This window comes from Anomaloglossus baeobatrachus, chromosome 2 (genome assembly GCF_048569485.1).
Source record: "Anomaloglossus baeobatrachus isolate aAnoBae1 chromosome 2, aAnoBae1.hap1, whole genome shotgun sequence".
Classification (NCBI taxonomy): domain Eukaryota; kingdom Metazoa; phylum Chordata; class Amphibia; order Anura; family Aromobatidae; genus Anomaloglossus; species Anomaloglossus baeobatrachus.
Window position 1 is genome coordinate 239,377,409 of NC_134354.1, and position 144,179 is coordinate 239,521,587.

The window sequence follows — 144,179 nt, forward strand, 5'->3', positions numbered from 1 at the left end:
AAAAGAATCCTTTCCACTCAAAGAATAAATACCCACCAAGGACCCGTAAGAAAGCTGTGATGCTCAATTTTCCCCTATGGTGTCTCTGCGGAGTTCAGACACAGTACACATCTAATCAATGGGGGTCCCAGTAGTGGGACTCCTAGTGATCATCATTAGGGCAACCGTCCCTATAAATTCATTGAAGTAAAAAAAAAGTGATGTGTTACATAACTCTTTGGCACTGATCTATTTCAGACCTGGGGTCACATATGACATGTTAGAAAATAGTAAATGTGTGAAATCGTCACTCACATGGTGCCATTTTTAGCAGTTCTCATACTGTAGGATATCAGTGTGGCATTTTTGTGGTTTTCCATTTTATTTTAAATTCAAGAAATCATCATGTCCCATATTTCTATGAGAAAAGACAATTTTCTTTTCTAAAGTACTTAGTATTAACATGTTCTTTTTTTAAGATTTACGAAGAAACTATCAATACCTGGGTATGGATTGGTGTTCAAAGCTTCTATATGGATGCAATGTGGGGCTCAGTATACCATAAGGAAGGCTATGTTGGGACCATTATAATATTTGAAAGCCTAAAGTTATTTAAATAACTTTTAGAGGATTTTTTGGGAGTGGGGGAGGGTGAAGCGGCAACCGAAATGTACAAATATATTTGTTCTTTTTGGCGTTGAAAATTAATTGTTTGAATAATTTTATATTTTGATAGACTGGACTTTTACAGAAATACAAAATATGCTTAAAAATTGACGTCACAGGTCATTAAGGGGTTAAACTGCTATCTGAAGTAATAGGGTACTGTATATGTACGTGCCTTCTCACACATTGATGGTTCTGGTGGGAAATGTGCTACAATTTAGTATAATGCACTCCCCTGTAGTCATCCATATGATATAATGGCACCCACATAGTCCTCCATATAGTATTATGCACGCCCCATATCCATCTATATAGTATAATGCATTCGATAGTCCTCCATAGTCCTCTATATATAATGCTATAATGCACCCCACATGGTTCTCCACATATTATAATACACCCCTCTCGTAGTTCTTCATAAAGTATAATGAACATCCCTTAGCCTTCCATATAGTAATGAGCACCCCATAGTGCTCGATATAGTATAATGCACCCTCAATAGTGTTCCATATAGTATAACGCCCCTCCATTGTCCTTCATATAGTATAATATATTACCATAGTCCTCCATATAGTATAATGTACAGCCAACAGTGCTCCATATAATATAATGCAACTTCATAGTCCTCCATATACAGTAGCATATAAAAGTTTGAGCACCCCTGGTTAAAATTACTGTTATTGTGAAAAGTTAAGCAAGTTGAAGATTAAATGATATCTAAAAGGCATAACGTTAAAGATGACTCATTTCGTTTGTATTCCAGGTAAAAAAAAAAACAACTATTTTTCATCTTTTACATTTGAAGATTACAAAATGAAAATGGTCAGATACTAACGTTTGGACACCCTTGGAGATTTGTGTACTCAGATAACTTTGACCAAGATTTCAGACCTTAATTAGCCTGTTGGAGTACTGACTTGTTCACTATCATCGTTAAAAAAGGCCAGATGATGCAAATTTCACAGCTTTCAAAAACCAGCATCCTTTAACCTTGTGCCACAAAACAGCTGGCTAGCACTCTGAAAATGAAAATGGTGGAGGCCCACAAAACAGAAGAAGGCCATAAGAAGGTAGCAAAGAGTTTTCAAATTGCCCTTTCCTCAGTTCCAAATGTAATTTAGAATTGGCAGTTAAGAGAAACAGTGGAGAACAAGATGAGGTCTGGAAGAACAAGCAATATTTATGTGTGTGAGAAAACAGAAGAACATAAGAGTATGGGGCAAAATTGGATGATTTTAATACAAAACGACCGGCACAATATAAAAGTCGACAGTTTACTGTTAGAAAGCAATAAAATATGCAATATAAAACTTGCAATCTGAATTTTACTAGCTGAACGTCACAACATCATTAAGGCAAAGGAGTACTACAAGCAAAATAAACCGTAAACATGAATAAATAGCCATTTTATATGAATCAGCTCACCGTGTGAGGCTCAATCCCGATTCCGTCCTGGAGCACGGACAGGCACTGCCACAGCCCAATGAAATGCAGAAAAAGGAGGATGTCCAGCTCTTCAGGCAAAGAATCACGTCTTTATTTCATCATGCAGACACAGAGAATGACATGACCAGCACTCACTGAGTAAATAGCGATATTATATTATACTAATATATATAAATTATATTATAGCGGTTACAAAAAAAGTAGTACTACAGGTGCCAAGTTAACTGATACATACATGTCAGTGATCATTAAAGATCCAAATAACACATGGTCTTCGCAGCAGAGTAAATCACAGACTTGGGGCAGCATAATCGGTAGCATAAAAATAGGCATACCCATAATTAACACACAGCCAGGTGGAGAGCAGCAGAGAGGTCCCCCTGGAGCAAGGACCCTGACGTAAGTTTCACGATCTTAAAAGATTTTAGATCAATTCATCAGGGGGAAGAAAGGTGGAACACCATGTGGAAGCACCGTGCTTTTAAACATGGCGCTTGGTCGCTCTTGCCACTCCGCCCCCAAAGCGTCAGCGCGGGTGCACCAATCGTAGCCACGGATTTTCGGACGTCATCAGCAATAAATGCCCATAAATGGCTGTGCGCATGCGCGGGAACGGGGACGCGTCACCTGGAGTCCGCGCATGCGCATGGGCGATAATGATGCAGGGAACGCCGGGCCAATACACGCAGAGATGCAGCCGCGCAATGGGAAGGGGAGGAGGGGCAAGAGCGATCAGGTAAGATACATCAATAGATAAGTCGAGTGGTCACGAGCACAGGGAGAAGAAGCCATAGTCATATAATATGAAATCACAGAATCTTCAGCGATCCACTTCATAAGAAATCCCAAACATGGCTCACAAAAATGAAGAGATGATATATCCATAAAGCAGCCGATGCCATGAAAATATAAGTTCCAGAGTGCCAGAAAAAAATGTTTCCCTAGAATTTAAAAAGACAAAGAGGTATAATTAAAAACAATGCATAAACAAACAGGGAGACAAAAGAAAAAAGACGCTCATCGTAAGAAGGGTGCAAAGCTGAGATGTTCATTTAACCCCTTAGGGGACAGTGTTCCCAGTGTATAGATCCAGCGTGTTTCACGCTGGGCTAGAATTTTGCGAACATTCCCACCCCTCGCACCCCCATGAATGACGTCGATACCCCTGATTTTCAGGGATGTCGGGTCACAGTCATGGAAGGCATGAAAATGGCGAGGGAGGGTCTATAAGGTGGAAATGTCAACCACTGTCCGGGCCGCAGCAATGTCCCTCACATGCTCCCTCACACGTTTGCGCAGCTCTCTACTAGTGAGACCCACATATATCATGCGGCACCCGCACGTGGCATAGTATACCACATTGCTGGTCCCGCATTACACATAGTGGCAGATATTAAAACTGCGCAAACCGTCAGCAGAAGTGCCTACTTACAGGCGAAGCATACCCCCCGTTCCACCCTACTATATGATAATGCAGCTAAGACCAGCAATTCCTCAGATCCTGGGCAAATTTGATTTATTGTGCAGTGCTGGTTGCGGTACATTGATGATTTGTTTATTTTGTGGGCGGGCAAGACGGAGCAACTCGACGATTTTATGGACCGACTTGGCATGAATTTATTTAATATTAAGGTAACCCACAGGCATGATGCCAAACATCTGGACTTTCTTGATATCGACATCAAAATTGATGATATTCAGACCGACGTCTTTCGTAAGACGACTTCGGGGAATTCCCTCTTACATGCATCGTCGTCGCATGATCGATCTACTATTCGGGCCATCCCGACGGGTCAATTTTTGCATTGGAAACGCATATGCTCCTCGGACTTGCTGTTCGAGGAGCAAGCGGCGGATTTGAAAACTCGGTTTCAAGAGCGGGGCTATAGTAATAGGAGCATCAAGAGAGCCTACTTACGGGTGAAGCATACCCCCCGTTCCACCGTACTATATGATAATGCAGCTAAGACCAGCAATTCCTCAGATCCTGGGCAAATTCGATTTATTTCTACTTACAACCATGAATGGTCCGATATGCGATCTATTTTGAGCAGGCACTGGGATGTTCTACGCTCTGATTCCATCTTACGTGACCTGTTGCCCAATAACCCCTTCAAGACGCCTTGCAGGTCACGTAACCTGCGTGACATACTCGTTCGGAGCCACTATGTTCCATGTCAGCCTACTACCTTTTTTGATCTTGGTACTCCCCTGAAGGGTTGTTTCCCTTGCGGCCATTGTCTGGCCTGCAGCAATGTCCTTCGCACTTCCTCCTTCACTTCTGCTGACAGTTTGCGCAGTTTTAATATCCGCCACTATGTGTCATGTGGGACCAGCAATGTGGTATACTATGCCACGTGCGGGTGCCGCATGATATATGTAAATCTCACTAGTAGAGAGCTGCGCAAACGTGTGAGGGAGCATGTGAGGGACATTGCTGCGGCCCGGACAGTGGTTGACATTTCCACCTTTAAAGACTCTCCGTTGCCATTTTCATGCCTTCCATGACTGTGACCCGACATCCCTGAAAATCAGGGATATCGACGTCATTCATGGGGGTGCGAGGGGTGGGAATGTAAGCAAAATTCTAGCCCAGCGTGAAACACTCTGGATCTATATGCTGGGAACACTGTCCCCTAAGGGGTTAAATGAACATCTCAGCTTTGCACCCTTCTTACGATGAGCGTCTTTTTTCTTTTGTCTCCTTGTTTTTTTGTGCCTTGTTTTTAATTATACCTCTTTGTCTTTTTAAATTCTAGAGAAACATTTTTTTCTGGCACTCTGGAACTTATATTTTCATGGCATCGGCTGCTTTATGGATATATCATGTATTCATTTTTTGTGAGCCATGTTTTGGATTTTTTATGAAGCGGATCGCTGAAGATTCTGTGATTTCATATTATATGACTATGGCTTCTTCTCCCTGTGCTCGTGATCACTCGACTTATCTATTGATGTGTCTTACCTGATCGCTCTTGCCCCTCCTCCCCTTCCCATTGCACGGGAATGCGTGTACTGGCCCGGCGTCCCCGGCATCATTATCGCCCATGCGCATGCGCGGATTCCGAGTGACGCGTCTCCATTCCCGCGCATGTGCACAGCCATTTATGGGCGTTTATTGCTGATGACGTCCGAAAATCTGGCTACGATTGGAGCATCCGCGCTGACGTTTTGGGGGCGGAGTGGCAAGAGCAACCGAGCGCCATATTTAAAAGCACGGTGTTTACACATGGTGTTCCACCTTTCTTCCACCTGATGATCTAAAATCTTTTAAGATCGTGAAACGTACGTCGGGGTCCTTGCTCCAGGGGGACCTCTCTTCTGCTCTCTACCTGGCTGTGTGTTAATTATGGGTATGCCTATTTTTATGCTACCGATTATGCTGCCCATAATCTGTGATTTACTCTGCTGCGAAGACCATGTGTTTTTTGGATCTTTAAGATCACTGACATGTATGTATCAGTTAACTTGGCACCTGTAGTACTACTTTTTTTGTAACTGCTATACTCTACTATTTATTCATGTTTACGGTTTATTTGCTTGTTGTACTCCTTTGCCTTAATGATGTTGTGACCTGCAGCTAGTAAAATTCACATTGCAAGTTTTATATTGCATATTTTATTGCTTTATAACAGTAAACTGTTGTTATACACATGCCCTGTGACGTGTGCTGCCGACATTTATATTGTGCCAGTCGTTTTGTATTAAAATCATCCAATTTTGCACCATACGCTTGTTCTGTTCTGTTTTCTCAAGGTTTTTTGAGTGTGCTATGTAGGTAAAAAGTTTTGGTTTTCCTGCTATATTATCTGGGATTTCCTCATTATTTATGTGTGTGAGCTGCTTGTAGGTTTGCTAGAGAGGCAATTCAAGTTTGACTTCAAAACACATTCAGGAAGATTTAGCGGCCTCTGGAGTTGTGGTACATTGTTCTACTGTTCAGAGACACCTGCACAAATATGGCCTTCATGGCAGAGTCATCAGAAGAAAACCTCTCCTGTTTCCTCACCATAAAATTCAGCATCAGAAGTATGCAAAAGAACATCTAAACAAGTAACCAAAAATAGGCCAAACTATGTATCCTAGCCCCCAAAATAGTATGTAAATATCCGATAGGAAAAATGGAGACTCCTATATATTAAATCTCAAATACTCTTTATTAGTGACCGCTTAAAAATCAAGATACAATAAAATCGTAAATTGACGACTGAAAAAAATAAACAACTATTGTAACAATAAAATACCATGTTTCAATTGTATAATGTTCAGGAAAAAGCTGTGGATATGAGGAGCGCAATAGGGTCTTACCAGTGTAAAATATGGTGACTTTTTATTAGGAAAACCGCTCACTTGGTAAGGTTGTGAGACTCACAACCAGTATAGAGACATATAACAGCTGCAGCCGATCCCATGTGCCAAAGGCAGAAGCAAAATAAAACAGGATAATTGTGGTATACTCCGCGCTTCTGTACAAAGAATCACTCCAAATAATAAAAGCAATGGTGATGGTTTATTCTACGCGTTTCGAAGAGATATCCCCTCTTCTTCCTCAGGAAAATCCACCGTTTTGTTATTTGGAGTGATTCTTTGTATAGCAGCTCGGAATAGACCACAATTATCCTGTTTTTGTTTTAATTGTATAATGTTAGCATGATGTATAAACAATATAAATAATTCAGTCACTGCAGGAACACCGTGATGAATAAATATAAGTAACAATGCCTAAAAGTGACTCGTGCAAAGGTGCATACCCTGAAAGCATCAATGCTGACGATTATAAGATAATAAGTTAGTATAAATATAAAGTGCAAATGCGGACAACTATTAATTTATAAATTAAGACAGCAAAGTACACTGGTCAAATGCAGACAATTCTTGATTAAAGGGGGCTTTACACGCAATGACATCGCTAATGAGATGTCGTTGGGGGTCACGGAGCAAGGAGGCGGTTCGCCGGCCACAGCGATGTCGATAGGCAGGTAAGTATAGTGTGACAGGTCCTAGCAATGTTGTGCGCCACGGGCAGCGATTTGCCCGTGACGCGCGACCAATGGGGGCGGGTGCTTTCACCAGCGACATTGCTCGCGATGTCGCTGTGTGTAAAGTGGCCATTAGTTTATAAATTCATACACCAAAGTCCACCGAGCACTTCAAAAGTGTGACGGCGATGCCCATTTTGGAATATGGCATCGGCGCCCAGTTTTGTCTTCTGCATGGTGTTTTTCAAATACACAATTCATTTTTCTGTTTGTGTGTTGAATGCACAATGAGTTTCTGTTCACATTTCTAAGAAGCCTCATTTTTACATCCACTGACTTTAGTGTTTTATTTCAATCTACCATACATTTTCCTTTTAGAAGGAATGCAGAGCTTATTATTTTGCTTGGAAAGCAAAACAAAGCTCATTAATTTTTGCTGATTATTTTTTATATATAGATAAGAGATGTGCACACATACTTCCCCTCCCATGGCAGTATGCCCACATTATCTATTAAAACACTAGTTGAATTTTATATCCAATCATGTAGATGCTTTAAATACAACTAAAGTCAGTGGTAAAGTGTTAATGAAACCAATAAGAAGCTTATATTTTGTATTTGCAACCAACAAGATGCTTATATTTGTATATTACTTCTTTGTTAGCAGAAGCGGTGATTTGAACCGAAGCAGAACGGCAGATTGTGGCCAGTTTTCTGTACCCCATTGTGGGAGCCCCTGACGAACCCTGGTGGGACGATGTCGTTGCGTGTGACACCTATGAACGATTTTGAATCGTTGCAAAAACTTTCAAAAACGCTAATCGGTGACATGGGGGTCCATTCCCAATTATCGTTGCAGCTGCAGGTACGATGTTGTTAGTCGTTCCTGCGGCAGCACACAGCTATGTGTGACACCGTAGGAACGAGGAACCTCACCTTACCTGCGTCCGCCGGCAATGAGGAAGGAAGAAGGTGGGCGGGATGTTACGTCCCGCTCATCTCCGCCCCTCCGCTTCTATTGGCCGGCCGCTGAGTGACGTTGCGGTGACGCCGAACGCACCTCCCCCTTGAGGGAGGGATTGTTCGGCAGTCACAGCAACGTCGCTGAACAGGTATGTTCGTGTGACGCTGCCGTAGCGATAATGTTCGCTACGGCAGCGATCACCACATATCGGCCGTACGACGGGGAGGGTGCTATCACACTCGACATTGCTAGCAAATGCTAGCGATGTCGCAGCGTGTAAAGTGGCCTTTTAAGTTTCTATACAGTCCTTGTTGCAAGCAATCGGCTTATAACCATCTGGAGACATGTTGTTGTATGTTGCTGTTTCTCTCCCTAAGTCATCTTGGAGATAAGTTGTTTGTTAGCTTTTCCCCGTTTGCTTTCCCTATGTGTTCTTTAAGGCTATGTGCACACGCTGCGTTTTTATGACGCTGCGTTTTTGTGCGTTTTTGGCCGCTAAAAAACGCACAAAAACGCACCTGCGGCAAAAAACGCATGCGTTTTTTGTTTTTGGCTGCGTTTTTGATCTCTGCGTCTTTCTGCGTTTTTCCAATGCATTGCATGGGGGGAAAACGCAGAAAAACGCAGGAAAGAATTGACGTGCATTTTTTTTTAAGCTCAAAAACACAGCTTAAAAAAAAAGTTGTGTGCGGACAGCAAAAATGAAAACTCAGACTTTGCTGGTGAAGCAAAGTCATGCAGTTCTGAGGCCAAAAACGCACCCGAAAAACGCCGCAAAAACCGCACTGTGTGAACTTACCCTAAGACTTAGTTGGGTTGACTAGTGCTCATGCTGCCCATTCCTTACCTAGGGCCCTGTTCAGGGTCAGCCAAGTTGCAGAACTTATCAAGGGACATCAGGGGAGGCAGCGGAAGGTTTCATCAGGGATCACCATTTCCCTCTCCCCTAGACACTGTGTGTCCCTCTTCCCTCCCCACTGTTTGTTCGGTATTTCCCCATACCTAGGATGACATCAGTGTGCTGTCAAATTTATACATGGACAACACATGTCTGTATTATACGCTCATCTGAATGAGCCCTGAAAAAGAAACTAAAAGTCGCTGTGGGAGTCAACTGGTCAGAGCTGTGGTCACATGATGCAGAATAGGACAAAGCAGCACTAAAATGAGAAAATATAGCGATGGGTAAGTACCCTGATGTGTGCACTGTTCACATATTACTGAGGGCTAAATAGATATATATAAATTCTGGTGTGGTCCTTTATATAGAAGTTCATCTTTCTCCACGGGCTTGGCTCAGTGCCATATGCAGAAACCATCTGCTTGAAAACTTCTTTCGATACTGTGGAGCATGAACACATTTCATTGGCTAGTGAGCTGTGCTGCTGCGGTATCCTCTTGCCAGCTGGATTGGTTGGTTTAAGAGTTAATGTCCTCTCAGCTACAGGACAATGGCAGATGGCGTCCAAAATGACAGCTCAGCACTCACACTGTATGACGACGATGAAGCTTTAACCCAACCGCAAACTTTTTGGTGGCTGTACAGTCTGTATATACCACTGCGTCCACCGTTACTGCCTACCAAGTTAACACTTGAACCTACTTCAAAAATGTTACTTTTCCAGATCTGTGAACACTACAATTCCTTAGCAGGTTTCATACCCCAGAGATGCACAGGTCAGTTGTGACCCAAAGTCAAAAGCCTGATAAAGTTTGGGGCTGGAGACCCGCAGCCGGTCAGCATACTACAGTCTGTACTTGGATGGCGAAACATGGGTGTGAATCCAGCCTAATTATCCATAGTAAAAAGCTGAAAAGTATGCTAGAACTGACTGGGCTCTTTTTCTGCATTGTCATTGCAGCATTCAAGATAGCTGGAAATCCCAGTGACATCACAACTGGGCAAGAGCACAGCAAGTGTCTATGGTGCCACTCTCCAGCGTGATCAACATGAGGACAGGAAAGGTTCTGAATGCAGCTAAATATATCACAAAGGAATGTATCAAAACTGTATCAAAACAGAGCCCTCCACTGCGCCCAGATATTGTGCTACTGAAGAGCAGTGTAAACCTTGTGACCACTGCAAATAAACAGAACATCTGGTGACATCACAGCCAAAAATCCGCAGGGAATTCCCAGATCAGGGAAAGGGATGCTTACAGGGACATTTTTTCAGGAAATCAAGAAAACTACAAAATATACCTTATTATAGTTTTTTTGCTAACTCTTGCCTAGGGGGAAATTATTAGCATTTTTGAAATGGCCACTGTCACATTACTGAGCACACACATCGTAAATACAGCAAAATTGTGTTCTCTCTGGTCATTATTTAGGGAGAAACAGGGGCCCGTCAGAGGATCGTGCTGTGCACCTCTGCAGAGCCCCTGATCTCAGTGATTGGCTGCAGCGGTCATATGTGGAGCCTGTAAGCGAGACCATAAAGCAAAAACATATTGCACAGTAAAGGCCGCTTTACACGCTGCGATATCGGTACCGATATCGCTAGCGTGGGTACCCGCCCCCATCTGTTGTGCGACACGGGCAAATCGCTGCCCGTGGCGCACAACATCGCCCAGAGCTGTCACACTACTTACCTGCCCGGCGACGTCGCTATGACCGGCAAACCGCCTCCTTTCTAAGGGGGGCGGTTCGTTCAGCGTCACAGCGACGTCACAGCTGCGTCACTGAACCGCCGCCCAATAGAAGCGGAGGGGCGGAGATGAGCGGGACGTAACATCCCGCCCACCTCCTTCCTTCCGCATAGTGGCTGGGAGGCAGGTAAGGAGAGCTTCCTCGTTCCTGCGGTGTCACACGGAGCGATGTGTGCTGCCGCAGGAACGAGGAACAACTTCGTTACTGCTGCAGTAACGATTTTTGAGAATGGACCCCCATGTCACCGATGAGCGATTTTGCATGTTTTCGCGACGATGCAAAATCGCTCATAGGTGTCACACGCAACGGCATCGCTAATGCGGCCGGATGTGCATCACCAATTCCGTGACCCCAACGAGTTCGCATTAGCGATGTCGTAGCGTGTAAAGCCCCCTTAAGGCTATGTTCACAGGCGGCATCTTTTTTGTCAGTGCATCTTGAGTGCATCTTAAAATGCACCAAAAACGCATCAAAAGCGCAATGCATTTTTACCGTGTTTTGACCAATGCTTTATCTATTGACTGGAAGGGCTCAAAAATGCTGGAAAAACGCAAAAAGGATTGACATGCTGCATCTTGAAAAACGCAGCCAAGATGCAGCCAACAAAAGATGCCCAGTGTGGACAGCAAAATAGAAATCTCATAGACTTTGCTGGGAGAAGGAAGTGCATGCATTAAGGTGCATCTTTGTGACCTCAAAAATGCAGCAAAAGATGTCCTGTGTAAACTTAGCCTAAAGGGTGCTTTACACGCTGCGACATCGCTAGCAATTGCTAGCGATGTCGCGAGCGATAGCACCCGCCCCCGTCGTTCGTGCGACATTTGGTCATCGCTGCCGTAGCTAACAATATTGCTACGGCAGCGTCACACGCACATACCTGTTCAGCGACGTCGCTGTTGCTGCCGAACAATCCCTCCTTCAAGGGGGAGGTGCGTTCGGCGTCACAGCAACGTCACAAAATGGCCGCCCAATAGAAGAGGAGGGGAGGAGATTAGCGGCTGGAACATGCCGCCCACCTCCTTTCCGATGGACGCAGGTAGGATGATGTTCGTCGTTCCTTCGGTGTCACACACAGCGATGTATAGTGCCGCAGGAACGAAGAACAACCTGCGGAATGAAACACCAACATTATGATTTGGAGCGACGTATCAACGATCTTTGCCGTTTTTGCGATTGTTGATCGTCGCTCCTAGCTGTCACACGCTGCGATGTCGATAATGATGCCTGATGTGCGTTATAAACACAGTGACCCCGACGATATATCGTTAGCGATGTCTCAGCGTGTAACGCACCCTTTTGGGAACATGCCCACGATCAGGGTTATGTGGCGTTATGGACGCAGCATATTTTCGCTGAATCTACTGCGTTCTCCCACACAGAAGACTCAAGTGTCCCTGCAGGTCAAACTGACATGCTGTGGATAGAGATGAGTGAACCTTTGGAAGTTCGGTTCGGCAGGTACAGTCAAATCTTAAAAAAGTTTTGTCTGTGACCCCAACTTGATCCGAACCTCAATGGAAGTCAGTACTTGGGCAGTTTGTGGCTCCATCCACATTCAGCCAGCCATAAACAGAACACTTCCGGGGGAGGGTGGGCAGGATTTTTCAATAATTATTAGTATTTTTTTGTGTGTGTGCACATCTGATCACGCTGATTTTACCACCAGTGTGAGCCGTATAATCACTGCAGGCGGCTCGCACAGGGCTGAGCATCACTCATACCCAAGCACAGCGCTGCTTGCTTGAGTGGTCTGCACTAATAACTCACTCGAACTTTGAACCCAAACTTTGTTTTTGTGTAGTCAGTTTCCGAACCTCACCCTCAGGTTCGCTTATCTCTAGCTGCACCGCAGGTCAATTTTCGCAGCATAAAAAAATAAAAAAGAAATGGGCATTTGATTTCTATACATCCCATCTACTGTGCTTCTACTGTACAACGCATTTTGGAAGCACTGAAAATCTCCTGCTTCTGGAACACATCCTGATTGTGGGCTCGCACTCTGGCCCTGCACACCTTTGAAAAGGTACTTTATTCAACGATGCTGAAGTTGGTTTCTTATTCGTCCAGTTTCTTATTCGGGGCTGAAGTTGGTTTCTTATTCGTCAGTTTCTTATTTGGCAATTTAGTTTTTTCAGTTTTTTATGCATTTAACAACAAAAATAACACATGACAATAATAAAATACAATGCACTGATGTGCCCTAATATAAATACACTCAAAACCAGCTGCAAAAATTATAAAACTGGCAAAAAAATGGGCATCAAAGTGGGCACCAAAGTATGTTAGTGAAAGGGTTAAATGGCTTTGGGCCACTGATCTAACACCACAATTACATTCCTAGTGATGCCACACATCAAATTCAGATCACTCCAGCCTGGCCCAAACAGGTTCTGGGCATCAGAACTGGCATCAAAGTGGGCAAAACCCCAGTTTTCACAGATTTGAATAAGTAACTGGTGTTTTTGAGGGGTTAAATGGCTTTGGGCCACTGATCTCACACCACATTTACATACCTAGTGATGCCACACATCAAATTCAGATCACTCCAGCCTGGCCCAAAGGGGTTCAGGGCATCAAAATTGGCATCAAAGTGGGCACACAGCCAATTTTCACAGATTTGAATAAGTAACTGGTGTTTTTGAGGGGTTAAATGGCTTTGGGCCACTGATCTCACACCACATTTACATTCCTAGTGATGCCACACATCAAATTCAGATCACTCCAGCCTGGCCCAAACAGGTTCTGGGCATCAGAACTGGCATCAAAGTGGGCAAACCCCCAGTTTTCACAGATTTGAATAAGTAACTGGTGTTTTTGAGGGGTTAAATGGCTTTGGGCCACTGATCTCACACCACATTTACATACCTAGTGATGCCACACATCAAATTCAGATCACTCCAGCCTGGCCCAAAGGGGTTCAGGGCATCAAAATTGGCATCAAAGTGGGCACACAGCCAATTTTCACAGATTTGAATAAGTAACTGGTGTTTTTGAGGGGTTAAATGGCTTTGGGCCACTGATCTCACACCACATTTACATTCCTAGTGATGCCACACATCAAATTCAGATCACTCCAGCCTGGCCCAAACAGGTTCTGGGCATCAGAACTGGCATCAAAGTGGGCAAAACCCCAGTTTTCACAGATTTGAATAAGTAACTGGTGTTTTTGAGGGGTTAAATGGCTTTGGGCCACTGATTTCACACCACATTTACATACCTAGTGATGCCACACATCAAATTCAGATCACTCCAGCCTGGCCCAAAGGGGTTCTGGGAATCAAAACTGGCATCAAAGTGGGCACACAGCCAATTTTCACAGATTTGAATAAGTAACTGGTGTTTTTGAGGGGTTAAATGGCTTTGGGCCACTGATCTCACACCACATTTACATTCCTAGTGATGCCACACATCAAATTCAGATCACTCCAGCCTGGCCCAAACAGGTTCTGGGCATCAGAACTGGCATCAAAGTGGGCAAATGGCCAGTTGTCACAGATTTGAATAAGTAACTGGTGTTTTTGAGGGGTTAAATGGCTTTGGGCCACTGATCTCACACCACATTTACATACCTAGTGATGCCCCACATCAAATTCAGATCACTCCAGCCTGGCCCAAACAGGTTCTGGGCATCAGAACTGGCATCAAATTGGGCAAAACCCTTTTTACACAGATTTGAATAAGTAACTGGTGTTTTTGAGGGGTTAAATGGCTTTTGGCCACTGATCTCACACCACATTTACATACCTAGTGATGCCAAGCTGGAGTGATCTGAATTTGATGCGTGGCATCACTAGGTATGTAAATGTGGTGTGAGATCAGTGGCCCAAAGCCATTTAACCCCTCAAAAACACCAGTTACTTATTCAAATCTGTGAAAACTGGGGTTTTGCCCACTTTGATGCCAGTTTTGATGCCCAGAACCTGTTTGGGCCAGGCTGGATTGATCTGAATTTGATGTGTGGCATAACTAGGTATGTAAATGTGGTGTGAGATCAGTGGCCCAAAGCCATTTAACCCCTCAAAAACACCAGTTACTTATTCAAATCTGTGACAACTTGGGTTTTGCCCACTTTGATGCCAGTTTTGATGCCTAGAACCTGTGTGGGCCAGGCTGGAGTGATCTGAATTTGATGTGTGGCATAACTAGGTATGTAAATGTGGTGTGAGATCAGTGGCCCAAAGCCATTTAACCCCTCAAAAACACCAGTTACTTATTCAAATCTGTGACAACTTGGGTTTTGCCCACTTTGATGCCAGTTTTGATGCCTAGAACCTGTGTGGGCCAGGCTGGAGTGATCTGAATTTGATGTGTGGCATAACTAGGTATGTAAATGTGGTGTGAGATCAGTGGCCCAAAGCCATTTAACACCTCAAAAACACCAGTTACTTATTCAAATCTGTGAAAACTAACCATATGCCCACTTTGATGCCAGTTCTAGTGCCCAGAACCTGTTTGGGCCAGGCTGGAGTGATCCCAATTTGATGTGTGGCATCACTAGGTATGTAAATGTGGTGTGAGGTCAGTGGCCCAAAGCCATTTAACCCCTCAAAAACACCAGTTACTTATTCAAATCTGTGAAAAGTGTGTTTTGCCCAGTTTGATGCCAGTTCTGATGCCCAGAACCTGTTTGGGCCAGGCTGGAGTGATCTGAATTTGATGTGTGGCATCACCAGGTATGTAACTTTGTTGTGAGATCAGTGGCCCAAAGCCATTTAAATCCTCAAAAACATCTTTTACTTATACAAATCTGTGAAAACTGGCCATTTGCCCACTTTGATGCCAGTTCTGATGCCCAGAACCTGTTTGGGCCAGGCTGTAGTGATCTGAATTTGATGTGTGGCATCACTAGTTATGTAAATGTCATGTGAAATCAGTGGCCCAAAGCCATTTAACCCCTCAAAAACACCAATTACTTATTCAAATCTGTAAAATCTGGCCATTTGCCCACTTTGATGCCAGTTCTGATGCCCAGAACCTGTTTGGGCCAGGCTGGAGTGATCTGAATTTGATGTGTGGCATCGCTAGGTATGTAAATGTTTTGTTAGGTCAGTGGCCCAAAGCCATTTAACCCCTCAAAAACACCAGTTACTTATTCAAATCTGTGAAAATTGGCTGTGTACCCACTTTGATGCCAGTTCTGATGCCCAGAACCCCTTTGGGCCAGGCTGGAGTCACTTGAGTTTGATTAGGGGCATCACTAGATAGGCAATTGTGGTGTTAGAAAAAACAAAAAGCCAGCACCAAATGTGCACTTCAGCACTAAACATTCCAAACTGTACTTATTATAAAAAAAATTTTGAGATTTTTGGCAAAAAATTGCAATTTCTTGAGCTGCCTCGCCACGTCACGGCAAATCTCATTTGAGGCAGTCCTACACTAAAATATTTTTATAAAATGTGCCATATGGCCTCACATATGAATAGTAGAACTGCTGTCAGCAGCACTCACCTGGTCTATTTCAATCCCGTACCCATGACTGAGTCATGGCTGTGGGCGGGACAGGTCCAAGCAAATGCTGCATGAAGTAAATAGCCTGTGGACAAAGCCTGATGACTTAATGTGAACAGTCACCAACCGCCAAAATCCAGACAGATGGAATACATCCCAAATTGGGGTGCATAGCAAGGTGGAGGTCAACCACCGACCAATTCAATGAAGAAAAAACAAAAAGCCAGCACCAAATGTGCACTTCAGCACTAAACATTCCAAACTGTACTTATTATAAAAAAATTTTTTGAGATTTTTGGCAAAAAATTGCAATTTCTTGAGCTGCCTCGCCACGTCATGGCAAATCTCATTTGGGGCAGTCCTACACTAAAATATTTTTATAAAATGTGCCATACGGCCTCACATATGAATAGTAGAACTGCTCTCAGCAGCACTCACCTGGTCTATTTCAATCCCGCACCCATGACTGAGTCATGGCTGTGGGCGGGACAGGTCCAAGCAAATGCTGCATGAAGTAAATAGCCTGTGGACAAAGCCTGATGACTTAATGTGAACAGTCACCAACCGCCAAAATCTAGACAGATGGAATACATCCCAAATTGGGGTGCATAGCAAGGTGGAGGTCAACCACCGACCAATTCAATGAAGAAAAAACAAAAAGCCAGCACCAAATGTGCACTTCAGCACTAAACATTCCAAACTGTACTTATTATAAAAAATTTTTTGAGATTTTTGGCAAAAAATTGCAATTTCTTGAGCTGACTGCTTCAAATGAGATTTGCCGTGACGTGGCGAAGCAGCTCAAGAAATTGCAATTTTTTGCCAAAAATCTCAAAATTTTTAAAATAAGTACAGTTTGGAATGTTTAGTACTGTAGTGCACATTTGGTGCTGCTTTTTGTTTTTTCTTCATTGAATTGGTCGGTGGTTGACTCCCACCCTGCTTTGCACCCCAATTTGGGATGTATTCCATCTGTCTAGATTTTGGCGGTTGGTGACTGTTCACATTAAGTCATCAGGCTTTGTCCACAGGCTATTTACTTCATGCAGCATTTGCTTGGACCTGTCCCGCCCACAGCCATGACTCAGTCATGGGTACGGGATTGAAATAAACCAGGTGAGTGCTGCTAAGAGCAGTTCTACTATTCATATGTGAGGCCGTATGGCACATTTTATAAGAATATTTTAGTGTAGGACTGCTTCAAATGAGATTTGCCGTGACGTGGCGAGGCAGCTCAAGAAATTGCAATTTTTTGCCAAAAATCTCAAAATTTTTAAAATAAGTATAGTTTGGAATGTTTAGTGCTGTAGTGCACAATTGGTGCTGGCTTTTTGTTTTTTCTTAATTGTGGCGTTAGATCAGTGGCCCAAAGCCATTTAACCCTTTCAGTATTATAGTTTAGTGCCCACTTTGATGTCCATTTTTTTGCCAGTTGTATAATTTTCGCAGCTGGTTTTGAGTGTATTTATATTAGGGCACATCAGTGCATTGTATTTTATTATTGTCATGTGTTATTTTTGTTGATAAATGCATAAAAATATGAAAAAACTAAATTGCCGAATAAGAAACTGACGAATAAGAAACCAACTTCAGCATCGTCTTTATTCACGTCCCGTGCTGGATACAAACTGTGTGGTGTGATCTGATGGCGGTCTCCATATCACGCTCAGGCTCTTCGATCGTCTCCAACATCATCCACACAATACTCGAGTTTTTGTGCCTATGCAGTTGGAGTTAGAAACCTGCACAGGCGCGCCTCTCTCTGTCCTATTGAACAGCCATGGAGCTAGTGACGTAGTAGTGAAGATGGCGCATGCGCATTACATGAATGATCATGAGGTGCGCCTCCATGGGGCAACAATGGTCCTTCACAAGACTTCGAGCACGGTGTTGATGACACAGGAGACAGCACTCACTTTCTTCTAAATAAGAGACGTTTGAAGGGGCTGAGCCCGATCTGGAGACGCCCATCGGACCGGACAATTTGCATGCAGCGAAGGAAGTGAACAGAAGACTTTTTCGGAGGTGTCCTAGGGCATCTATGCAGGTATAAAGGGGGTGTAGGGACCCCATTTACATGCTTTAAAACGTGATGGGGAGGACTGATAAGGTATAAAAATGGTGACAGGTTCTAATTTACAGGTTGAAACACCCGAATTGCAGTTTTTCACCATAACAATGCGATCAATAAAGAAGCCATCACAATGACGTATCAAACATCAGCTCACAATGCAAAACACAACCCCGAGCCCTCACACCGCCATAAAAGGGACATTGCGGGGCCTGAAAAATGACAAAGAAATGACAGAAAACTCCGACTCGTGAGGTATTGGTGTAACCGTACTGTCCTGGAGAATCAGGGCACCAGGCCATTTTACCACACAATTATTACAGTAATACACCCTCCTCGAAAAAAACCCTACAACTCATCCCACAAAAAACAAGCGCATGCGAACTGTAAAGTGATGGCTCTTGGACCACGATGGTGAAAAATAAAAAAACAATGGAAGGGTTAAGTCCACAGAGAGGCTTTGGCAGCAGTCACTGATGTCACATGTCCTCAGGTTGGCGCCAAGAGAGAGGGTATGATGTGAGGCACCATGCCAGTCACCACACACAGACCGCCCCTGGGGATGCAATGTATACACAGCTGTAACACTGACTACCAGGGGTTGCTGACTGAAATCCGTGCCGGCAAACAGCTGCAGCAGACACTACACTGACCACTCGGCTGGACGCCATTTTGAAGTAGACCAGGATTTGGATTTCCCAATTTGGGACAGCGGCTGTCATCAGTCACACGCTGCATCATGCTTGTGGGGCGTGTCCTGGGAGTGGTCACATGTTACAGTACAGGGGTGTGGCTATGACGTCAGCTAGTGCACTGCTCACAGCTGCCTGAGCTGAACCGAGAAGTTTCAGTGACAGAAGTGCTGATCTCAGGGACGGAGGCAGAAGGTAATGACCCGGGGTACGGCGGCCGGGCTGCCCCTCCACAGCAGGGATTATACAGGGAGCCGGGGCTGTATACTGGGAGCCGGGACTGTATACTGTGAGCCGGGGCTGTATACTGTGAGCCGGGGCTGTATACTGTGAGCCGGGGCTGTATGCTGTGAGCCGGGGCTGTATACTGTGAGCCGGGGCTGTATACTGTGAGCCGGGGCTGTATACTGTGAGCCGGGGCTGTATACTGTGAGCCGGGGCTGTATGCTGTGAGCCGGGGCTGTATGCTGTGAGCCGGGGCTGTATGCTGTGAGCCGGGGCTGTATACTGTGAGCCGGGGCTGTATACTGTGAGCCGGGGCTGTATGCTGGGAGCCGGGGCTGTATACTGTGAGCCGGGGCTGTATGCTGTGAGCCGGGGCTGTATGCTGTGAGCCGGGGCTGTATGCTGTGAGCCGGGGCTGTATGCTGTGAGCCGGGGCTGTATGCTGTGAGCCGGGGCTGTATGCTGTGAGCCGGGGCTGTATGCTGTGAGCCGGGGCTGTATGCTGTGAGCCGGGGCTGTATACTGTGAGCCGGGGCTGTATACTGTGAGCCGGGGCTGTATACTGTGAGCCGGGGCTGTATACTGTGAGCCGGGGCTGTATACTGTGAGCCGGGGCTGTATACTGTGAGCCGGGGCTGTATACTGTGAGCCGGGGCTGTATACTGTGAGCCGGGGCTGTATACTGTGAGCCGGGGCTGTATACTGTGAGCCGGGGCTGTATACTGTGAGCCGGGGCTGTATACTCTGAGCTGGTGCTGTTAGGTGCTGTATACTGTGAGCCGGGGCTGTATACTCTGAGCTGGTGCTGTTAGGTGCTGTATACTGTGAGCCGGGGCTGTATACTGTGAGCTGGTGCTGTATACTGTGAGCCGGGGCTGTATACTGTGAGCTGGTGCTGTTAGGTGCCGTATACTGTGAGCCGGGGCTGTATACTGTGAGCTGGTGCTGTATACTGTATACTGTGAGCTGGTGCTGTATACTGTATACTGTGAGCTGGTGCTGTATACTGTATACTGTGAGCTGGTGCTGTATACTGTATACTGTGAGCTGGTGCTGTATACTGTATACTGTGAGCTGGTGCTGTATACTGTATACTGTGAGCTGGTGCTGTATACTGTATACTGTGAGCTGGTGCTGTATACTGTGAGCCGGGGCTGTATACTGTGAGCTGGTGCTGTTAGGTGCTGTATACTGTGAGCCGGGGCTGTATACTGTGAGCTGGTGCTGTTAGGTGCTGTATACTGTGAGCCGGGGCTGTATACTGTGAGCCGGGGCTGTATACTGTGAGCCGGGGCTGTATACTGTGAGCCGGGGCTGTATACTGTGAGCCGGGGCTGTATACTGTGAGCCGGGGCTGTATACTGTGAGCCGGGGCTGTATACTGTGAGCCGGGGCTGTTAGGGGCTGTATACTGTGAGCCGGGGCTGTATACTGTGAGCCGGGGCTGTATACAAGGTGCTACCGTACTGCAGCATATTGTGCTATTTTAGATCACATGGTATTACTATACAGTGGTGTGTTATATACTATATATAACTGTAATAATAGATAACTGCTTTATATCCCAGCGTGTTATATTGTAAGACGTGTTTACTATAGTGCAGTATACTGTATGATGCACTGTACTGTATTGTGCGGCGTACTGTACTGTATTGTGCGGTGTATATACAGTATTGTAAGGTGTGGTTTACTGTATTGTAAGGTGTTCTGTACTATTGTGCGGTGTACAGTATTGTGGCAGTGTTGTTTTGTATTGTAGCCGCGCACTGGTGTGTTGTATTACATTTCATGCTGTTGCGCTACAGCATTGATTGTGGGAAGTAGCCAATGTGTTTTCTTGTGGCCTGAGGTTGGTTGATGGCTCTTTAGGTTTCTGTTTATAAAGATAAGTGAAGGTAATAGACTAATTTGTTTTGATCCGGGCTTGCTTTCTTAGTTACGGTGTGACTTGCACCTGCAGTTATTATGGAAACGTTGGGTCCCTCACTAATCGCTGGCCACATCAAAGACATAGAGGGTTGAACAGTCTTTAAAGGGAGTCTGTCACCAGGTGTCCCATCTAACCTAAGAGCAGCATAACGCAGGAGCAGAGACCCTGACTCCAGCGATGTGTCACTTATTGGGCTGCTTAGTGTAGTTTTGATAAAATCACTGTTTAATCAGCAGTAGCTCATTAGATGATTACTTGGCGTGTTGCCCGGTAGTCCAGCATATTCATGAGCTCTGTATAACTGCTAAATCTGCTGCAGAGAAAACCTTGATTGTATCAAAATGTCAGCAACCAGCTCAGTCAGTGAGGCAGGATCTCTGTCTCTACATTATTCTGCTCTCAGACATATACATGTATCTGTGTGTGCGTGTGCATATATCTATCTATCTCGGTACAGACCTCATTCAAAGAGTTTTCTTTATTTTCATAACTCTGAAAATTGTAGATTCACATTAAAGGCATCAAAACTATGAATTACCACATGTGGAATGAAATACTTAACAAACAAGTGTGAAACAAGTGAAAATATGTCTTATATTCTAGGTTCTTCAAAGTAGCCACCTTTTGCTTTCATTACTGCTTTGCACACTCTTGGCATTCTCTTGAGGAGCTTCAAGAGGTAGTCACCGGAAATGGTTTTCTCTTCACAGGTGTGCCCTGTCAGGTTTAATAAATGGGATTTCTTGCTTTATAAATGGGGCTGGGATCACCAGTTGTGTTGTGCAGAAGTCTGGTGGATACACAGCTGATTGTCCTACTGAATAGACTGTTAGCTGCTTTTTTTTCTTGCCATAATACAAATTCTAAGTAAAGAAAAACGAGTGGCCATCATTACTTTAAGAAATGAAGGTCAGTCAGTCTGAAAAATTGGGTAAACTTTGAAAGTGTCCCCAAGTGCAGTGGCAAAAACCAGGAAGGAAAGGAAGACCAAGGGTCACTTCTGCTGCAGAGGATAAGTTTATCCGATACACAAGCCTCAGAAATCGCAGGTTAACAGCAGCTCAGATTAGAGACCAGGTCAATGCCACACAGAGCTCTAGCAGCAGACACATCTCTAGAACAACTGTTAAGAGGAGACTTTGTGCAGCAGGCCTTCATGGTAAAATAGCTGCTAGGAAACCACTGGTAAGGACAGGCAACAAGCAGAAGAGACTTGTTTGGGCTAAAGAACACAAGGAATGGACATTAGATCAGTTGAAATCTGTGCTTTGGTCTGATGAGTCCAAATTTGAGATCTTTGGATCCAACCACCGTGTCTTTGTGCGATGCAGAAAAGGTGAACGGATGGACTCTACATGACTGGTTCCCACCGTGAAGCATGGAGGAGGAGGTGTGATGATGTGGGGGTGCTTTGCTGGTGACACTGTTGAGGATTTATTCAAAATTGAAGGCATACTGAACCTGCATGGCTACCACTGCATCTTGCAGCGGCATGCTATTCCATCCGGTTTGCTTTTAGTTGGACCATCATTTTGTTTTCAGCAGTACAATGACCCCAAACAAACCTCCAGGCTGTGTAAGGGCTATTTGACTAAGAAGGAGAGTGATTGGGTGTTATGCCAGATGACCTGGTCTCCACAGTCACCAGACCTGAACCCAATCGAGATGTTTTGGGGTGAGCTGGACCGCAGAGTGAAGGCAAAAGGGCCAACAAGTGCTAAGCATCTCTGGGAACTCCTTCAAGACTGTTGGAAAACCATTTCCGGTGACTACCTCTTGAAGCTCATCAAGAGAATGCCAAGAGTGTGCAAAACAGTAATCAAAGCAAAAGGTGGCTACTTTGAAGAACTAGAATATAAGACATATTTTCAGTTGTTTCACACTTTTTTTTAAGTATTTCATTCCACATGTGTTAATTCATAGTTTTGCGGCCTTCAATGTGAATCTACAATTTTCAGAGTCTTGAAAATAAAGAAAACTCTTTTTAATGAGAAGGTGTGTCCAAACTTTTGCTCTGTACTGTATATGAGCCCAGACCGCTGTATAGAACATATAAAACACTTTAATACTCACCTAAACCGGTCGCTGCGGTGGATGTGGCTCAAATGGGCGTCTTCGGTGCCAGCGCCTCCTCTTTTGACCATCTTCGTTCTTCTGAAGCTTGTGTTCTTGATGAGTCTACGTCATACACACTCGCCGATCCCGCGCAGGCGCACTACAATACTTTGATCTTCCCTGCTCAGGGCAGATCATAGTACTCCTGCTCAGGACCTGAATGCCAGCGAGTGTGTGTGAAGTCAGACATGTCATGCACCGCGGCTTCAGAAGGACGACAGATGTGGTGACAAAGATGGCCGAAAGAGGCGGCACCGGAGGACGAAGACGCTCATTTGACCCACATCCACAGCAGCGACCGGTTTAGGTGAGTATTATAAAGTGTTTATTATATTCTACACAGTGGCCTGGGCTCTTATACAGCATTCTAACATGCTGTATATAAGAGCCCAGTGGTGGTGGCCGCAGCTTATAGAGCAAAAAACTGGTGACAGGTTCCCTTTAAGGTAATCTCTTTATCTACCTGCTAAATCATGTAAATATTGGTCATAGCAGGCGTACCTGATTTCGGTTGCATGCAAAATGTTTCGCCTGTTGCCAAGTGTTAACTCTTTGTATGGTTTAATGTGCTCATTCTGCACTGGCTGCTTAGTTTTCATCTCATAGATGGGCAGGTTCACAGAGCTAACAGAATTTCAGCAGACACCAGTGTGTTTTGTGGATAAGTGTGAGAACTCGCTAGTGCCAGATGACACACAGCACTTAGCACAATGCGGATGAGCTAGAGACAAGGTCACATCTAAGGCTATGTGCCCACGCTGCGGAAAATGCACGGATTTTCCAGAAATCTGCAGCACAGCTACTCCCCAGCCATTTCTATGGCATTTGGGAAATGCTGTGCCCACGCTGCGGATTTTTCCGCAGCGGAAATCGTGCGGAAAAATCTGCAGCATGTCAATTATTGTTGCGGATTTCTCCGCAGGGTCCCATATACTTACCTGCCTCACCAAAGTCACTTTCTCCGTCCGGTGTACAGGAGCGCGTTGAATCCAGGTACAGGAAGGAAGAGGTGGGCGGAGCCTGCACAAGCTCCGGTCATGTGGCAGCCGGAGCTAGTTCAGGCCCACCCACCTTCTCCTGCAGACGCTGAGAGAGTGACCCGGCTGCCGGAAAGCGAGGTGCTGCATGATGGAGGTAAGTATAAACTTCCCCGATCACGGCAGCACTTGTTCTGCATTGAGGATGCACTGCCGAAGCCATGGTACTGTATCCTCAATGCAGAATGCCCGCACAATATCCGCACGACATTCCGCTGTATATCCGCAGCATGGAAACAGACAAAAGTTGTGGTGCTGTTTCCTGGGAGCACCTGCGGAATGTCCTGCGGATATATCCGCAGGACACTGTCCCCGTGGGCACATAGCCTAAGGTTTGGAGATGGGACTAGCTAAAATCACAACAGTTTTTCCATTTTTGAAATTCATATGACATCCTTATAAAAGATTTAGAAAAAGACACCTTGGGTGGTGTTTTCCTGAGCAGTCTTCTGTTTGAAAAAACTCTTGAGGATACACCAGGGTAAAAACAAATGTCAAGTGCAAATACCCTTTTAAATGAGCAGATTTACAAAAAGTGGGTGTTTCCTAAATCCAATGGTTTTTGAGACTCGCGTCGTGTGAATTCCGTAAAATGAAAGCCTGCCGGCTATCTATTTGCTAAATTATAGCCGACCGGAAAAGAATCTCTCCTCCTTCCGGACTCTTGTTTCATTCAGCGTGCACGTCCTCTTCACTCTGCGCAGGTCCTTCCGGTGCCCAGTAGTAGGAATGAGTGAACACTACTACTGTGCTCGGTACTCGTAACGAGCAGTCGGCTGCTCAGATGGGCGACAAATCGATTATCCTAGTATAATGGAAGTCAACAGGGAACTCAAGCAAAATGCTCAAGTTCCCCATTGACTTCCATTATACTCGGGTACTCGAGTCGCGCCTCTCCGAGAATTAACTGTTCTTAACAAATACCGAGCATCCACAAGCATGGTAGTGCTCGCTCACCACTACAGAATAGGCCTCTATCAGGAAAGTATTAGTAACATGCACCCTATGTGTCTCACTGTCACAGGTCTGAAAAGACCGCAGAGCATAATAAGGATACTAATCAAATTTCCTTGCCGTGTTTGTCTACAATGGGGGAAAAACCCCTAATCCAGTCATTGTGCATTTTTTAATGTACCGTAATATGTAAGGAATGATATGGTCTTCATTTTTTCCTCTTTCATACCCATTTAGTCCAAACTAGTCTTGGCCAGTGCATGTTGCAATTTTTTTCTTCTTCACATGGACAGTGGGGAAAAATGTTTGTTTGACTAAGGCTATGTGTCCACAGTAAAAGGTCCCTGCGGATTTTTTTGCCTGAAAATCCGCAACTTTCGCGGCAAATCCGCACCCGCGGATTTGCCGCGGATTTACCGCGGATTTACCGCGGATTTACCGCGGATTTGCCGCGGATTTTGATGCGGATTTTATTTTTTTTTTTTTCCCCATTCAAAACAGAAAATCCGCACCAAATCCGCACCAAACAATTGACATGCTGCAGTTTGTTCCGCATCAAAATCCGCGGCAAAATCCGCAGCGGAAAAATCCGCAGCATGGGCACAGCATTTCCAAAATGCCATTGAAATGGCTGGGGAGTAGCTGTGCTGCAGATTTTCGGCAAATCCGCGCTAAATCCGCGATAAATCCTGTAGCGTGGGCACATAGCCTTATACAGTTGATTTACGTTGGTCCAGTTACCATCCGTTGTGTACACATACAGCACACAAACTAAATACTCCTGTCTAAACTTGGCCCATATGTTGTGTACAGAACCCCATATTCTTCTGACTACCAGGAAATATCGGGGCACTATTTACAAAATCCACATTCACAATGACACTAAGCTAACCTTTTATAGGGTTTGTACAGTCTGTTAAAAAACAAAAAAACAAAAAACTAACATATAAAATGTACCAATGTACTACAAACAGCAGTGGTGCCGTAGTCTCAATATATCAGTGCCAGGTGTAGTCCAGGCGGTTGCATGTGTTTGACAAGGGCGATCATTTGTTATGTCAATATGTGACGAACCTGTGTGATATATGTTAAGGGGACCGTTTCATTTCACAAGCTAAGCCAGCCCCCTTTACTAATATTCCTTGCCAAAAGGGGGCTATCTGCACTGTAACTGTGCCTACACAGTGAACCTCCAGGCTATGGGAACAAAAGTCCAAATGTCGTATTTTCTTTTTTTGGTCACTGTATTTTTTTTTTTTTTTGCCCTTTTTGGTGACCTCTAGTCAGTAGACACATATTTACATTGGCCAGATGTCTAATGAGCGTTCATAGAACACATTCCTGATCACCAGGGGTGTTCTCACGAACAGTTAATTTTAATCTATAGATCTTGGAATAGTAAATTCTACATTTGTTTAAAATAATGTTCCTGTGCTGAGATCTTATACATGTGTCCCTGCTATGTGCTGTGTAATGGCAGTGTCTGTACAGGGACATGGTCTGATCATGTTTTTTAAACATATCTAATTGTATAAATTATTATTATTGCAAGATCTAGTGATTTAAAATAAAATTTAAAATTGTTTCACAGAGAAACCCCTTTAATAATGCTCAGCTGGCCAGTACTGCATTATGTTTGGATCAGTTTGCAAAACCTTCTTGTTTGGTCATGACATTGGCTGTTTTTCTTCCTCTAACTGCCTCTGTATGAAATATGCTCATCAGCTAATGGAATTTACTAAATGAATGACTGTGCAAAATGCTGATTAATACCAAAAGTTTTGGCACTATTGGTTTGCAGCAGTTCTGGACCTTTTATTGCAAGACAGATCTCTTGGGTCGTAATAAACCAAAATAAAATATATTTTGTCCCTGTATTATACTTGTTAGGGAATAAGCTAATAGTCTCACCCCCCCCCCCCTAAAAAAAAAAAAATATTTATATATATATATATATATATTAGTGTAGTAGTGACTGTAGCCTCTATTCCTATATCCTAGTGAAGAATTAATATTGGCAATCAAAAGTGAGCGTATGACATGACATTGTCTGGGACTAATTTTCTAATTGCCAGTCTATAGTCATTAATGTGAGATCAGCTGTCATTCGCTCTGCTGGGTGTAAACAGTGCCTAGCGTGAGACACCGAACTTCCCTAAACTGCTTAGTGGCCACTGCCAAGAACTGTATTTCTGATAGATTAGATAAACTTGTGATGTGCCTCAAGATGAGATTGGCAGGAACCTTAAATGGAAGCTATGATCAGAAAATGTTTTCCCTTCCCATGACAGCACCGTACATGAGAGAGTATCCGTCCCCAGGAACAGGAAACCTTTCTGAAAATTAAATGGGCAGCACCTCTCTAAAGCCCCAGTGCGGTTTCCTGTTCCTGGAAGAGGATACCAAAGAATACCTGGGGAAGTTTCTTCAGACGAGCGGGTCCTGGGGGCCAGGAGGTCTCTGGGATCCAGATGTCACGGGGCTGTGCTGGTTGCATGCTGCAGGTTCCCCTCTTCTGGCTCGGCATTGCACAAACGGAGGTTGCCTGGATGACCACCGGACTGCGGGCAGGTTGTCAGACAGGTTGAGTCCTTGCCGGGGCTCCAGCCTCCAGGTGCGGCGTCCAGAGCGGTGACTTTTTTTTTTTTTTGTGTTTGAAGATAACTTTTTTTTTATTGTTTTAGGAAAACGCATGTACCCTGAAATAAAATTATAAACGCAATATGTTTATTTTTGATCCCAGTTTTCATGAGCTGAACTCTAAGATTTAGCATGCCAATTGTAAGCTCCCTCAAATCCTGCCACATCTGTGGCATTGTGATTTGTGATAAAACGGCACATTTTATAGTTGTCTTTAATTGTGGCCACCCTAAGGCACACCTGTACAATAATCATATTGTCTAATCAGCATCTTGATATGTCACACCTGTGAGGTGGTTTGATTCTCTCACCAAAAGAGAAGAGTTTATTAACACGGATAGACAAGTTTATGAACAATATTTGAGAGAAAAAGGTCTTTTGTGCTCATAGAAAAAGTCTTAAATGTTTGAGTTCAGCTCATGAAAAATGGAGCAAAAACAAGAGTTGTGTTTATATTTTTGTTCTGTGAACATAGCGTAATTTCTATTATTGCTATCATTTGTATCGAAGTGTCCTAAGGAGGCACAGGTCATTGTGAAGGTTGGGGGAGCAGGGTGATATGTGACATCGTCTATTGTGATTTGTGGATCCTGTGGTTTTTACTGCATACAGAGGTGTCCTTACCCATTGTAATTCTGCCTCTGATAATAAAGAACCTGCTGAAAATCCTAGTGTGAAAACGGAATGATTTGTTATATAATTATTTTTTATAAAAGATCACATATAGGTTACATTTTAACACAAAAACCTATTCTCTGCAATGGGTAGTCTTCAGATGATAGTTTCCCTGTAAGGTGGGTTTACACCGCCTGACTTTCTACTTCTTAGTAGAGATGAGCAAACTTGGAGTTCGGTGTTCATACCTAACACAGACTTTAAAAAACAAAAACAGAGTTAGAGTTCGGAGTTCTGATGCTTTACGTATGCAAACCACTCGAGCGAGCATCTCTGTGCTTGGCTCAGGGTGAGCTGCTTGCAATCTCTGAATAGCTCGCATTTTGGCTAAAATCAGCGATATCGGATGTATAGTGTACAAACAAAAAAAATAATATAATAGAAAAACCCCTCCCCGGAAGTGATTGTTTGTCTGGCTGCATGTGGGAGAAGTGTGACTTCCAGCAAAGTTCAGGTCAAGTCCATGTCCAGAACAGAATTTTATAAAAGGTCTGGCTGAACCCAGAGACTTCCACAGGTAGGCTATTTCTTAGCTAATCAGTGACCTGTTTGAATAGGCAGATCATGTGGCGCCCCTGACCTGGTCAGGCACCACAGAGTACTGCACCCATGCTAGGGAAAGTGCTTCCAGGTAAAATCCAAAGGCTGAAATAGGGTGTGTACGCACAGACACATAGCAACCAGGTCTCCCACACACTAGAGGGGACCCTTGGGCAGACCCAAGAGGGGGTGTTCCTCCACATCTCAGCTAGGGGTGCTGGGGAGGGGCTGGAAGCTAAGGTGGCAGTGGCAGTCGGAGTAGGAGAGGAGCAAGCCAGTCTGAAGCGGAGAGCGCAGGGAGAAGGAGTGAGCAAGCGCGCAGACACGCTAGTCAGACCCTGCCTGTGAAGTAGCTGTTAGCGGGGGAGAGCGGTCACCAGTAGTTGGACAGAAAGACGCTGAGGAAGTCAGCTGGTCATGTACGGAGACCTCTGGTGGCTAGGCACGCACGGGGAACCGGTCCCTAGAGTAGATATCCATTTATTTGGTCTGCTAAACCTGCCGGTGGGGAGGACCACAAGTCCCACACCAACCAACTAGAATCCGAGCATCAGCAGCAACGAGGGGGGCCCATAAGGAGGATCAATCCTGGAGCCATCTTCCTTGGTCCATGCTGCCAGCAAACGGGCCAAAAAGGGGAGAAAATGCAGCAGCGACTTCCCTGGATGAATCCCACGGTATTTCAAGTCAGAGGTTATCCGAAACAAGAAGTGCTAGGAAGGCGAGTTAGCGGTTACCCTTAGACCAGCCTGATGGATACCTGGTTCCTCCTGGATTATCTCGGCATCGCCCGGGTTACCTCACAAAAACACCTGAAAGTGAGTAAACAAGTTGAAAGACTTTTTGGACTGCGACTGAGTTAGTCTGCGACCTGTTGTTCTACACACCTGAGCCCCTGGGGCCAGCCTTACTCACGGGAGGCCACACCACCAGACTGTAGACTCCATCAGCCCCAGACGCTCGTTAAACCTGCAGTGGCGGTTACCCATAACCCTGACCGCAAACCGTGAGTGGCGTCACAACTCCCATGTAAATAAACCTGACATACCTGTTGCCAGCGGTAATCGAGTGGAGCCCCTGTGGCGTCCCCGATGGTGGAGTGACGTTCCTGAGGCGACCGCTACAGGTGGGCGACACAATCACATTTAATATCCTCACAGAGCGATCAGTAATTGTTCTGTGCATATAGGCTGCTTTCTCAACAGTGCGGGTCCTATTTATCACTCAGTGCTGAGAACAATGATCTGTTAAGCCAGTCAGATCATAATTTCCCTTTAACAAACGAGCATTTTGCTTGATTGGTGATTGACAGCCTGTTTACACTGCACGAATAAAAGAAAACGAGCAATTGTAAGGGTATGTTCACATGCGGCATCTTTTTACCACAAAGATGAAGCGTTTTTTGTCCCAAAAATATGCACCAAAAACGCGTCAAACGCAATGAGGTTTTTACCACGTTTTGCCCAATGTGTTTTTAAATTATATCTATTGACTGGAAGGGCTCAAAAACGCTGCAAAAACACAAAGAATTGACATGCTGCATCTTCAAAAACGCAGCCAACAAAAGGTGCCCAGTGTGGACCGCAAAATGAATATCTTATAGACTTTGCTGGAGAATAAGTGCATGCATTTTGGTGCATCTTTGTGACCTCAAACACAGTAAAAGATGCCCTGTGTGAACGTCGCCTAAAGGAAAATGAGCAGTTGTAAGAGGGCTTGATGATCGTGCAGTGTTTGTGTGCCTCATCTTTGGTACCTTGTTAATCCGATTCCCCATACATATAGACAGCACTGCAATACTCACCAGAGCCACTACTTACTTGAATGACTTAGGCTCTGTGCGCACTGGGAAGTGGAATTTTCTTGAGAAAATTCCGCATGCCCTCAAAGATTACCGCACCCGCGGTAAAAAACCGCGGGAAACCGCACCCGAAAACCGCATGCGGTTTGCTGCGGTTTTACCGCGGTATTGTTCGCGGTATTGCCGCGGTTTTGCCGCGTGCGGGTTGGGATGTGCTTTATTGCTTTCAATGCAATAAAGCACATTGAAGAAAAAAAGTCATTTAATTCTGAGAGTAGATAGACAGAAGAATAGATAGAGGGATAGATAGAGAGAGGGATAGATAGATAGATAGACAGAGGGATAGATAGATAGATAGAGGACAGATCGCTGCATTTCCCACGGTCGGCAGTGAGTTCACATTACCGGCCGTGGGAAATGACCGGTAATTACCTCTGCTGCATTCAGCCTGTCTCTGTGACAGTCGCGGCTGGATGGAAGCAGCGCTGGACGTCGGACCTGGATTACGCCGGAGCTTTGGTGCGGGAGGGGTTAATAAAATGGTGAACGAGGCTTGTTTGTTTTATTTAAAATAAAGGATTTTTCTGTGTGTTTTTTTTCACTTTACTTACGGGTTGATCATGTCAGCTGTCACATAGACGCTGCCATGATCAAGCCTGGGGTTAATGGCGGTGGTCCCCCACCATCATTAACCCCTTGTATTACCTTGCCACCACTGCTACACGGTGGCAAGAAGAGCCGGGGACACGCCGGTGCTGCCGCATAATGCATGCGACAGTGCCGGGGCAGCTGCGGCTGATATTCTCGGCTGCCGGAGGGGGAGTGAGGCGGGGGACATTAACCCTGCCCCTCTCCCTCCCCAGCCTGAGAATACCGGGCCGCCGCTGTGTGCTTACCTCGGCTGGACGGTGAATATGCAGCGGAGCCCACGTTCTTTTTTTCCTATATTTCCGTTTTCTTTCTATGTGTGTTCTATGTGTCTGTGTCTATGTGTTCTATGTCTGTGATGTCTATGTGTATGATCTGTGTGTGTGTTTACTCTGCACGGCTTCCTCTTCCTGTAATGACATCACTTCCCTGCAAAACCGCAGCAAGTGATGCACATTACCGGAGGTAAACCGCAAAATACCGCAGGGAATAACGCAGGAAAACGCAGTGAACCGCACAGAATTTGCTGCCTGCGTTATTCCCTGCGGGATTTCTTGATTAACATTGAGTCAATGGAGTGAAATCCCGCAGCGATGTGCGGAAAAGAAGTGACATGCACTTGTTTTTGCTGCGGGATTCCCGCAGCAAAACATGCAGCTGTCAAATTCTGCCTAGTGCGCACAGGATTTTTTTTCTCCATAGGATTTGCTGGTGATTCACTGCAGAGATGTTATGAACATTTTCTGCAGCGAAACATGCAGCAAATCCGCGGCAAAATCCGCGAAAAATCCGGTAAGTGCGCACATAGCCTTAGCATGGTTGCTTCTAAATGTGCAGAATTGTAAAGTGCTGCGGAATATGTTGGCCCGTCACCAAGGATGCCAACCTAGACCCATACAGCCATCCTAAGGATATGCCAGCTTCTTTCTGAGCCCAGGAAATTACTTTTTACCATTTTAATGTACAGTATTTGTAAAGACCTGACGATTGCCACATTTATTTTCCTCTCAAGCACAAGTGATAAGAGAGCAGCAGGTTTCTTTGCACTTTATCGTCTGCTCATTGCCTAGCAATACTTCTAGTGGCTCAGTATTACATTCTTTCAGATCATGTTTTCATTAGCTTGTATATGTGGTATGCACACCATGAGCAGTCATACATTACTGCTCGGTGGTGGATGATAGTATGTAATCCATCATTTGGGAGTAACTTACAGGCTGACGGAAGGAAATGCAATGACACTATAGTAATATTTTATTTTATATATTCACTCAGATTATTTATGGAAAAAAAAATACCTTTTTGATACTTGTATTTTTCTTAGCCCACCCCTCATAACTTTTGCAGGTTGTGTCTGTCCTATGTATTGGAAATAAGGTTCACACATTTATGTATTGTAACAATACAAACTGTTGATTAACCTCATAATTGCTGTATTAGGCAGGCCATGTGCACACGTGTGCTTTTTTTTTTTTTTTTCCTGCGTTTTTAAACTGCAGTGTCATTGACAAAATGCATGCGTTGTGCTTTCCCAGCAAAGTTATGAGAAATCAGAAAATTCCATCCACACGTTGCTTTTTTTTTTTTTTTTTAAGGCAGCGTTTTGTTTGTCAAATATTTGTCAAAATTGTTGCGCAACAAAAAAGCAGCATGTCACTACTTCATTGCGTTTTGGTTGCATTTTCCACCCATTGAAATGAATGAGATGTGTCAAAACGCAACCAAAATATTTAGCTGTGCGTTTGCACTGCGTTTTGGTTGCATTTTGGATGTTTTTTGACAACAAAAACGCAGGTGTTTTGGTGTCTCTGTATCGGTCGGTTGGTCAGTCGATCGGTCTCTCTCTGTTGATCGGTCTCTCCCTCTTTCTCCCTCTCTCACTCCTTCATACTCACCGATCACCGGCGCAGCACTACACTGCTGTCACACTGCTCCCGCAGCGTCTCCTGCTTCTGAAAGTGCCAGCTGCTCATTAGGCTCATCTCCTATTCACTGCTTTCCCCACCCAGCGGCACTTATGATAGGTTGCAGTCAGACGAGCACCCCACACTGAATGGTTGCAGTCTGTCAGCTGTCAATCACAGCCGCCGGTGGGTAGGTCTATATAGTGCAGTAAGATAAATAACTTAAAAAAACGACGTGCAGTCCCCCCAATTGATACCCAGCCAAGATAAAGCCACACATTCTCAGACTGGGAAGCCTATCGTTTTTAGGCTACGCCCCCCCCCCCGCCTAAAAATATCAATCAGTAGCTGCCTGGAATTAGATGCGACAGTCCCTGGACTCTACGTGGCTCATCCCGAATTGCCCTGGTGCGGTGGCAATTGGGGTAATAAGTAGTTAATGGCAGCCCATAGCTGCCACTAAGTCCTAGGTTAATCATGGCAGGCGTCTGTCACCCCCCCCCCCCCCATGGTTTACCTGTAGGTGAAAGTAAATAAACACATACACCAAAAAAAATCCTTTATTTTGAAATAAAAGACAAAAAACCCACCGTCTTTCACCACTTTATTAATTCACAAACACCCCTCCAGGTGCGACGTAGTCCACACAAGGTCCCACGATGCTTTCAGCTCTGCTACATCGGAAGCTGACCGCAAGCGGCCATAGAGCACGACCGCTGTCTGCGAGCTCCAAGCAGAAACTGAAGTGAGTCGTGCTATCAATGATGACGTCACTCAGGTTACCTGAGGCCTAAGGTGGAGTCCTCCCCCCTGTGGCAGCAAGTCGTTTGAGTGACTGAAGTGAGTCATGCGATCAGCGGTGTCCTCAATCAGGTGATTTGCGGTCATAGGTGAGTTCTTCACCTGTGACCACAAATCAGGTAGTGACACAGACAGAGCTGTGCGATAACAGTGAACTCAGGTGAAGCTCTGAAGTCAATGCTGCGGACCCCTGCCTGTGTCCTGGTACTGACCTCAGAGGTTCACCCGAGTTCATGACAGCACACAGAGACAGAGCAGCGCGATGACCATAAAGTCGGGCGAAGCTCTGATGTCACAGTTGTGGCCCGCATTATTGCCTGTGTCCTGGCTCTGACCTCAGAAGTTCACCAGAGTTCATTCTCATCACGCGGATCTGTCTGTCTGCTCTCAGTGACCAGTCCTGCTTTACGGTGCTGCTGTGACAGAACAGGGATGTAGCAGAGCTGAGTTGCCTGGGACCACGCTGTCAAAGATGCATTGAAAAACGCATGCGTATTGGATGCATTTTTTTTTTTTGTCAAATACAGTGTTTACAGTTGTCAGTCTGCCAGAGGGTGCATTTTTTTGTCAAATTAAGAACGCAGCGTGCGGACATACCCTTACAGCGGCCTAGAACAGCAGCTTAAAATTAGCACATGCATCGGTTAGACATAATATAAAAACCATTTGCTTAATTTAGTCTCTGACCCATCGACACTTGCATAAAAGATCTCAGAAGGTGTCAAGTGTTATCTAGAGCCAAGATGTTTACATCAGCTTCTCGTAAGTCATGTACCTTGTGATCTGGTCTCCATGGAACAGCCTTCTTTCCAGCATATCACATCTGCTTAGTCAGATTGGCATGTGGGGAATTTCTAGGCCACAACAACATCTTGAGCTTTTTAATAATGCTCCTCAAACAATTGATGAACAACTTTTGCAGTGTGGCAGGAAGTATTCTCCTGTTGAAAGAGCCCACTGCCATTGTCTTTGCCCAGAAGCTTTTCTATGGCCTCAGACTTGTCCTCCTGACTTGATTGATGTGGATGATATGTTCCACTACTGACACGTGCGCATTACATGACTGTACTCTGCCCTCACTGCACCTGCGTGGGTCTGTGCTTCAACTGCGCAGGCGCAAGATATGCATTGCTGTATGGATGATGTAGGACTTGTCCTTCACACAATTAAGCCGGGAGGACACAATTGCAGAGATTGCAGACCATTTACACAATCGCCTGAGCATATGTCATTAGTCTGGTCAGTGGTTCATCAGTATTTGTAAACCAAATTCAGGAATGTAATCTAGAAAGAGCTATAACTGAAACTTGCACCTTGTCTGTTTTAGAAGCCTCTACTAATTGTCTTACAATTACTGGTGAAATTGCAACATGTTACGATGGCTGTAGGCTAGGCTTGCAAAATGCGGAAGCTGTCTGTGGCCACTATCGCTTTGTGCTGATTTATTACACTGCTCAGTCGACTCTCAATTAGAACGAAAACCTCACAATATGTTGGACGCATTGACGCTTGGGAAACATGGAACATTCTCGCCCAGAAATACACTGCCCAACCGCCGGGTATCCCAGCCTGAACTTCTGTTGCGGGCCAGATCTTCTGATGAAGGTTTCACCACATCCACTCACCAATCCAGGAGGACATTTTAAATTAGGTGCGGTGCACAGGGTGTTCCCTGGGCCGGCTCCCAGGAAGACTATGAACAGAAGAAAGAAAAGGGTCTCCAGCTCTTAATCCCGGATGTATGTAAAACTTGTCTTAGACTTTTATGGATGAAGACCTCATCCAATTTATAGGAAAGAGGAAACACCCTGCAATGCTCAGTCATGACCTATAAGAATACACTTGGGGCAGTAGATGAGACTTTCACAAGGCTGTGAAGAAATCTGCAACCAAATCTATAGCATACTTCTGCAATTTTGGACGTGGATTTCAGCCATAGTCTTTTCTCCCACAGCTCCTTTTGACTTCTTGAAAAAACTGAACTTTCACAAAACCTCAACATTTGTTTTGCCAAAATTTGATGTCAATAAAGTATCCTAGGAAAGGAAAAGGTGGAGCTGGTAGGAATGGAATATTGCCAGACCCCCGAGATTGAAGTTGTGAGACAATGAAAACTCCTAAGACTCTGCCCCCTGGGGGAGGTCACTGCATGGATAGATGATCGAGGTTTGTGATACAGACACGGAGATCTCTTATTTAAATGACTGGAGTCTGAGAATGACTAATAGTTATTCAGCAGCAGAATGGTGTCCGCTTACAGTGTTGACTACTCCAGGTTACTCCAGGAAGTGGATTTGAATGGATTGCGTCAATGTAAATGCAGTGTAATATAATCCTCCAGTGGTGAAATATGTCTATGTAGTGCTAATGAAGGTGGAGGTCTGGCAGTCTATTCAAAGCCTCTGCAACAAAGCTTAGAAGGGTTCTCTACCTTGTTCACAGCTGAAAGTTTATCAAATCCTGTGGATTAGTCCACACGTAGTTTTCAAATGGATTACGAGTGGTATATAGCAACTCTAAATGCAAAAACACAGCCATTAACAATCGATTTGATAAGTACACCGATTTGTAATATGTGGTCGACTTGTAGTGGCGACCATTACTACGTGCAACAATTAGAATTCAGAAAAAGTTTACAATATGTCCTGTCTACATTTGAGTAATTCTTATTTGCCCAATGCCTAAATAGTCCAGGGGAACAGTACCATGTTTAATTTGGTTAATGGACATAGGTGGTAAAAAGAGTATTTTTCAATAACCCTTTTGAGGACCAAGGAACATACGGTATTTGTCCCATAGTCTGTAACAGAAAGCAATTCTATTGACTCAACTTGTGGACCTTTTAAAGGATTAGGGAGTTACCAAAATTTTGTGACTTGATAGTTCACATGAAAATAAACTGATACTGTATGTTATCAGGGATACTCGCTTTTTTTTTTTTTTTTTTTTTTTTTTTCCCCCTCTCCTCATCCCCAGGACTAATCTTTCAATCAAAATTAATGATTAAAATCTGTATTCAGTGTAGGAAAAATGTACCCATTGCCGAGAAATTGTGGTGGATAAAGAAGCAGTTTTCTCAAATTCTTTCATGTTTATTACTGACAAAAAAATTAAAGTGACGGTCATTCTTTACAGCATACCCGTTTTATTTAATCCGTAATACACTTGAATAAAAGTACTGGAACTCTGTAGTACAGTATATCAGACAAATCTGCTTCTTTCTCATCCTGGACTGATCTTTCATTCTCAGTATTCTCAATTCAGTGGTAAAATTCGTCGTCCGTGAATACAGAGTATATTACTGAGATTAGAGAATGAATGACTAGTCTTGGAGCAGAAAGAAGCCTATTTCTCTCGTAAGATATAGTACAGAGTCTGTTATTTTCACATGTATTACTGAATTATGTAAAAAAAAAAAACAAACTTTTTCTTTCTAGAAGTATGAAGGAAAACAGGTTATAATGGAGAAGAGTTTGCATTTTAAGCGGGCTTTACACGCTACAACATATCTAACGATGTGTCGGCGGGGTCACACCGTAAGTGACGCACATCCGGCATAGTTAGTGGTGTTGTAGCGTGTGACAGCTACGTGCGATTGAACGTAAAACCGTTCATCGCATACACGTCATTCATTTGCTAAAAATTGCACGTCGGGTTGTTCAATGTTCCCGAGGCAGCACACATCGCAGTGTGTGACACCCCGGGAACTATTAACAGATCTTACTTGCGTCCCGCGGCTCCCGCCGGTAATGCGGAAGAAAGGAGGTGGGCGGGATGTTTACGTCCCACTCATCTCCGCTTCTATTGGCCGGCTGCCGCGTGACGTCGATGTGACGCCGAACGTACCTCCCACTCCAGGAAGTGGATGTTCGCCGCCCACATCGAGGTCGTATGGAAGGGTAAGTACATGTGACAGCAATCAATCTTGGTTTGTGCGACACGGTCTACAAATTGAACATTTCGCACATACGATGGGGGCGGGTCACATCGCATAAGATATTGTATGCGAAATTGTAAGGTGTAAAGCAGGCTTTACTTTTAGCTGACTACACCGTTCCAAAGGGAGTGGGTAGCAAACTTAAAGTAAAACCATTTGTTTTTTAATTTTTTTTTTTTTTTTTTTTCCATAAATCAATAGTGCACATGAAAATAAGCAACTCTGTAATATATCTTATCAGGGAAATCTGTTTCTTTCTCTGCCAGAACTGATCGGTCATTATCAAACTTCTAGAAAATGGCAGTTGTTACTGAGGAGATGCTATATAGATAGGTGGAGGGGCGGAGCTCTACTTCTAGCTCCTCCCTCTTTCAGTTGTCATACAATTTAATCAGTAATAACTGCAATATCTTCTCTCCGTTAAAAGGACAGTTACGCTTCAAGCCTGGCTTTACACAGGGCAGCAATAGGGTTATTTAGCGTATCAAGGTATGGCACACATATAGGGGTAGCCTTGTACTGTTTTGCTGTCCCCTGTAACCTCCCTTGTATCAATACTATGGCTGTTCGTCAACTCATATGTATCAACTTATCTGTAATACCATGGCCACGATTCATCTAGATTGTGTTGAAATAGTTTCAGAAAATGAAGTACTTCTCCCAGAAAGTCATTGTAGCTACCCATTTTGTTATACACGTTTATTTCCTTTGTGTGTATTGGAATAACACAAAAAGAAACTGAGGAAATAAGAGGCAAATTGGACATAATTTCACAAACAAAAAATAAGTGTCAAAATTGTTAGCACTCTCATCTAATTTGGTTGCACGCCCTTTGGCATAAATAACTGCAATCAGTCCCTTCCTATACCATCAACAAGAACTCCCCATAGCTTTGTTTTCATCCATTTCTGGGGGCTTCATGAAGTATGTTTGGGGTAATTGTCCTGCTGGAAGACCCATAACCTAGGATGCAAAGCCAGCTTTCTGGAGCTGGGCACTACATTGTGACCTAAAATCCTTTGGTAATCTTCAAATTTAATGATTCCTTGGACACAGTCAAGACAGTCAGTGCCAGAGGTAGCAACACAACCCCAAAGCATCTTTGAACCTCCCCCATATTTGACTGTAGAACTTGTTCCTTGTAGGCCTCATTCCATTTTCAGTAAACAATAGAGTGATGTGCTTTGGCTCTTTTTTGGCCTCCTCTGTCCACCAGACGCTTTCCCAGAAGGATTACTCGCTTACATTTTGGCAAACTGCAGTCTAGAGTTACGTCTCTGTATCAGCAGTGATTTCTTTCTCTGTCTTCTGCTATAGCATTTCACTACATTCAAATGTCGTCTGATAATTCACGCTGACACTGCTGCACCCGCAACCTGCAGGACAGCTTGAATTTATTTGGAACTTAATTGGGTTTCCTTATCGACTCTCCAGATTATCATGCGTTGCAACCTTTCATAAATTTTTTGTGTTTTGTTCTGCCGTCCACATCCAGGGAGATTAGCTACACTTGTAAACTTCTTGATTCTGTTGCGCACCATGGACAAAGGAACATCAAGATCTGTGGCGATGGACTTGTAATCTTGAGATTTTTTTTTTTTCTCTTTCAACAGTTTTGGTTCTCAAATTTTCAGACAGTTTACTGTATTCCTCTATCTGTTCTCCATGCTTAGTGTGACACGTGCACATATATATATATATATATATATATATATATATATATATATATATATATATATATATATATATATCTCTATATCTCACACACTGCAAAGATTCAGTCAACTTCTCTCATTTATTTAGTTTTAGGTGTGACTTTCATATTGCCCACACCTGTTACTTGCCACAGGTGAGCTTGAACAAGCATCACATGCTTGAAACAAAGCTGTTTATCCACAATTTTGGAAAGGCGGCAACAACTTTTGTCCAGCCCGTTTTTGAGGTTTTGTTTAAAATTTTGTTCAATTTGTGTTTTTTTTTTTTTTTTTTTTTAAATGTTAAACGTACGTGACAAAACAGGTATAATTGCAATACATTTCTGGAAGAAATACTTCATTTTGTAGAACAATTTCAAGCGTGCAAACCCTTTTGGCCATTACTGCATATTTATTTCGTTTTTTCTTTTCGTGTTTAATTTTGGGCCATATATTTGGGGATATGTTAGGTTTGGAAAGAAGTTAGAAAGATTGTCTAATCTTCTTAAGGAGTGCACCACTTCCTGCAAGGTCTCAATGCTGGTCTGTACCGAGAGCGTTCCCATTCACAGTTTTGTCTTTGCAGCTTTGTAAGGGTACTTTCACACTTCCGTTTTTTTTTTTTTTTTTTTTGTTTTTTCTTCGCGCAATCCGCTGTCTTGGGAATCAGCGGAATCCGTTAACGGATTCTGCTGTTTCCCATAGACTTGCATTGATGACGGATTGTGCCAAAAGTACCTGCGTTGCTTCCGTTGGCCGCCGCTCCGTAGCTTCCGCCGAGCGGAAGCAACGCTGAATGTAACGTTATTTGCTTGTGTCAAAATGACGCCGACCAGCGGATTTCGTTGCTTCCGTTAAAATTTATAACTGCTCCCTATGGTAGCGGATTCCGTTGCAAAGTGCTTTACAACGGAATCCGCTGCTGGATTCCGCTAATTTCTACTGAGCATGCCCAGAATGAAAAAAAAACAAAAAAAACCCAGTCGAAGCATTCCGTTAGATGGACGCCAAACTGATGCAACGGGTCCGTTATTTCACAGGAATCGGCTAACTGATTCCTGTGAAATAACGGATCCATTGCATCCGTTGACACCACAAAAATAACGGATGCGTCAAAACGACGCAGCAACGGACCCAGCGGATTTCGCCCAATGGAAGTGTGAAACTAGCCTAAGGGCGCAGAGCTAGTAAACTTGGCCAGATCCAGAGCTTGCAAAGATGGACTCTAATCTAAAAGTCTGACCACCTCTGATAGCCTGCATGATCACCAGTAATGTAGGCAATGAGCTGTAAACTATAAATTGAAAAATCCATCCATTCTTTAGGACAAAGAATTATAAATAGGCTGTAAATTGAAATTTGCTTGTTTATACTCATTTTAGAAGTTGGATAACCCCTTTTTAAGAATTCTGTGCTGGGATCCAATTTAAGAATCCTCCCGGTTATTACTGTGTGATAGTCCAGCATACCAGCCTTTCACATGCTTTCATATCCTGTTTTTGTGCTGGGCTTTGCTACTAAGTCAATGATGATCAAGCCGTGAGTGACGTCTAATCTAGAAGTGGATCTGTCATCAGATTACGCTGCCTTCTGTAGATTCAGCATAGTATGTGGACCAGTATTGGAGACAGTTAAAAGTCCACTATCAATGTGCGTTTTTGCCATCCATGTATCGGACGTTTTTCTCGTATGTGCCACCCCAAAACGATGTGCACTCTGTGTGACTGCAGACTTGTGAACCCTCCCAGCACACACACTCTGCGCTCCGAGGATTCTTTTTTGTGTGCGCCGGGAACAGCGTTCACGCTCAGTAGAAAGCTGGGAGGATTTACTTGTCTTCCGTCACTCAGTGATAGCAGACTTGAAATTCTAAACTTTCAAAAAATGATCTGTTCACAGATGCCATCAGTATTCTGTGGTTTTCACTTCCTACTGTTGGGGAAACCTTCATTTTTAGCTTTTTTTTTCTCCCCTTCACATGAGAAAAACTGACCTTTTTCCTTTCGTCACGACAGCACCCACGAGAGAGGGATCCGCCCCCTTCAGGACAGGAAACCTACAGATAAAAAAGGGGCAGTCCCCCTCCCTCATCAGTTGGTTTCCTGTCCTGAATGGAGAGGAACCTACAGTACCTGGGTCCGGTTGAGTCCGTGCGGTCTCCGTGGGAACGGCGGAGCTCTAGGTCCAGAAGCACGGTCGGTGGAGCTCCCCTCGTGGACTCCGTCCTCCGGTGCATCTCGTCCTCTTCCCCTTGGTTCGGCTTTCCCTCCGGGGTAATGACGCCGGCACCTGCGCGCGCCTGACTCTGTGGACGGCAGGGAGGACCCTGCCGTGTCCGCGCGCTCTCTCTGCTGCCGTGACCCGGAAGTGCACTGGAGCGCTTCCGGGGGAGTGGACCGGGCAGGTTCCTTGTGAAGGCCGTGGATCCCTCCTTCCTGAGCCGGACGCGGGGTAAGTTGCTGTCGGTTCTTGGCGGCCGGCGCCTCTCCCTGTGGCGCGGGCTGCGCCTCCGGTTACACGACGGGTGCGATGTATCCACCGGGCCCGGAATTGGGCCGCGTCCCCGCTCTGTCTCCTCGAGGTGTCCCGGCAGTACAGGGAGGATCGTCCCGGGCTTTGGAGCTGGGTTCTGCCATGCATGGCCGGGGTCCCTGGGGCCTTTGTGTTCTCCTGGCCCCTGTTTCCTCTGTGGCCTCCGGGCTCGGTAAGGGCTCTGTGGACTCGCCTGCCTCCGGCCTCTGTGGGGCTCCTGTGGCCTCTGTCGACTCCTGGGCCTCTGTGGACTCCTGACCCTAGTGGCCTCTGTGGACTCCTGGCCCTCGTGGCCTCTGTGGTCTCCTGGCCCTCGTGGCCTCTGTGGCCTCTGTGGACTCCTGGCCCTCGTGGCCTCTGTGGACTCCTGGCCCTCGTGGCCTCTGTGGACTCCTGGCCCTCGTGGCCTCTGTGGACTCCTGGCCCTCGTGGCCTCTGTGGACTCCTGGCCCTCGTGGCCTCTGTGGACTCCTGGCCCTCGTGGCCTCTGTGGACTCCTGGCCCTCGTGGCCTCTGTGGACTCCTGGCCCTCGTGGCCTCTGTGGACTCCTGGCCTCTGTGGACTCCTGGCCCTTGGAACTCCTGGCCTTCGGGCCTCTGTGGGCTCCTGGCCCCTGTAGGCTCCTGGCTCCTGTGGGCTTTATGGACTCGTGCCCCTGTGGGGTCCTGGCCTCTGTGGGTTCTAGGCCCCTGGACCTCTGGGTCCTCCTGGTCCCTGTGGCCTCCGGGCCCCTGTGCATTCTGTATGTCCTGTCCCATGTGGCCTGTGTTTTTTCACGCCTCTGGACCTCCTGGCCTCTGGACCTCCTGGCCTCTGGACCTCCTGGCCTCTGGACCTCCTGGCCTCTGGACCTCCTGGCCTCTGGACCTCCTGGCCTCTGGACCTCTGTGTCCTCTGGTCTCGGGTCCTCCTGGCCTCGGGCCTCTGGCCCTCCCGGCCTCTGAGCCTCCTGGCCTTTGCGTCTTCTGAGGTTGGTCGGGCCTCTGTGTCTCTCAGCCTCGTGCTTCCTGGCTTGTGCCTCTGTTCCTCTGTGCTGCCTGCCCTTCTTGCATCCTGGCCTGGGGCCGCTGTGCCTTCTGGCCTCGGTCCTCTGTGCCTTCTGGCCTTGGGCCTCTGTGACTTCTGGCCTCGGGCCTCTGTGCCTTCTGGCCTCGGGCCTCTGTGCCTTCTGGCCTCGGGCCTCTGTGCCTTCTGGCCTCGGGCCTCTGTGCCTTCTGGCCTCGGGCCTCTGTGCCTTCTGGCCTCGGGCCTCTGTGCCTTCTTAGTCTCGGGTCTGTGTACCTCCTGGCCTCGGTGCCTCCTGCCTTCGGGCCTCTGTGTGGACTGTCTCTGTGCCTTGGGCTTCCTGGCCCCGTGCCTCGGTTGCCTCCGGGCCTCATGCCTCCTGCCTCGGTGCCTCTGACTTCTCGGGTTCCTGGTCTCTGTGGCTTCCTGGCCTCTGTGTGGCTTCCTGGCCTCTGTGTGGCTTCTTGGTCTCTGTGTGGCTTCCTGGCCTCTGTGTGGCTTCCTGGCCTCTGTGTGGCTTCCTGGCCTCTGTGTGGCTTCCTGGCCTCTGTGTGGCTTCCTGGCCTCTGTGTGGCTTCCTGGCCTCTGTGTGGCTTCCTGGCCTCTGTGTGGCTTCCTGGCCTCTGTGTGGCTTCCTGGCCTCTGTGTGGCTTCCTGGCCTCTGTGTGGCTTCCTGGCCTCTGTGTGGCTTCCTGGCCTCTGTGTGGCTTCCTGGCCTCTGTGTGGCTTCCTGGCCTCTGTGTGGCTTCCTGGCCTCTGTGTGGCTTCCTGGCCTCTGTGGGCCTTCCTGGCCTCTGTGGGCCTTCCTGGCCTCTGTGGGCCTTCCTGGCCTCTGTGGGCCTTCCTGGCCTCTGTGGGCCTTCCTGGCCTCTGTGGGCCTTCCTGGCCTCTGTGGGCCTTCCTGGCCTCTGTGGGCCTTCCTGGCCTCTGTGGGCCTTCCTGGCCTCTGTGGGCCTTCCTGGCCTCTGTGGGCCTTCCTGGCCTCTGTGGGCCTTCCTGGCCTCTGTGGGCCTTCCTGGCCTCTGTGGGCCTTCCTGGCCTCTGTGGGCCTTCCTGGCCTCTGTGGGCCTTCCTGGCCTCTGTGGGCCTTCCTGGCCTCTGTGGGCCTTCCTGGCCTCTGTGGGCCTTCCTGGCCTCTGTGGGCCTTCCTGGCCTCTGTGGGCCTTCCTGGCCTCTGTGGGCCTTCCTGGCCTCTGTGGGCCTTCCTGGCCTCTGTGGGCCTTCCTGGCCTCTGTGGGCCTTCCTGGCCTCTGTGGGCCTTCCTGGCCTCTGTGGGCCTTCCTGGCCTCTGTGGGCCTTCCTGGCCTCTGTGGGCCTTCCTGGCCTCTGTGGGCCTTCCTGGCCTCTGTGGGCCTTCCTGGCCTCTGTGGGCCTTCCTGGCCTCTGTGGGCCTTCCTGGCCTCTGTGGGCCTTCCTGGCCTCTGTGGGCCTTCCTGGCCTCTGTGGGCCTTCCTGGCCTCTGTGGGCCTTCCTGGCCTCTGTGGGCCTTCCTGGCCTCTGTGGGCCTTCCTGGCCTCCGTGGGCCTTCCTGGCCTCCGTGGGCCTTCCTGGCCTCCGTGGGCCTGTGCCTTCTGGCTCGGGCCTCTGTGTCTCTTGGCCTTCTGCGCCTCTTGGCTTCCTGGTCTCTATGCCATCTTGGCCTCTGTGCCTACTGCCTCCGGCCTCTGTACTTCTTCATCTCTTGTGCCTCTTGGCTCCGGCCTTTGTACCTCTGTGCCTTCTTGGCCTCTGTGCCTTCTTGGCCTCTGTGCCTTCTTGGCCTCTGTGCCTTCTTGGCCTCTGTGTCTTCTTGGCCTCTGTGCCGTCCTGGCCTCTGTGCCGTCCTGGCCTCTGTGCCGTCCTGGCCTCTGTGCCGTCCTGGCCTCGGTGCCGTCCTGGCCTCGGTGCCTTCTTGGCCTCGGAGCCTTCCTGGTCTCTGTACCTGCTGGCTTGGGCCTCCTGACCCTGTGCCTCCTGGCTCCGGCCTCTGTGCCTCTTGGCCTCTGTGCCTCTTGGCCTTTGTCGTTTTGGCCCTTGTGACTCTGTGCCTCTTGGCTTCTGTGCCTCTTGGCCTCTGTGCCTCTTGGCCTCTGTGCCTCTTGGCCTTTGTCGTTTTGGCCCTTGTGCCCCTGTGCCTCTTGGCCCCTGTGCCTCTTGGCCTTTGTGCCATTTTGCCTCTTTGACTCTTGGCCTCTGTGCCTCTTGGCCTTTGTCGTTTTGGCCCTTGTGCCTCTGTGCCTCTTGGCCTCTGTGCCTCTTGGCCTCTGTGCCTCTTGGCCTCTGTGCCTCTTGGCCTCTGTGCCTCTTGGCCCTTGTGCCGCGTTGCCTCTTGTCTCTTGGCCTCCGCTCTGTGCCTCTGTGTTTCTTGGCCTCTGTGCCTCTTCGCCTCTGGGCCTCTTGGCCTCTGGGCCTCTTGGGGTCTGGGCCTCCTGCCCTTTGGGCCTCTTGGCCTCCGGGCCTCTGTGTCTCTTGGCCTCTGGGCCTCTTGGCCTCTGGGCCTCTTGGCCTCTGGCCCTCTTGGGCTCGGGGCCTCCTGGCCCTTGGGCCTCTTGGCCTCCGAGCCTCTGTGCCTCCGAGCCTCTGTGCCTCTGGGCCTCTGTGCCTCTTGGTCTCTGGGCCTCTTGGTCTCTGGGCCTCTTGGTCTCTGGGCCTCTTGGTCTCTGGGCCTCTTGGTCTCTGGGCCTCTTGGTCTCTGGGCCTCTTGGTCTCTGGGCCTCTTGGTCTCTGGGCCTCTTGGTCTCTGGGCCTCTTGGTCTCTGGGCCTCTTGGTCTCTGGGCCTCTTGGTCGCTGTGCCTCTTGGCTGCTGTGCCTCTCGGTCTCTAGGCCTCTCGGTCTCTGGACCTCTGTGCCTCTTGGGCTCGGGGCCTCTGGGCCTCGGGGCCTCTTGGCGTCTGTACCTCTGTGCCTCTTGGCGTCTGTGCCTCTGTACCTCTGTGCCTCTGGGCCTCTGGGCCTCTGTGCCTCTGGGCCTCTGTGCCTCGGGGCCTCCGGGTCGTGTGGGCATGTGTTCTCGTCCTGCGTCTCTTGGCATTGCGTTTTTGTGCTTGCTTCTTGCGGCGTTCTTGCCTTGCGCCCTGCCGCCTTGCGCCTCCCGGGCCTTCCGCCTGGCCTGGCGCCTTGGGCTTCCTGCTTCGCCTCTACGTCTCTTCTCCTCCTCGTCCGTTCCGGTGCTGTCTCTTGGTCGACCTTGCTTCTGCGGGGCGTGTTCGCACCTGTCCGGCCCTGTCCGTTGGTCCTTCCTGCTTTGGTCGGCCCCTTGGCGGGGGGTTTGGTCTTTGTTTTGTTGTTCTTTGTCTTTCAGGATTCCGGCTGTGGCCCTCGCGTGGCGTGACGTCCCTTGTCCTGATGGCTGTGGGCTGCTGTTCCCCTCTCGTCTGTGCTGCAGTGGGCTCCCCTGGCCTCCTGGGTGTCGGATCCTTCTCCTGGGTGGTTGCCTCCTCCTTGGATGGATGTGGCCTGTGTCTCCTTCGATGGTATTGTACGGCTGTATCATGATCCTCTCCGTCCGCCTTTCCGGTCTTTGCCGGCTAGCCTTTGTTCTTCCACTGTCTTCCGTTGGCGGCTTGGCCCTTCGTGTGGTTTTTCCCTCCCTCTGAGTGTAATCTCTTTAAGTCTCTCGTGGGTGCTGTCGTGACGAAAGGAAAAGAGTACATTACTTACCGGTAATGGGATTTTCCTGAGTCCACGACAGCACCCTTTACACCCCTACCCTTTCTTGTTTGTTTGTCACCATTTGGTGTCCTGAGGTCTGGCTTTTTTGTTTATTCATTCATTGGCGGTTCCTCTCCCGGTTCTCTGCAACCAACTGATGAGGGAGGGGGACTGCCCCTTTTTTATCTGTAGGTTTCCTGTCCTGAAGGGGGCGGATCCCTCTCTCGTGGGTGCTGTCGTGGACTCAGGAAAATCCCATTACCGGTAAGTAATGTACTCTTTCGAAGGGGAGCCTGCACACGCACCAATTGTATCTTGCAATGTGATGTAAATGAATACATTATTTTGCATGTAAGAAAAACTTACAGAAGGGTGAATTTGGATTTATGACTCATTTAGATTATCTGAGCACTGTGGTTTTAATTTTTTTTTTTTTTTTTTATATATATATATTCGCACCCCTTTCAGATCTTTACAAAATTGATGCAAAACGACAGCACTTTGCTGCAATTTTGTAAATGTAACATGGGAAAAAAAAGATGACAAGCATTCCAGGCTATCCTGCCTGATTTCAGATTGTTATCCCCGCTGATCTTTCTTGTCCAGGGAAAAGACCTACTCGCAAGGAATGGGCACTATGACCTTTCTCATGGCAGAGTGCTGTCCATTAGTATATCACTGCTAATATACAAGGCAGCACAACAAAGGGCTCCATGGAGTGTTTCCAGCCTCAAACAAAATGGATGTAAACCAGAACATTGGGGTCCAGATGACAATGGATATGTGGTGGTGCTCGATGTAATTTTTACATTTAGTGCTACTATGGTAGTCAATTTTAAGCTGTTCTTCATGGAATTTCATTACATTGTTTTAGCACAACTAGGCCTGTACACTTATTGCATTTCGTCTGCCTTGGGCTTCTTTCACATGTCGTGCAAAACAAACACCTTATTCAAGGTCCGTGGTGTAGGTGCGTATGTGTGTGTCCGTGTGTGTTCAGCGTGTGCTGTCAATGTGCTCTCCGTGTGACATCCGCACAGCACACTGACAGCATGAACGTCTATACTTGCCTGTCACCTCCTCCTTCCCCTTCAAAGTCATCATAAGCTATATAACCAAAGTGGCGTAAATTATGCTGGGGTAACAAAAGGAAAGCAAAAACACGACCAAAAGCCCAATGTACTGAAGGTGATCTTTATTTAGAATAGGGTAGGTGCGGGGCGGCACAGAACAAGTGAGGACACAGGCAAAGGAATCGCTGGTAAGTAAGGGATAATTACCCAGCTGCTGGCAAACAATGGACCCAATCATAACCATGGTGTACAAGGAAGTATATGTTGATATATAAGCACAAAGATGCCAGCAATTCTCCATGCAGAAATAGATTAAATGGGCGTCACAGGGCCAAAATCCCATACATATTAAACCCCATCACTACCACAGCAAAAGGCATGAAATGCAATATCTACAAAAATGTCATACAAAATTAAGTGATTATTGCTGCGTGTAGAAAAACATTGTGGTGGGAAAGAGACCCTGGCACCCCAAGACCTAGTACAAAGGGCAAAGTACAGTGTTCTAACAAATTAGGACAACTTAATCTCGGTTGTCACATTACCAGAAGGGAGAGACAGTGATCCACGTGTTACCCGTGTCCTAGCCTAGTCCCCGGCTGGGGTACACTTCTGGCGGCAGCACACGCTGGGTACTAGACATGCCCACTTCATTAAGCGGCACACGCTGCTTAAAAAGTCAGGTGAGTGTATTCCAGAAAGCGCTTAGTAAAGCCCCCGTCACATTTAGCGACTTACCAGCAATCCCAAAAACGAGGCAACCTGATAAGGATCGCTGGTAAGTCGCTGGGAGGTCGCTGGTGAGATGAGATGAGATGAGATGTGAGATGTCGCAGTACCGACCTGTATAATGATCTCTGCTGTTATACTGCTGCCCAGCAGGACAATGCCTTTGAAGAAAATGGTTCAGGACATTCAGCAACGACCAGGGTCCTCACAGCAGGGGCCAGGTCGTTGCTGGATGTCACACATAACGAGATCGCTAGCGAGATCGCTGTTGCGTCACAAAAACCGTGACTCAGCAGCGTTGTCGCTAGCGATGTCACTTAGTGAGACGTGGCCTTAAGACTGCCGTGGTCTCCACCAGTCTAATGAATCACCCGCATTGGCTTAAACAAAGCACGACTATGTGAATAGGACCATAGACCTTAATGGGTACAGGTCTTTTACTTGAAATTCGTGTATTCACAAAAGTATCTGCAGCTTTTCTCAGGGCTGAGTCTTACTCATTTTGTTTATTTTAGGTGTAAACTTGAATGAGAGTGCCCCCTAGTGTTTGGAAATGTAAGGCACTAGTAATAAGTCAGAATTTCCTAGATCAAATGCGGGTGCCTGAGTTCCTGTAGTAATTTAGTTTATTTTTTTTTTCAATTTTTTTTGTCTAACTGTTCAGTCACACCATATGCTTCCATACATAGATGCCAGACTCATGTTAGAATGGAGATTACTGATTTAATAATGTATATTACGTTTTTACATCCTTGTGGCAGTAAATCTTCTTTTTTATTTTTATATAGCGCTAACATATTTTGCAGCGCTTTACATACATCAGGAACACTGTCCCCATTGGGGTTCACAATCTAAATTCCCTATCTGTATGTCTTTAGAGTGTGGGGGAAAACCGGAGTACTTGGAGGAAACCCACGCAAACACGGGCGAGAACATACAAACTCCTTGCAGATGGTGTCCTTGGTGGGATTTGAACCCAGGACCCCAGCGCTGCAAGACTGCAGTGCTAACCACTGAGCTACCGTGCCGCCCAGGTTCACAGTGTACATTGCGTGCTTATACACCTGTGTGTCCTTAGGGCCCCATTGACCCGATGTATGCCAACAGTATCTGGGTGATCAGTGACACTATATTATTTGTACATGTGTACATTTTGTAATGACAGTTAATAGGTGAAGTACAGTCCCGTGCTCCATACAGCTGAATATATACAAGTTGTTATAAGGCTTCTGGCCATTTCAATATCTAATTTTTCTTTCCGTGTTTTGTCTTTGCAGATAAAAAATATCATGGGCTACTACTACTGGACATTCTTACTGCTTCCAGCCTTCTTTGGACGTAGTTTTGGTAAGTTACATGTATTGTATAGCACATTGGTCTACTTCTATGTAGAGGGTGGTGCAAAAAGGACTAAACTAAAGGCCCGTAGTTCCAGTAACATCAGTGACTGAAAGTCCAAGCAAAACTGACTTAGTTGCCCCTCGCAGCCAGTCACAGCATTGCTTACATTTTTGAAGTGCGAAATGTAAACTGTACTTTCACAGTATGACCTAAGATGGCGACATCAAAGCAGGATGGTAAATGTGCTCCACATACATACAAATTTGATGAATCTATTAGAAACCTTTTGTGTGTTTACCTTGTGGAAAAAGTGCGGACAGGCCAAAGACTTCAGAAGAGACGGTGGACAGGATTCGAGCCGTGTATGAACGTAGAAAGTCGAACAGGCTACCATAAACCACGGAATGGCATATCTTGTGAAGACGTCTGTGTTGGCAGCCATACAAATTATATCTACAGGAGCTGAAACCAGACGACAAAGCAAAATGTTGTGACTCCTTCACTGACTTGCAGGCCTGATTGGAAGAAGTCGAATTTTGCTGACAGGTTGTTGATCAGCTATAAGGCTACCTGTCACCTCAGTAGGGAGGTCAATTACCAAAGTGTTAGAATTTGAGGCTCAGAAAAACTGTGCACAAGGCACTTACCTAAAGTAAGCGCATTGTGTGCAGTGAGCACGCACAAGGTCTGCGGTCACTGGTCACTCCTACCTGGTTATGTTGAAGAAGTGGCTTATGCCACAATTGGACTACATTGGGCACTTCTTCCTATATCAGCATGATGGTGTGCACCTCCACATTTCCACTTAGAATTTAATTCTGATATTAGCAAACATCCATTGAAATTTTGCATTGGCCATGCCAGGCACTACGATTCACCAGTGATGCACTGGTCTCCATGATTGCGACATCTAATACCTGAGACTATTTTATGGAGCTACATCAAGAACTTAGTGTATCTGCCCCTCAGTTATGGGATCTGAAGGACCTGATACAACACATCGCTGAAACAGTGGGGTCCTTACCAGAGGATAAAAAATAGCAAAAACCGAAGCACTCAAAGGAAGAGAAGAGTTGTTTTGATGCAAGTGTTTTATTGATAAACTGCAAAAAATGTGAACCCTGACAGTAGCAACACCGAACGTTTCAGTTAAGATACCTTTTATAAAGGTAGTTGCTTAATGTAAAGATGCTATGTTGCACAGGTCCCCTTGGACAACAGTCATTTTAAGCTAGGTGGAGAGCATCACATTTTGCAGTATACAGTATCTGAGTGATGGTGGTAGGCTGGGAAAGAGCAAAGATGTGGAGAAAAGGACGCCTGCAGGAAATGTCTGGGAAGGGATGTAACAGCGTGCGACATAGCATCTTTACATTAGGCAACTACCTTGATAAAGGTGTCTTAACTGAAACGTTGGTGTTGCTACTGTCAGGGTTCACCTTTTTTGCAGTTTGTCAATAAAACACTTGCATCAGACAATTCCTCTCCTCTTCCTTTGAGTGCTTGGTTTTTTGCTATTTTTTTTTTTTTTTTATACATGTATTTACCCTACAGCACCTAGTCCATAGCGGTTGAGCCAGACTTTATCCAAATAACATACCTGAGGATATACTGGACCCGGCGCCCTACACCGGACTGGACCCGGCGCCCTACACCGGACTGGACCCGGCGCCCTACACCGGACTGGACCCGGCGCCCTACACCGGACTGGACCCGGCGCCCTACACCGGACTGGACCCGGCGCCCTACACCGGACTGGACCCGGCGCCCTACACCGGACTGGACCCGGCGCCCTACACCGGACTGGACCCGGCGCCCTACACCGGACTGGACCCGGCGCCCTACACCGGACTGGACCCGGCGCCCTACACCGGACTGGACCCGGCGCCCTACACCGGACTGGACCCGGCGCCCTACACCGGACTGGACCCGGCGCCCTACACATCTGCAATGTCACCAATGGAAATAATTTTGAACATTTGTAGCGTATAGATAAAACTTTGATAGATTGTGTGTTTTCCAGTTAATAAATATTATGTTCTCTTGGTTATAAATACAAAGGCTATGATTTTTTTTTTTTACCCCCATATTTAATTTTTAATCACCCTGTATTTGATTGCACTAAATGGGATTAGTGACTTTGTCAGATGTCCGTGACTGCGCAGGTACAGAGCTCTTTGAAGTGAATATGACCAATTATGTCTCTGTACAGTCAGTGACCCTGAGGGCACTTGAGTCTGTGCTAAACCAGATTTGTGGCTGTCAGAAAGTTTATGAATATTTTTGCAATATCGGATGGGGAAAATCTCTCTAATTCTTCAGACAGACTTGTGTGCAATTATTGCACCACATAATGGGTATAGGGTGTTTTTGTTTTGTATTTGTTTTTTTGTTTCCCCCCCCCCCCCACCTCCTTCTAATTCTGCTGTTGTCATCAGGTGACTGTGGCGTACCTCCGCGGCTGGACTATGGGGTGCTGGATGCAGCATATCTTGACCAGGATAATTTTGCTGTTGGTGCATCTGTAAACTATACTTGTCGGCCCGGGTTTATTTCTGTTCCTGGAAAAAGCAAAGTGATAACTTGTTTAAGTGACTCGTCGTGGTCTGCTCCTGAAGTATTCTGTACACGTGAGTTTTTTTTATGATTTACAAGTTCTTAATTTTATAGATGGGTAGATATAAATATTAATATATTTTATAGATACAGTAAACAGAAATTTTCATACACTGTCTAAAAAGACACATGCATGTTTTTCTGACATGAAATCAGAGTAAATTTTGCCTGTTTTAGATCAGTTAGGATTACCAAAATTATTTATTTATCTTTGACAAATGACAGAACAATGAGAGGGCGAATACTTTAAGGCATTTTATTTTCTGCAATGTCAAAAGTTTAAATACACTGAGTATTATGCCTTTAAACAATATGAGACAGCCCATATGATGGCATGCCTTTGGAAGCGTCTGATAGGTTTATTGGCAACATCTGAGTTAATTAGAGACACACCTGTGGATGTATTTTAATGTACATCTGAAACACACTGCTTTTTCGTGTAGCATCATAGGAAAGTCAAAAGAAATCAGCCAATATCTCAGGAAGAGAATTATGGACTTGCACAAGTTTTTGTTTATCCTTGGGTGCAATTTCCAGATACCTGAAGGTGCCTCGATCATCTGTAAAAAAAAAAAAAATTATAAGCAAGTATAAATAAGATGGGAATCTCAAGCCATCATACCACTCAGGAAAGACAGGTTCTGTGTACCAGAGATGAACGTGCTTTGGTCAGCCATGTGCATAACAACATCAAGAACAAAAGCAAAATACCTTGAGAAGATGTTGGTGGAAGCTGGTAAGATTGTGACATTATCCACAGTGAAACAAGTAGCATATCAACATGGGCTGAAAGTCCACTCTGCCAGGGAGAAGCCATTACGCCACAAGAAACTTAAAAAAGGCAGATTAATGCTTGTAAATGTACACAGGAACAAAGACCTTCATTTTTAGAGACATGTCCTTTGGTCTGATAAAACTAAAATTCAACTGTTCTGCCATAATGACCATCGTTACGTTTGGAGAAAAAAGAGAGAAGCTTTGAAGTCTAAGAAAACCATCCCAGATATGAAACACTGTGGTGGCAGCATCATGTTGTAGGGTTGTTTTGCTGCAGGAGGGACTGGGGCACTTCACAAAATAAATGGTATCATGCAGGGCTGTGGAGTCGGAGTCTGAGTCGGAGCTCATTTTGGTGGAGTCGTTATAAAATGCACTGACTCCGACTCCTAAAATATATAATATATATTATATATATATATATATAATAATTGGGGACAGGAGTGCAATGCAGAATGTGCTGAATATTTTACTAAATAATAACATTTAGTATAATGCTTATATTTAAGTGAAAAATTTATTGTAGTACAATGTGAACATCAGACATTTAATTGTTTTTATGATACAATAATCAAGATATTTGGATAGAACATAAAATATTTATTGGAATACAACTTTAGAACACAAAAAACTAATAAATTGTAAATATGTAATATATGTAATGTGTGTATATATATATATATATATATATATATATATATATATATATATATATATATATATATATATGTATATACACACAAGATATATATGTAATCTACTGTATATTACATAGTGTATTACATATTTACAATTTATTACAGTTTTTTGTGTTCTAAAGTTGTATTCCAATAAATATATTTTATGTTCTATCCAAATATCTTGATTATTGTATCATAAAAATTATTAAATGTCTGATGTTCACATACACATATTCATGTACTACAATAAATTTTTCACCTAACTATAAGCAATATATGTAGGAGTCGGAGCCGGAGTCTGAGTCGGTGCAAGAGAATTTGAGGAGTCTGAGTCTGAGTCGAAGGTTTGGCTTACCGACTCCACAGCCCTGGTATCATGAGGAAAGAAGATTATGTGGCAATACTGAAGCAACATCTCAAAACATTAGCCAAGAACTTACAGCTTGTACTGAAATGGGTCTTCCAAATGGACAATGACCCAATGCATACTGCCAAACTGTTTAAAAAGAGGTTGTAAGATAACAAAGTCAGTGTTTTGGAGTGGCCATCACAAAGTCCTGATCTCAGTCCTATTCAAAACTTATGGGCAAAGCCAAAAAGGCAGGTGCAAGCAAGGCCTCCTACATACATGGCTGAATTATGGGCAGCTCAGTGGTTATCACTGCAGTCTTGCAGCGCTGGGGTCCTGGGTTCAAATCCCACCAATGACACCATCTGCAAGGAGTTTGTATGTTCTCCCCGTGTTTGCGTGGGTTTCCTCTGGGTACTCCGGTTTCCTCCCACACTCCAAAGACATACAGATAGGGACTCTAGATTGTGAGCCCCAATGGGGACAGTGTTGCCAATGTATGTAAAGCGCTGTGGAATTAATAGCGCTATATAAATGAATAAAATTATTATTAATTACCCCAGTTCTGTCAGGAGGAATGGGCCCAAATTCCTACCAACTATTGTGAGAAGCTTGTGGAAGAATATCCAAAACATTTCACCCAAGTCATACAGTTTAAGGGCAATAGCACAAAATACTAATGAAATGTATCTCCCTCTCATTTTGGTTCCTAATAGACCTAAGCAGGAAAGGTTTATTCTGATTTCATGTCAGATAGTGAGAAAAACATGTAGATGTGTCTCTTTCAATTTTCTGGTTTCAACTGTAGATAGAATAATGTTTTGTTAAACTAATACTAAAATGCTCTTCAGACCATACATCAATAATTGTTTTAATACATCTATATCTCATTGTCTGCATTGTTCACACTGCTTCCAAGCAGAAGAAACATGGTTTGTTTTTCCAACTAAACCCAATTTTCCATTTTTTTTCTTCTGAAGATCTTGATGCCTATACTTTTGCCTATGCACTACAGGGAGTAAAAGTCTGCAGCTTTGCTGTAATATGATGGCCATGCTGTAGATTTTAACATTTCCACCTACATTTTGTCCCCTGACATGTGAATGGGGTTTGAAAACCGTGAATATATGCGCTGCAAAGGAAACTTTTGAGGAATTGTTGCAACCACTTAATTACACCGTCTCTGAACGTGGCCTAAGATAATGAACACCTCCAGATTTTTTTTTTTTTTTTTTTTCCCCTCACTTTCCAAGAGCTTCTTTGTTTGCTGCCGTTTTTTTTTTTTTTTTGTGGGTGGAGGAACCGAATTATAATTTTTGATGACACCCGTTAATCACAACATAATGTATTAGAAAATACAGTGGGTACGGAAAGTATTCAGACCCCTTTAAATTCTTCACTCTTGCTTCATTGCAGCCATTTGGTAAATTCAAAAAAGTTCATTTTTTTTTCCCTCAATGTACATTCTGCACCCCATCTTGACAGAAAAAAGAAATGTAGGAAAACCCCCCCCCCAAAACTGAAATATCACATGGTCATAAGTATTCAGAAACACACATTTAAGTCACCTGCTGTCCATTTCCTTGTGATCCTCCTTGAGATGGTTCTACTCCTTCATTGGAGTCCAGCTGTGTTTTATTAAACTGACTAGAAATCTATCGCATCGCTATCGCATCAGGACTGCGGTGAAATGAGCATCTTCCTATGCTTAGTGATTCTGACAGGAGCAGTGGACATGTCACACTGTTTACTCTTTCCAACATATCTATTGTATGTCATCGTTCCGCATTTGTGTATTGCATTTGTTGCATTATTTGATGTCTTTCACCCCTGTGCACCATCTCTTCCTTGTTGTGTGCTGTATATTGGTTTCTGGTGTGTGGGAAGAGCGGTAATGTCACCGCTACTTGCGCAGTTCGTGCTCGGAAGCTGCGGTGACACGGATGTCACTTGCACAGGCGCAGTTTGAACCGCGCCTGCGCAACTGACAGTGCTGCGGTGCATGCCGGAATAGGGTTACAGACACAACTGGCAATTATGTATGTAGATAGGACTTGATTTGAAAAGGCACCCACCTCTATAGAAGACCTCACAGTACGTCAGATCAAATGAGAATCATGAGGTTAAAGGAACTGCCAAGGAGCTCAGAGGCAGAATTGTGTCAAGGTACAGATCTGGCCAAGGTTAAAAAAGAATTGCTGCAGTACTCAAGGTATCTAAGAGCACAGTAGCCTCCATAATCCTTAAATGGAAGAAGTTTGGGACCACCAGAACTTTTCCTAGCCCTGGCCATCCAACCAAACTGAGCAATCATGGGAGAAGAGCCTTGGTGAGAGAGGTAAAGAAGAACCCCAATATCACTGTGGCTGAGCTCCTGAGATGCAGTAGGGAGATGGGAGAAAGTTCCACAAAGTCAACTATCACTGTAGCCCTCCACCAGTCGGGCCTTTATGGTAGAGTGACCTGACTGAAGCCTCTCCTTAGTGCAAGACTTGAAAGTCCTCATAAATTTTGCAAAAAAAAACCACATGAAAGACTCCCAGACTATGATAAATAAGATTCTCTGGTCTGATGAGATGAAGATGGAACGTTTTGGTGATAATTCTAAGCGGTATGTGTTGAGAAAACCAGTTACTGCTCATCACCTGCCCAATACAATCCCAACAGTGAAACATGGTGCTGGCAGCATCATGTTATGGGGGTATTTTTCAGCTGCAGGGACAGGACGATTGATTGCAATTGAAAGAAAGATGAATGCGGCAAAGTACAGAGATAGGACGTGTAGATGCTAGATATGCTATGTGGTTGTTTTTTTTTTTTTTTGTTTGTTTTTTTTAAAATGTCACACCGGAAAAGCGCAGTGACTTTAAAGTGAATCTGTCACCAGGATTTTGTAATGTAAGCTGAGGACCGCATGCGGCGAGGGTTAAAATAGTAAAGACCTCTGTGTTTCTCTTGAGCTATTGGTTACTCGTGTAAAGGGGTCCGTTGCTCTGTGACTAACATTGCAGTGCAGAGCAGTTCACCACACCCCCTGCTATGATTGACACCTCAGTCAATGCACAATCTCGATAGTGATAGTTACTTTCCAACATACACACCACCATGATAAACCCAAATCAGTCCCACAATTTATGTAAGTAACATGGTGTGTGACATTTATAGGACCATGGAAATAATCGCCAACAAGCAAACCAACACCAAGGAAAAGAAGCGATCAGACTTCCTAGTATCAATTAGAGATATTTATTATATGCATAGATGTAAAGCACAGTGACAAGCATACAAAAAAAGTGCACAATCCGGTGTGAGCCACAGATTATATGGACAGGGAAGGAATGTATAGACAGAAAAAAACCCTCAACCAATGTCTCATAACAAGATTGAATGAATGATATAAATCTAATATGATGGTTACAATCCAGTTTAAATCATTAGTCAGACCTTCCATAGGAGACAATAACACATGGAATTAATGATAGTGTAAAGTATTGTATTTGCTTACCAATAGAGTGTCTCACCGTGACACCGGATGGCACCCCACCCGACGAACGTCCATTTCGGCGGATGCCTACGTCAGGGGTGGCGTCATGCCAGGAAATGTGCAAGTATTAAAAGAGCCCGAAAACCAATCAGATCCGCGGTGGTCATCAATGACGCATGGGAGCCAAGAGTAGCAGATCCTCCACATCCGCCGCCACGTCAAGGGCTAAACTCCGCCCACCAGATCACGGGACGTCACATGATCGGACAGGCGGAGCCGCCCCTAGAGACACGGCCGAAGGATAGGCGGAACATGACAACACTGGGCGCGCATGCGTACAATTACCACAGCGGCACTTAGTGAATGGATCATATAAACGGCAGGGTAATATATCTGCAGTCCCAATGGATTCAATGTCATACAGAGCGTACATAGGAATATTGTTGTAGGCCTAAAACAATATCAGTGACAATTGTCACTAATGCCTCAAGCAATTAATAAGAATATTAGATAAATATTATATAATATGGTAAATGATAATAGATCAACATTATTCTATTAGGATCATGACAACATAGATACAGCACTGTATGGTCCATATAACTGAATTTTACGCCGATAGAAGAAGTAAGAGTCGCATATGGTATTAGTAACTTGTAAGGATCCGAGGAGATGAAATCAATGTCAGGCAAGAGAAACTAAAAAATAATAATAAGGAAAATGAAAAAAGTTAAAAACACATAAAACATGACTGAGAAAATGATCATAAAAAAGCAGCAAAACCACTTTCCATGTGTTATTGTCTCCTATGGAAGGTCTGACTAATGATTTTAAACTGGATTGTAACCATCATATTAGATTTATATCATTCAATCTTGTTATGAGACATTGGTTGAGGGTTTTTTTCTGTCTATACATTCCTTCCCTGTCCATATAATCTGTGGCTCACACCGGATTGTGCACCTTTTTTGTATGCTTGTCACTGTGCTTTACATCTATGCATATAATAAAAATCTCTATAGTGAGCCTGGTGTGGGCGGGCCAGCTCTCAGCTCTGCTACGCTCAATTCTGAGATAAAGTCAAAACAGCTACACACAGTGATCTAAGATACACATGGTTACTTTCAGAATCTATTTGCCTACATTATGCTGCTCTCAGATGAAGTAGCAAAACCCTGGTGACAGATTCCCTTTAATTGAGGTGTGTGTGTGTGTGTGTGTGTTTTTTTTATTTCACTGATTTTCTTGTATTTTCTGATACAAAGTATCAGCCTTTCATCGACCCTGCATGCAGCAGTCTTTTCTCCCAGCACAGAGAAATTAAGTAAATATACATTTGTTATCATGAGGTTAAAGCGAATCAGTAACCAGGTTTTTGCTACCCCATCTAACATGACGCAACAGCAGAGAACCCAAGGCCCTACAATGTATCACTTACTGGGACGCTGGCTGCAGTTTTGATAAAATCACTGTTCTGTCTGCTGTAGATCCACCAGTTCTCTGAATGTCCAGCTGTCGATTTAGGCTATGTGCACACACGCACACTACAGTAATGGTTCTAAAGCAAAAAAAAAAAAACACCCTCTGGCATAAAATCGCACTCTGGCCGAAAAAAACGCGTTAAACACATGCGTTTTTGTCGTGTTTTCGGTGCGTTTTTGCCCTTGTATTATTTTAACATTGTCAGTGGCAAAACGCAGAAAAGTGACATGCTGCTTCTTTTTTCTGCAATCAAAACTGCAGGCAAAAGGAAGCAAAATGCACACAGCCTTTCGGATTTCTCATAGACTTTGCTGGGGGAAGGTCATACATGCAGTTTAGGACCTCAAACTGCACCGAAAACGCAGCAAAAAAAAAGCAGCGTGCGCACAAGTCCTTACCTCACCCACATCACTGTCAGCTATCTGCACAGTGTTCACAGAAAGCTGCCAATCAGTGGTGGAGTGGAATTATACAGAGCTCATGGATATGGAGGACTAACTGGCAGCAGCTTTACTAGTCCTATAGTGATCATAAAACTGATTTATTTCAAAACTACAGCAATCAGCCCAGTAAATGACACATTGCTGGAATCAGGATCTCTATCTTTGTTTATGCTGCTCTCAGATTAGGTCTCAAAAACCTAATGATTACTTTTTAAGTGACTGTCTTGCTGAAAATGACCAAATGTTTCACTCGTGTTCACAGAAGCCTATTGTCTTAAAAACATTAAATAGACAATTATACGAATATTATTTTCTTTGTTTTTTTTTAAAGGAAGATCATGTGGGCTTCCTGGTGATGTAGAAAATGGACAAACCTCCTTTAACGATACGCTGTTTGGATCTAGAGTCATCTACACTTGTGATGATGGGTGAGTTTTATTCTGATCCTGTGACAGTTCAGATGATTGCTAGAACTGTATAAGGTTATTTTAAAGCCTCAGTAGTGTCAATGTAGCAGATTTACTAAAAAATCGTGTGCTTTACAGGTCATCTTTTTGCATGAGATATTAACTTTCACCAGCCAGTGACTGTTTGGTTTTTTTTCCTCCCTTTATTCAAAGAGCCATAATTTACTTTTCTGTCAATGTAGCCATGTGACTGCTCGTTTTTGGGGGGTTGTTTAGGGAGACTAGTTGTATTTTTGAATATTATTCATTCTGCCGCATATTTTATTGAAAAACGGGGAAAACAAAAATTCCAAGAGCAGTGAAATTGCAAAAAAAGTGCAACTCCACAATAGCTTTTTTTTTTTATTTATTTATTTACAATGTTCACTATATAGTAAAACTGACCTGGCTATATGATGCACCAGGTCAGTACAAGTTCATGGATGCCAAACGTATAGTATTATTTTTATTTAAGAGGTGGACAAAAAATCAGAAATTTGTCAATAAAGAGCAAATGCGCTTTTGATGTCCTCATCTTCTTCTTCCCCCCCCCCCCCCCTCTCTTGTTGCATGTTACCTATAAGATTGATTTGATTTTATTGTATGACAGTTCGGCCATTTGTGATCTCTGCTATACCAAATGTGTGTGTGTGTGTGTGTGTGTGTGTGTGTGTGTGTGTGTGTGTGTGTATATGTATGTATAATATATTATAATAACTTTTTTATTTGTCGGCCCCTTTGCCTTCACTCTGCTGTCCAGCTCACCCCAAACAATCTCGATTTGTGTTCAAGTCTGGTGTACCACCCCATCACTCTCCTTCTTAGTCAAATAGCCCTTACACAGCCTGGAGGTGTGTTTGGGCTCATTGTCCTGTTGAAAAATAAATGATGGTCCAACTAAACGCAAACCGGATTGAATAGCATGCCCATGCAAGATGCTGGGGTAGCCATGCTGGTTCAGTATGCCTTCAATTTTGAATAAATCATCAACAGTGTCACCAGAAAAGCATCCCCACACCGTCACACCTCCTCATCCATGCTTCACGGTGGGAACCAGGCATGTAGAGTCCATCTGTTCACCTTTTTCTGCGTCTCACAAAGACACGGTGGTTGGATCCAAAGATCTCAAATTTAGACTCATCAGACCAAAGCACAGATTTCCACTGGTCTAATGTCCATTCCTTATGTTCTGTAGCCCAAACAAGTCTCTTCTGCTTGTTGCTGGTCTTTAGCAGTGGTTTCCTAGCAGCTATTTTACCATGAAGACCTGCTGCACAAAGTCTCCTCTTAACAGTTGTTCTAGTGATGTGTCTGCTGCTAGAACTCTGTGTGGCATTGACCTGGTCTCTAATCTGAGCTGCTATTAACCTGCGATCTCGGAGGCTGGTGACTCGGATAAACTTATCCTGCTCAGCAGAGGTGACTCTTGGTCTTCCTTTCCTGGGGCAGTCCTCATGTGAGCCAGTTTCTTTGTAGCGTTTGATGGTTTTTGTCACTGCACTTGGGGACACTTTCAAAGTTTTCCCAATTTTTCGGACTGACCTTCATTTCTTAAACTAATGATGGCCACTCGTTTTTCTTTACTTGGCTGCTTTTTTTCTTTCCATAATACAAATTCTAACAGTCTATTCAGTAGGACTATCATCTGTGTATCCACCAGACTTCTGCACAACACAACTGATGGTCCCAACCCCATTTATAAGGCAAGAAATGCCACTTATTAAACCTGACAGGGTGAAGTGAAAACCATTTCCGGTGACTACCTCTTGAAGCTCATCAAGAGAATGCCAAGAATGTGCAAAGCAGTAATATAGAATATAATACAGAATATAAGACATATTTGCAGTTGTTTCACACTTGTTTAAGTATTTCATTCCACATGTGATAATTCATAGTTTTGATTCCTTCAATGTGAATCTACAATTTTCAGAGTCATGAAAATAAAGAAAATACTTTGATTGAGGTGTGTCCAAACTTTTGGTCTGTACTGTATATAATTGGATAATATGTGCTGAGGCCCCTAATTTTATCACAAAAAACTGGGAAACCTTATTGACTAAAGTATAAACCTGGGGTGGGAAATACAGGAGCTACTGGTACATTTCAAAATTAAAAATAGATCCCAGTAAAATGTTATGTGCCCATCCTTTAGTAATGTCCTCATTTCGGTCTCCTCCTTGTCCCCTATTATGCTCTTTGCACACAAAAAAATAATTCTCGTATGTCCTCCGTTCCTGCGGTGTCCCCTTACCTGCTTTCTGCAGTCCGCAGGCACATTGACCCCTCGATGATCCTGTCCGGTGCACGGGGCCACCGCTGCAAGCTGTCGTCATGGCTTTACTTCAGTTGATTGCTTTGGGAGTATAAGCAGAGGGGGAGCGTTTTCAGCATTAAAAAATGGGCTGAAAAACTCTGCTTATACTCGAAGATATACGGTGTGTATGTATGTATGTATGTATGTATGTATGTATGTATGTATGTAAATTTTATTATAACCTTTAAACAAGAAAATAAAAATACATTTTGACAACCCATTGATCACACATCATGGGGCCGCCAATGGTGGTGGGGAATGACACGTTCCCCGTTGGTGCTCGTTAAATACCGCACAATCTTTTATAAAGTGTAAAAAAAAAAAAGAAACAAAAAAGACCCATCAATTTTTACTTTTTTTTTTGTTTTTTTTAATCTGTTTTGGTAAAATCTGCAATGCTGCATATTACCCCTTTTTGTGATGCAAAGGGTGAAATGTGCATCTCCGTCCTCACCATTTCTGTAATGCTATCCACAGTGATAAATACTGCTTTCAAACAATGGTTTGTCTCCCCCCACCCCATAAAGTTTCTACTACTAGAGACAAGCAGATGCCTGTCTACATCAGGGGACATGCTGACAATGAACAATGGGTTTTATGTCTGCAACAAGCAAATTCTCATTCATTTGTTCTCTGGACATACAGTATTTACACTGATCAATGATTGTGACACATCATTAATACAAACCATATTTCAGGTGTTTAAAATGTACCATGTTCTACATAAATGATTTCCCCATCGATTGCCAGGTTAGAGTTGATTGGAGCTACTCAGGCATACACTCAAGCATACCATTCTTAAAGGGGTAGTCCACTACTTGAACTTACTTTTCTGAATGTTAATGTTTTCACCCCAACAAAATAACACAGTACTCGGTGTTTGTACCATTTTCAGTGGTGTTGGTACTGCCTCTCCCAAGGCTGGCATAACATTGGCTGCAGAGAACGTGTGACCGAACCATGTCAAGTTAGCCCCGGGAGAGGCAGTGCGGGCACCGCAGGCAAGTATAAGTGTCGTGCTTTGTTGGCGGGAAAGAATTGAGACTGGGTCCCGTGTAGTGGCCAACCACTTTAATACCCCCCTAACACATTAGACTAACTTTGACTCCACCCCATGATATTTATGAGGATAAGGATTCTGCGTATCCCATTTTTTACTGTTGATCCTTTTGTTCTTTGAGAGAAAAGCTGGAGCCAGAGGCAGATAGATGCTTTATTGTAGAGAACATAGGTGCCCTCGACAAAGAGAATGCTGTCACGTATGGGAGACTCAGGTGAGACATAAAAATGGCCAAATGCACCACTGTGCCATAAACTTCGAGTATAGCAGACAAGTGCACAAATGCATTTTATATGCATAGCATCAGCTTATGCCGCAACACTTCAATATTCAGCAGGTACATTTACAAACCATATATATGTGATACACATGAGGAAAAAAAATGCTTGTCTGTCTGATCCAGCCTTCTTATATATTGTTCTAAATAATGCAATATTTTTTTCTTCTATAGCTAGCTAAAATTGATTTAATCTGCACAATAATGATAGTGTTATCAAAACGCAATGAAAAAATTAGTCACAGAAATAATGGTCTAATTAGCACCGGCTACTAATTGGACACTTGCTGTATAGTCTAGTGCTATACGCCAGTGAAATATGCGCTTTGTGCAAATGTAGCATGTGTTAAAATAATGTATAAATGGTGGCATGCCGAAATCCAGGTAAAAAATGCATAACAGAAGTTATTAGTTGTAGGTAGTGATGTGACCGTGATTTTGGGAGCCAAGATTGACATGAAGAATTTTCCTTTGTGTGGGAAGTTGCTACAATGTATCTTACTGTGTTATTTCATGTATTTTAGATACGTCATGATAACTAAAAGGAACTATAGAGACTGTCTTGCAGATGGAACTTGGAGTAATGAGGTTGCCGTATGCCAAGGTAAAGCGGTGGTGTAGTTGGACCTATTAGTGTACGTCCATACGATCAGTGTCCACAGCGTTTTGGACCCATTGTGGTTTTACTGCTTCCAAAATGCTGTGTTGCACAGTAGAAGCAAAGTGGATTGGCTTTATAGAAATCCCATGCCCACTGTGCTTGTTTTAGACGCATCGTAACGTAAACTGACGTGGCTCAGCTTTCCGATCCGCAGAATGTAAATTTATTTTTAAGGAGATGCGAGTGTTCTCAGCAGTAGAGGACGGTGAAAATATGCTGCGCCAAGATTCCTGATAATGGGCTCAGACTCTGCGCTCTCCCATGGAGAACACTAGTGTCTCTGCAAGAACAATGACACTGCATCTAGGATGCAGCATCTCCTGATCGTGGGGATATAGCCTTAAAGCGTTGACATGAATGATTTTGCTCTCAATTGGGTATTCCAGTTTAATAGCGAGTTCATTTGATCCCTGGGATTAGCAATCATGCCAATAAATACAAGTCTTGAGCCTAGTTATTTGGCTATGGTGGCATGTGGTTAAGGCAGTTGTCATATATAAAAAAAAAAATAAACAAAAAAGCATATAAAGTTAGCTGTAAGGTAAGATTATAGATGCCTAAGGTGTAGGATCATAGAAGGCATAACAATGATGTATGTATCACTGAGCCGTTAGCGGTGACCTGATTTATCAGTACATAAATCCTACACCAAGCCATCTGATGGGCGAGAGTGTGCGGCACTGAAAGAATAGAAACCAAGCGCATGATTTCATTAATAAAAGCATCCCTGTCCAGCGGAATGTAGCTTTTATTTGTTTTTTTTTGTCTTTTTTTTTTTTTTTTTTCTGGCTCCACAGTCAATGATGGGACTGTTTTAACCCATCTGCTACCTGGTGTTTCAGACCAGATTTCAGATTTAAATATACAGCGTGAATTACGAAGTAAAATAGATCATATTTTTGCCCAAATATTTTCAGCTTTTTGCATCCAACATATTCTGACACCAATGCCACAAAACTAATAAGAGGCTTTGCTTATATGACAAAATGACCACCAATAGAAATTTAAGGCAAGCAATAATGATTAAAAGGGTAACCTTTATTGGCAAAATGAATTAAAAACACATCAATCAAAAATGGAACCGCCCAGGTGACAGATGAAATATAAACACATGGGGGTACAACACCTATGGTGACTAATGGCACCACTATATACCACATAAAAACGTAAGAAAAATATATTCTATTATATATATGCATGTTTGTCAGTGAGTGACATAGCCAAAAGGAGATACAAGTGTATCAGAACATGAAAAATTCCAAAAGATGATAGGAAGTAAAGAGGCTATGTAGTTAGGACTTATAAATCATGCATCATAACATCATATTACCAGATGGGACAAGTGGTATCAGTGTAGCAACCCCCACCAACACTGACGCGCGTTTCGCAGCTCGTGTGCTATATTTTTCTTACGTTTTTATGTGGTATATAGTGGTGCCATTAGTCACCATAGGTGTTGTACCCCCATGTGTTTATATTTCATCCGTCACCTGGGCGGTTCCATTTTTGATGTGTTTTTAATTCATTTTGCCAATAAAGGTTACCCTTTTAATCATTATTGCTTGCTTTAAATTTCTATTGGTGGTCATCCAACATATTCTGTAAACTAATACATGTTAATATTTTTGCTTGAGTGTGCGTCATGCAGAGCCTTAGGAAAACAATGCGTCCTGGAAATGAAAGCTCATGACTTAGAGTTGACCTAGTCTCCTTTTGTTAGTGTTAAGAAGCACATAATTTCACAACTTAAGAAAAACTAATTGGGTTCAAAATCTACACCATCCAGATGCCACATGGTGGACAAGACGACAAATGTGACAGAAGCTGGCACCATTCAAACAATAGCTATTATCTAGATAAGCCTAGACCCATTAGACCACTAAGTGCCTAAACTATAAGGCTATGTGCCCACGTGTGTGCGCGCTCTGCACCGCAGCGTAATGTTACTGCATGTCCGCTTCAGTGCGCAGCTGAAAAGCTCCGTTCTGAAACTTTGGTGACTGCAGAATTTGTGCGCTATGGATGCTGCCTCTCCCTATAGACAGAATGGAGACAGCATGCAAAGCGCACGAAAGAAGTGACATGTTGCTATTTAGAACGCAGCGATTTGGCAGCATGCAAATCGCTGCGTTCTAAAACGCCACGTGGGCATGGATTATATACAATCTTCATAGATTGTGCTGGGGACGCAGGACGCGTGCAGTTACGCTGCAGTGCAGATCGCAGCGTAACTGCATGCAATACGCACACGTGGGCACATAGCCTTACACACATCTTTGGGTCAGAAGCATCTAAACGTTTTTTTATTACATTTCTTTGTTTTCACAGTTGTGACCTGTCCCCCTCCAAATGCAATAACAGATGGATCATATAATCCAGATAAGGAGGAATATAATTACCAGGATTCTGTATCCTATACATGTAGAAATACAACCTTCTCACTTATTGGTGACCGGTCAATATCTTGCACACAATATGGAAACTGGAGCGCAAATCCTCCAAAATGCATAGGTATGAAAACTACGTATGGCTATTTTTTATTTTTTTTCTTTGGGGTTTTTTTTTTTTTTTTTGTATTAAAGGTAATCTGTCACCACTTTTTCGGCCCATAAGCTGCGGCCACCACCAGTGGGCTCTTATATACAGAATTCTAACATGCTGTATATAAGAGCCCAGGCCCCTGTGTAGAACATAAAAAACACTTTTATAATACTCACCTAACGATCGCGCTGCGGTGGAGTTGGGCCATATGGGCGTCTTCGTTGTCTGGTGCCGGCACCTTCTCTTTCTGCCATCTTCGTCGTCCTTCTGAAGCCTGTGTGCATGACGCGTCCTACGTCATACACACTCGCCGTTCCCGCGCAGGCGCACTACAATACTTTGATCTGCTCTGGGCAGATCATAGTGTGCCTGCTCAGGACTTCAATGCCGGTGAGTGTTGATGACGTAGGATACATCATGCACCCCGGCTTCAGAAGAAGGAAGACAAAGATGGCCGAAAGAGGCGGCAACGGACAACGGAGACGCCGATATGGCCAACCGTGCGACCGTTAGGTAAGTATTATAAAGTAATTTTATGTTCTACACAGCGGTCTTGGCTCTTATATACAGCATGTTCGAATACTGTATATAAGAGCCCACTGGTGGTGGCCGCAGCTTATAGTCACCAAATCTGGTGACAGGTTCCCTTTAAAAGGTTTTAATCTTTATAGTTCCCCTTGGGCGTCCTGAAAATTCGTCATGTACATGTTCTGTGAAGTGATATAGGCTGTATGTTGCCATTTATTTGATGGCACCACTTACTGCCTGTCCCATGGTATTGCTCAGGTTTAGCTATGGATTCCGCAACATCAGCAATAGATGGTTTCTAAGAAAACCTGTCATGTCACTAAAGGAGTTCTCCTCTTCATACATATGAGCATGGTTGATTGTCAGCCTATTGGGATCTGCTGATCAGCTGTAATCCGTGGGGAAACTTGGAAGTAAGCATTTCATTTCCTTGCAGCACGACCTCTGTGGGACTAAAACTTTACACACTGCTTACTGAAGTCAATAGGGTCTGTGTAATGCAGGACAGAACAGGTCTTCTAATAGAAATATGATCTATACCCTGGCCAAGAGATGAGGATACTGAACAGAGGGCTAACACTCTATTAAAGGGGTGGTTTGAAACTAACATTTTATTTTAATTCTAAATTCCTATTAAATATAATAATCTAATCTTTTTTTTCTAATATTCTTTAATTTAAAAAGTCCCTAATGTTCCCTCACTATGCTATTTAACTGCTTTTATTTTTTATTTTTTCACCCAGTTCCTGTTTGAGACTTTATTTGAGAAACTATCTGAGAGCTCCTTTGCCACTGTTCAATATTCTTTTTATTGCACAGTGACAGTGCACTCCCTCGACGGCTCTCAAGAGAAGTGGCAAGCCGGCAACAGAGTGCACTGTCTGTGCGCATTGTAAGAAGAAACCCGGCAAGCAGAGTAGCCTGGCTGCCACAATAATCTTAATTTCGGACCACCCATTTAATTCTTTGTATCATATGTTTCAAGGAAAAACTCTTTTTAGAAACACTATCTGCAGAACAGACAATGTACGACAGCACTGGTTTTCCCAGGGATCACCAGAATTAGTGTCCTGGCTTTCTCCCCATGCATAAAGAATATCTGTCAGCACAGAATGACCGTTAAAAGCAAGGACAGGTGCTGGGAGAACCCTTGGCGTGGCCAAACATTTAAGTGCACCTTCCCACCTAATGGTTTCCTCAATCTCCACCCCCTTCTTTCTTTGGTTGACATCTCTGGCTTGATTGAGGCAGAGAAGGGCGACAATAGATGGGAAAACACAGCGCACTGTTAAAACTAAGTACAGGCACTCTGCGCATCATGGTGTGGCCAACGTGCCTTCCCTTCTCTTGCTCTATGGAGCCAGAGCTGTCAAAGAATAGGGGAGGGTGAATATAGAGGAAAAGTCAGTATCTTAAGGGGAAAGGTGCATTTAAGTTGCTGGCCACATCATGATACACCAGGCTCCTGTACTTAGTTTGAATAGCCATGAAGTGATGAGTGTCCCCTTAAATCACCTTTTCTATTAAATTTCACTTGAATATAGTTATCTGGTAAAAAAAGAACAGGTTAATTGGAAACCTCATTCTAGTGACAGTCCCAGCAATTGTACATTTATCACCTATTCTGGGGATATAACAATAGTAAATGACCTGACGGTTCATATGGTTGAGTGCACTCAACTGTATTCCAAAAGCATATACAGCTGCACGCCAAACAGTATACCAGAAGCACACTTTGTGTTTATTGTCCATTGCTGTCCTAAATTCTTACAGATTGACAGTTGGCACAAATAGGCTTAAAGGCTGGATTTCCTCCCAATTATGCTGTGTTTTTGGTAAAAGAAGGTTTTTTATGATAGTTAAATGTTGTAAAAAAAAAAAAATGTCTGTCTTCGGATTGTTGTGTGTTTTTTTTCTTTTTTTTTTTCATTAGTTTTATGTATTTTTAAATTTTGTCTTTTTGTTCTCGTGCAGTGGTGGAATGTTCATCTCCAGATGTCGCCAATGCACAGAAATTATCTGGATTCGTTGGTCCATACACTCTAAACTATGCTGTTCGATTTCAGTGTTTATCAGGCTACACCATGACTGGAGAGTCTTCTGTAAAATGCAATGCTAGTAGTCAGTGGGACCCTCCTCTACCTACCTGCAGCAGTAAGTATTGCTTCCACCACCTTTTAGTTATTTAGTTATTTCACACAGTACTCTTAGGGGTGCTTCACGCACAGCGAGATCGCTGCTGAGATCGCTGCTGAGTCACGGTTTTTGTGACGCAGCAGTGACCTCATTAGCGATCTCGCTGTGTGTGACACTGAGCAGCGATCTGGCCCCTGCTGTGAGATCGCTGCTCGTTACACACAGCCCTGGTTCGTTTTTTTATTGTTGCTCTCCCGCTGATAAGCACACATCGCTGTGTGTGAAAGCGAGAGAGCAACAATCCTGAATGTGCAGGGAGCAGGAGCCGGCGTCTGACAGCCTGCGGTAAGCTCTAACCAAGGTAAACATCGGGTAACCAAGGTGGTTACCCGATATTTACCTTCGTTACCAGCCTCCGCCGCTCTCACGCTGCCAGTGCCGGCTCCCTGCTCTCTGCACATGTAGCTGCAGTACACATCGGGTAATTAACCCGATGTGTACTGTAGCTAGGAGAGCAGGGAGCCAGCGCTCAGTGTGCGTGGCTCCCTGCTCTCTGCACATGTTGCAGCACAGCGACGCGTGTCGTGATGATCGCTGCTGTGTTTGACAGCTAAGCAGCGATCATAACAGCGACGTACAAGGTCACTGTTACGTCACAAAAAATGGTGACGTAACAGCGACGTCGTCGCTGTCGCTTAGTGTGAACCCAGCTTTAGGCAGACCTGGTGTACATGGCTTGGAGTTATAACGCAGCAACGAAAGATTAGATCTGCTCTTATCTACTACAATGTTTGACCTTAGCTTGATGTGAATATACACATTATCCCATGGGGGGAAAAAAGCCCTCAAGCAGCTATATTAAAGGAGAAAGTCAATGCTCTTAGAAGAGGGTAGGGTAAAAACTAATGCACATAAATTAAAATTAGCTGCGACTCTAAGTCAACAGAAGCCGGATAGACTAACTTCGTCTAGATAGACTTGATGTAACCTTCATATGAAAGTGTGCACTGTATAGTTTCTACATGGCAAATGTTCTAGAAGGGTGACTGGATTCAGTCCCTTGCTGGGTGCATTGAAGATATTGGCAGGCAACAATAACTTTGTTGCCATGTTTATAGGGAAAGCAAAAAAAATGAGCAATTACTAGTAACAGTCCGATTGTACCAACCTGCCTCCCAAATTGTATAGAGCGCAAAGAGGGACCACAAAATTCATCACTCTCCTACTGGTCCAGACCACTCCTCCCCGCCATACACTACACTCTACACTCTCTTATTTCTGTCTGTCAGATCTCTCCGCATCCTTGGTTAGCCATTTACAGTGCAACTGTTGTTCTCCACTATTATATCCTCTCACATCTGCAGAAGTTCGTTAACCATTCTATGAAAGGGATATTTCCATCTCCAAGATCCTCTCCCAATATGTAGTAAATGTAGTAATAATTTTAACAAATCCCTCCAATTAGACATGTAGTATAGTTCTCCTGATATAGCAATGTCTCTTACCTCATGTGCAGGGCATTGCAGCTTATGTATCCATGGTTACGCCCACAAGCAATTAATTGTCACTTTCAGTGGTCGTAACCATAGATACTTAACCTGCAATGCCCTGCACCTGAGGTAAGAGAGACAGGGCTATATCAGGAGAACTATATTACATTTCTAATTGGAGGTATATGATAATATTATTTCTCCTACTACATATTGAGATACTGTAGGACATTGGAGATGGGAATAACCCTTTATGGACCCTATACATATTAGTCTAATCTGAATCTGCGATATGGACAGTCTAGTGTGTTTAAGGGCTGACAAAGCTCCTTCAACAGATGATATCAGGGAAGGATGTGACCGATTTTTAAGGCAGCCAATCCTTTTGTTGTCAGCAAGATAAGCCACCTCGAGAGATCGATGAACTAATAGAGAACACTGGCGTGCTTGGCAGAGTAAAGGCCACGTCTCACTAAGCGACATCGCTAGCAACATCGCTGCTGAGTCACGGTTTTTGTGACGCAACAGCGATCTTGCTAGCGATGTCGCTGTGTGTGACATCCAGCAACGACCTGGCCCCTGCTGTGAGGTCGCCGGTTGTTGCTGAATGTCCTGGACTATTTTTTTTTGGTTGTTGCTCTTCCGCTGTGAAGCACACATCACTGTGTTTGACAGCGAGAGAGCAACGATCTGAATGTGCAGGGAGCAGGGAACTGGCTTCTGCGGACGCTGGTAAGCAAGGTAAATATTGGGTAACCAAGCAAAGGCTTTGCTTGGTTACCCGATATTTACCTTGGTTACCAGCGTCCGCAGCTTCTAGAAGCGGGCTTCCTGCTCCCTGCATACGTAGCCAAGGTACACATTGGGTAACTATAAGCAAAGCGCTTTGCTTAGTAACCCGATGTGTACCATGGTTATGAAGCACAGCATCGTTACACAGGTCGCTGGTGGCTGATCTCTGATCGCTATGGAGATCTGCCTGTTTGACAGCTCACCAGCGACCATGTAGTGACGCTCCAGCGATCCCTGCCAGGTCAGATCGCTGGTGGGATCGCTGAAGCGTCGCTAAGTGTGACGGTACCTTAAGTGCTCCTGTTTGTAGGAAAGTCAGACCAGATAGCTACCTGCCGAACCATCGTTTATCCCACAGCGATCTATAATGCATGGTACGCTTTAGAATTGTTCCTTCCGTATCTTGAAAACTCTGCTCCAAGAAGGCACATGTCATGTAGCCATAGTTCATATCCTGTACATGACCGGGCCACAAATATTCCCACTCCACCCTGTTCTCATCTGACCCCTCTGTTACATCACTGTGCAGTTTATATCAGTTTTGGTGCAGATACCAGCAGAGTGACTACATCATGCAGCTTTATTCATAGTTCCCTTGGCGACACAAAAGAGTTTGTCCCTTGAACAATATTGTACCTATTGTCTCACCCCTCCCCATTCAGATAAGCGTTTATGGGCTGGGACCTCTCTGGGGGTTTCATTAATATTTTTTTTTTTTATTACTTTTCATTTTGCTAGGAGGAACTACACAAGTTGTGTAGCACTGCTGCTCAGTCAGTTTAAATTGCAGCAATCGCGCTACACCATTTTCACAGTAATGTGTTTTTATCTTATTTTTTTTTTTTTTATTTTTTTGTACCCGGCAATGAAGATTATTGAGTTTACAAATGGCTTATAGAAAAACTGATCTCCAGGTGATTCTGTTGATTTGCAGTTGCATTTGTTGTTGCTGATGGCAACATTTTACATGAAACGTTTTGATTTCTTTTTTTTTATTGCAGCTTTGGAGTAGGTGCATTGATTAAATAACGTCAATTCCAGCATTTTAAATTCTTATATTTGCTTTACAGTGTTTTACTTACAGGTTAATGTTAGATTTTGCTAACTCAGAGATAGATAGATTATAGATACAGATATGGATATCGATATGGATATATTCTTAAATCTTATCTCTCGCATTATTCTGGGAATCATATTTATTATATTGTTGCTTTACTTTTAGCTTCATTAGGGATTTGAATCTGCAAGCCTCTTATCACTTGTACTTGCACTTTATTGCTTTTTTATACTGCAATATAGCTGTATTAAAGTATACAGATAAAATCACGGTCTGCTGTTGCCCAGCCTAAGGCTGTGAAATCCAGTCCTGAGAGCTAGTACTCTGCATTTTGCTGTGGATTTGGTGCGGATTTGCGGATTTTTTTTTTTCTACAAAATGGGTTGTATCAATGAAAAAAACATTGTAAAAATGCTGCAAAGAATTGACCTGCTCTTTCTTTGAAATCTGAAGCAAAAACGCAGGTATTTGACAACAGTCAAGAAAAAAAATTGTGTGTGTGTTATTTCAGAAATCTCATAGACTTTGCTGGGACTGTAAAAAGCAGTTTTTATTAGCATGGATTTACATAAAACCAAGGCAAATCCGCAGCTAAAAAACGCGGCAAAAACGCACCAACATAGCCTAAAGCAATGTTTGCTCCATTCATTATCCATGGGATTTGGGGAGATAGTCATGTGCTTTACTTGTCTTTGTCCAGCACTCCTTTTGGCTTTGGCCAGCACTCCTTAATAAAAAAAAAACAAGTGCATCACTTACCTAATCTGCATAGTAAATTAACCTAACCGTGTCCGTACACCTCCTGTCTATGGGACTTTTGTGTTTATAACAGTAACATATTAAAATGTTTGTGAAAACTAAAATTGCCATGTATACAGTGCTCACGTCATTGTCCTACTAAAGAAAATGCTGCTTGGCTGCATTTAGTTAAATAATCAGCTTTTGTGCATGTCTGTGTCTTTAGAGTTATAGTAGCAGGTATATTAGTACTAATCCTTACTAATTTGTTATTAACACCTATTTTTTAACATCAGAAACTGTTACTCAGGCTCCAACAACCACAACAACAACAAAGGCGAAGGAAACTGAAAGTGGAGGTAAAACTCTAATCTATTGGGCAATTTGCAAAAGAATAACTAAATCCTCATAATAAGTTTATATTGAAGAAAAAGAACCAAAGCACATTTGCCTTCTATTCAAAATGATTAAATATTTTTATTATTGGCTTTATTTTTTATAATATTTTATTATTGGGTTTAGTTATTTTTTTTTTTTTTTTATATGAATCGCTGAGACCTAGTATTTCATGCTAAATCTGCTTCCAACATTATTATTGCCTCCTATACAACTTTTAGATATTTGGTTTTAGGAATGTTTCCAAATTTGTGTCCTAAGAATAGGAATCGACATTAGATTGAATATAGTGTGTTTTAAAGTTTATGAAATTGCATCCCTTGATCTGGCCTATTTGTGTATATACTTGAAGGGGTTGCCGTGCCTAAATCATACTTGTATGTATTTATTTATAAATAAACTGTTAGTTTCCCCCTTTTTTAAATTTACTTTATACTTAACAATGCATGATTATAAAATGTAAAATTATTTCTATTTTATCAGAAAGATGGTGCCCAATAGAGTTAATTATGATCACAGTGTGGTTCTGTATACATAACTGATCTTACGTGGCCGAGCATGCGCAGACAATTATTCTTCTATCAATGTAGCTAATTTATTTGTCCTGGCCAGCTCTATCTTCTAGTGCAGTAAAAAGCTAATGGTACCGTCACACATAACGAGATCGCTAGCGAGATCGCAGCTGAGTCACTGTTTCCATGACGCAGTAGCGATCCCGTTAGCAATCTGGTTATGTGTGACACCTACCAGCGATCAGGCCCCTGCTGTGAGATCTCTAGTCGTTGCAGAATGTTCCAGGCCATTTTCTTGAAAGGCGATGTCCTGCTGGGCAGGACACATGGCTGTGTTTGACACGGTGTGACAGGGTCACAGTGACTGCTGAGATCGTTATACAGGTCGCTACTGCGACCTGTATCGTTCCTGCATCGCTGGTAAGATCTGACTGTGTGACATCTCACCAGCGACCTCCCAGCGACTTACCAGCTATCCCTATCAGGTCGCATCGTTTTCGGGATCGCTGGAAAGTCGTTGTGTGTGACTGGGCCTTAAGGGGTATTATGTACATAACCTGCTGATATGATGAAAAGAACACAGATGGCTGAGCAAGTGTAGTCAAATCTACCGTAGTTGCAGAACTTGGCAGTAAAATTTGAGCTGTCCATCCTACGTGCTACCGCCTGCCTTTTTACTGCACTAGAAGACAGCAGCCGCCCAAGTCAACTTTTACTGTTGAGTGCTACCACAGAGACTGAAGAATGACTGATTGTTCATACTGGGATCACTTGTATATACACAGAACCAAATTGCAGGCATTGTTAGTAATTCTAAAGAGCACCATCCATGTAATAAAACAAAAGATCTTTATAACCATGCATTATTTTGAATACTAGAAAATAGAAGGAAAAAAAACCCAAACATTTTCCTCATTAAAAAAAAAAGTACGATGGTGAATCAACCCTTTTAATGATTTTAGAAATTGCTTTGTCATTAGATAGTATCCAGTCCAAGTGGTTTTCCACCAAAATTCATTCCACTGTAACGAGTTATTGAAAATTTCCTTTTTATTCCTGTCAAACAATATCTATCGGGTTAGTCAATCTCTTATACAAATGATTAAAAAAACAGTAGTGACAAAATTCAAGATAACAAAGAATAAAAAGCTAAACTGTACGGTATATACTCCTTTATTGTCCTGAGCTTGTGGCGTACCAGTTTAATGTTGATTACTAGACAGGGCAGAGCATTATATGATGTTGGAAGTTCTCAATCTTTGGGTGATGGAATTGCTAATTTATGTTTTAGTTCCTGCTTTGGATGCACTTAAAATTCTAATCTCTGACCTTTTGAAGCAAATTTTTATGTTTTGCTCGTAGCCAATGTTTGCATGAGTGGGAACTATGTTTTGGCTTTTCTTCCAAAAGTACAGAAGTAATAATGTGGGATGAATGGAACAATTTCAACTTTCTCAAACAATCCGGTTACCAAATGAAGTCGCAATGATTCTTCTGTACTACTTGGGAGCATGGGCTTTGTAGACAATCCGCAAAGAGATTTCAAAATCCTATGAATTTCAGTAGAAAAACCCACCTATCAAAGCCATATTTGTTATTTTTAGGTACAACTGTCAGTCAAAAACCATCAACCACAAAGAAGAAAGATGAGAATAATGGAGGTAAAGGTCAAATAAAAAAAAAAATAATTTAGCACAAGGGATAAATGCATTTGTATGATATGGTTGAGATCACGTGAATAACCTACAATGATAATTGTATCCATTTATTCAGGGTAGAACACACACACTATATAGACAAAAGTAGAGGACACACCTCTTCAATGAGTTTTGTTTTTCATTCAGTCCCATTGTAATGGAATAATAAAATCAAGCCTCTTGCCATGCAGTCTGCCTTTACAAACATTTGTAAAGAATATTATTCTCAAGAGTTCACTGAACTCCACTGAAGTCCTGTGATTTGAATGCCTCCTGTCTAACAAGTTAGTCTATAACCTTTCTTCCCTCCGAAATATTCTACAATCATTAGATCCATGAATTTACCGTCTATATCAAATTGGAGCTGGATCTCTGAACACTGAGGCATATATTGTATAAATGGCACCTGCAGTCTGCTCACTTGGTAATTGCAAATCTCTAAACCTTTGCCATAAATATCAGCACAAAAAATGTGCATATGGAACTTTGACATGGGTTTCGATCGCTAAGCAGCTACATGCAAGCCTTATATCACCAAGCACAATACCAAGCATTGGTTGGAGTGGTTTAAAATATGTCACTGCTGGATTCTGGGGAGAACTGTTCTGTGGAGTGACAAATTTTGCCTCCGTTTCTGGCAATCTGATGGATGACTCTGGGATTGGCGCATTCAAGGACAACGTTGCCTGCTTTACTTGCACTGTGCCAGCTGTAAAGTTTGATGAAACACTGCTAGTGCTGGGGCCATTTAGTTCCAGTGAATGGAAAAACTACTGCTTCAGTATATCGAGACATTTTGGACAATGTTATGCTTCCAACTTTGTGCAAACAGTTTTTGAAGAGCCTTTATTTTGCAGCATGACTGTACAGTCCTGCCCAGTATGGAAAGTAAGGGTCATAAAGGCATGATTGTAAGATTTTGGAGTGATCTGCAGAGCCCCGATCTACCGCAACCTCATCGTATACCTTTGGAATTAGGTAGAATGGAAAATAGAAGCCAGTTTTCTTGTCCCACCAGCAGTGTGTGTCATCACAAATATGGTTTTGGATAAATGGGCAAAAATTTCCAGAAAGTTCCAAATCTTCCCAACAGAGTGGACACTGTTATAGCTGTATGTAACGCTAGTGGGTGTGGATCCACTGTGCCACAGGGTGGGCTTACCCTGGAGGGGCGTGACTACTGAATGTTCACTAGAGTCTCTGATGGTAAGGATTGGTTTGGTAACTGGTACACTAATAGTCACCAGTGACCACTCCAGGGCAGTCCCCAGGACTGAACCAGCTAACCAGAGGGTCAGGGACACTGGTGCAAGGTACGGTATAGGTGGATGAAGGCAAAAGACTGTTGGACAACCCAAGGTCAGGGCAGGCAGCACAGAATTAATATATGTAGCCAAGGTCTGAAGCGGAGATGGCTGGTAGGCAAGTCAGAAAACAGGAGACAATACAGAAAGCATCTTGCAGGGATCTAGACAGAAACTGAACTAGAAACAAGATCAGGCAAGGAGTGGTGGGAGGAGCTGCCTAATGAATCCTCTACTACTTGGAGATAGGCCAATATACCTAAACTCAATGGAATTAAATGTCTGCAGAGTCTGGCCATGCCTCCCTATAGCCAGGTGGAAACTTGCCAGCAGCAGAAGGAGGCAGCTGATAGAGGCACTCTGAGGCTGGGGAGAGCAGATCTATTACCGTAGTCAGTAGGGCAGCGGTTACCACCTGTGCGAGTCACCGGCTGCCCTCATTAAGATAGGAAAATACATATATTAATGATAAGGCAGTAATCTTTTTAGGGCATGTTTCTCATGTCAGACTTGCCTCTGAAGAATTCACAATATCCTTTGTAGAAGAAAATTAGCAAACATATGAAACGTTGACTACTCCATGGATCTGCACGAAGATTCGCCCCGTTTGGTTCAGTGAGGACTTGTCCCACTAATCTGTCTCGCTTTCTGTGTGGAACACATGGTTCACATGCTCATTCTTTTTGAGTTTTTTTATTTTTATTTTTCCTGTCACAAACAAAAATCTTTTTTTTTTTTTTTTTTTTTTTTTTTTTTCTTCCCTTCCTGTGCATGAGAACAAGGGAAATGTTTTGAATGCAGACTGCTCGCAGTTGTATTAAGGAAATTGACACAGAATCTGCCCCCATCTCCTTATCTACTCTGAAGTATGTAAGTGGGGTCTTTTCAAAGGATTGTCTCCAGAATAACAGTGCAGTTTGATCAATAGATTATGTGAAACTAGGCAGATTCACAATTGGATGTGTTCACAAAAAATAATTTTTGCTGTGCTGGCATAAATCTATAATTGGACTCCAGTGCATCCTATGTGCCTGTGACAGACCATGCAGAGATACATTAGATGCTGTTCAGTCATGCTGTTGGTATTGATCTCACAGAAGATAACAAGAGGAGGGGAGGGTAAAGGCCACTTTACACGCATTGACATCGCAAACGAGCTGTCGTTGGGGTCACGGAATTCATGACGCACATCTGGCCTCGATAGCTACATCGCTATGTGTAACACCGCAGGAACAAGGAACAACATCGTACCTGTGGCCGCCGTCAATGAGGAAGGAAGGAGGTGGGCGGGATGTTACGCCCGCTCATCTCCGCCCCTCCGCTTCTATTGGGCGGTCGCTTAGTGACGCCGCATGAACCGCCCTCTTAGAAAGGAGGCGGTTCGCCGGCCACAGCAACGTCGCTAGGCAGGTAAGTATGTGTGATGGGGACTAACGATATTGTGTGCCACGGGCAGCGATTTGCCCGTGACGCACAACCAACCGGGGCGGGTGCTTTCACTAGCTACATCGCTAGCGATGTCGCTGTGTGTAAAGTGGCCTTTAGTGAATATACAACTTTTCTGAGCAAGTGTTTGTGCTATAGTAAAGGACCCTTCAACTCTCCTAAGTGAATCACCCCAGCGAAGTACAACAAGCACAGTGGCTGGATGTATAAAGTTGTGTGTCTGGCCATCATGCTTTTGCTGCACAAGTTCTCTACTATAATCACATACGTTCGCTACTTAGATGAAAGAAACATGCAAAGAGTAGTAATGTCATTCAAATCCGCAACATGGAAGAGGCCCTGAAGTAGTATCGTATATTCACGTATTCTCGCTCCCCTTGCTAATTTGTGTCTGGTCAGATCAAACGACATGACTGACCAGCAGCTCCAGCATCTTTACATGGTCGGGCACAGACGGTTACTGGATGTATCAGGTGCTCTATTATAAGTTTATTTCTGCACAACAACCTCTTTTCCTAACACATCCAATTGTGAAATTGTTTAATTTTCAATTATCAACTGCTTAAACGGCACTTTTTGTTTGTGGGACAAGTCCTTTGAACTGCCTCAAAGTTAGGTAAAGACATACTGATTAAAAGCTGCTCGCATACTGATGATAGCTGTCTTTGACAGCAACTACACAGGACATCTACTGTATATACAGTACAGTGGGTATGGAAAGTATTCATGGGTGAAGGATGAATGATCCAGCTTATGATAAAATCCAGCTTTCAATGAAAAATTAGTAAAACCACAGTTCACAGTATCCATTATTTTGTATAATAACACCAGGTCTGTGATATTTCAGTTTTTCTTTAATAAATTTTGAAAACCTTTCTGGGGTTTTTTTTTCTGACCAGACCCATCTTGTCAGAAAAAAAACCAAACCAAAATCTAGAAATGTTTTCAAAATTTATTGCAGTGTGCATTGAGGAAAAAAATGTACTTTTTTGAATTTACCAAATGGCTACAATGAAAAATTCACACGGGTCTGAATACTTTCCATACCTACTGTAAATAAATAGCCTAGTTATGGAAGTGAGGATATATTTTCTGTCAGGAAATGGCGGCGTCCTACTTACCTCCACATGATCAAAGAACTGGACATGTTACAATCCAACAGATCTGATACTATATCAAGGGATAGTTGGACAACTGTCGTCTAATGTATATTGGTACCTTAAAGGGGTTGTCCCTCTACAACAAGCCTGCAGTCACACTATGGCGGCACCCGTGTTAATTCTCAAAGAGGATTCTCCAGTGTCTGAGTCGGGAACAGTGGTCACATGAGTGAAAGTATGCGATATGCTTCCTTTCGGACAGAACCAGACTAGACTGTTTCCAACAAGCTCAATGCAAGTGTGTTGTCGTTCCCAACACGGACACTGGAAAATCCTATCAGTGCGTGCAATGAGAGAATTCACAAGTCTGCAGTTACATAGTGACTGCAGACTTGTCATTTTTGACTGGACAACCCCTTTAAGTAAAACAAAAAATACAAAGTTGAGCTTCCTTGAGCTGTTTTAGCAGCATGAATTTGCTTAGCAATCTATTGTTAGTCAGTGACCTTTTGAATGAAGAGAGAACTTTTCACAAGCATTGATGGGTGGCTTTTTTTTACTGAAATTCAAAGTCCTGTTTATTAAATCCCAGGTTCAACTGTCTCTCAAAATACAACTAAAAAGGATAACGGTGAGGAAAATGGAGGTAACGTAAAATATTGAACATAAGTAACAAGGATACGTCCAGATGGGTGTAAAAAGTCTGCCGTAAACATGCCTTCAAATTTCGATGCAAATCTGTGGTTAGCCTGAATGCAAAAGGTTGGCAAAATGCTCACTAAAAATGTGCAGCATTTCTGTCTTCTGTTGTGTACATAAACTAGCATAGAGTATTTGCAGCATCCTCAAGCATTCTGTGAAAAGTCAGAGACCTGGGCTGCTGCACTCCCATGCCTTACACACAGGCTCTGACTGTTTAGATTGGCTTCTTTATAGGAGTACAAACCAAACAGTATATTGCACTAATCACATTACAATGTGGAGATTTACAGCAGATTTGTTACAGAATTCTGTGACCAATTACTGTGGATGAAGCTTGAATTTAAAAGTAAGGTGTCGCGTTTTTTATTTTTGTATTCAGAATAGTGATTATGAAGTCAAGTATTTTTAATGCAAAAATAAATTCACTGTTTATTTAGTTTTTATTTAATTCTAGTTTTACTGAAAGACTGAGCGCTGCCATCTTGGATTTGCTGTGAGTAACGACAGTGACTCACCTCAAATACAGCAGCGCCCTAGGCATAGAAGACCGGTGTCTGGCTCCAACCCCTATACTTAACACAGAGACAGCTTCTGCTGTGAAATGGACGTGCCCCCTGGGCTGTCGAGATCACAGCAGAGGGAGGAGATCAGCGCCATCTTTGTGGACCTGTGTGGGATGTGTGTGTACCGGCTCCGGGTCGGGGCAGCTATCCTCTCAAATCTGCCCCCCCACCCTGAACCACCGCCCCTCCCCCTCCCGCCGCTCTCCCCCCTGCTGCTGCCGCTGCCACCGCCCCTCCCCCTGGCCTCCGCTCTCTTGCCGCTTCCGCCCTCCCCCCTGCTCTCCCTCCAACCGCTCTCCCTCCCACCGTTGCCACCTACGTCACTCCCGGAATACAGCGGAGCGCGGTATACGGAGGAGCACGGAATGTGAGCATGCGTGTTGCAGAGCATTGCGGGTGAGCATGCGTGCTGCAGAACATTGCTGGTACGGGGTGTGCAGAGCGCTATGTGATGAGCACTATGCAGCTGTTCTCGGTGACACTTTAGACATTAGGATCACTTTGCGGTCACCAACAAAATGGCCCCACACTGTGATCCTAAATTTCATCTTCCCTTATCCTTTTGGAAACTCCCAGATTGGGAGGGGGAGGTGTGACATCACACACAGGAGAGCAGATTCCACCCACTTTCACTGCAGTTGTAATGTGAGCTAGTTCTACAGTAGGATTTCAGGAGCTGCTCCCCCTAGTGTTTAAGAGTGGAAAATATCAAACTTTTATTTTTTTTTTTATATTTTCTCAATTAAAAACAAACAATATTTAAATAAAACATTAATACTTTACATTTTTTCAGTTATTGATTTTTTTTTTTTTTTTACATGACACCTTCCATTTAAAAACCAGCACGTTTATGTAAAGGGAACTGATTTTCCTTGGCAGCAATCTATGGCATGGATGACTATTTGTATTGTAGATTCATTCAGGGGCAAACCTAGAAATCATGGGACCCCATAACAAAAATCCTAAATGGACCCTTCCTCCACCCCTTTTCTTAAAAATTGGCTTGGTAGGTGGGCTAATGGCACAGCTCTCAACAGGAAGAAAGGCCATGGATCATGACACTTACTAAATAATTTTACCCGTACTGAAGTCTTTTCGTGTTCTCTACCTTTTTTTTTTTTTTTTTTTTTTTTTTTTTTTTATTGCATCATAGAGTTTATGATGCCACAACAATGCATCAACTTGGTATAATCCTCCCACGTTTATCAACACACATTGAGGCTTCCACAGTGACCTCTGCCCTTCCAGTATGATGGCCTCCACAGTGACCTCAGTCCTTCCACTGTGATGGCCTCCATAGTAACCTCTGTCCTTCCAGTATGATGGCTTCCACAGCCACAGTATGAATCAACCCAGTCCCTTACAAGTACTGACAAAATACGAAAAAGTACTCACCTAGCCCTATTTCCCCATGTGCTGTTTTTGTATGTGCTATGTGACTGAGGCTCGACACAGCAGGCATGATCTAGAGATGTTGTCACACCTGTTCTTAGACTCAGACAGGCCAATGGCTGCCTATTCAATCATAATATACATTGGAGGATGACGATATCATTGAGATTGTGCTGGCAAAAGGGGGCGTTGCCATTAAACGAAGCTTCCACCCCAGCCCCCCCCCCCCCCCCCAACACACACACCGACAGACACACAGATTCAGGCGTTGTCCACTACTTTTTGCCAGCATAAAGCTGAACTAATGTTTGAGAAAATAAAACATTTACCGTAATTTCTTATCTTGTCGTATTCACGCCTTTCAGCTTCCTGTTTCTCACTAAGCAGGGTTTTTGCTTCTGGCCTCGGATAACCCGTTTCAGTGATGTCACTCAATAGACCTTCACTGGAATGATCTCACTGCTATGTTCTGTGAGGTCATGTTGATACCAAATGCAGAAACACCACCTGAATAGGTCAAAATAAGTAATTCAAACATTTAGCCAAATCTTTATTTTTCCAATGTTCAGTAAATAGTAAAAAGTAGGTTACAACCAATTTTAGATTAATTTCCTACATTAAATTTGTACCAATCTCAAAAGAAACGGATATCTCCTAAGTCTGCAAGGATACTCTTTCCCCCCCCCCCAACAAATTTTTTATTCTAAGAAAGAAGATCCGAAAAGAACATGTTATGGTTAAACACTTTAAGATCGTGAAGATATTGTTCTTAAAGTAATGAACTGAGACCTATTTTGCGAGCGCTTTTAACAGCTAAAACTCAGGAGTGAATTTATAGAGATTTCTCTTTTTAATAAAATTGTCTGAAAAAATCCACCAAATTTCTACTGTGTGAACAAGGTCAAACACTACAATTGTGCCAACCAACTGTATTCAGCAAGTTAAAAGTTGAACCCCCAATGAAAATCATAAATACCACAGAGTAAAGTTGTGATTTCTAATTTTTGTCATATAAAACCATTTTGTGTAAGAACCAGCCAATAGGTGGTTACATTGTTAAAATAGGTGTTCATTATTTTGACTGTTGCAAGTTTTGTTTATACTTAATAGCAATTTACTTGTTAAAGAGAATCTGGTAGCAGGTTTTTGCTACGTCATCTAAGAGCAGCTTTATGTAGGCAAAGAGATCCTGAATCCAATGATATATCACTTAATTACTGAGTGCAGCTGTTCTGATATAAACATAACTTGTAGATTTAGCCATGCAGCAGAGCTGAGAACTGCCCCACCTACATCAGGCTCTCTATAGACACTGTACATTGACATTGAGGTGCCACTTAGAGGAGGGGTGTGCAGGACCATGTGTAACATGCCAGCTAGTCACAGCAATAAGGTCCTGCTGCTTAAACCATTGCAAATCAACAACAGACCTTCACAAGAGAGATATCGCTGAAATTTTATGTTTTAACTTTTACAGCATGCTGTCTGGAGATTACATAGCAAAAACCTGCTGATCGATTCCCTTTTAATCACTTTGTTCCTAATAACCAGGGCTGTGGAGTCGGTAAGCCAAACCGCTGACTCAGACTCCTCAATTTCCCTGATTCCGAGTCAAACTCTGACTCCCTCATACATCACTCATGGTTGTGATACATTTACTGTATTTAGCTGTTTATTGAAAGGTTAGACTTGCTTTAAAGGGAACCTGTCAGGTGCAATATGCACCCAGAACCACGAGCAGTTCTGGATGCATATTGCTAATCCCTGCCTAACCATCCCTGTATACTCTAGTATAGATAGAGAGCTTTAGAAAGTAGCTGCTCTTAGTACACCCCTTAGTTCACCAGCGGTGATGCATGTAACTGTGTTCGCTGTGACCATCTTCTGAATGCCCAGCACTTCGGGGTCATGTGCACTAGACCTCTCTGAAGCCGACGTGTATACTCGACTTCATACTGCACATGACTGGAAGTGCCTGGCATTCGGAAGTGCGGTCACATTGAACACAGGTACGCGTGTCACCGCTGGAGATGCTGAATTGAATAGCGTGTTAGTACACCCCTGTGGGTACTAACACGCTAAGAGGGCGGGTTAGTCGAGAGATATAACCCCCTCGGGACTAATTCCTGTGCTCATTAGCATATGATTTAAGATCTTTAGAAATACTTTTTCTAAAGATCTCTTATCTATGCTACTAGATGCAGGGATTAGCAATATGCACCCAGAACTGCTCGTGGCTCTGGGTGCATATTGTACCTGACAGGTTACCTCTAAAGGCCCTGTTACACGCAACGATGTATCTAACGCTATGTCGCCGGGGTCACGCATCCCGTGACGCACATCCGGCATCGTTAGCGACGTCGTTGCGTGTGACACCAACGAACGGCCGTTAACTATCAAAAATACTCACCTTATTGTTGATCGTTGACACGTTCATTTTCAAAAAATTGTTGATTGTTCCAGGACAGAGGTTGTTCATCGTTCCCGAGGCAGCACACATCGCTACGTGTGACACCTCGGGAACGACGAACTACAGCTTACCTGCAGCCACCGGCAATGAGTAAGGAAGGAGGTGGGCGCGATGTTACAGCCGCTCATCTCCGCCCCTCTGCTTCTATTGGGCGGCCGCTTAGTGACGCCGCACGAACCGCCCCCTTAGATAGGAGGCGGTTCGCCGGCAACAGCGACATCGCTAGGCAGGTAAGTCCGTGTGATTGCTCATAAGGATGTTGTGTGCCACGGGTAGCGATTTGCCCGTGACGCACAAACGACGGGGGAGGGTGCTTTCACCAGCGATATTGCTGCATGTAAAGCCCCCCCCCCCCTTTTTTTTTTTTTTTTTTTTTTAATATAGAAGTACTTACCTTAATCCTACCACCTTTTGCATTCTAGAGTCTCCAGCCATTCTGAGATGCTTCAAGCATTCTTTGTATCTTTGTTTTTACCCTCTGTAGAGGAGGAGCTTCACTACTTATATCACGTAGCTGAAGTGCAGCACAGATTAATCTAAATCTAAAAGCCTAGATTCTATGATCAAGAATAGAACAGACATTTCATAACTTTCCCAAATTCATCGGAAAAAAAAATCATCACACACTGCTTTGAACCACTGTACCCAATGTATCATATATTTTAAGTAAGTCGGTCCATTTTATACTGACTCCAACGCCAACAAAATGGACTCAGACTCCACAGACCTGCTAATAACAAAGGTCTTTGTGTATCATCATCATCATCATACTGGATGCCGAGGGAATATTTTTTTCAATGTTTTGTGTTTGTTTGTTTTTTTGCATGACATAATTTGTAATAACAAAAATAGAAATCTTGCAACTTTCACACTTGCCACTGAGTCTTACTTAGACGCCAATTACTTGTTGTGTTGGGAAATACCACCTGTATAGAGCTGCAATGATCAGAACCAAACCCGATCTTTTTGTATTGAAGTGTTTAACGTTCCTGTGCGAAGGTCATTCTTAGGGTATGTGCACACGTTGCTTTTTTTTCCGCGCGGAAAAAAACGCACCCTCTGGCAGAGGGGAGAATTGTAAACAATGCTTTTTGAGAAACAACGCATCGAAAATGCATACGTTTTTCATGCGTTTTTCATGCGTTTTTCATGCGTTTTTCATGCGTTTTTCTAGGTGCGTTTTTTAAGACTTGTCAGTGATAATAAAGTTGGTTGAACACAGACCTTTGGAAAAAAAAACCTGTGATGTCATTTCCTTCTCCACATTCTGTTTGGATAAATGGGAGGGCTTGGAATGGAAGGAGCACCATTTGAATTTTGGAAAAGTTGAAATAAACTTCGTGCACCAAGCCCCTTAGGTACCTATACGTCAGAAAACCCCCACAAGTGACCCCATTTTGGAATCTGCACCCATCAAGGATTTTATTCAGGAGTATATTAAGCATTTTGAATCCACAGCTACTTCACCCAAAATGTTGCTGTAGCAACAATATTCTCACTTTTAGGCCCGTTTCACACGTCCGTGAAAACACTGACGTTTTTCACTGGCGTGTAAAACACGCACATGTCCCTCCGTGTGCCGTGAATCACGGCACACGTGGGTTGTCTAAGTGCAATCCGGGCTCCGTTCTCCGTGGCCCGTGATTGCACTTAGAGATTAACTCACCTGCGCCCGCTCCCGCTCTCCATGGTGCTGATCGCTCCCGCGGTGCAGCATCCGGCCGGCGCTGACCCCCGCAGCAGCTGTTTCCGGGTTGGCTGTGTCGTGCATCATGAATATGCGCGACAATAATGAGCCGGCACAGAAGGAACAGGGAGGACGGGCTGCAGAGGACATCGCTGGAGCCGGGTGAGTTAAAATGTTTTTTATTTTAAAAGCACGTTTTTTTCTGGCACGTGTTTCACGGATCACACCACTGCGTGGTCCGTGGGACATCAGTGATGCCAGAAAAAAATGGACATGTCTCCGTGCGGCAATCACGCACACGCGGGTACGCCGCATGGAGACACGTGCAGTGAAAAATCACTGATGTGTGAGCAGACCCATTCATTATAATGGGTCTGCGTATGTCAGTGATTCTGGTACGTTTAAAAAAAAGCACAAACGTCCCAGAATCACTGACGTGTGAAAGGGGCCTAAGGCTATGTGGCCATGATCCAGCGACACTGCGTCTAGTACACAGTGTCAGCCTTCCTGCAGCTGCCCATGCCCACGATTTGGGTTCAGGCTGCTGTGGAGCTCTATACTACCTGCAGAGAACACTCGTCTCCGCAGCATAAATTGACATGCTGAGGCTCGGGAAGCCACGCTACCGGTCAGTTTATGCTGCGGAGAAAAGAAGCACAGTGGGCATGGGATCTCCAAAAATCCTTCCACTGTGCTTCTACTGCACAACGCAGCGTTATGGACGCAGGGAAAACACTCAGCGCCCATAACGCTGCAAACCCTGATTGTGGACACACAGCCTAAAAAGCGTCAATGGATGAAGGGATGTCAAATATATAGAACGTCCTACCCCCGCCAGCATATTCTAAGCTGGCACCTTTAGTACCTTTCATGTGGCACTAAAGGGTGCCTAGCTTAGTATTTATCCAATAAAAAAAAAAAAAAAAAAAATGAAAAAAATGGCGTGGGGTCCCCCCTATTTTTGATAGCCAGTCAGGGTAAAGCAGACAGCTGTAGCCTGCAAACCACAGCTGGCAGCTTCATCTTGGCTGGTGATCAATTTGGAGGGCTCCCCATGTTTTTTTTTTTATTTATAAATAAAGAATAAAAAAAAAAATAACATGGGGTCCCCCCAAATTAGATCACCAGCCAAGGTGAAGCTGACAGCTGGGGTCTGGTATTCTCAGGGTGGGAAGAGCCATGGTTATTGGACTCTTCCCAGCCTAAAAATAGCAGGCCGCAGCCGCCCCAGAAGTGGCGCATCCATTAGATGCGCCAATCCTGGCGCTTCGCCCCAACTCATCCCGCGCCCTGGTGCGTTGGCTAACGGGGTAATAAATGGGGTTGATACCAGATGTGTAATGTCACCTGGCATCAAGCCCAGCAATTAGTGATGTCACGGCGTCTATCAGACACCCGACATAACTAATTGACAGTAAACAAAAGCAAAAAAAGACAACAAAAAATGTTTTATTAGAAAAAACACTCCCCAAATCATTCCCTTGTTCTCCAATTTAATAAAAAAAAATGGGTCCGCAGAAATCCATATGGATGTCCCACGTCGCCTCTGGACCTTCTAGAATATGGGGGCACGTTCAGGAAACGTATCCCCCATTTTCTAGGAGGGCAGACCCTCCATTTGAGGAGAGTGGGTGCAAAAATCTGCACCCACTCTCCCCGGGTCACAGCTGCAGAGTGCGAGCAGCCAGCACAGCTCACACTGAACACAGTGCTGGCTGTCAGCTGCTCTGCTCATGTGACCGGCCGGCGCCTGCTGTGAAGGAGGAGGAGGGGGCCGCGGGGGATCAGCGCTGCGACCGGACAGGTATGTATGACACCGGGGGGAATAGGGGGTGAACGGGCAGGGCCTGGGGAACAGTTTTCTGTCGCATGTGTTATTGCACATGCGACAGAAATCATAGGAGCAGGGCGGCCGGTGCGCTACTGTGCGCGCGGCCATGTTGGATTTTCGGGAGGGGGGTCGGGGGTCGGGGCGGGCACTTTGGCGACACCGGGGGCTTTGCCAGGAAGTGAGGTCAACAGGAAGCCTCTTGACCTCACTTCCAGGTAAATGCCTGCGTTCTGGCGTGCCGACAAAGGCCGCGGACCGCAACAAAAAAGCAGGTCCATGCGTTGTGGCTGCGTTCTGACCCCACATCATTGATTTCAATGGGGGAGAGAACGCAGCCACAACGCACAAAAGAAGTGACATGCTGCTTTTCTTTCCGCACCGATTTTTGGCATCCAAAACGCTGCGGAAAGAAACGCAGCATGTGCACTGATTTTTCAGCTTTCCCATACACTTTGCTGGGAAAGCTGAACGCATGCAATTTGCCACTGAAACGCTGCGGTTCAAAACGCAGCGTTTCCGCGGTAAAAAACGCATCGTGTGCACACAGCCTAAAGGTAGAGTGAGCAGGGTCAGCTATAACCTCGCCAATCGTGCTTGTATTCTGTGTTATCAGCTGTATATAGAGATGCTATCTGCAAAAAAAAAAACAACTTTTCCTGAAGGGACAATAAGCATATGTACACATTGAGCATTTGGATGTAGAAATTTCTTCATCTCTTGGCAGGAATCAGACATTTTTGTAGCGTTTCGATGCGTTTTTCAAATGTGTATTAATCGCACTTTTGGACACCTATGAATGCTATAGAGATAAAATAGTAGATAGTATAGACAGACCTATAATTGCACGCTGTGTAGATTATTGGACAGCTTTTTATGATTTAATAAACTAATGGAAAATAATAACACTGGGTCACCCCTGTTTTTGATAACCAGCAATGTCCCCAGCAAGTAAGAGATATAAACCGAGCCTGTGAGAATAGGGCCAAGGCCTTTCTTTCCCCTGAGGAAGCCACTGTACACGTGGCGATACGCGTGGGGTTCCACGCCAGGAACTCAGCTGGTACTCTCCCGATCTACTCCTCCTTTATGGTTACCATTATATTTTTGGGGTAGTGAGTACGGTCCCACTTTTGCACTATCTCTAGCCTAAGTCTTTAAATCCCTGCCTTGGTCGCCTTATATGGCCCTAGTGGCCTTGGCCCTATTCTCACAGGCTCTGTTTATATCTCTTACTTGCTGGGGATATTTGTTGCATGAGGTATATTCTCTTCACAATCATTGGTCCTATATTGACACTGACTGTGTTGCCCTTCACTGACATACCTGTAACATGCTAGATATATTGTGCAGGCTTTAAACCTCTGTGTATCTGCAGTTTTTTTGCATACACTATATTTACTATATACTGGTTTATACTGCACATGCTGCATTAACAGGTTTATTATAAGGGTAATAGGTATGGTGTATATCTCTTTATACTGGAGACATTGACTGTATGTGGTGTTTGTTGTTGGTGCACTTGTACTATACCGAATGTTCTGCGGATCTAGTCTAAACCTCCATACGTACCTGCCGTGTGCTACCTTTACCCTGATCAGCTATGTATATGGTATACCATTAGGTCTCTACTATATGACTCATTGACCTCCGTGGTCACCACATATAGGGGTAACTTATTGCAACACGTGTGATCCTTTATATTCAGGTGTTGACATATCTGTATCTGCACGGTGATTTTTCAGTTCTGCATCCCATTCATTCTGTATATCATATCATACAGTCTCTGTTTTACCACCATTATAAACAGACCGATTTTGGGACCGGGCTTTGTGCAATATTCTATAGAGTACCTTTATTGTATTGACATTGTATTGTTTATATGTCATCTTTCCTGGCGTGTATGGTGTCCATGCCTTTGGCTTTTTAAGTGTTTTTAATTGTGTTATTGTGTGCCCATACTCCAAGTGTGGAGACATGTGGTTTCTTGTTTCTGCGTGCATCAATAAAATATTTATTCTTTACATATTCTTGTGGTGATCCCATGTTGGTATACCTTTCCTCTTCCCCTTCTTCAGTACGTGTTTAGTATACCATGAGATCCCACTAGGTGGTGCCCTTCCTCTTTTTCTTGTTGTTCTCCTCTGCACATGTAGCTACAGTACACATCGGGTAATTAACCCGATGTGTACTGTAGCTAGGAGAGCAGGAAGCCAGCGCTAAGCAGTGTGCGCGGCTCCCTGCTCTCTGCACATGTAGCGACGTTATGATCGCTGCTGCGTCGCTGTTTGATAGCTAAGCAGCGATCATAACCGCGACATACAAGGTCGCTGTTGCGACACAGAAAATGGTGACGTAACAGCGACGTCGCTGTCGCTATGTGTGAACCCAGCTTTAACCCAGTAAGTAAAAAGAAAAAAAAAAAAACATACAAAATGGTTTATTTAAATAAACACGCCCCCATCCTTTCTCTGATTTCACTATTTTATGAAGGGAGAAAGGGAAACCATGCAGGTCTGACATGGTTCAATGTAGTGAATCCAATGTAGTTCACAAATGGAAACCTGAAAAACAACAAAAGAGAAATAAAAAGAAGACATTGCTCTTCGTTCACCAATTTATTAGATGTCAAAGTTCCCAGCTCCAATGTAGTCCAGCGTTTCTCATAACAGTCCTTCATTAAAAGGATCAAAGGCTGTGCTGCCTCAGAACAAATTCCTTAGACTTTGAGCATCAGCCGCTCCCGGGTCACGCTGTGATGACCGGTGGCATGAGGAAAGTCACCGCTCATCAGAGCCAGGAGTGTCTATTCTATGGAGGCACCGGGCGATAATCCTTAAAAAGCTGTATTATCTTCCTTTTTTGTGGTGATTTTTTTTTTTTTTTTTTTTTCTTGCATACTATGGAATAAAGATTAGTGATTTAAATGAGCACTCCGTACTTGTAACTAGTAATCGAACGCTTGGAGGGCTCCGCTCGTGAACCAAGTATAATGGGAGTCACTATGTCCTTGCCCCTGCTGAGGATGCACTGAGGGGCAATTATTTGTCTATAAAATATTTTTTTTTTTTTTTTTCTGAAAAAATAAATGAAAATATTTATTGCAGATAGGATTTTTATCTGTTCAAAGTTTGCTTTAGGTTATACCAGTAGTTTAAAGGGGGTTTCCCCACAAAGTATGGTTTAATCAATAGAAATAATAAGTTCCACAAATGGATTTGTTTAAAAAAAAATTAAATAAAATAATGGTCCTGTGCTGCAATAATCTTATTTGTGTAATGGTGGCCTGACTTTGCAGCACTGCTCCAATTCATGCTCTGTGGTATGTGAACTCCAATTTCACAAATTGTTACATAAATGCAGTTTAAGCACTGTATGGATGAGAAATGAGAGCACCCATTTAAAGGATGAAGTTGGAGAATATCAATATTTTTAAGTTAAAAATAACTGGGTTTTTTTTTGTTTTGGGAATTCAGAATTTTACTTTAATTATATAGTACATTAGTATTCACTGCTATATAAAACATAATAGATAATTTTTAGTAAAATATTTTATAAATTAAATGTGAGTTTATTTTTTTTTTTTTTTTACAGGTGGAAACAACAGTGGAGCCATTGTGGGTAAGACACCTACTTTTTTTTTTTTTTTTTTTTTGCCAATTAAGGTATATGTAAATATTGGATGCATTTAAACTGGTTGAGTATTTGTCTTTGACTCATCAAAAATTGGCCTTTTTTAGGCCGCTTTAACACATCTGGCTTTTCGCCGGTTTGCCGGATACGATGCAAGCCAGTACACTGTATACAGTACAATATCAGCGCCGCAACTTCCGGGGTTACATGCTCCGGTCACATGACAGCATGTGACCGGCACTTGTCGCGCTGCTATTGTACTGTATACACTGTACTTGCGTGTGCCGTATCCGGCAAACCAGCGAAAAGCCGGATGTGTGAAACCGGCCTTAACCAGAATTTTTATTTTAAATGCTTTTTTTTTTTTTTTTCAATGGTTATTGATTTTAAAACAAAATTCAGCCACATTCTCTATGGAAATGAAAAATGAGGAAGGGCATTGAATCACACAGCTTTTTTTTATCATATTCAGAAACTTCTCTAAGCACTGGTAGGGAATGCAGTTGCATGAAACAGTTGAGAACAGAATCTCTTGACTCCCATTATCTGCAATTCACACGGCAGGTGATTGCTAAGTGTCTTGCACACAAGCGGTGCCACATGCTGAACATGGCTGGGAAAAGTGTAGCCACTGCCACATCCGGCCCTCTGGCTTTTCCAGTCTGGCCCGCATACCGAGTAAACAGTGGACCTGAACAGTGCCCTCTGCCACTGATCGCTTTCTGATGTCACCGCTATTGCATTCATAGGATGCAGACAGTGGTGAACACATTGGTGGAGGAGGGACTACTGGCTCTGTCTTCCACCAATGAGGCACAGCAGACGTGATGACATCACAAAAGCACGTTGGGATGTGTGAAGCATCAGTGCACTAGAGGCTGGAGCAGAGCAGCAAGGGAACAAAAGCAAGGCGAGTATGAGGTGGGTTTTTAATTCTTTTATGTGTAAGGGATATTTTCATGTACATAGCTGTGTGGGGGCTCCTACTGTGTATATATGTATATAGAAGGTTATATGAGAGCTCAAACTGTGTATATATAGGGCTATGTGAGGGCTTGAATGTATATAGTAGGCTGTGTCGAGGTTCTTAAATGTATATAGGAGGCTATTTGGTGGCTCAGAAAGTACATAGGGGGCTATGGGGGGGCTCAAACTGTATAGGAGGTTATGTGGGGGCTGATGCTAAATATAAAGTTAAGCTGGACTCAATGTATATGAGGTTATTTTGGGGCTCATACTATGTATATATGGGGCTGTGTGGGGGTTTAATTGTATATAGGAGGCTGTTTGGTGGCTCAAAGTACATGGGAGTCTATGGAGGGTTGATAATATATATAGCAGGTTATGTGGGGCTTATGTTGTATAGCTGAAGCTATGTGGGGGCTCACATTTTACATAGAGGCGCTATATTGGGGCTCATACTGTATATAGGGGGATGTTGGCATACTTAAGGGTATGTGCGCATGTTGCAGATTAGGTGCAGAAATTTTCTGCACAAAAATATACACATTGTGGCAGAAAAATGCATGTGGGTTTTTTTTTTTTTTTTTTTTCTGTGTTCTTTGTTAAATCGATTCCTGGAAAAGCTAAAAGATTTCTCCAACAAGTGGCATGCTGCTTCTTTTTCCTGCACCCAAAACTGAAAATAAGTAACATGCGCACAGCACTTCAGAGTTCTCCTTTACTTTGCTGGCATAAGGGTAAACATGCAGATTTGGGCAACAAACTGCACTATAAACTGCACCAAATATGGAACAAAAAGCATGCGCACACAGCCTAATTCTGCTCAATCAGTGATACAAATAATATTAATATAAAATAATTTTAATAATTTCATATTAATATTGAGGATAATTAATTTCAGCCTATTGGTTAGGCCCTCCTCCCCAGTCAGAGGCTCTCATTTGGCCCCTCAGAAAAATGAATTGCCCTGGCTTATAATATTGCCCTCTAAACTTTGCATTTGTCACAACGTTCTTCACCTGAATTACTTGTAATAATATCTAAATGTGGATGACTCAGAAAGGTGTGGACAAATAAACCCTTTTTCTTTTCATCTACCTCTTGGATTTCTCTTCAATTGGCCTGCACCGCTTTTATCCATCCCTTGGAAATGTTTCTTATCTGCATTGTGGTTGTCGGAGCGGCCTGATTCTCATGTGCGTCAGTGGTTGTGTCACACAGAACACCTCTAGGTGTGTATGTCCCCAACACTTTCCTGCTATGTTATAAAACCCTATTGCTCTTTACACAACATGATTATATGGCGCACACTATGTACTACATAAATAACCTGTGTGGAGTCATGTGGGTGAGTCAGTTTCTCTGAAGAGTAATTCTAACTACTCCTCCTGCTGACTGATGTGTCCCATCCCAGGGCATCAAAAGTAGTCCTCAGTGTCCTCCAATGCATGAGTAGTTGAAGCCACTAATCTAATCTGGCCTTCTTTGAATGAATGCAGTATTCAGGAAAGTAATTGCCATGTTTTGCTGTAATTCTGAGGCCCTTTAAATTACTTAGGGTTGTCAAAAATTGGCAAGTGATCTGCCATACATGTCTGCCTTTCACCATAGATGCTTGTTTTGCTTTATTTGGTTTTGTGTCCTAAGTCATGTGCTGTTTAAAGTGATTCACTTTAATCCTGAGATTTGTGCTGGGTCCATAGATTGGCATTCACTTTCATAGTTCTCCATGCTTAGATGTGCATGCTTCCATGTTCAGGATAGACTGAGTGGGCAGATGTCATCTTAGATGCAGGGGTACAGAGTTTCTTTAAGAATTTCTCAAATTCTTGTTGTTCGCAAGGCCATTTGTAGCGTTTATCACTACTATGACTTATTTTTTTTGGGTAGGGGGGCTTTACCTGCTATTCTTATCTTGACCACCAGTTAGCTGTCAGTAATGTTTGTTCTTTTGTGTAGTAAAATACTGTCTTCTACAGTTTCCAGCACCACTTCGTTCTCCACCAGAGAAATTTGCATCTGTCTACTCCTGGATTCATCTATCACTCTCAATTCAAGGGTAACATCTATATTCACTGAAGACAGACCTTCCCACTATATTCTGCGGAGGGAGAAGCTAGAGTCAGACATTCCAATGCTAGTTCCATAGAACTTTTAGCACCAACTGTCATCTATGTAATGGGGAAGTCTCTATTCACGGAAAACAGATTTTGCCTGTGAATTGAGAGTTTTGAGAATGCAAGATCAGTTCAGGAGGTAAATGCAGATTTGTGTAATAACATATATATTATAAAGTTTATTATTTTCACGGTTACTATTGCTTTATGGAGGAAAAATTTAGAGAAAATGGCGGTTACACTATTTTCACGCTACATAGATTAGTGTTCTGCATCCAGAGTTTGCTGGCGTGCGAGCTTCTAAACCTCTTACTGAATTTGACTCCTCTAGCTGTCATGCGCTTTTTCTATCTTACTTTATGCCACTTTAGTGCTAATAAATCTAAGTGCAAGGCAGGGCTGCCATAAAATTGCTAAATAGACTTAATTATTTTTGTAAACAAGCTTTCTGAATTTTCAAACTGTGAGGAAATGGGTATGCGCAAAATTGTGAACCAATTTTAGTTACGTTGAAATTTGGACGTATTTTGATAATGTTACCCAGCAATAAAGTTTTCAAAGGATGTTCAGAATGTCATAAAATAATAAAAAAGTATCCTAACCTTAAAGATCCCTACTGCTCCTCCTCTGACGTTGCCAGGACTCCCACATTGTTCTCCTTATATTCTTTGTGGTCTGGATAGACCTATTCAGCCAAATACTGCTGAGGGACCAAGGCATCATTGGAGAGGAGCAAAAGCTGATCGGTATGTTGATTATACTTTTATTATTTTAAAATAATATCAAACTACTGTTAGTAACCTTACACTAACAGATACACTATGGCAAAGGTCTATGAAATGCCCAAGTTAAAGAGGTGGTTCACTACTCTGCAATATTGGCCACATCGCTGTAAAACGGATAGGGAAGGATTCTTATATAATACCTTGTTCAGCCAATTCTGCCTCTGAGCAGCGCTATTGCGGCTCCGTGACCTTTGAGATCTGGTGATATCACATAAACTTCTAGTTGACCCGACATCACTGAGCCCCAACCCCAGTCTCCATGAGTGACTGGGCTATGGGCGGAGTTTCACTGCTCGTCACAGCCCAGCATCGCTCCTGCTTGCGGCGCTCTGCAGTGAAGGAGAGTGTGCGCGAGATGCTGGGCTGTGATGAGCGGTAAAACGCCGCCCACAGTCACTCAGGAAGACTGGGGCCGGGCCCAGTGATGATGGGTCAATTTGAAGTTGACGTGATATCATTGGGTCTCAGGTCATGGAGCCTGGGGGTTACTTTGAATGAGCAGACTGAAATTGCGCCGCTCACAGGCAGAATTGGCTGAACAAGATATTTGACAAAAGCTTTCCCTATCAGTTTTACAGGGATCTGGCCACTATTGCAGAGTAGTGAACCACCCCTTTAAAGGGTTTATCCACTACTTGGTCCATTGAATTAAGTTGTCTTGAAAAAGAAAAGTTCTTTCTAAATATGTGATCCTGCCTGTCTGCATCCTGTGCTGTCCTGTCTTGTCCAGTGGTTTCTCTTTCCGAATGCCAGTCTCCGACGGGACGTCACTCGAGAGACTGTTTAAACTGAGCCTAGAAAGTTTGCGCATGCGTGTCTTTTTGAGACAGTCTCCCAGGCTTTGTCACCGTGAAGGCCAAACAGACCATCACCATAAGCTGACCGGCATATGATCAATACATGCACAGCGCAACTGGGCGAGATTAGATAAATGTTTTTGGAAAAATCTTTCTTTTCAGGCACAGCTCAGTCCAGCAATAGTAAAAAGGTTTTGAACAATCCCCCTTAGGCTGATTTTCTCAATATTTTAATACCTTTTGTCAAGCATGTGCCAGAGCCTGTACCAAAGTAAACTTTCATCTGTATGTAATATTGCTGTATTTTTTTTAAGGCGGAGTTATCGCTGGAATTATTGGAATTCTCATTGCGGCATCAATAATGTATGCCTGCTGGTTTAGGAGAAAAAAAGGGTGAGATTGCGCAATGAAAATATGCTCTACACTTTTTTTAAATATAGAATGTAGAGTTCTCTAAAACAGTTTCCATTTATTCATGTGTGTTTAGAGAGACTTGAACCAGCAATAGAGCAGCAAAGTGTTGCTGGTCATATACAGCTGCTAGATTTATGAACAGGGGGATGCCACTGAGAATTTCAAATTCCCCCCCCCCCCCCCCCCGTGTTTTGCTCATTTTCTTGTTAATAACAATCCATTAAGCCCCTTTAATTCAAAATGTAAGGCCATAAGGTTAATGCTTACAGATTTAATTTTTTCCAAGTAAAAAAATAAGTGCAATATTTACATAATTGTCTGGGACACATAACTGCATACATCAAACATTCAATCAAAGACAATCAAAATATCAAAATAGTATTATGAGCTAAACTTCATGATCATTTTAACAAACAAGAAACAAAGTTTCAAAATGGAGTATAAATGCTCAATTTTATTACAATATATATATATAATTCAATAACAAAAACAAAAACAATCATAGGATAATTACCGGTATATCAAAAACAACAAGGCTGCCAATCCACCAAGTCCAAAAAACAAAATATACTAGCACTCAGTTAGAATTATGTAAGAAATCCCAGGAATTATAATAGTGCTGCTAGAACATATATTGTTCAGAAATCGAATAGCACCACCTAATGATTAGAATTCGATATTACCTCTCTAATAAAATGCAATACAATAAATTAAATAATCATTTTGATAAAGAGAGAGCCAGACAACTTACTTAGTGCTAAGGTATTAGTTGCCTCGACATGTTTTGTGCTTCTACTTCCTCAGGAGGCACCGGTGGCCGGTGCAGTTTCAGTCCCAACTAAGTGTATAGTCAGTGGTGGCTGTAACAGTGCCCCGATGCTGACTGACAGCATTGCATCAGTACATAGCTTGCTGTCAGTCAGTGTCGGGGGCGTAATTGCAATCGCTGTTGAGTATGCACTGAGCCAGGACTGAAGCCACACTCTTATGACTAGAACCTTGAGGCTGCTGGGAGAAATAAAGTTAATTTCCTCCCAATAGTGGAGCTCTGTGTGGTGGCCACAAAGTATCAGAACACTATTAACTTGCAGACTAAAGGCTGCTTTACACGCTACGACATCGCTAAAGCGATGTTGTTGGGGTCACGGAATTCGTGACGCACATCCGGCCCCTTTAGCGACGTCGTTGCGTGTGACACCTATGAGCGATTTTAAATAGTTGCAAAAACGTTCAAAATCGCTAATCTGTGACATGCCCCCCTATTTCCAATTATCGTTGCAGCTACAGGTACGATGTTGTTCGTCGTTCCTGCGGCAGCACACATCGCTATGTGTGACGTCGCAGGAACGAGGAACCTCACCTTACCTGCGGCCGCCCGCAATGAGGAAGGAAGAAGGTGGGCGGCATGTTCTAGCCGCTCATCTCCGCCCCTCCGCTTCTATTGGGCAGCCGCTTAGTGACGTTGCTGTGACGCCGAACGAACCGCCCCCTTAGACAAGCGACGTCGCAGGGACGGTAAGTCCGTGTGACGGGTGCGGGTGATGTTGTGCGCCACAGGCAGCGATTTGCCCGTGTCTCACAACCAATGGGGGCGGGAACGCACGCTAGTGATATCTGTAACAATATCGCAGCGTGTAAGGCGGCCTTAACTCCATAGCTGTGGGTTAATAGCAGTTTTTAGATGAGAGTCCCTTTTAAAGACAAAAATACACCATTTTTTAATTGATACAAAACTCATGAACCACAGATATACTTGTGAGAATGCTGAAGTCTGAATAACCTTGCCACACTGACAGCTTTCTGTTCCCACTGTGCATAGGCAGGAAGCTGCCAATCAGTGATGTTGGCGAAGTTATGCAAAACTCGTGAATAGTGTTGACTTCCTCACAGCATGTTTACTTGTTTTCAAGGGATCACCACCAGCTGAAAAAATGTTGGAATCGTTATGATGCTCTCGGATTAGGTGACAAAACCTGGCTTCTGATTCCCTGTAAATCAAAATACTTAAAAGTCAATTAAGTATTATAAAACATAAAGCGGAAATAAAAAAAAACAGATTTGGATTCTTTAATAGTGGGGAAAAAAATAGAAAATGCTTGTTACTTATACCTTCTACCATAATAAAAACAATCTAAACTACTGTAAATGCTAAACATTGTGTACAATAAAAATGTGCCAAAACTGCCTCTGAAAAATGTGTTGTCCACTATTCAATGACTCCAACTGCTTAAGTGTCACCTGTGACTACACTCTGGAATAGCGCTGTTCAAGTGTATTATTTTTTTTTTTTTTTTTTTTTAAATCTGGGGCACTTTAACAGTTATGGTTGAGTTGTTCAGTAGTGGAAAATCATCCCTTCAAGGCTCAAATACGGTTCTTCAAAATTATAAAACTGATACCCCAAACATTATGAATGTAGTAATTTGTCTGATGCCCCTTCCCAAACTCCACCCTCCCCAAGTCTACTCGTGCCCTAACCAATCAAATGTCATTTATTGCTCTCAAAGTGATTATACAGACCTAATAAACCTTATTAATGTGATCTCTGACAATGATTCAAATAGTGGCCTGGGGTTTACGTTTCTACAAGCGGATTTTTGTTATTTTACTTGTATTCCCCATGGAATAACAATTCTCATGCACTCATAGGCTATGTGCCCATGTGTTTTTTTTTTTTTTTATGCATTTTTCCTTGCTTATTTTAATAAAAGCAAGGAAAAAGCATCCCATCAAAGTCTGAGAATCCGGACTTGCTGTGCACACGCTGCTTTTTTTCTTGCAGATTTTGTTGCTGAAAAAAGAAGCATGTCAATTGCTTTGGCGTTGTTTTTGTCTTTTTTTTTTTTTTTTTGTTTTTTTTTTTTTTTGTTTCTATAATCCACCGCGGTGCTTTATAACTACAGTGATTATAGCGCAGCACTTCACCTCACACACACTGCATACAGCATGGTGTGTGAGGCTCTCCGTAGCTCAGGAACCCGGGGAAGTCATGGTGATAACCCAGGGTTACTATGGCAGCAATCCGGTCCCTTTGATCGCATTACACGGAGGGGGTTAAACAGCCGGAAGCAGCGCGGGGACCGCTCCGGGCAGTGAGAGCAGAACATCAGCCAGAGACTTGGCGGCGCCTGAGCCCCCGCAATCGCCAGGACTAAACACAAAAAAGGCAGAAAAAAGTGAAAAAACACGCAAAAGTAATAAAAATGTGCGATTTTTCAGCAGCTTTTTTTTCTTGCCAAAACATTCTTTGTGTGCAGAAAAGAAGCACACAAAAAAAAGCAATGTGGGCACATAGCCTTACTTAGGAATTGCACGGCACAAATTTGTGTTAGAAGTGGAACAATCAAAGGAAAAGTATAATAGAAAAATGGGCTCCACTTCTACATTTTTTTTTTTTTTTTTTTTTTTTTTTTTTTTTGCCCACTCCTTGATTTGTTTTACAAATACTGAAGTTTTAAATCTCACCAAATATTCCAATGTCTATACGTGTTTACACCTCCAATAAGAAACACACAGGAAGTGCCCAATACAGTTCCAAGAAAACATGCCTGGAAATTTTAGTATCATGGGGAATGCAAGTACTTTCTAAAATAGACCTGTCAGAAGAGTTGCCAGATTATCTTTAAAGGGAATCTGTCACCAGGCTTTTGCCACCTAATCTGAGAGCAGCATAACGTAGGGGCAGAGACCCTGATTCCAGCAATGTGTGACTTATTGGTCTGCTTAGTGTAGTTTTGATAAAATCACTAATCAGCAGTAGATTATCATTACAGGACTACTTAGCGTGCTGCCAGGTAGTCCAGCATATTCATGAGCTCTGTATAACTGCTAGATCTGCAGCAGAGAAAACAGTGATTTTATCACAATGATTGCAAACAGCTCAGTAAGTGACACATCTCTGGAATCAGGGTCTCTGTCTCTACATTATGCAGCTCTCAGATGGTGGAGCAAATACCCGGAGACAGATTCCCTTTTAAAGAGGTGGTCCACTACTTTTACTTTGATGGCCTATCCTTAGGATAGGTCATCAATGTCTGATCGTCCGTGGTCTGATACCCCCACCAATCAGTTGTTCTCTGTGCCGCTGGCAGCAACCTGTGACCGCAAATGGTCGGCTCCACACCATATCCATCTTGTCATAGCGGCCGTGACCGGGTACTGCACGTCAGCCTTTTATCGATTTTGAATGGGAGGCGGATGTGCTGTACCCGGCAGTAGCCACTATCAGAAAACTGGGCAGCTTCGGAACTGGGCAACTTCGGAACCAGGGCTGTGGAGTCGGTAAGCCAAACCTTCGACTCCGACTCCTCAATTTCTCTTGCACCGACTCCGGCTCAGACTCCTAAATATATTGCTTATAGTTAGATGAAAAATTTATTTTAGTACATGAACATGTGTATGTGAACATCAGACATTTAATTATTTTTGATACAATAATCAAGATATTTGGATAGAACATAAAATATATTTTTCTTCATCGTTCCTTATGGGAGACCCAGACCATGGGTGTATAGCTTCTGCCTCCGGAGGACACACAAAGTACTACACTCAAACGTGTAGCTCCTCCCTCCTAGCATATACACCCCCTGGTAGCCAGTGCTAGCCAGTTTCAATGCTTTGTGTTCAGGAGGTCACACACACACATGCATTCTCTGTTTTTTGATTTTTGATTTTTTGGATTTCAAAGATTTGAAAGAAAAGCGGGTCCAATCTGGACTCCCGGCATGTCCCTTCTCACCCCACTGTGTCGGCGGTGCTGTTAAGGTTGACTTTACAAGGCTGGAGCCTTCACATGCCGCGCTCCTTCACCATCCCCTGGGGCTCTGGCTTGAAGTGGGAGCCATCTCGGTTCTCACTGCTTTGCAGGAGACCGGTCTCCATCCGCAGCCCTGTTCAGGATCCTGTCGGACGGAGCGTTTAACCCCCCCCCCCAGGGACCTGGCACCTGCGTCTCAAAAGCTAAGTATTGAGACGTTTTTACCACAGAAAGTGGTCTTTCCAGGGGCCCCTTGTACTTTATTTATTGGGGGGAGTGTGTTATGTGACTGTGGTAACATTTCCGGCCGGTTCTCCAGTTTTCACTGGAGAACCGCGCCGATGGTGCCTGCGCGCTGGCCGCATGTTTAAATCTAGGCCCCGGCTTCGCCTGAGGCCTAGTTTCGGTTTCACTCCCCCTGCATGTCAGTCATGCAGAGGGACAGTGTGGCTCCGCCCAGCGGCTGTTCAGCACAGGGAATGGACACTCCTCACTGAGGAAAGATTCCCTCCCCTGTATACCTCATTTGCCCGCTCTCAGAGTAGGCCCCGCCCCCTCTCCTCGCTCCGGTCGCCATTTTCTCAGCGTTCTCAATGTCTGCATAGGCACAGAGATACCACATTGGGACAAATGGGGGCCTGGGCTGGGGGACTGGAGGGCACAGAAATGTATGTTAAACGGTCTGGCAAGCCACAACCTCCAGTTGTGCAGCTGCTTATATTCTCTGTTTATATACTCTGCTGGGGGTCATTCTGGAGATGCATTCTCTCACAGAGCCCCCACTTCTGCAGCATGTCTCACATCAGAGCAAGGCTGTTCTTAATATGCACTGCATGTAGACTCGTACTGCCTGTACTGAGCACATAGACACAGTGGTCCCTCAGCCTGGAGGCTCGTCAGTGGTCCCTCCAGCTGCTCCGGTGGTGCTGAGCATGCATTAGCCCCCTTCTCAGGGCGCTTCGGCTGCTACGGCTCGCTCAGCAAAGCTCTGAGGATTCTTCATCTCAGACCCCGTCCTCCTAAAATGGAGACGCAGGGTCCCCTGTCCTTCCCCGTCCCGCAGCTCTGATTCACTAGCTGACTCACTGGACGAGGAGGATGTCTTTACTGGGGGCTCGGACGCTACTTAATGTACCATTGATCGGTCCAAAGGTGATGCAGATGCTCATGATTTGATTGCGTCCATTATATTTGTACTGGACCTCAATCCGCCTGTATCAGGGGAGTATCCCCCTCTGGCAGAAAGGCATCAGTATACCTTAAGAGAACAAGGAGTGTGTTCCTTAACCACTCCAGTTTTCAGCCCACTGTGACCAAGCCCAGAGCCTGTCCTGACAGACGCTCCCAAAGCGTGGTTCTGATGACTGTTTCCCCCTTCCACCAGAGGTGGTCAAGGAGTGGGCTTATTCACCAAGGGTGGTCCCTCCGGTGTCTAGTATTTCAGCCCTGATAGTTGTATCAGTGGCTGACGGCACCTCTCTAAGGTTCCCACTGTACATTAATTCTGTACTGGACCTCAATCCGCCAGTATCAGAGGAGCAACCCTCTCTGGCAAAAAGGCACCAGTTACCTTGCCTAAGAGAACAAGGAGTGTGTTCCTTAACCGCTCCAGTTTTCAGGCCACTGTGACCAAGTCTAGGGTCTGCTCTGGCAAACGCTTCCCAAAGCGTGGTTCTGATGACAGTTTTCCCCTTCCACCAGAGGTGGTCAAGGAGTGGGCTCATTCACCAAAGGTGGTCCCTCCGGTGTTTAGACTCTCAGCCCGGACGTTGTATCAGTGGGATGGCTCCTCACTTACGGCTTTGCTGTCCGCCAGGTTGTCCTTCTGGCCAAATCTGTATGGAGACGGCAGGGGCCTCGTTCTCCCCAGCTTTTGCAGCAGTGCGGCTTTCAAAGCCATCTCTGCTTCTCTTGAGGAGATGCATTCCCTCACAGGGACTCTTTGCCCGAAATGGTTACCTTAACTTCCAGACCTCAGTCTTTTCATCCTATGCCATGTCTGCCATGCTGGAGACTCTCACCGCACTGCGGTGGCCTCGGCTAATTTCCTCGCTATCCGCAGGCTCCTGTGGCTTCGGAAGCGGAAGGCGGATGCTTCTAAAGAAGTTCCTTGCTGGGTTCCCTTGTGCTGGGACCAGACTATTCGGGAACAACTGGATGAAATTATTAAGGAAGCTCTTGGCGGGAAGAGTTTCTTCCATGCCACAAACCTAAACCAGGAAACCGGTCCAGGGCAGGAATCAGTCGAGGTTTCGTTCTTTTTGTTCCTCCATCTGATCGTTCTCTAAGCCCTCGGCCTCGTCCACTGGCTCAGCCAAGGATCGTAAACCCAAATGGCGCACGAGAAGACCGCAGGAGATGCTGCCACTAAGTCAGTCTTCTCCTGGCTATCTAGCCACGCCAGCAACATCCTTGGTCGGTGGCAGGCTCTCCCACTTTGGCGACGTATGGTTTTAACACGTCTCCGATCAGTGGGTGCGAGATACCATCTCCCTCGGCTACAGGATAGAATTCTATCCAGCCCGCCAAACAGATTTTTTTCTGTCAACTCCCCCCTGCTCCAAGGCCGCCGCCTTCTCACAGGCTGTAGCATTCTTGCAGGCCACTGGAGTAATTGTACCGGTTCCCGACTGGGAACGGTTCTGAGATTTCTGCTTAAATCTATTCCTAGTACCCGAGGAGGGCGGTGCCTTCCGACCTGGATCTCAAGCTTCTCAAGCATGTTCAGGTGCGGCAGTTTCGCATAGAGTCTCTGCGATCAATCAATGACCCAAGGAGATTCCCTAACATCCATCGACATCAGAGATGCCTATCTGCATGTGCCAATCGCAGTTTCACACCAGCGTTGGCTACGTTTTGCAATCAGAGTGGTCCAATTCGTGGCTCTTCCCTTGGGGTTAGCCACGGCCCCTCGAGTATTCTCAAGGTCGGGGCAGCTGTGATTGCGGTCCTGCACCTCTAGGGGTTGGCAGTGATCCTTTTGTCCTGGACAGCCTTCTAGTCTGGGCTTCATCCAGTGCAGACTGTTAGCGGAGTGCCTCGCTCACTCTCGCCACTCTAACCAATTCGGGTGGTTTGTCATTCTGTCCAAGTCCACTCTGACTTCGACCCAGAAGTTCACATACTCAGGGACGCAATTCGAGACTCTGTCGGCACTTGTGAAGCTGCCCTTAGTCAAACAGCAGTCCCTCCGCTGGCGGTCGACGTCGTTCCATCAGGCACCTAATACAGGTGCTGGATCAGATAATGGTGTCAATGGGAGCGATTCCTTTGCCCAGTTCCATCTGCGTCCTCTGCGGCTGGATATTTTCCGCTGTTGGAACAAGCGGACTTCCACGGGGCGGTGGCTTCGCCACAGACCAGGGGCTCGTTTCAGTGGTGGCTTCGTCCCCTCTGTCTCAGGGACGCTCCTTCCTGGCTCCGTCCCGGGTGATCCTCACCAAGATGCTAGTCTATCCGGCTGGGGAGCAGTATATCTCCACCATGGAGCGCAGGGCACTTGGACTCTGTCCGAATCAGCCCTCTGGATCAATGTGCTGGAAATCAGAGCTGTGTTTCTAGCTCTCTAAGCCTTTCACCATCTGTTGGCGGCCAGGCACATTCGAGTCCAGTCAGACAACGCTACAGCGTTTGCCTATATCAACCTCCAGGGCGGGACACTCAGCCGCCTGGCAATGTTGGAGGTTCCTCGCATTCTTCAGTGGACGGAGGACTCCTAGTCCACCATATCCACAGCCCACATCCCAGACGTGGAAAACTGGGAGGCTGATTGTCTCAGCCGTCAAACCGTGGCTCCACGATCCTCAGGTTTTTGCAGCAGACGCACTGGTTCAAGTTTGGTCCCAGCTTCGTCTGTCTTACGTGTTTCACCCTCTAGTTCTTGCCCAGAGTCCTGCGCAAGATCAGAAAGGAGGGCCGTCGGGTCATTCTCATTGCTCCAGACTGACCCAGGCAAGCTTGGTACCCTGACCTGCTCCGTCTGTCCGTAGAGGTGCCATGGCATCTCCCGGACTGTCCAGACCTTCTCTCGCGAGGTCCGTCCTTCCGCCAGAACCTGCGGCTCTCAGATTGACGGCGTGGCGTTTGAGTCATGGATCTTGTCGACTTCTGGTATCCCTCCTGAAGTCATCTCCACTATGACTCGAGCTCGGAAGTATCCTTTGGCCTTTTGGCCTTGCCGACCCTCCTGTCCCTTCTACAGTCCGGTCTGCAGCTAGAACTATCCCTCAATTCCCTTAAGGGACAGGTCTCGGCTCTATCAGTGTTGTGCCAGCGGCGTATCGCCCGGCTGGCCCAGGTGCGCTCCTTCATGCAGGGCGTATCTCACATCATTCCGCCTTACCGGCGGCCCTTGGAGCCCTGGGACCTTAATTCGGTCCTCACTGCTTCCGGAAACCCCCCTTTGAGCCTCTTAGGGAGGTTTCTTAGTTTAGGTTTTCACAGAAAGTGGTCTTTCTAGTGGCCATAACTTCCCTCAAGAGAGTCTCTGTTTTGGCTGCACTCTCTTCGGAGTCCTCCCTTCATCAAGACAAGGTGGTTCTCCGTCCAACTCCGGACTTTCTCCCTAAGGTGGTTGCTGTTCCACCTTAACCGGGGCATTTTCCCTGCCTTCCTTTTGTCCGGCTCCTGTTCATCGCTTTGAAAGGGCGTTGTATACTCTGGATCTGGTGCGGGCGCTCCGGATCTATGTGTCACGCACCGCTGTTCTTAGGCGGTGCACCTTTCTTTTGTGCTGACTGCTGGTCAGCGTAAGGGCCTTTCGGCTTTTAAGCAGACCCTGGCTCGTTGGTTTAGGTCGGCCATTTCCGATGCCTACCAGTGTACTCGGGTGCCTCTCCCGCCGGGGATCAAGGCACACTTGACCAGAGCTGTCGGTGCCTCTTGGGCTTTCGGGCCCAGGCTACGGCTCAGCGGGTCTGTCAGACTGCCACTTGGACTAGTCTGCATACCTTTTCGAAGCACTACCAAGTGCATGCTCTTTATTCGGCAGATGCGAGCTTGGGCGGACGCATCCTTCAGGCGGCTGTCGCCCATTTGTGAAGTTAGGTTTCGCCTACTTCTCAGTTTTTCTGTTTATTCCCACCCATGGACTGCTTTAGAACGTCCCATGGTCTGGGTCTCCCATAAGGAACGATGAAGAAAAAGAGAATTTTGTTACTTACCGTAAATTCTTTTTCTTATAGTTCCGACATGGGAGACCCAGCACCCTCCCTGTTGCCTGTTGGCAGGTTTCTTGTTCCGTGTGTTATCACCGGTTGTTGTGGACAGTGGTTCCGGTTATTCCGGGTTTTGCTCTGTCTCTACTTGTGGGTGGATGTCCTCCTTCAGCTTTTGCACTAAACTGGCTAGGACTGGCTACCAGGGGGTGTATATGCTAGGAGGGAGGAGCTACACGTTTGAGTGTAGTACTTTGTGTGTCCTCCGGAGGCAGAAGCTATACACCCATGGTCTGGGTCTCCCATGTCGGAACTATAAGAAAAATAATTTACGGTAAGTAACAAAATTCTCTTTATTGGAATACAACTTTAGAACACAAAAATCTAATAAATTGTAAATCTGTAATACAATATGTAATATACAGTAGATTACATATATCGTGTATGTGTGTGTATATGTATGTGTATATATATATATATATATACATATATATATATATATATATATATATAAATATATACACACACACACGATATATATGTAATCTACTGTATATTACATATTGTATTACATATTTACAATTTATTAGTTTTTTGTGTTCTAAAGTTGTATTCCAATAAATATTTTATGTTCTATCCAAATATCTTGATTATTGTATCATAAAAATAACTAAATGTCTGATGTTCACATTGTACTACAATAAATTTTTCACTTAAATATAAGCATTATACTAAATATTATTTAGTAAAATATTCAGCACATTCTGCATTGCACTACTGTCCCCAATTTATTATATATTCTAGGAGTCGGAGTCGGTGCATTTTATACCGACTGCGACTCCACCAAAATGAGCTCCGACTCCACGACTCCGACTCCACAGCCCTGTTCGGAACTGAGCATTTTCGGCTGCCTGCTGCTGCCACCTCCACCACCAAAAGCAGCTGATCAGCAGGGGTGCGGGGTGTATGACCCCAGTTGATCAAACATTGATGGCCTAAGGATAGGCCATGAATGTAAAAGTAGTGGACAACCCCTTTTAAATGCTTTCTAGATGAATAATTTGTGAATATGTAATTACATTAACATATACTTTTATACTATTGTTTTTTTTCCCGTTCCTACTCTCAAATTTGTGCAGAGAATATATAGCTCCAGCTGGAAAGAAAGCAGACAGTGATGCATCAAGTAGCCAACAGCCTCCTATAGCGCAGTATGATATGAAGCAGCTAGAAGCCCAGGTAGAGCGTTAAGTGTCGGTACTCACCACCGCATCAGGACAACCGTTCAGTGTCCCGAGTTCATTGTGCATCGTTCAGTGTCGTCCTGCCTGCTGTGTACTAACATCGCTTTGAAGTTGGCTTTTCTTTAATGTAGATGTGCACCGTGTGACAGAGGATCCTAATATAAAGGGATCCGGTCAGTTGACTCATGCTGCCTAAACCACAGCATGAATCCGATCCTGGGTGCACGATTGCAGCCAGGTATTTAAAACTCTAAAACGCTTAGACGTTTTGAAGAAAATATATTTTAAAAATCTGGCTGGGATCTATAGGGAGACAAGATATGGGTTTGCCACCGCCCCCAGGTTCCCTTTAAGGACTTTTTAACTATTTGATATTATGCAACAAAGTTACCAGTTTTTATAAGGCTACTTTTTATCAGTACTGAAGACCATTTGTCATTAACCTTTTAACAGTGCAGAGCGCATTTATCAAAAGAAATGCTGTGCATAAAGTGTAATAGAACCGTGACGCTATAAATGTGCGCCCCTAGTCTTTGTGCTGCTGGAATGTGTTGTCTATTAAAGGGGTTGTTGATATTTTTGCTCACTTGGATAACAATATTTTCAACTATTGTATATATTGTCAAATCCCATTTAGTAAAAATGATCATTTTCAGGCAAAGAAAACAAATATTTTCTGTAGAAAATATTTGCATGTACACATTGTTAGATACTTTAGATTCCAACCAGTAAGCTGCATACCGCTGATCTGGATTGTTTTCTTACCAGTATATCTTTTGCTGAAAATTATGGTGGTTTGTCAGCGGATACACCACTGAAATTATGTAAACAACAAAAAATACAAAACCCTAATACTCCAACCCCTTTAAATGTCTTGACGTTTTACATGTTACATGTTCGTTTTTATCTGTATCGTAAGTTTTAAAACATTTTACAACAGATTTTCCTATTGCTATTTGTCTAGCCACCCTGGCCATCTTGTGAGCTGTCATCTTACCTTATTCTTCCATTTAGATGTTGGGTAATACACATCAGTCTTAAAGTTGATCAAAACAAGTAGTTTCTATTCTGCTGGAATAATTTAACATTTTTGCGAATGATTTATCCATGAAAAAACTTTCTCCTGAAGATTGTTCATCCTGTGCCAAGTGTCATTATATATAAAGCCTAGTTTGTGAATGACTTTAGTGACTAATAGGAACCAATTTCTGGCCACTTCAAATCTTCTTTGTTTTTCTTGGCTTGTACTTATTAATTCCATGTGGCCACTATATAAAAACTGTGTGGTTTCCTGGATGGTATTGATATGTATGAAGTTAGAGAACCTGTCATCACGATGATGCATGTATAAGTAAAGGTATGGCCATAATGGCTGTGTTTATACAGATTCAATAGATTCCTTCAATGAAGAAATCCGTAGCTGGGTTGTAGTTTAATCAGTGTTTGCAGTTTGGGATTCATAATCTTTCGTTGCATTGACGGTGGATGGGGTCTTAGGCTCTGCCCAGTCCCCCCTGCCTGCTTCTGGTGTCTGTATTTTCCTCCTGTTTTAAAGTTTGATCTGCCACGAGCAGCACTTGTGCAGATTACTATCCTGGTGGTCTACAGTAAAATTGTGTCAGGGAGATGCATGCACATGTGCCGCAACTGACACCATTTTTCTGAAGACCGTCGGGAGATCAGACTGCGCCAGTGCCTCCATTGGCGCTATTTTCCTGAAGAGATCAGTGATCAACCTGCGCAAGTGCTGCCTGCGGCTAGGATGGTGCCTGTGTGAACAATAAGATGGACAACAGAGGCTGGAGCAGGGCTGTGGCAGAGCTGTAGACCCCACCCATAGTCCCACCCCAATGTAGCGAAAGCTTATAAAACCCAAACTTCAAATGCTAATTAAACACCAACCAGGATGTACATGCCATTTTGGCCATACTTTTTATTTTAACATGCTAAATTGTGTTGACCGGTTCTCTTCAAATTCTTAATTGGTATCTAGACATGTTGTAATTAATAGGTTGTTTGAAGTCAGATGTGTCCACCCAATTTAAAGTAATCTTGAGGCTAAATTCATGCCGTCTGAACCATGGGCATCCTGAATCAGATGCTGGCTGCATCTTTGCAGTTCCCTGGCACCTTCTCCTCGCCCTTTTCCCATAAGCTGACACATAGGGAGAGACCTCTCAGCCCAGGGAGTGGGACATAGTTTTAAGAACTGCCTACAAACTGTCTTCTCTGAAATACCGCAGTATTAACATGTCACTGCAATAATGCAGCCAATATCGATTTGACTGCATTGTTCCCCCAACTACAGTCACCAAGAGCCATCAACAATGTATGTTTTCAGGATTTCCCTAATATTGAATAAATGATAGAATTGTCACCTGGGCAATACTAAGAAATTCCTGAAAACCGGACATGATTATCTCCTGTTGCTAAAACACTCCTAGTGAAACATAAACACACAACCTAATAAATGACATTTCCTGAAATCAGTGTCTCGCCTACATCTCATGCTGCCCTTAGATTACATGGCAAAAACCTGCTGACAGATTCCCTTTAAACTCTTGGCTTATTTTTGACCTTTTGTAGCTTATTTTAATTTAGTATTTTAAAGAATATAATATAACAAATCATAGGCATGGCTTCACAAAATAAACCTAGACTACACACTGATTGTGGTGTTGAAGGCACTCCCCAAGTTATTTTTCTACATAATCTGAGAGCAGCACAATATAGAGACAAAGACCCTAATTCCAGTGATGTCACGTACTCGGCTGCTTGCTGTAGATTTGATAATTTCACTTATCAAAAGGAGACACTACAGGGCTAGTAAACCTGCTGCCATATACTCCTCCATATTCATGGGCTCTATAAAACCCCGCCCCCCACCTCTGGTAGCTTTCTGTCTATACACATTGAACACATAATGATTGGTGTGAACGGGGTTCTACAGAGTCAAGCATTCAGGTAACTGGTGTAGGTCTGTAGCAGTCAAATGACCTTATTAATCATCAGTTTGTTGCGCCTTATTAGTCGCTGCACCTTGCTGTGGCACGTGTAGCAATCGCTCACGGTGAACTGAGAAGTGAGGGGCACCCAAGCTAGGAAGCTGGGTTGCCAACCGTCCAGAAATTCTGGGACCTTCCATAAAAATAGGGCACTTTTTTGCAGTGTCCATAAAAATAAAAAGAAATAAAACATCAGTGTATTTTTTTTTTTTTTTTAAGCTGAAGAACCTTGAACAGATTATTTTGACTGTAAATAGCTGTTTACAGTGAATGTAGCCGATGTCTTCATAAGAATTGTTGTCTGTAGACTTGTATCACTTGGTTATACTGATTTTATTATGGTTCTCCAATGTGTCTGTAAAAAATATGGTTGGTTAGTTATGTTTTGCTAAGCTGTCCAGAAAAAACTAAAAGTCAAGTTGACAGCCGTGTTGGGAAGCTACCAAAATGGACAGTTACCTACCTGCTATACTTGCAGAAATATGATGAAAACCACCTCCCCTTGGGTCCAATGGACCCTCGCGGCTAAAGTTTAAAATGAGCGAAAATGGTACAGTAAGTGACACATCGCTGGAATCGGGGTTTCTGCTCACACATGAGGTAGAAAAAGCCTGGTGACAGATTTCGTTTTAATAGTGGTACTGTAATGTAAAGCATGTGTTTTATGAGCAGACCTGCTCTGGTATTATGCAATGTCTCTAGTGGTGACAAAATTCCTAACTTAAGCCTTTGCTTAACACTAGAAGTTCCAGAAATTTTGAGCTCCCCCCTGAAGTCTCGAAAGAGGGTCAAATGACCCTTAAGGTGGTGTCACACACCGCAACGGCGACAACGATGTCGCTGCTAAGTCACCATTTTCTGTGACGTAGCAGCGACGTCCCGTCGCTGTCGCTGTGTGTGACATCCAGCAACGACCTGGCCCCTGCTGTGAGGTCGCCGGTCGTTGCTGAATATCCTGCTTTATTTTTTGAACGTTGCTCTCCCGCTGTGACGCACACATCGCTGTGTGTGACAGCGAGAGAGCGACGAACTAAAGCGAGCAGAGAGCAGGGATTCTGCTTCTGGCAGCCTGCGGTAAGCTGTAACCAAGGTAAACATCGGGTAACCAAGCGAAGTGCTTCGCTGGTTACCCGATATTTACCTTAGTTACTAGCGTCCGCCGCTCTCAGGCTGCCAGTGCGGCTCCCTGCACTCGTAGCCAGAGTACACATCGGGTAAATAAGCAAAGGTTTGTTTATTAACCCGATGTGTACTCTGGCTAGGAGTGCAGGGAGCCAGTGCTAAGCGGTGTGCGCTGGTAACCAAGGTAAATATCAGGTAACCAGCGAAGGGCTTTGCTTGGTTACCCGATATTTACCTTAGTTACCAAGCGCAGCATCGCTTCCACGCGTTGCTGGGGGCTGGACACTGCCTGTTTGATAGCTCACCAGCGACCATGTAACGACGCAGTAACGATCCTGATAAGGTCAGGTCGTTGTCATGATCGCTGGAGCGTCGCTAAAGTGTGACCCTAGCTTTAGTCCAAACTGAATAGAACTAACTAGAAACTAAATGGCTAAACAATGGAAAACAACAACCTCCTGTGGTGCAACAGTAATGGCCTGAATTACAGAACAAAAGATGGTGATTTATAGGATGTTAGCTAAAATCTTTCAGGTCATTCAACCCGTCTCTGGGTTCCAAAGGTAGAAATGTTAAATGACCCCTCTCTGGACCTTCTAGTGTTAAAAGATCCCAATTAATGACAAACTAGGCCATTTTATAAAGGTTTTTGTTTTTGTCTCCATTGTTTTTGCTTCAAAATACTCCTAATAATTTCATGTTTTTAATGCATTTTTCTCTTACTTTAGGAAACACATTAATTATCTTCACTATGTCCGTTATGGCATTTGTGATAAATCTTGGCATCTGAAGTATCGCAAAGCCTACAACCCACCCTGTATGCTTGAGGATAATGTTGCCGTGAAGCTTTGCTCCTTTAGACTTCTCCAGACGTGCCTTTGGACTGCATAGTTTAACCCAACCTGCTTAACTTAAATGCTCATGAAAGTCTGACTTCATTCTTCAGTTGCAAGTAGAGCAGGATTGATGTACTCCAATCTTTTTCCTTACTAAAGACTTGTTTTATGATTGCAAACTTTGCACATGGGAATGGATAAATATATGAAGACTGTGAATATATTTTTTTTTCTCTATTGCTTGGTTTATCAGTTTAAGGTATAAATAAGGGTATAAGATTATAAACTAGTTATATTTTTATAAAAAAAAATTAAAAAAACTAAAATATATTTTTATTTTTTTTTGGTTATTCTTAAGGGATTTACTACTGAAAGTTTTCTAGTAATTATGTTGGAATGTTACTGCTTACAGCAGCGTGGCTCAGTGCTTAGCACTGGGGTCTTGGGTTAAAGCCCACCTAGGATAATCTGTGCCAGGAGTTTGGAAGTGGGAGAATACCGAAGTAAACACTGGGAATACATACAAAGACACACTGATGGGAAAATTAGGTTGTGAACCCTTATGGGGACAGTGATTGTTTTTATAAAGCACTCTTAAATTATATTGTTGTCTGTAAACAAGTGAAATAAATATATTCTTGCAGCTTCCTAAATACATAAGTGCCACATGGACATTCTGCATCCCTATGTGAGAGGTGGACAAACTGCTGTAGACTTGTCACATAACAAAACCATTTTGATGGCCCTGAAAGTAAGAACTTTATATAAGACTTTAAAATAGCGTAGTCTATAAATTGAGAGACTGTAGTGAATTTTTAGCGAAACTGGTTACCCATGAAAACTAATAAAGTATAAGGGTATACTGTCGCTGATTTACTAAAGCTGCTTAACTTTTGCTTGCTAAGATCTGATATATCTTTAGACTGTCTTAAGGCCGCTTTACATGCTACGACATCGCTCGAGCGATCTCGGAGTCACGGAATTTGTGACGCACGTCCGTCCGCTTTAGCGATGTCGTTGTGTGTGACCCCTATGAGCGATTTTGCATCGTCGCAAAATCGCTAATTGGTGACATGCCCTCCTATTCCCAATTATTGTTGCTGCTGCGTGTACGATGTAGTTCGTCGTTCCTGCGGCAGCACACATCGCTATGTGTGACACCGCAGGAACGAGGAACCTCGCCTTACCTGCGGCCGTCGGCAATGCGGAAGGAAGGAGGTGGGCGGGATGTTACGTTCCGCTCATCTCCGCCCCTCCGCTTCTATTGGGCGGACGCTTAGTGACGTCGCTGTGATGCCGAACGAACTTCCCCCTTAGAAAGGAGGCGGTTCGCCGGTCACAGCAATGTCGCTAAGCAGGTAAGTAGTGTGACGGGTCTGAGCGATGTTGTGCACCACGGGCAGCGATTTGCCCGTGTCGCACAACCGATGGGGGCGGGTACCCACGCTAGCGATATCAGTAATATCGCAGCATGTAAAGCGACCTTTAGGCTCTGATTTGTCAAGCACATTGATGTTAATGTTGGTCTTGATGAAGAGGCATGTTTTTTTTAAGCAATAAAGTTCTTATTAGATTTTTCACTAACAGGGTAAACATTTACATTTAAAACATGATAATGAATTTAAAACATGACAATGACGAGGAGGCATGTTGACGTCAGCAGTCCGAAGTAATTAAGAGACGCGTGCCTCCGCGCACCTCATCCCAAATCTTATCCCAAAAACGAGTAAGATTTCTGGAGTAAAGCTCGCCACTGTTCATCATCAGAATTAGATGAACTTTGCCGTCACTACCCTATTCTGCCTCTGTCATGCCCAATATTGGTATATCTGGGAAAGAATTGCCACTTTTCATAAACACCAAAAATTGCTGTGTTTCCTCAACTTCAAAAAAATTTTGTGACTTATCAAAATTTTTTACTCCAGATGTCTGGGAACACACTTTTGAATCAGAGCCTTGGGCCCCAGTTTATCAGCGCACCTTCACACCATTTTTGCTCAGTTCTGACAAATTTAGAGAGAAAGGTTGACACTCATGTGGGTGTCAATTTATGATGAGCAGTGATGATACTTTTATTCCATAAATTTTATTCCAGTCCATGATTTGAGGATAGATGCACGCTTCTTGTCAGATGTGCTAGTTTTAATCGAGGAATGCACCTTTTATTCATTCCTCTCGCGTTCCACCTCACCCCTTTATCAACACTGACCTTATTTTTTACAGTTTTAGTTGGCTTATTTTGGTCTACTAAGTTTTAACAATTTTTGGTACAATTCCTGTGCAGGGGTTCACAATTTAGCCATGTCCACTTCTCTTTCCGATAGACCACATCTCATTGTCAAGCATGGAAAATTGTTTGTAGACCAAGGCTTAAAAAAATGTAGTTCAAAGTATAATTTAGCCAAATTTTTGGTGCAAGCAGTTTGGTAAATCAGCCCCACTGAGTTTAAAGCAGTACTTCATCTGGAAGAGAGGAGCGCAAGATTCTAGATCTCTAGTAGGCAAAATATTAACTTGAAGGTTACCGTTTGGGATTATTTGGGTACAATTTGAAAAAATGTTTTTCTTCAGGTGCAAAATTTGCATTTTGATTTATATCCCTTATATTTTCTTATCAGTGTACAGTGGCCCTTAGAATACAGAATGTTTTTGCAGCATTATTTAAGCCAATTCTAATCCTGTAGGCCATAAATATTGGTGTTTCTCATTACCGAGAGGGTTTGTCATGCTGTTTGTGTTGACAATAGTTGTAACTAGAACACTGGTATCATTCAATTCTTCCATTAATAGATTATAGTTATTTTTAAGAGAAAATCGGGACCTTCTTATGGTAAACTTGCACTATTAAAAGTAGGGTGGATCTGCTAAGAGATCCTCATATGTATTTGGATTTACTAAGGGTGTCTTATTCTGATAATCATTATTCTAGATTTATTCCCTTAAGTCACAATTTTAAAGAACAGATTAATTTCAGTGGTGAATTATTCTGAGCATCTGAATTCCTTCTGATTTAAGATTCTTGAAGTGTATGTCTCATAAATTGAAAAAAATACTATATACCACATTGTGAATATATTTATAATTTGTATAGTATTTATTGTCGCTTTCCCGGAGTTCTCCTTTGTCCTCTTTAGGTTGTCCATATAGCCTCTTCAGTCCAGAATCCATCTAGTATAAACTTGTAAAGGAGAAGCAGGGAAGTTTGTATTGTTTTATCTTTTCAAAATCTGTTAGATTGATTTTGTAAGATCGGAGAGCAGTATCTGGGTCATCTGATAAGTCAGAGTGGAGACATTAATTTCTATTTTCAAACCAGAAATATCAAATTTGCTCAAGCTTGGAATGAGGAAATTCTACCTCTAAATGATGCTGCAGAAGGAAAGAAAAAAATAATAAACACTGGATTTGGTATTTTTAGTGGTATTGGGCTCTATACTGTGAGTAGGTGAAGTGTTAATTCTCAGAATAATCCTTTACAAATTGCTGCCATCAACTTTCTTCCTCTAAATCTGTGTGTATGTACTGTAGTGTATGCGCTAATATACTCACCTAGCGCTGTTCTGTTCCTCTTCTGACTAAAGTCACCGCTCTTCAGATGAGCCAGCTCACTCTGCGTGAGCTGGAAGTTTATTTTACAATGTAAGTCTATGGAACCTCGTTCTGATGCCTTACATGGTAGTAGCCTCTTCCAGGTCTCACAGAGCCTGTGTGACCCAAAGGGTCTAAAAAAGTGTGTCCTTCAAAAGAGGAGAGCAGCAGCAATGGATACCAGAGAAGGTGGCCATGGGTGAGTATATTAACATACTAACCCTACACTACATATATATATATATATATATATATATATATATATATATATATATATATATATATATATATATATATATATATATATATATATATATATATATATATTATACACACACATACTGGCTTAAATGAAAAAAGTTCATGGGAGGGCTTCTTTAAAAATGAGCTTCTAATCTTTTTATGAATTTAATTGAATGTTGCATGGTTAACTAGGTTGTAATTAAAAGAAAAAATATATTGGTTGTAAAAATGTAAATTCACATGGGCATTCTGCATTTTGAACAGCTAAAGATGACATTGATTTTCATGCCAATGTAAATTTATTGTACATTTACATATTTTTTTTCTTCCTAAATGAATGAATATATAATAAAGCTAATATTTTACTAAAATGAACTATTTTTTATTACCAAATTCATAAATAACTTATTTCTGAGATTTGTGTAGTCATAATGTCTGTCATATACACTCTTCTTCCATTGGTGCTCTAATGCAGACTACATTTATCATCGTGTCTTTGGCTCTGGAGGAGGGAAGGAGGCTCCTTATTACATTGCACTTGCTCAACTTTGCAAGGTGAGGAGAGAAGTTCTGTTAGGCTTTACACTATGGGTGCCATCTTCTATCATACACATGAGATGGCTTTGTTCGATCGTTCAGCTGGTAACTATCTCAACTGGCACTCTCACACAGAAGTGCTTGTCTGGTGGTGGCTCCCTCATAAAGCACACACATGACTGACCATGGCTTAGTTCCTTAAAATAACAAAAAGATCAGCAGATGTATAATTGGTTCACCTTACAATCAGTTGTCTGGGGCCCCCATACACATTACAGTCAGCAAGTTCAGTAGACAATAGTCTAATATACATGGGGAGGCTTTATTTATTTATTTTTTTTCCTAGTGAGCGCATACTGCTCGCGGGCGGTTAAGGACGAGGTGGGCAAGCTAGAGCCATCTTTGGCTCTACCGAGGCTGGTAAAAGGGTGGTGGTGGAAGGGAAGGGTGATGAAGTTGGTCTTTGAAGAAATGCATTGGGAGGCTGGAGCTCAAAATATTTGTTGATTTTTCTAAGAGATGTTATTCTGAGGTATCTCACTAAAAATAACCTCACACCCAACATCTTGTGTTTGAGGCATCGGTCCTACAAATCTGATCCGCTTCTATAAAGGGGTAAATTCCAGACTGGACCAGGGTAAGGGTCTGTGTACATAGACCAACTAGCTTCATGATACGACCGCTGATTGGTAAACTTTTAGTGATTGGCAGTCTATAAATGCCTATTTACAAAGTAAATTATGTGCACTGCGCAATCTATTTTTCCTATGGAACAGAAGTCCATATGTAAGATTGCCAATTGGCACTGGTACAATGGTTACTCTAGTTATTATTGGGTCAGATTGCTGTCCAATTGCACATGGACATTACGTTAATTGAACATACTCATCTGAACGAGTGCAATTTGTGTTAAACTGGAATTTAATCTCAGCTGCTAAATGTGCTTTTCTAGGAGTCATTACAAACTCTGACTTTGATCTCTACTTATGTGGTAGCGTTATTTGTCTACTGGTTATTACTTACTCTTCATTATAAAATACCTATAGAGCAGATTCTACCTCAAACTATTAACAAAAACTCTGACCGGGTTCTGTTGCCACCTATTGTAAATGGTAGAAGTGCAGTTGTTTTTCAATATAGTTAATATATACCCAACTATGCATGATACAATTTGCAAACTATTATCCTTCTCAGCAGAGAATGCCTTTCTCCATTAATTTTAAGCCATGCCTGACCTCCTTTTTCAGAAAAAAAAAATTAAAAAATAAAGCTAAAATCTCCTTTCTCAATACACCCTCCAGGACAGCACTATGGGAGGTAGACTCTTACCCCCCCCTTCATCACTCTAATAGGGACTGGAACATAAAGAGGATGAATGACCCCACTGCGTATCCTATCCTCAGTGTTTTTCCTGTCCCTATGGACAGGCTACCAGCCTAGAGCACCAGGCTGAATGCTGGTAGCAAAGTCTATTCCATCTATTTTTCTTTTTTTTTTTTCTTTTTTTTTTATATGGAAGCTGAGATCGATTGTTGATGGCCCTCCTGCTCTGTGGGCTCCTGTCTTCCTGGGACTCTGGAGCTTTCTCGCTACTCTCCTGTGCTCTGAAGCAAAGTTGAGTTGGCAAGGCTGTGGTCCTAATCGAGCTCCACAGCCTCTTTTTACCCCCCCCCCCCCTCCCCTTCATGCTCCTTCATTGTACAGGGAGTACTGCTGCTGGCTGTATCGTCAGAATACTGTGTCCGGAAGTAACATTGCAACCTCGTGCCTTTCTGATGTCACATATGGCTAGGTTCCATGCCGTGGAACGCATGCCGTTTTTCAATATTGCACCTTCCCTGGAAATGGGAAGGTTATTATCTGGGCCATGTCAACACACATTACTTTCCTGACGGGAGATGCCACAATCGCCAAGGTGGTTCTCCCAGGATGAAGTTCATCAATCTTACCCGAGGTGCACTGTGCCCTTTGAATTCGCCAAATACAAGGGGCTCTAATAAGATTTGGGGGAGGAACAACTCCTGGATAAATGACTGCACTGGGTCTCTGTTGCTTATGTCTAAGTAACTGAGACTGACATCCCTGACATTGAGGGTATGTCTTCCTACAGCTCTGCTTCTACAGAGCCAAGTGAAAACCCAAGCCCAGTAAGTACATCCTGTTGTGGGTAACTTCCTTTTTGTCTATGGCTATAGGGTAGGTTTTTACCCCATAATCTTCCCCCTCTCTCACTATGGGGACAAAAATCAAAGACTAAAAGAAAAACCAGCAAGCTAGAAATGTGCTGTCTGCCTTCCTTTAATGGATGAGAAAAAGGATCTGACTTGTCAGGAAATCCAGACCTCTGTCCTTCTCTAGATTCCTTAATCTAAATAAAAAAAATAGATAATATGGGATGAGGACTAAAAAATCTGAGGTAGTCCAGGTATCAGTCCCCGAAGATCTTCTTGAAGAAGAATTAGGCTCTGCCCCCTTTAGGGTGCAAGGAAAAAAACAATTTTGGTTAGATGACATGAAAGAGCAACTTGGTGGTAAGAACTATTGGGGTGAACAGTAGAGACGAAATACAGTCCAGAATGAGATGTTTGACGGTGGGTGACGGGTTAGATTCCAAAGGAAGATGGTATGGCTCATACATGTGTAAGCATGGTCTGGAGCAGTGGCTGAGCAGTTCCCTCCAGTTGTCTGTGCTCCTGCCCTCATCACAGAGCAAGGGAATTGGGGGTAGCGGTGGTCCTGGTTGGGTGTGTGGTCTTTTAGGGTGCAAGTCATACCTTTTTGTCAGGCTGCCTGTTGAACCAATACCCATCCACTGGGGAGACTGTAACAAAGGCTTGGATCATTTCAACAGCAGTCTTTTACTAAAAGTTAGGCAAAGTTCTTTCAGCACAACTTCTTCAGCAGTGACATGGTGGGTACAACACTTAAGTACATTTTCTATGGTACACTTCACTTGAAGGCACACTTTTTCCTTTACCTCTTCCATAGCCATTAGTTTTGCTGATGTTTCTAGTCACTGCTCTTCCACCCAACCTAGCATCACAATCCCACTCGTAAGAGTCATTAAGTCCTCATCCTCTCGTGGCTCTCCCACACACACAGTCGTTCAACGATCGATTGAAGTGCACAGGCTATACTTCTAGTCTTATGTACGTATTTGTAGTAACCTATTTGCCCAGGTCTAAGCTTGGCGTCCTCCTAGGAACTCGTGCCCCCTGTGATCAGTACGTTACTGGCCAAGGCACTCACTCTCATCTGCCATGTGTCTGTCCGGTAACAGGAAAGTCTTTCTGTCCAGTGCCTGTGCCTGGACTAGTTTGTAATGTGAAGGAAGTAGCTTGCTACATGTCTGCACTCCAAGTTCTTCCCAGGTTCGCTAATCCCACCTTTCACAGTTGAGAGATAATGGCTGATGTCCCCACAATTCACCCACCAGATGCAAGCTAGGTGGATCTGCACGTCTGACCGTGTCATTCATCAGACACTACTCTGTACACTGACCTAAGATTGAGTCTGTCCTCTGCTCCTAGAGATTGGCTTCTCCCATGTGGGCTATTTCCCACAGCTTAATTATTGCTTGTCCTACAGTCAATAGCTGAACAAGCTTCCTGTCTCTAAAAGCCCTAACTGGCCATTGGATAGCAACATTTCCTACAATCATTATTACTCTACATTAAGCCACCCTTCTACACATGCAAGTATTCAAACTCTGATCTGGGATGAATGGCATTTTCCATAAAACCACTTGGGTATTCCAAGTGAGTTAAAGGTTAGGTTTCCGTTATATGAAGAAATTTACTAAAGGATGGTCTTAAATACCAAAAGTTGATGTTCAGGTAGCCAAGGTGGCAGAAAAGATGACCATACAAGAATATCATCAAAACGTTAATGGAAACATATATTTATAGAGTCATTACAAACAGAGTGATCTATTTCAAGTGTTTATTTCTGTTAATGTTATGATTATGGCTTTCAGCCAATGGAAACCCAAAAGTCATTATCTCAGAAAACTAGAATATTATATAAGAAAAACTGAAATAATGATTTTAAACTCAGACATGTTGGCTTACTGAAAAGTATGTACAGTAAATGTACTCAATACTTGGTCGGGGATCCTTTTGCATGAATTATTGCATCATTGCAGTGTGGCATGGAGGCGATCAGCCTACGGCACTGCTCAGGTGTTATCGAAGCCCAGGTTGCTTTGATAGCAGACTTCAGCTTGTCTGCATTATTGGGTCTGGTGTCTCATCTTCCTTTTGATAATATGCCATAGATTCTCTATGGGGTTTAGGTCAGGCGAGTTTGCTGGCCATCGAGTACAGTGATACTGTGGTTATTAAACCAGGTATTGGTACTCTTGGAAGTGTGAACAGGTGCAAAGTCCTGCTGGAAAATGAAATTTCCATCTTGAAAAAGCTTGTCGGCAGAGGGAAGCATGAAGTGCTCTAAAAATTTCCTGGTAGACGGCTAAACTGAGTTTGGTCTTGATAAAACACAGTGGACCTACACGAGCAGATGACATTGCTCCCTGAACCCTAACTGATTGTGGAAATGTCACACTAGACCTCAATCGGCTTGGTTGTGTGCCTCTCCACCTCTTCCTCCAGACACTGGGACCCTTATTTCCAAATTAAATGTAAAATTTATAAAGCACACACTACTGCACTTCCTAACTTATACTGTGAAACTGTGTGTAAATGTAAAATTTAGTTTTGTCTGAAAACAACACCTTGGACTACTGAGTAACAGTCCAGTTCTTTTTCTGCTTGGCCCAAGTAAGACGCTTCTGGCGTTTTCTATTGGTTATGGCTTGGCACAAGGAATGCGACAGTTGTAATCCATGTCCTCGATACGTCTGTGTGTAGAGGCTATTGAAGCACTGACTCCAGCAGCATTCCACTCCTTGTCAATCTCTCCAAAATTTTTGAATGACTATATTTTTTGTTTTTTTTGTTTTTTTAACAATCCTATGAAAGCTGCAGCTATACTGGTTGCTTTTGCACCTTTTCTACCACACTTTTGCCTTCCACTCAACTTTCCATTAAAATGTTTGGATACAGCACTCTGAACAGCCAGCTTGTTTTGTAAAGACCTTTTGTGGCTTACCCTCCTTGTGGAGTGTGTCAATGACTGCTGTTGTGAATAAGTTTTCCAGTTTGGGGCTCCCTCTTCTGGTCAGTGCTGGCGGTGCAGTTGATGTGTGGAATGAAAGCCACACACCTGTGGAGGACTGGCAATCCGGGTCAGATTGGGCTATTTAACTGAGTAGTTTTCTCTTGTTACTTGCTGGTGGTCATTGTCTCCTGTGATTTAAGGACATTCTGTAACCAGCTCTCCTCACTACCAGAACTCCTCTCAGATAAGTGGTCTTTGTACCTCTGCTGTTTTGTTTTCCACTTTCTTGTTTTCTGCTTTAACACTAATGCTTGATTCCTATTTTGTCTGTGTGTAGTTCTTGGTTGAATGGGATCATTCCCTGCTGGGTGTGTCTGTATACTTCGCTCCATGATTCTGCAAGGTATTGTGTTTACGGAAGATAGGACACATGCAAGCCCTTTAGACATCATATATAAAAGTGGTTAGCCCCTCAAAAAGCATTATGATAGACCAGAGAAACAGAGAGGGATATAGTAACCCATATCAGATGTTTGAAAGAATCACTTAAAACTGGATCAGTGAAAAAAGCAGTTATAATCTTTATTAAATACAAAAGATGCAGATTAAAATACACAGAACAGTGATCCAAAGATTTCACAGTATTAAATACAAACACAGGCAAGGAGGTAAAAACCCAGAGCACAAAAAGAGGGCAGTTAGGTCAGAGGGGTCACCATGAGAAGTAAAGGCAGAGTCAGCCAAAACATGTGGGGATTAAATCCAAGTGGAACACACATGTAGACATTTGTACAGCAAATAGCTTACTTACGCATGGTGAGACCTCTGCAGACCAAACGCCTCCGCACCCAACGCGTTTCGTGGTCTTCAGGGTAGTGCGACATGATGTGTGACAAGATGAAACTATTTATATGTGCTCCAATAAAGAGACAGGCCGGCCAGGTATTGTGTGTGTCATGCTTGGTATTAATTCACTCCCTCATCTGTATTAGTGTTTTTGGATCCCAGTAACATTTGAGTGCTGATACGGTAGGGGAGAGGTTGTGTGACCTCAGGATTTTTCCATATCAGAAGTGCTGGTATATATTAGGGTTTTTACGGCTGTAGACAGTTGCTCTTTCCTATCCTTTTCTATAAAGATAGTTTGGGCCTCACCTTTGCTGAAATCTGTTTTTTCTGGCTTTGTATTGTGTTTTTCTATATCACCATAGCCTTTACATGTGGGGGGCTATCTATCTTTGGGGACTGCTCTGAGGCAGATTAGCTTTCTTATATCTCTAACTGTGAGATTATTTAGTTCTCCAGCTTTGTCGAGGCGTCCAGGTCATCGTAGGCATGCCCCACGGCTACTTCTAGTTGTGTATCCAGGATTAGGTCTGCAGTCCGTTAAGGTTCCAGCCACTCTGTTACCTTTTGGGATTCCACATTTTTTTGATCCTCCTCTGTCCCTGAATCATAACAGTTAAGAAATAACGTCTGGAACACCAATTCTGAGTCTGAACTGGGTGCAAAAACCTAAAAAAATCTACTCCTATATGGAGAGAAGGCATGCACACCAGTGACCATGTAAGGGGACCTTACATGACCCTTACATGGTCACTGGTGTGCATGCCTTCTCTCCTGAATCATAACAGACTGCCTTCTGGACATCTGTCAAGTCAGCAGTGTAGCCTGCTTAACCAGACTAAGGGACCATTTTAAACACTTTAGGAAGCCTTTGCTGGTGTTTCGTGGTAATCTAATTTTCTGAGATGACTTTTGGGTTTTCATTGGCTGTAAGCCATAATCATCAACATTAACAGAAATAAACCCTTGAAATAGATCACTCTGTCTGTAATGACTCTGTGTTTCCCTTTTTGTGTTGAATTACTGAAATAAATGTAACTTTTTGAAGACATTCAAGAAAATCGATCACTCCCACTGCTAAAAGTGAGTTTGATATTCTGCATATGATTGTTTAAATTATTCATGACATCCTGTAGCTCTATAGCAGTGCCTTCCCAAATAAAGAGGACATTGTCAGTATAACACATCCAAGTTTGGATCTGGTGGGATCCAGGTGTTGCATCATTCAAAAAAATGTCCCATTCCCACGCACCAAGAATAAATTGGCATAGGAAGGGGTACAGGAGACCCCCATCACCGTTCCTTGGGTCTGTAAAAAAGAAAAAAAATCTGATTTTTAAAGGTAAAAACTTTGTGACAAAACAAACTCCAGTAAAATCAACAGCAATTCAACCATAGATTTATCAAAGGTGCTATTGTGTAAAAAGAATGAAACTGCCTTGAAGCCATCTGGATGTTGAATCCAGGTGTAGAGAGCTATTCTATGTCCGCTGTAACCAAAAACATATTGGATGTTATCCAAGCTATACAAAGCTGATGGGGTATATCAGATAAAGGAAGGTAATTCTGCTAAGGACTTTTAAGTGGAACTCAATGATGCTGCATACAATCTCACACCTGCCACTATTGGTCTGCAATGTTCTCATGTATCTTAGGTATTAAGTATAAAGTGGCAAGGTGGGGGTGAAGTGTTCTGACACGATCCAAGAATTTTTTGGGTGTAATGCCTTGTTCAAAGGCTAATGTCAAGATGTCAACTAGTTCCTGTTGAAAAAGAGGAAGAGTATTGGACATAAGTTTTTTTTGTTACAAGATTTTTCATTAGGTAGCCTATTGGCTTGCAGTTCACACATGGTCACCGGCCAAATGACCACATTTCTCCCTTTGTCGACAGATTTGTATACTACATCATGCCATAATAGTAATTCTTTAAGAGGCAATTTCTCCTGTGTATTTAGATTATATGCAAAGAATTGATGTTTGAAAACTTCTTCAAACTCTTCTGATACCACACTAGTAAAGACCTCAATCGCTGGACACAAGTTGCATGATGGAAATTTGGTGGATTTGTTAAGCAAGTTACACGGAAAAGTACTTGCTGTTGAAGTATTTTCCTCTTCCAATGCTTTCAGGGCTTCCTGTTCTTCTTTGCTAAACATATTATCCAGATGATCAGATTTATAATGCAAATGCTTATAAATCAACATGCGTGTAAAAAGATGAAGGTCCTTCACTGTTGTGAACATGTCTGGATACAGGAGAGAGAATGATGAGCCTTTTTCGAAAAGAATAATTTGTGTTATAGTAAGTTCATGATCAGATAAATGAATTACCGTAGGGGGCTGAGGATGTTTTTCTTCTTTTTGAAAAATATTGTAAGGTCTATTAGGGCCATTATATTTTCTTTTCTGATTAAATCTCATATTTAAAGGCAAGTCCTTATTAGAAGTGTTAATTTCAACAGTGTATACCCTTGATTGTATAGAGGAACATCTTGAATGATTAGAGTTTGGATTCGACTTCCTGATTTGCCAATTAAATATTTTATTGCTATCAAAATTGTTGACCTCTCGCTGGTATTTGATGCTCTTATATGTACTGATATAATTTTCCCATTTCGCAAAGTCTTTATCAAAGACTAATAATAATAATACTAATAATATTAATAGACTTTGATAAGATTCACTGGCCATATGTTAGAGCGTTTTGAATAGCTACAATATGCTCTTCAATTTTACATATTGACTGATTTTGTTTTTCTCAATGATAATCCTGATAAATTCTAACAAACTGTTACGTCACCGCCGGAGTCTGCTCCAGCGACTTCTGCTCCGATCGCCAGGCGACGCCGTGTTCCTGCCGTGGATGGTGCTGGTGATGGGAGAGGAGTCGATGCCAGCGGCACCGGTGGGCGCAGGCTCCGATCATCCACTGGGCTGGGTTATCTTGGGATCTGCAGTACCGCTGGCTGACTGTGGGTGGCATGTGTCTTCCAGCTGAAGTTGCCAGCGTTCAGCTACAGCCAATGGGAAGACACCACACCCTTCTTTTTTTCCCTCCTGTCACATGACCCTTGCCAGAGATAGTTCTGATTTTCCTGGCTCCTGTTACGCCCTATTCTGTTTGGTTATTCCTGTGTGCTGACTTCTGCGTGTTTTCTGACTACCCTCCTGCCTACTGTATTTGTACCTCGCTGCCCGATCCGGATTTGACCTCTGCTACATTTACTGACTACGTCATTGCCTGCCGATTCTGTCCCTGTTCTGCAATTCCTGGTTTGACCCTGCCTGACTACTATTCTCATCGGACTGCAGCCTTCCACAGGTAGTGATCACCAGGGCCCTGTGTAATTCAGAATCCCTGTATAGGGGTTAAAGGGTTTCAGGGTTCTGGGGTTCCTGCTTGGTGACTGGCTTCCCTCTAGCTTCCCCATTATAGCCCATCTGAGTCTGTGGATCCAGGCAGGCGTTACACAAACACGTGTTCGCCGCCATAATCCATCTATTGATCAGGCCTTCATCATCAAGATGAAATGGCGGTTAAATTTGGACACTGAGACTGCAAGGGATAATCTTTTGTTCCAAATTATTCTCGAAAGGTTTGAGTCCACCACAATTTTGTTTTTTCTTTATATGTGTAGCACATTCCTATATTTCTTAATTATCTTTGTGATGCAAAAATGTCAGCTTGTACTGCAGTATTTTTTTCTAAAAATGCCTGTTGCTTTGGATTGCGACGTAGTGACTTTGGCCTTAAAATCCATTTATAGAATAAAGGACAATCTGTTAAATAACAGATTAAACTCAATCATTAACCCCTTCCCGACCATGGACGGAAAGATCTGTCATTGTGCCCTGGGCCTTTAAAGACCAAGGACGGATCTTTCTGTCATGGCGGAATCGCGGCACCGGAGCCTCCGGTGATTGCAATCGGGTAACACAAACCGCAGATTCGGGATTCGGGGAGGAGGGGACCTGTACCTGACCTCATGAGGGGTGGTGCCTCCTCCCCGGACCTATGGAGGCTGTGATTGGCGGACGAACGCCGCTCAACCAATCACAGCCACTGTAATGTTCCAGCCATTTAAAGTGACTGAAACATTGAAATCCAGCCCTGGCCAGTGCAGCTATAGCACTGGCCATTGGCTGGAGCTGGGTGACCTCACTGGATCACCCTCCCCCAGCTCCAGTAGCTCTGAATGGAGAGATTGGCCTTGTGACCGATCGCTCCAATCACAGTGGACCTGTTGCCGGTGACCACCCCCATCAGCGTCACTTGTCAGCCCTGCAGCACGCCAGCACAGTGAGTGTATACAGTGCAATGGCAGGGCGACAAGATCCGGTCCCATGCTGTTATGTGACCAGAGCATGGGACCCGGAAGTTGCCGCGCTGCCATTGCACTGTATGAAACCGGCGAAAAGCCTCCCGATCCGCCGCTGCTGCCCTCCGCGATCTGCTACCTGTCTCCCCGATCTGCTGCCCGCACCCCCACCCCTCGTATCTGCTGCCCGCACCCTCAACCCCACACCTCCCGATCCGCCGCCGCCCTCCATCTGCTACAGTGCCACCGCTCCCCCCCCAATCTGCTGCCCGGCCCCTTTCCCTAGTGATCGGCTGCTCGTCCCCTCACCTCCGTGATGTGCTGCCAGCCCCCTCCACTCGAGATCGGCTGCCCGCTTCCTCCTCCGTTATGTGCTGCCCGGCCCCGCCCCCTCTCCTCTGTTATGTGCTACGCGCCCCCTCTCCTCCATTATGTGCTGTGCGCCTCATCTCTTCCGTTATGTGCTGCGTGCCCCCTCTCCATTATCTGCTGCGCGCCCCCTCTCCTCCGTTATGTGATGCCTGCCCCCTCTCCTCCGTTATATGCTGCGCGCCCCCTCTCCGTTATGTGCTACCCGCCCCCTCCCCTGCGTTATGTGCTGCCCGCCCCCTCTCCTCCGTTATGTGCTGCGTGCCCCCTCTCCTCCGTTATGTGCTGCGTGCCCCCTCACCTCTGTGATGTGCTACCCACCCCCTCCTCTGTCACCCCCGTGATGTGCGCTCCCTCCCCTGTCACCCCCGTGATGTGTGCTCCCTCACCTGTCACCCCCGTGATGTGTGCTCCCTCACCTGTCACCCCCGTGATGTGTGCTCCCTCACCTGTCACCCCCGTGATGTGTGCTCCCTCACCTGTCACCCCCGTGATGTGTGCTCCCTCACCTGTCACCCCCGTGATGTGTGCTCCCTCACCTGTCACCCCCGTGATGTGTGCTCCCTCACCTGTCACCCCCGTGATGTGTGCTCCCTCACCTGTCACCTCCGTGATGTGTGCTCCCTCACCTGTCACCCCCGTGATGTGTGCTCCCTCACCTGTCACCCCCGTGATGTGTGCTCCCTCACCTGTCACCCCCGTGATCTGCTGTCCGCTCTCCCTCACCTCTCACCCCCGTGATCTATGCTCTGCTCACCTGTCTCCTCCATGATCTGCGCTGCGCTCCCTCTCCCACCTCTCACCCTCCCCGATCTGCCTCCATCTCCTGTGATCCAGCTGCCTAGATCCATCCTGTAGGGTAACTATCCCCAATCTCACCTCCCACTCCCCTTCCCACCCATCCCCCCCTTCCCCCCCCATCCTCTGCCGCTCCTGCATCCAATGCGCCCTCTCTCATCCGCCTCCACCCTATCCCAGCCGCCTCCGTCTCACAATCACAGATGCTCCCTTTATATGCCGCTGCCCCCCCATCTGCCGCCCCCCCATCTGCCGCTGTTCTGATCCATTCTGTAAGTATTGTTCGTGGCTCTTTTCTAACTATCCCCAATCGCATCTCCCACTCACTCCCCCCCCTCCTCCACCACCTGCTTGCCGCCAAGTGCTGATCAGCTACGTGATTGGCTGATCAGGTACGTAATTGTTGCTCTAGTTTTTGCTTTTTTTTTTGTGCACCCCAAATAAAAAAAACAAAAAGACCAAAACTTGAACAATTAGGTACCTGATCAGCAACCGTCCTGCAGTCGTACTCGCATTTGGACAGGACTTCTTTTTTACATCCCACCTAGTCAACCCCCCCCCCCCCCGTGCGCCCTGTTGTTTTTTTTTTCTATGCCATGGGGGTCTAGTTTCCAAAATGGGGTCACGTGTGGGGGAGCTCCACTGTTTCGGCACCTCAGGGGTTCTCCTAACACAACATGGAATACGCTAATTATCCCAGACAATTTTGTGTTTGAAACGTCAAATGACGCTCCTTGCCTTCCGAGCCCTGCTGTGCGCCCAAACATTTGATTTCCACCACATATGAGGTGTCTGTGTACTCAGGAGAAATTGCACAATACATTTTATGGTGCAATTTTTCCTGATACCCTTGTGAAAAAAAAAGCTACCTGGTTGAAGTAACAATTTTGTGGTAAAAAAAATTTTTTTTTTATTTTCACTGCTCAACTCTATTAACTTTTGTGAAGCCCCCAGAGGCTCAAAGTGCTCAATAAACCTCTAGATAAATTCCATGAGGGGTCTAATTTCCAAAATGGGGTCACATGTGGGGGAGCTCCACTGTTTCGGCACCTCAGGGGCTCTCCAAATGCAACATGGTGCAGCTAACTATTCCAGCTAATTTTCTGTTCAAAAAAGTCAAATGGCGCTCCTTCCCTTCCGAGTCCTGCAGTGCGCCCAAACAGTGGTTTTTCGCCACATATGAGGTATCTGCGTGCTCAGTAGAAATTGCCGAACAAATTTTGGGGGTTCATTTAATCCTGCTACCCTTGTGAATATGCAATATTTGAGGCTAAATTAACATTTTTGTTGCAAAAAGTAAAATGTTCATTTTTTCCTTCCACATTGCTTTAGTCACTGTGAAGCACCTGAAGGGTTAATAACCTTCTTGAATGTGGTTTTGAGTAGCCTGAGGGGTGCCGTTTTTGGAATGGTGTCACTTTTGGGTGTTTTGTGTCATGTAGACCTTTCAAAATCGCTTCAAATGTGATGTAGTCCCTAAAAAAAAAGTGGCTTTGTAAATTTTGTTGTAAAAATGAGAAATTGCTCATAAACTTTGAACCCCTATAACTTCCTTTTTTAATTTTTTTTTTTTTCCCCAAAATTGTTCTGATGTAAAGTAGACATGTGGGAAATGTTATTTATTAATTATTTTGTGTCATATGTCTCGTTTGTTTTAGAGCATAAAAATTAAAAGTTTGAAAGTTTCAAAATTTTCGCGAAATTTCCATTTTTTTCACAAAGAAATGTAAAAAATATCGGCCTAAATTTACCACTAACATGAAGCCCAATATGTCACGAAAAAAACAGTCTCAGAATCACCGGGATCCGTTGAAGCGTTCCAGAGTTAGAACCTCATAAAGTTACACTGGTCAAAATTGCAAAAAATGTCCTGGTCTTTAGGGTCAAAATAGGCTTGGGGCTGAAGGGGTTAAACTTCAAATGCTTTAAAAAATTTAAAGGGAATGTTCCCAGACTCACCAAGTTTCAAAATCAGATAAATTGCACATGGGAAATCAATGTAAATGTCCTCAAAAGGAAGCCAAAATATGAAGAGATAAAATATTTATAATTTTTTTACACAAATTCATTAAAATCACAGCATGAAAACAATACAATATGAAAAACAGGGACCAAAGAACCTGAACCAGGGTAATGTTGTAGTAAATATATCGATCAATTTTAACAGACCCACCAATAACTTTTATAACAATATATACCGTAGTGCAAAAATACACAATAGAAATATCACCATAAATATATAATGTAAATGCGGCTCAAAAAGAAACCACACCCCCAATATGTTCTAGAGTAAACAAATGCCTTCTAAAAGGTAGAGGTAGAGTGTGCATTATACAAAATGAGGGGGAAATGAGGTAGAAATGTAGTAAATATATGTGCAAAATAATTATATGCCATTCACAGAATGAACAATACAATACAGTTATAAAGTGTGATACCACAAAAGTGACGGTAGATGGCAGTATAAACTAGTTAATTTAATGTGCATAAAAATTCAAGTGGAATGTAAAAGTATAATATAGCAAATGTAATGCAGACAAAAAGTAAAATCAAAGGGGGAAATGTGGTCATTTGGCCGGTGACCATGTGTGAACGGCAAGCCAATAGGCTACTTAATGAAAATTCTTGTTACAAAAAAATGTCCATTTCACTTCCTCTTTTTCAACAGAAACTAGTTGACATCTTGACTTCAGCCTTTGAACAAGGCATTATACTCAAATTCTTGGATCATGTCAGAACACTTCACCCCCAGCTTGCCATTTTCTATTAATACCTAAGGTACATAAAAGCATTGTGGATCCACCAGGGAAACCCATAGTGACAGGTAACAGTGGTCTGTACGAGATTGTATGCAGCATCATTGATTTCTACTTAAAACTCATAGTAGCAGAATTACCTTCCTTTATCAAAGATACCACATCGGCTTTGTGTAGATTGGACAACATCCAATTGAGCCCCAATATGTTTTTAGTTACAGTGGACATGAATCGAGGTGTAGAGCGATTCTAATATGCAGATGAACTCAAGGCAGTTTCATTCTTTTTATACAATAGCACCATTGATAAATCTATGGTTGAATTGCTGCTGATTTTGCTGAAGTTTTTCTCACATAATGTATTAACCTTTTAAAAATTAGATTTTTTTTGCAGACCCAAGGAATGGCGATGGGGGGCCTCCTGTACCCCTTCCTACAGCAATTTATTTCTTGGTGCGTGGGAATGGGACTTTTTTTTTTAAAATGATGCTACACATGCATTCCACCAGATCCAAAATTGGATGCGCTATATTGACGATGTACTCTTTATTTGGGAAGGCACTGCTATAGAGCTAAGGGATGTCATTAATAATTTAAAAAATAATACGCAGAACATCAAACTCACTTTTAGCAGTTGGGGGAGTGATTGACTTTCTTGACATTCATATTTAAATTTTAAATGATGGTTTCTTGTTTACTTCTATCTTTAGGAAGAGTACCGCCACCAACACTCTCCTTCATGCTAAATCTTCGTATCCCAAGTCTACAATCTCCGGTATTCCGATTGGACCGTTCTTGAGGGCAAAAAGAATCTCATCTAATATCTCAGGATTTAGCATCCCGATTTGAAGAACGCAGATATAGTCGTAGATCTATCCCCAAAAGATATCTGAGAGCAGCAAAAACTCCAAGGAATTCTCTCCTTTTAATAATGAACCTAGATCTAAGACGGATGACAAGTAGATACAACTTATCACCACATACCATAATCAATGGTGAAATATGAGAGAAATTATTTGCAAACATTGAAAGATCTTACAAACATATGCCGTCCATAGTGGCTAAACATTCCCGAAATCTATGCAACACTTTGGTGCATAGCCATTACTTGTTACCAACTGCCCATAACCTTATAACACCAGCATCTGATATGGGCCTTTTTTCCTTGTGGTGTTTGCAAGGCTTGTGCCAACATGGCTAAATAAAATAAAAACCTTCACTTATCAGGATGGTACAAGAACATTCACTATCAGAAAGCATCTTACATGTTCTTCTAAGGGATTAATATATTATCGACAGTGCCCATGTTAAAAAAAAAAAAATTACATTGGCCTAACAACATGGTAACTCAGAGTACGAGAACATTGTAGAGACATTATTCAGTCGAAGACAGCGAAGAACTTTTTTCTCTTAAGACTTTACCCCGCCATTTAAAAAGTTTTCATAATTGTAACTAATAATAATAATTGTAATCTTCTAAAAATCAAAACTAGTGATTACATCTCTTTGGGAATTAGAGGGGGAGCCGATGGATTTATCAGTTAGGTACATTGGCCCTTTCGGGGCCTTAATGAGATATTGGCGCATTCCTTTCACTTTAAGTGATTGATTATTTGCTTTGTGTGTCACTATATGGGTGGGTTTGGAATCCATTTAGTATTGTTTTTAATGTTTTTTTATTTTTATTTTAACATTTTCATTCGTTTTAGTCTTTGTCCATCTCCGTCAAGAACTGCTGTGGCCACTGGGGTTATGTGTTATTAGATCATCCGTTATCTTACATACCATCTTATTATTGTTATTAGTACTGTTTGTTACTTCAGTTATTTCTGTATGTCGTATTTATTTTTAGACAGTATATTTTGTATATGTATTTATATTGTTGCCACTCATATTTATTCATATTTATTTATATTATGCTATATCGTTAATTTATATTATAGTTTTATAAATTTTCTTTTTTTTTGTTTATATATTTCAGCCACAGCCCCAGTGGCTACTGTGGCGGCCACTGAGGTTGCGTCTGCATAGATACTGTGACTTTTTAGTTATTGTTTTCTGTATGTTATTATATGTATTTTTACATAATACTTTGCACAGTATATTTTTATGTTTTATGCATTCATATTATTAGATATTTATAATTAATTATTATTCATGTTATATTATACACATTTCATTCTGCTTGGTTATATATTATTATTAGTATTATTAGTATTAGTATTATTTTTTATTATAGCGCCATTTATTCCACTTTACATATGAAAGGGGTATACATAATAGGGACAAGTACAATAATCCAAACAATACAAGGCACATACAGGTACAGGAGGAAAGAGGTCCCTGCCCGCGAGGGCTGACAGTCTACAAGGGATGGGTGAGGATACACTGTGTGTGTGTATGTATGTGTGTGTGTATGTACAGTTAGGTCCAGAAATATTTGGACAGTGACACAATTTTCGCGATTTGGGCCCTGCATGCCACCACATTGGATTTGAAATGAAACCTCTACAACAGAATTCAAGTGCAGATTGTAACGTTTAATGTGAAGGTTTGAACAAAAATATCTGATAGAAATTGTAGGAATTGTACACATTTCTTTACAAACACTCCATATTTTAGGAGGTCAAAAGTAATTGGACAAATAAACCAAACCCAAAAAAAAAATTTTTATTTTCAATATTTTGTTGCGAATCCTTTGGAGGCAATCACTGCCTTAAGTCTGGAACCCATGGACATCACCAAACACTGGGTTTCCTCCTTCTTAATGCTTTGCCAGGCCTTTACAGCCGCAGCCTTCAGGTCTTGCTTGTTTGTGGGTCTTTCTGTCTTAAGTCTGGATTTGAGCAAGTGAAATGCATGCTCAATTGGGTTAAAATCTGGTGATTGACTTGGCCATTGCAGAATGTTCCACTTTTTTGCACTCATCAACTCCTGGGTAGCTTTGGCTGTATGCTTGGGGTCATTGTCCATCTGTACTATGAAGCGCCGTCCGATCAACTTTGCGGCATTTGGCTGAATCTGGGCTGAAAGTATATCCCGGTACACTTCAGAATTCATCCGGCTACTCTTGTCTGCTGTTATGTCATCAATAAACACAAGTGACCCAGTGCCATTGAAAGCCATACATGCCCATGCCATCACGTTGCCTCCACCATGTTTTACAGAGGATGTGGTGTGCCTTGGATCATGTGCCGTTCCCTTTCTTCTCCAAACTTTGTTCTTCCCATCATTCTGGTACAGGTTGATCTTTGTCTCCTCTGTCCATAGAATACTTTTCCAGAACTGAGCTGGCTTCATGAGGTGTTTTTCAGCAAATTTAACTTTGGCCTGTCTATTTTTAGAATTGATGAATGGTTTGCATCTAGATGTGAACCCTTTGTATTTACTTTCATGGAGTCTTCTCTTTACTGTTGACTTAGAGACAGATACACCTACTTCACTGAGAGTGTTCTGGACTTCAGTTGATGTTGTGAACTGGTTCTTCTTCACCAAAGAAAGTATGCGGCGATCATCCACCACTGTTGTCATCCGTGGACGCCCAGGCCTTTTTGAGTTCCCAAGCTCACCAGTCAATTCCTTTTTTCTCAGAATGTACCTGACTGTTGATTTTGCTACTCCAAGCATGTCTGCTATCTCTCTGATGGATTTTTTCTTTTTTGTCAGCCTCAGGATGTTCTGCTTCACCTCAATTGAGAGTTCCTTAGACCGCATGTTGTCTGGTCACAGCAACAGCTTCCAAATGCAAAACCACACACCTGTAATCAACCCCAGACCTTTTAACTACTTCATTGATTACAGGTTAACGAGGGAGACGCCTTCAGAGTTAATTGCAGCCCTTAGAGTCCCTTGTCCAATTACTTTTGGTCCCTTGAAAAAGAGGAGGCTATGCATTACAGAGCTATGATTCCTAAACCCTTTCTCCGATTTGGATGTGAAAACTCTCATATTGCAGCTGGGAGTGTGCACTTTCAGCCCATATTATATATATAATTGTATTTCTGAACATGTTTTTGTAAACAGCTAAAATAACAAAACTTGTGTCACTGTCCAAATATTTCTGGACCTAACTGTATGTATGTATATGTGTGTGTGTGTGTGTGTGTGTGTGTGTGTGTGTGTGTGTGTATATATATGTGTATATATATATATATGTATATATATATATATATATATATATATATAATATATATATATATATATACACACACATACATACAGTTAGGTCCAGAAATATTTGGACAGTGCCACAAGTTTTGTTATTTTAGCTGTTTACAAAAACATGTTCAGAAATACAATTATATAATATGGGCTGAAATATTATCTCTCTATATATATCTAATATATAAAGCTGAATGTGTGTATGTATGTATGTATGTCTGGGATTGGCATCTGCACCCTCGCAGCTACAGCCACCAAGACAAGTAAAGAGACAGACACAGAGACAGACACAGGGAAAGAGACAGGTATATATACTAGCTGTACTACCCGGCTTTGCCCAGGTTAATAGCTGCTGTTAACAAAATAGAATGTATTAACAAAAATGTATTCTGCACACAAAAACCACAAAACAAATAGATATAAATGTAATTATAATGTCTTTCCCCGTCTGTCTCTTTCCCCGTCTGTCTCTTTGCCTCTTTCCCTGTCTCTTTCCCTGTGTCTCTCTGTCTGTCTCTTTACCTGTCTTTGTCTCTCTTTCCCTGTGTCTGTCTCTTTCCCTGTGTCTGTCTCTTTCCCTGTGTCTGTCTCTTTCCCTGTGTCTGTCTCTTTCCCTGTGTCTGTCTCTTTCCCTGTGTCTGTCTCTTTCCCTGTGTCTGTCTCTTTCCCTGTGTCTGTCTGTCTCTTTCCCTGTGTCTGTCTGTCTCTTTCCCTGTGTCTGTCTGTCTCTTTCCCTGTGTCTGTCTGTCTCTTTCCCTGTGTCTGTCTGTCTCTTTCCCTGTGTCTGTCTGTCTCTTTCCCTGTGTCTGTCTGTCTCTTTCCCTGTGTCTGTCTGTTTCTTACCCTGTGTCTGTCTGTTTCTTACCCTGTGTCTGTCTGTTTCTTACCCTGTGTGTGTCTGTCTCTTTCCCTGGCTGCATTGTGACATGGCAACATTCCATTTAAGGGCATGGCTGCGCATTCTCCTGAAGTTCTGGCTGCACTGTGGCTCCCAGCTCCATTTGCTTTAATGGAGGCAGGTTTTTTGGTGAATAACTGTAAAGCGCGGGGTTAAAATTTCCCCTCAAAACATAGCCTATGATGCTCTCGAGGTCCAGAAGTGTGAGTATGCAAAATTTTGTGGCTGTAGCTGCGACGGTGCAGATGCCAATCCCGGGCACGCACGCACGCACGCACGCACGCACGCACGCACGCACGCACGCACGCACACACACACACACACACGCACACACACACACACACACACACACACACACACACACACACACACACACACACATACACATACACATACACATACACATACACATACACATACACATACACATATATACACACACACACACACAATCCATAGGTATTAGAAACTGGAGATAAAAAATGTTAGTAGGAGGGATAAGGAGATATGAGCATACGCTGTACTTATCAAAGCTCTGTCATGGCGGTATGCTGCTTCCAGGTCGTGTATTCACTTCCGTAGCAGCTTAATTGAATATGCACTGCTTTCCCCACCCACTGGTGAGTGTGATTGGTTGGAGTCAGACTCTCCCCCACATTGAATGGCAGTGTGTCAGCTGGCTGCTTCCTTTCACAGGCTCTATGTACATTTATATCACAGGCCGGGGTCACACTGGCGTATAGTATCCGATGCGAGAGCATCGAATGCGATATACTAATGACCCTTGGCTCAAACTCTGCTAAGAGTGTGGTCCGAGTGTCATGTGACTGTGACGCAATCCTGCGATCTGATGACAGCTGCGGAGGAGATGGAGATCCCCCATCTCCTCCATTGTGAGCCTGTGCGTATATCGCTCTGCACTTAGATAACATCCGAGTGCAGTTCGATGTTTCTCTCGCAGCCATAGACTTTTGTATGGGTGCGAGTGATAGGAGACTAGCAGACAATTGCAGCATGCTGCGGTTTTTTTTCCCTCCCAGTGTCAGTGTGACTCTACCCATACAGTAAAAATAAATAAAATTGGCGTAGTGTCCCCCCATATTCTGATATTCTGATACCAGCACAGATAAAGCAATACGGCTGCAGGCTGCAGCCCCAGCCCTGTGTTTATCTTGGTTGTGTATCAAAATAAGAGGAACTGCATGCGGCTTTTTTTTTTTAATAAATAATTAAAAAAAAAAAAAAACCTCAGCCAAGATAAAGGTTTACAGCTGGGGGCTGGTATTCTCAGACTGGGGAGGGTCATGGTTATTGACCACCCTCCCAGCCTAAAAATAACAACCTGCAGCCGCCCACATTGTCGCATCCATTAGATAAGCCTTGTTACTTTAACCGACTTTTCCCATTGCCCTGGTGAGGTGCCAATCAGGGTAATAAGGGGTTAATAACAGCCTACAGCTGCTACTAAGTTCTTGATTATTGATGGCACATGAATCTATGAGATACCCCCATCACTAATCTGTAAGTGAATGTAAACAGACACCGAAAAAATCCTTTATATGGAATAAAATACAAAAAACACCTTCTTTCACAACTTTATTAACCACCTAAATATCCCTGCAGGTCCGAGGTAATCCACACGAGGTCCCACGGCGATTCCAGCTCTGCTACATCTCAGTCACAGCAAGCTGCCATAGAGCACCCGGACTGTAAAAATCCGGATCCGCGCGGTTTCAAAGTTGCCCAGGTGCCGAGCCCGGGATTCTCGGTGTTTGATCTGGATCCGGCGCTCAAGAGATACTTACCAAGTCTTCATACTTACCAAAGATCCGTCGCCGCTGTAAACTGCTCCTACTTGCTGTCACACTGCTCCTGCAGCCTCCCTGTGCTGCTCATTATTGCTCGTCGCATATGCACTGCTTTCCTGGCCCACCAGCTGCCTTGGCGTATGGGAACGATTACAGTCAGATACACCCCAGCCTGTGTGACAGTGTCTGCCTGCAACAAGTCATCGCTCATCGTGGCTTATTCATTCTCTCCATGGAGCTCAAAGCAGGCAGTCATCCGTCGATCACTAATTATAACATCACATTCATTCACACTTCTCACACATTCCAGCTGATCTGTTTGTTGGCCGTAACAGGATAGCACTCCTGCGCAGCAGCGTTGACTCCTCTGACTTCCGCCGGGTGCATACAAGCACATGTGTGTGTACGCCCACCTTCCAGTGGGTGACACGCATGTTGAGTTCCGGATCCGCCGCCGGAAGTCACCTTTCCATCCGGAGATGTCATCACCTGCAGTGCGAGGCGCCACTTCCCTCATGCTCCACAGCTGATCGCTCGGCATCCTTATTGGCCCGTAAACATATTTAAACCGGATTCCTCCACCCTGACATGTCCCCTGATGAATCTGTGCAAATGCGCGTCATGGTGGAGAGACCACCAGCTACCTCTGAACCACCTATGGGTTAATCCATCATTTATTTTTGGTTTACCTGCTTATATATTATACTGGTTTATAGCAGCTCTGTCTGGCATAATTAATATATAATGCAATAAATTTTTCTTTCTGCATATACTTACCTGTAAAGCTCTATATCATACTGTCATCTTTGAGTTTATTCTTGGTGCATTACATTTGGTACTATATACTTTTACATTCCATTTGAATTTTTATACCCTTTAAATTAACTAGCTTACACTGCCATCTACCGTCACTTTTGTGGTATTACACTTTATGAACTGTATTGTTCATTTTGTGAATGGCATATATTTAATTATTTTGAACATATATTTACTACATTTCTACCTCATTTGGCCTTCATGTTGCACAATGCACACTCTACATTATATTTTTTATAAGACATTTGTTTAAACTAGGGCATATTGATTGGGGTGCTGTTTCTTTTTGAGCCGCATTTCCATTTTATATTTATGGTGATATTTCTATTGTGTATTTTTGCACTATATATTGTTATAAAAGTTGTTGGTAGGTCTGTTATAATTAATATATTTACTACAACATTACCCTGGTCCGGATTGTTTGGTCCCTTTTTTTTTCATACTGTAGTATTTTTTTCATATTGTTATTTTAATGAATTTGTGTAATAAAGTTATTTCTTTAATCTCTTCATATTTCGGCTTCCTTTTGTGGAAATTTACACTGATCTCCCATGTGCATTTTATGTGCCAGTATATATAGTGTGGACTCTACACTAGTGTGTATGAATATGTTGGTATATACAGTACAGACCAAAAGTTTGGACACACCTTCTCATCTCTAGAACAACTATTAAGAGGTGACTGTGCAGCAAGCCTTCATGGTAAAATAGCTGCTAGGAAACCACTGCTAAGGACAGGCAACAAGCAGAAGAGACTTGTTTGGGCTAAAGAACCCAAGGAATGGACATTAGACCAGTGGAAATATGTGCTTTGGTCTGAGTCCAAATTTGAGATCTTTGGATCCAACCACCGTGTCTTTGTAGAAAAGGGGAACGGATGGACTCTACATGCCTGGTTCCCACCGTTAAGCATGGAGGAGGAGGTTTGATGGTGTGGAGATGCTTTGCTGGTGACACTGTTGGGGATTTATTCAAAATTGAAGGCATAAAGAACCAGCATGCCTACCACAGCATCTTGCAGTGGCATGTTATTCCATCCGGTATGCATTTAGTTGGACCATCATTTATTTTTCAACAGGACAATGACCCCAAACACACCTCCAGGCTGTGTACGGGCTATTTGACTAAGATGGAGAGTGATTGGGTGCTTCGCTAGATGACCTGGCCTCCACAGTCACCAGACCTGAAACCAATCGAGATGGTTTGGGGTGAGCTGGACCGCAGAGTGAAGGCAAAAGGGCCAACAAGTGCTAAGCATCTCTGGGAACTCCTTCAAGACTGTTGGAAGACCATTTCCGGTGACTACCTCTTGAAGCTCATCAAGAGAATGCGAAGAGTGTGCAAAGCAGTAATCAAAGCAAAAGGTGGCTACTTTGAAGAACCTAGAATATAAGACATATTTTCAGTTGTTTCACACTTTTTTAAATATTTCATTCCACATGTTTTCATTCATAGTTTTGATGTCTTCAATGTGAATCTACAATTTTTAGAGTCATAAAAATAAAAAAAACTTTTTGAATGAGAAGGTGTGTCCAAACTTTTGGTCTGTACTGTATGTGTATATATAATATATATATATACTAGCTGTACTACCCGGCTTCGCCGGGGTTAAAAACTGCTGTTAACAAAATAGAATGTATAAACAAAAATGTATTCTGCACACAAAAACCACAAAACAAATATATATGTAATTATAATGTCTGTCTCCCCCTCTGTATATATCTCTCTGTCTCTCTCTCTCTTTGTCTGTCTCTCTCTTTCTCCGTCTGTCTCAATCTCTTTCCTTGTCTGTCTATCTATCTATCTCTTTCCCTGTCTGTCTCTTTCCCTCTTTCCCTCTGTCTCTTTCCCTGTGTCTGTCTCTTTGTCTATCTTTTTACCGGTCTTTGTCTGTCTCTTACCCTGTCTGTCTCTTTCCCTCTCTTTCCCTGTCTGTTTCCCTGTGTCTGTCTCTGTCTCTTTGTCTGTCTCTTAACCTGTCTCTCTCTTTCTCTGTCAGTCTGTCTCTTTGTCTGTCTCTTTGTGTCTGTTTCTTACCCTGTCTGTGTCTGCCTCTTTCCCTGTCTGTGTATGTCTCTTTCCCTGGCTGCTTTGTGATACGCCAACATTCCATTTAAGGGCGTGGCTGCGCATTCTTCTGAAGTTCTGGCTGCACTGTGGCTCCCAGCTCCATTCGCTTTAATGGAGGCAGGTTTCTTGGTGAATAACTGTAAAGCGCGGGGTTAAAATTTCCCCTCAAAACATAGCCTATGACGCTCTTGGGGTCCAAAAGTGTGAGTGTGCAAAATTTTGTGGCTGTAGCTGCGACGGTGCAGATGGTAATCCTGGACACACACACACACACACACACACACACACACACACACACACACACACACACCTTTATATATTAGATATATAGTACAGACCAAAAGTTTGGGCAAACCTGCTCATTCAAAGGGTTTTCTTTAATTTTATGACTCTAAAAATTGTAGATTCACATTGAAGGCATCAAAACTATGACTTAACAAATGTGGAATGAAATACTTAAGTGTGAAACAACTGAAAATATGTCTTATATTCTAGGTTCTTCAAAGTAGCCACCTTTTGCTTTGATTACTGCTTTGCACACTCTTGGCATTCTCTTGATGAGCTTCAAGAGGTTTCCCAACCTCAAGATGGTTTCTCCCATGAATGTCATTTTCTCATGACCTAATTCTGCTACTCAGTCACTTTTTTTCCAAGGGTGCTTTATTCCATGTTTATTTATACATACAGTCTCCTTACTATGATTTATCCTAGTGTGTGTGAAGGTGATAGGTTCTCTTTAACGACACAGCCAAATTTAATTTTTTTTTTTGTTTGTTTTTTCCTCCTCTTTTTCGCAGAGCCATATCTTTTTTAGTTATTCTGTCCACATAGACATATGAGGGCTTGTTTTTTTGCAGGACAAGATGTACAGGTACATCTCAATAAATTAGAATATCATCAAAAAGTTAATTTATTTCAGTAATTCAATACAATAAGTTAAACGCATATATAGGGGAACCTTGGATTATGAGCATAATTTGTTTTGTGTGAGTGTGCTCGTAATACAAGTTAAGGCCGCTTTACACGCGCGATATCTGTACCGATATCGCTAGCGTGGGTACCCGCCCCATCTGTTGTGCGACACGGGCAAATCGCTGCCCGTGCCGCACAACATCGCCCAGACCTGTCACACATACTTACCTGCCTGGCGACGTCGCTGTGACCGGCGAACCGCCTCTTTTCTAAGGGGGTGGTTCGTTTAGCGTCACAGCGACGTCACAGCAGCGTCACTGAACCACCACCCAATAGAAGCGGAGGGGCGGAGATGAGCGGGATGTAACATCCCGCCCACCTCCTTCCTTCGCATTGCGGCCGGGAGGCAGGTAAGGAGAGCTTCCTCGTTCCTGCGGCGTCACATAGAGCGATGTGTGCTGCCGCAGGAACGAGGAACAACTTCGTTACTGCTGCAGTAACGATATTTGAGAATGGACCCCCATGTCACCGATGAGCGATTTTGCACGTTTTTTGCGCTGATGCAAAATCGCTCATAGGTGTCACGCGCAACGGCATCGCTAATGCGGCCGGATGTGCGCCACAAATTCCGTGACCCCCACGACTTCGCATTAGCGATATCATAGCATGTAAAGCCCCCTTTACTCGTATAGCAAGGCAAATTTTCCCATAGGAAATAATTGAAACTCAGACAATTGCTTCCACAACTTGTAGCAATGTCGAGTCCTGGTCCCCTATTGTGCCATTATTTATTTATATAAATATATAATATATATATATATATATATATATATATATATATATATATATATATATATATATATATATATATATATATTTTTTTTTTTATTTATATATACAGTTAGGTCCAGAAATATTTGGACAGTGACACAATTTTCGCGAGTTGGGCTCTGCATGCCACCACATTGGATTTGAAATGAAACCTCTACAACAGAATTCAAGTGCAGATTGTAACGTTTAATTTGAAGGTTTGA

General features: G+C 43.6%; 1 protein-coding gene across 8 annotated transcripts; it reads left to right on the forward strand.

Moving 5' to 3' along the window:
- Window positions 1-18,907: 18,907 nt before the first annotated feature.
- Window positions 18,908-118,108, forward strand: LOC142291292 (complement component receptor 1-like protein). Of its 8 annotated transcripts, none has more exons than XM_075335719.1 (14): window positions 18,908-19,092; window positions 50,047-50,116; window positions 52,549-52,740; window positions 60,273-60,369; window positions 64,563-64,642; window positions 67,028-67,210; window positions 69,743-69,922; window positions 74,278-74,340; window positions 76,494-76,550; window positions 81,029-81,067; window positions 92,673-92,699; window positions 97,688-97,766; window positions 108,839-108,938; window positions 113,799-118,108. In XM_075335719.1, exons 2-14 carry the CDS (start codon window positions 50,059-50,061, stop codon window positions 113,808-113,810), a joined length of 1,167 nt encoding a protein of 388 aa, XP_075191834.1. In that variant the 5' UTR covers window positions 18,908-19,092; window positions 50,047-50,058; the 3' UTR covers window positions 113,811-118,108. The 8 variants fall into 8 exon arrangements, with proteins under 8 accessions (XP_075191834.1, XP_075191833.1, XP_075191835.1 ...); XM_075335718.1 differs by having other exon boundaries at window positions 18,909-19,092; window positions 81,029-81,082; XM_075335720.1 differs by lacking the exon at window positions 81,029-81,067 and having other exon boundaries at window positions 18,909-19,092.
- Window positions 118,109-144,179: the final 26,071 nt, after the last annotated feature.

Bases quoted from the DNA above. Each gene is read 5' to 3' on its own strand.
- LOC142291292 (XM_075335718.1), top strand. From the start codon at position 50,059: ATGGGCTACTACTACTGGACATTCTTACTGCTTCCAGCCTTCTTTGGA. The intron at 74,341-76,493 runs GTAAAACTCTAA...TGTTATTTTTAG, and splicing joins GAAGGAAACTGAAAGTGGAG to GTACAACTGTCAGTCAAAAA. The intron at 81,083-92,672 runs GTAACGTAAAAT...TTTTTTTTACAG, and splicing joins TAACGGTGAGGAAAATGGAG to GTGGAAACAACAGTGGAGCC.